General features: G+C 40.8%; 2 protein-coding genes across 2 annotated transcripts; both read right to left on the reverse strand.

Moving 5' to 3' along the window:
- Positions 1 to 483: 483 nt before the first annotated feature.
- igf1ra (insulin-like growth factor 1a receptor) lies at positions 484 to 102,820 on the reverse strand. The gene is made up of 21 exons (XM_041794718.1): positions 101,773 to 102,820; positions 85,799 to 86,362; positions 27,396 to 27,696; positions 26,400 to 26,536; positions 25,819 to 25,963; positions 23,582 to 23,790; positions 23,363 to 23,489; positions 22,527 to 22,762; positions 22,280 to 22,447; positions 21,501 to 21,708; positions 15,528 to 15,796; positions 15,282 to 15,424; positions 13,810 to 13,975; positions 13,601 to 13,703; positions 13,291 to 13,361; positions 12,271 to 12,500; positions 10,073 to 10,177; positions 9,709 to 9,868; positions 9,351 to 9,480; positions 5,771 to 5,905; positions 484 to 1,032 (listed from the first exon to the last, which is right to left on the reverse strand). Exons 1-21 carry the CDS (start codon positions 101,864 to 101,866, stop codon positions 507 to 509), a joined length of 4,227 nt encoding a protein of 1,408 aa, XP_041650652.1. The 5' UTR covers positions 101,867 to 102,820; the 3' UTR covers positions 484 to 506.
- Positions 102,821 to 108,127: 5,307 nt separating this feature from the next.
- Positions 108,128 to 122,329, reverse strand: LOC121514530 (high affinity choline transporter 1-like). Its single transcript, XM_041794676.1, has 9 exons — positions 121,952 to 122,329; positions 119,884 to 120,073; positions 119,641 to 119,754; positions 114,725 to 114,880; positions 114,470 to 114,618; positions 114,108 to 114,257; positions 110,657 to 110,810; positions 110,086 to 110,303; positions 108,128 to 109,995 (listed from the first exon to the last, which is right to left on the reverse strand). The coding sequence occupies exons 2-9, from the start codon at positions 120,065 to 120,067 to the stop codon at positions 109,486 to 109,488; spliced, it is 1,635 nt and encodes a 544-aa protein (XP_041650610.1). The 5' UTR covers positions 120,068 to 120,073; positions 121,952 to 122,329; the 3' UTR covers positions 108,128 to 109,485.
- Between the last annotated feature and the right edge of the window lie 996 nt (positions 122,330 to 123,325).

Raw genomic sequence — 123,325 nt, forward strand, 5'->3', positions numbered from 1 at the left:
AGTCTTTCTGATGGAAAGTCCTTTAGAAATGGAACTATACCATATTATAGAGAGAATCACGTGTCTGTATAAATACACACTCAGATATCCACAACATCCTCTCTGAAATCATGAGGAAAAAAGTGCTCTTCTGTTGGATTTGCTGGCGGATATGCTAAAAAATGATTTTTCTTTTAGTTCGTGTCTGAATCTGTGAGTCGGGATACGTACGCCTGTGTTGTTTTCCTTCTTGAAGGATATGTGTATCAAAGACTGGAGTACAGGCTGCACAGAAACGAATTCCCCAGTGTCGAGTCTGAGCCACCAAACTCCAAATGCTTTAGCAGGTTTCTGTGCTATTTCACAGTTTTTACAGTTTGTTTGACCTTAAAAAAGTGGAGAGACAATCTACTGGCATACAGTAGAAGACAGTCATTGCTTACCTCATCCATCTCTCATGATGAGATGGAGGAGAGTTTGTGTTACCCTGTGTAAGAGGAGGAGAAGGAAGGGGGGATGGTCTGATATCAGCAGGCCGACGACTGGGGCAGTGGTAATGCACGTTCATTTTTTCTGCCCCCGTTCATGTGTGCATAGGGTTGTATCTCGTCAAAGTTGGGCCGCAGCACCACCACAGGCCCGTTGGCCGAAACATGTCCTGAGTGCTTGTCCAATGCTTGGCCTGGAGACGCCAAACCTGAGGTGACTGGGCCCGGGGAGGAGGGAGATACAGGTCCCAGTAATGGAGTACTTGGGCCTTGCATGGGGGATAACTGCTGTGTGGAAGGAGGCGGTGTCCCTCCTGTACAACATGATAACGGAGCGGCAGCTGCATAGGGCTGCCTGGTGGATGCAGGGTCCAGTGGAATGTTCTCCATGTTTTCTACCTCCATGTCCAGCTCCTCGGTGTCTGGCGGTTTGTTCTCCTCGCTGTAGAAGAAGCTCACTTCCCTAAAGGGAGGATCCAGTTCATCTTTGATGCTGCTGATGATCTCCAGGAAGGACGGACGCATCTTGGGGTTATATTGCCAGCACATCCTCATCAGCTCGAACCTGCAGGTGATGTTAGGGAGAGAAAAGGATTAAGGTCAAAAAGGGAATTTCCTTCCCATTAAGACTGTACTTTGAAGTTTACACGGATAATCCAAAACTGTGAAAGAAGACTTTTTTATTGTACTCTTTTAAGATTTAGTGCCCTATTTTACCATTGTTACAGTGTAAATCACTGCAGCAGTGACATCTTTCAGTATTCATTTAGTCTTGAGAGTATTGTTTAAAAGCAGATGTGAAAAAAATGATCATATAAAACTTAAGATGAAGATGCTGAATTTTTAAGGGTATCTTTTGTCTCTAAATCCCTGCAGCTCTCAAATCAAACTCAAAATGATCAACAATTTTATCAGGAAATCCACCTGTCAGCTTTTGTAAAAACATGTACTCCTTAGTCCTGATTAAATCTGCAGTTTTCTGTGTCAACTTAAACTCTTGGAGAGAGCCTGAGAATCTAAACATTGACCTGTTTCGTCTTTTTGTTTTTTTTCCAGTCAAACCTAGAGATAGATAACATGGCAGTCCTAGAAATAAGTACAGCAGCTTTAATATTTTGATAAGGACTGATCTCAGTGTTAATGCTTTAAAATGACTTACATTTTGAAAGAAAATACAAACACTAATACAATAATATTATATCTGAACCAAAATGTTTATTTTATTTTAGTTAATTTAAAGTCTGGCCTCAAAGGTGCCTGCCAAGACAAAATCTGGCCCTTATACAAACGTAGAGTTTCAAGTAGTGGCAGGTCTTAGAACTTCCCTCCAGCAGGTGGCAGTAGACACTTAGATTTAAGAAGGCTTCTACACTCCGGCATTTAAACTATGCTCACTCTATTTAACCTGAAAATAAGAGAATAATAAAGTTCACTCTACACCTCTGGTTATCAAGGGAGTGTTGATAGAAAAAGCAACAGCAATGTCAATCAGAGCACTGATTCTTTACCATTCCTTCAACATCAACAGGCTGAGGTTTGATTCACTTTCACTTTATTTTAATATTTTAAATTTCTGGTCATGTATGTATCTTTAACAGGATATATCTCATTCACACTAAACTGGATTCATCAAATCTCTTACATGGACTTAATTTAACAGTGGATGTTAAAAAAAACTCGTCAACTACCTACTGCAATGCTAAATTAAATTATGAAACTTAATTCCAAGTGCCAAGATGATTCACAACATTTTTTTCTGGTTCAGTGAGACTTTCAAACTTTGGATATGTTTAATTCATTGCAACATTACAGTTTTGACAGTTAGATCAGTAATGCTTCATGAACTTTGCAGCGCAGTAAATCACACCTCAGGTTACTGTGCCAGGCCAGCAGCCGAGCTTGGGGAATGTCAAAACAACATCATAAAAGGGAGAAATATTACAGTTTTTTGTGGTGCTACACCGCACACCACAACTTCAATTATACACAAACAAGCTAAGAATACTCTGCACGGCCCGCTGACATAAACACCTCAGTCATCTCTGTTTCACTCCTGCTGCTCCCTCTCTCTTGTTTTCTCTCTCGTTCCTACCCAGTGGTCTCTGCAGTCTACGGCAGCTCCTGCAGCTCTGTGCCCGCCTCGCTCCTTATGGCAAGAGCTTTTTAAACATGCGGCACACTTTGTGCTCTGAAGCAGCAGGAGGGCTGCTCTGGCTTGTTTACCCGCGCCACAGCAAGTGTCTTAAAGCTGAGGTTTAGATATCCAGACTTGGGACTCAAAGACCTCCCTGTTAAAAGATTTGGTGCTCAGAGCCCAAAGGTGACCTGTTCAGTGAAAGCTGTCCCTTTCACCATCTGTCGCTGCTCAGCAGGCTCACTGATGCAAAATTAGCAAATAAACACGGCAGTAAATCCTGACATTATGTCAGCATCATATCAATCATGGCACAAACAGACACATGCTATAAGCATTAAGTTAATTTGACTTTTATCTGACCTATCAGCTATGAGATTAGTAACATGCCAGTGATATCAGCGCTTGATTTAAACTAAAGGGGAAATAACCTGCCCATCAGCTGGTACAAATATAGATCTTCAAGATCCAAAAACAACTTTTTTTTTGCCACTTCTTTGTTACCTCATTACAGGATTCTTTTCAGTCAGTTATGTTTATCAGTTAATAAACATTTGTTACATTTAAGTCCAGTTTAAACACAAAAATACAGGAACAGGGTTTTACACACTTTTCAAAATCAAATGTAAGTCTTCTCCAGACCTGAACCGAGAATAATTAATACAACTTTTTGCAAGGTAAATAGTCACAAATAAAAGGCATGAGATTTCTTGGTCCACTGGACCGGGGCTGAATTTTCTGATTTCAGAACTGTTTATTAAATGTCAAATGATATAAGGCAAAAGTTTTTTTTCTTTTGTCAAAAACACTCAAATTTAAAGATTTCTCACACATTTAATGCCTCTATGCCTTATGGTGATATTTATCATAACACATTTTTGCTGATTCTAAACAGTTTAACTATTAAAAAACAGATAATGCTTTTCATCAGGGAGGACCTGTCAAAATAAGGCTGGGCTGCACCGATTTTTTAGTGAAAAACCTGGTAGCCCAGATATTAAGAGAACTGGAGTAGTGTTTCACAACAGTACAGAGTTTATTAACTCACAGGGAGTCAGATAAAATTAGAGAGGAGTTTGGGGTCCTCCTTCAGGAAATTCAGAACATCCAACGCTGAATTTCCTGAATTATTGAGAATATTTATGCAATAACTTTTGGAAGAAAGTGATTAAAATCATATCAGTCTGGCTAGAAAACAAAGATTGGTCATGTCTTAGTCAAAATGCCTTCTTAAATTCAAGACCTCTCACTGGCAGACTTTTATGGCCTTCAAATATCCAATTTAAGACCCAAGATGGTGCTGTTGATGACTTCTTTTTATTCTTTTCAGCTGAATATATTTGTTTAACCGTCAATCTTTGGCCTTTGAATTTGTCTTTAAGCATCCCAAGGGTTCATGTTTTGCCACTTTATACTAAAGGCTACACACAAAAATGTACTTGTTCAAACTCTGGCTTTTGTAAACAAAAGGAAGTTAACACTGCAGCAGTGTGTCTGTGGGGTCTTATAACCACAAGATACTTGTGCCCTACAAAGAGGATCAGCGCTCAGTGAAAAAATCCTAAATCCATTGCTAATTGCCTCTACAAGTCAACTGTGCAGACTGATGGTTAAAAGAAAGAAAGAATTTCTATAAGCATGTTCTTTGTTGTTGCATTTTTGTCTGACTATCGGCACAAAACAAGTGTCTTGTTTATGCAATGCATTAGAAATTGAAGATGTAATAAAGTCTTTAAATATATGAAGAGGGTCTTGATAAAGGTATCACAAGTATTAAATTTAATGACTTTAATGACTGATTTTCTGCATATACCCTGTGCAGTAGTCCAGCCAATTCTTACCAGGGGAAAGGGAGATGGGACAAAAGACCTTGAACCAGTCAGATGAAAATAAGAAACAGGCTGAATGTGATTGTATAGCCGTCTCTGAAATCTGCCCTAAATGTTTAATCAATCTGAACAGAATTATCATCAGACCTGAAAATCTTCTCAGATGTGCTGTCCTTAGCCTGCTGAAACCTTGAAGTATAATTCCACTGTGATACTGCAACATTCCTCTATAAGTTGTGATGTTTAATGTGATTGCAGGAGTCTGCATTTGATTTTTGCCCAGCCCTGAGAGAGAGAATGCACTTTGTGTGGATCGGAAACTCTAGACAGAAACATGGGAAATCCAATCAGTGACCCACAGCTACCTGACCATGGGAAGACAGAAGCAGGAGGAGATGTTCAAAGCTATCCAAATATGACTCATCCTCCGGCCTGTTTTCCAGACCTTTCTCCTCTTATGTCTTCCTGTTCGCTCTTTGTATGGACTTCTGGCTTCACCACACTTAAGCACTCTGCTGGAAATCTCCATTAAGTCACAGCAGCAGAGGGGACCAGTGGCAAAACCCTGACTTCCTTGTGTGTTGTGCAGGAGAATAACCCACCCACCCCACCACCACCACCTCTGTAACACAATCCACACACTCCTGTAATCAGGACAAAACAGTCAGGCTGCCATAGAAACCAGAGGTTTGTGTCTGCACAACACTAGGCCCTCTTTTTTTTCTACTTGCACTCTCTTTCTAAGGTGAGGTCAGCCGTGGAGAGTGGGAGGGGAGAGAGCAGAATGCCTTCTTATTGAGGTCAGAGGGAGAGAGGAGAAATGCATATATGTAGCACTGCACACTGACAAGCAGGCTGTGCTGTCTTTTCTCTCCTTTAACAGCCATAATGACTCATTAATGAATTATGAGTTACTAAAATTCTTTCTGCATCCACTCTCTGCTGACAGACGGACACCATCTCCCTCCTCATGTCCGTGCCTGGCAGACGGTATGAAGGGCATCTTTCACACACAGCTCGTGGCATCCCTTCTATGGGCCGAGGCAGACGGGTGAGAAGGCTTCTCATTGCCAGCTGACCACCAGAGCAATGTCGTCAACGGCCCACATTTAACCTGTGACGTTAATGTCAGGCCTCATCTTGGCTCTACTTTAGCACACACATCACATGATATCCCGCACACGTAAAACCACAACTTTAAATAGATGCTGAGCAAAAAAGACCAAATTAATGGGGCAGAAGACATGTGAGGCAGTACAAGTTGAGGATAAAACAATACATACTTTAAGGGTGCTGTGAACTTGAAAATTCTATTCTAAAGTTCATGTTAACGGACTTACAGCATGTCGGGGCAGTTTTCAGGTTTGTCCAAGAGTCCTCCCTCCATGACAAAGCGCAGCACTTGTTCGTTTGACATGCCCTGGTATGGCTGTTCTGCTAAAGTAGCGATCTCCCACAGCACCACTCCAAATGACCTGTAGAGCAAAACAAGACAGTTTCATTTAGAGTAATCAAGTAATTGACTTACTTTTCTTATGCCTTCATATTTAAAATGCTTTCTTTATGTAGTGCTTCTAATACTGAGTGAAGCAGCAACAACAAATGTATGGCCGTTATTCATGGGGCAGGCAAGCACAGCAGTTAATGTGACTTTTCCCATAAAATGTGTCGATAACAACAAAATTAGGGTGGATGTGGTATAGTTGTAGTCTGCCATCTCTCAAATAAAAGGTTTCCAGTTTGATCCCAGCTCCTGCAGTCTTACACCGAAGCGTATTAATGGAATAGCACTTTTGACACATTATGTACCTTCTGGCATCAATGTGTAAAAAATGAATGGCTGAATGTGACATGTCCTGTAATAGTGCCATGTGTGGACTACCTTCCAGCCCATGACCCCCAAAATAACCGTGTCATAGATAGACCAGGGACCTCATCTTACCTGGAGATGGTTGAAGTGTACGATGTTGCACAGGCATCATGTACGTATTTACATTTTAGGGACTTTTGGCACGTTATTTACAAAAACCTCATAGTTAACTATTGTAAATTGAACTCATTTGAGCATTTTCTACAATAATGGATAAAATGTACCACTTTAAATCTTTTTTTTTTTTTTTTTTTTTTTTTTTAAAGCATCCAAGGACCCCCCTTTAGTGTTTCCAGGCCTGCACTTTGGGAACCACTGGACTAAAAAAAGGGCTCTTCAAGTCCAAATCCATTTACCAAATTAAAAACTGTTAAGACACCAAAAGAATCATGCACACTTTTTTGTACAACACTTTTGACATCAGACCTACAGTAAAGGTCAAATTCATTGCATTTATGTGTTGAATTGCATGTAATAAAGCTTTGAGAGCTGAAAAAGGATTGGAGTGCATATTGGTTAACATTTTTCAGACAGAACAGGTAAAACATTGGTCTCATCCTTTAATTCTGCACTTACTAAGGCTGGGCATTTAATCAAAATTTAGATTTAATTGCAACATGACTTAGTGCAATTTTCATACCAAACATGATGCAGCATTTCTTTGACCTGAAAAGTGTGTCACTTTTTTTGGAGCAGAGATCTTCTGCTCTACACATGCAAACATTCAAGTGTCATCTTTTTTCAAGAATAGTTTGCCAAAAAACCTACTTTTCTTATTATTGCATGTTTTTTAAATCTAAAATCTGAGTTGAAATAAACATAATTAGTAACTTGCACCAAATCACTCTAACCTCGCACTTGCTATATTTTTCTGCTGGCTTTCATACATTTCTAAATCAAGAGAGTAAAAGCTAACAAAAAAATTATGACCTAACTTTAAATTTCTCAATGCTCTTGGTGATGTCAAAGTTGAATTTACAGCTTCAATCATCCAATTCAGAAGCTACTTTATACATTTTTGCAACACTACTCAGCAATGGTGTCCAATGTGGAAATACAACATAAATGTGCAGTCCTGTCCAGAACTATTTAGCATGTTTGGGACAAAAACTGAGGCTAAAGTAAAGCGTAGATATGGCGAATATGTTGCCTGAGGGCACCATCAGGCAGGAACGAGGACTGACACAAACCCAGTCATGCTCTGGATGTCCTTGCATATTAACAGGGGCATGAGGAAAATAATCTGTTGAAAAAGTAAAGTCAACACCTTTAGGACACAGAAAAGGGTAGATTTGGCAAGTAAGCACGGCCTACAGCAGTGGTTCTTACTGTGGGGGTCGTGGGACACTGACAGGGATGCCAGATGACTTCCAAAAAATGAAGAATATTTTAAAATTATTTCAAATTGTATGATTTACCCATTTTTATAGAAAAATACATGTATGAAATTAGTTACATGGAAACATGGTTATTTGTTGAGATTTATGCTGAAATCAAAGTAATGATTAAAAAGTCCTTTAAATATTAGTCTGCACACAACTGTTCTTGATTGTACATTGCTGTGTTCAACAATGCTTCAAATATCTTCAGGTACAGCTGGGGTCCCTGGGCTCTTGCGCCTTTATTTTGGGGGGTTGTTGGCTTTTAGGTTTGACAACCCCTGGCCTCAGGTGCCACCCTGTTGGATAGTAGGATTGCTATGACCTCCTGGCTGAGCTGTGGTTGTCCCGAAAGGATTGAAAACCGCGGGCGGTCTCTGGGTGTTTTACTAGGGGTAAAAAGTACCGGAAAAAGAGATGGCATCGAGCTTGACCTTGACTGCTGAGAGACACAAGTGGGTCAACATGGCATGTTGTGGGCTTGGGGCAAAAAACCCTGTGAACATGACTTAAAATTCAGACATCTATAACAATCTGTTTACTAAAACATTTTGAGATGATGGGAAGATATACTAGTACATATTCTTTAGTTGTCAATGTCATGTCAGCCTAATAAACAGCATCCTTGGTATTGTGAATAAGGGAAAAAGTCAGTAATCACAATGATCTGACTACTCTAAGACTAACTCAGAAACTTGGATGAAAACTTAGGGAAAGCCTCAATTTTTAAATATTTAAGGCAAGATTCACCCTAAAACTCAAACTTTCTTTACTAAAATGTCTATGAAAAAACAAAGAAATCCACATCTTGGCAGACAAAGAGCCCAATATTTGTTTAATCCTGTTAGTGATATTTTCAACACTATCATCAGTTCTGAGAGTAGCTCATCTATCCTTCAAACAGAGTCATTACAACAGCATCTAACAGTCAAAAACAGAGAAAGCCGCATTCATACAGCTTTTCTTGATCATCAAAATAAAAGTCACTAACTTGTGGATTCCTCGGGAGACCAGAGTGGGTTCGTCTTACTCTTAAGTTCATCTGTATGACTTCAAAGAGGAAGATATAGTACGCAAATGTGGAGGTGGGTTTGTGCTGGAACGACAACCTATCATTTAAGAACATCTGGAGCAGTTTAAGCCCACTCTTAGGGACTGACCCATGGGACATTCTGAGTTGGGAAACAAAAACTTGCAAGGGAGCTAGTAAACACTTGTATTTCTCTACAGCAGTATTGCTCTGGATAGAAAAATGTGGCAGAACTGTAAGCTGAGATTCCACCGCAAGCTGGCTTTAAAAAAAGGTGTTGGTAAGAAAAGATTTATCTTGTTTTAAGCTCTCCTGTCACCGAGAGAAGAATTTCCTGAGAGCCAGCTGGAGACCGAGAGATTTTGATGGTTTTGGAGTCTTTTATAGCACACACAGACACAGATGATAGAGCAGGAAATGCATGTTCACACTGTAAAGTAAAAAATGCAGCTGAGGATATGGGCTGAGAAGTGATCTGCATGTTTTTATAGCTTTGACTCCCCAGCATGAATAGTTCCAGCATATCCACATGCACGAACACACACAATATGTAGACATTTCTGGAATAGTTTCCATGCCCCCTGGATTAGGGCAGGTTTTTACATGTTTAATGCAGGGCTGTGTGTGATGTATTCTCATACCAAACATCAGACATTGTAGTGAACACGCCATCTTTCAGTGACTCTGGAGACATCCAACGAACGGGCAGCAGGCCCTTCCCTCCTTTTCGGTAGTAATCCGTCTCGTAAATATCTCTCGTCATGCCAAAATCTGTGGAGAAAAAAAATGAAATCAGAGGTTGAGGAAGCCCCTAGAAATCACTCTTTCTGTGTGATAGAGGAAGCTCATCCATCCCCTACCTCCTCCCCTCTCTCTGTCCATCTACATTAAGACTCCACAGCCTCAGGCACTCACTACAATCCAAACGGTTATTTTTCCAAGCTGGGTTCAGGATGGAGCAACCAGGAGAGCTAATGGCACTGTATTAACTTGACTCACCTCCAATCTTCACAGTGAAGTCCTCTGCGACCATGCAGTTCCTGGCAGCCAGATCTCTGTGGACAAATTTGTTGGCGTTTAGGTACGACATGCCATCAGCGATTTCCCCTGCCATCTGGATCATCTTTTTGAGTGGGGGTAGGACCTGGCTGGTGGAGTTCTGGGAGAGGGGAAAGCACCCACAAGAAAGTTAAACTCTGCAGTTTGACATCTTTTTTCATCTTTCCAAGACACTGGTAAGAGTTCAGAAATACAAAGTAGGGGGTGAATGCTTTATTTGGAAAAGTGATTAGGAGGGGGAAAGACAAAAAAGCTAACAGGACAGAAAGGTATTGTTACAGAGCTAAGGTTAAAAGAGGCTTACTTCTTTGCGCAGGGAGCGCAGGTAGCTCTTGAGATCTCCACGGGTCATTAGCTCCATGATCACTAAGGTTGGCTGTCCCTGAGAGACCACACCTAGCAGCCGCACCTGCACCAATCACAGCAAAACAAAGGTTAGTGGAAGCAGCCAAAAGCTCCATGATCTACATCACTGTAATGAAGGTTAGAGCAGGCATACAGGAAATAATGGACAATTACATAGTCAGGAAGCATACTTTAAAAGCCAGTAAGTGATGTTTCATTCATGAACGAGTTGGTACAAATAGCTGGCAATTTCACCTGATCAATAAGAACTGGATCCTGTTTGATCCTGTTATAATTTTCTTCTTCTTCTTCCTATTATTATTATTATTTTTACAGTAACCAGCATAAATACCAATTGTATGTTGCTAAAGTTGGCAGCTCAAATAAAGCCAAAGTGGTACCCAAATGAAGGGTTTTTTTGGGAACTGGCTTTCGGTGAGTTGAGCCAAATGACCCACATCACTAAAGAGAGCCAGAATTCCTATCACTAATGCCAGTGAACACAAAAAAGATGCATAAAGGAAATACAGGGTGAAAAAAATACACTGGTTAAAAACATTGCTGTGTTTTGGTTCCTGTATACTAACTAGTATGGTGTATTAGAGTCACTCTATTTGTGATTTTAGCCCAGAATAATCACTTTGATGTTAACATCTGGATTTAGAAGAGACATTTCTGGAAACTGGGGTACACCAAACCCTGTTTTCAGCTTGATTTCCTTGTAAATTTACAACTTTATAACATTGTAAATTTCTGACTTCATAAATTTCAAATTTTTGAGTTTTTAAATCGAAAGGTACAACTGAAAAAATTAAGTTTTTCTTCATAAATTTTCAGCTTCTTTCATTTAAAAATTCAGAGTTTTGTTACTCAAAAGTTTCCATTTTTATAATCCAATATATATATATAAAAAGATTTTTCTCCAAAATGTTATTTTTTCCTGAAAATTAAAAATCCTCCTTATTTATAATTTCTTTTTTTTAGATATATTTTTGGACTTTCTGTGCCTTCATTAAGAGAGGAGGGTAGTGGACAGAGTTGGAAATAGGGATAAGAGAGTGGGGTTGAAACATGTGGTCAAGAAGCCACAGGGCTGGATGTGAACCTAGGCTGCCCACACACACTTTTGGTGCAATCTGACCACTAGGCCATCTGCGCCACAGATCCTCTTTCATTTTTATCTTGTGGAATGGCCCTTATTCACTTCTGTATCAATGACAAAAACAACAAACTGAACAAATAAAGCTTTTGTGAGGAACTTTCTCTTAGTGTGAATTTTTGGGCCCCCAAACTGATTCACTGATTTTTATCCTGTACAGATGTAAGCAGTGATTTCTTACAACAAAAAATCTCATCCTCCTTCCCACATTTCTCAAGTGAACCTTAATCTGGAAAATGTAAAATAAGGCCCTTTCCCTCCCTCTACTTCCGTGGGGGCAGCAGTGACAGGCGCTGGAAATTAAAAAATAGATATAATCAATATTCCAATACTCTACAGCAGTAGCATGGTTTGTTATGTAGGTCATAAAGAGACATCAGTGTTACCTCTGTTTTAGAAACAGATTAAAAAAATCCTCACAGAAGCTTAAAATAAAGAATGTGTAAAATCAGGGGGTAGTATGTCTGGCAGTGTAGTTTTCCCTCCCTCTGAAGCACTCCAATGATCCATTTCCACATTTATAGAAAAATGTTTCTCTTAAACTTGCTTTGAAGATTGTTTGAAAAAAAAAATCTATTCAATTATTCAAGGTGATTTCAATAATTGAGTGCTTGGCTTTCCAGCAGACAGACTTGTTAAATCAGTTGTAACAGCAGCTTTCCAAAAGTGAAAAATATCTCACACATACGTTAAACGTGGTTAATAGGGCTGTTATCACACTGATGAGAAAATGTACATAATCTGCAGGAGACCGAGCTCTGCCTCAAGCTGCAGCTGCCTGAGTGAAGACAACCACAGACAATTGAACACATGGCCTCCTCTCACCTTTTTCACTATAAAAATGTGGACAAATAAAGAACTAATGATCACAGGAGCACTGTGCCACGATTTTGAACAATACAATAAAGGGCTGTTTATTTTGATCTGCATTTATTACAGGATTCTCTGACTCAGTTGTCTGTACAAGTCATAGTTTTAGACTGTTTTAGTTTTCTTACCACATGGTGACAGTTGAACTCCTTCATGACTGAGGCTTCGTTCAAAAACTCAATGCGCTCTCTCATGCTGGCGGACTCGTTCACCGTTTTGATTGCCACTCTTGTCTCAGGTTCATCCTTGACCACTCCTTTGGCGATTCCTTCATACACCATGCCAAAGGAGCCCTGACCAAGCTCCTTGTGCATAGTGATCTTCTCTCTAGGCACCTCCCACTCATCAGGGACGTACACTGGCACAAAAGTATGGACACAAGATTAAAAAAAGACGTGCAATAAAATCTGACAATTTTATTAATTGTTCTTTCAACAAAGAACTGGATTAAGCCAGTCAATCTACTTGTATATTTAATAATGTATATTTATGTATTTTTCAAATATTTTCACATACAGTGCTTAACAAATTTATTAGACCACCACCCAAAGTAAGGTTTATGCCAGAGCTGCCCTAAATTAACAGCATTGGTAATTACTAAAATCATTTTTTATGTTTCTGCAATGGTTAATACACCATTATGTGGAAGCTCTTTCACCCAAATGATATTTATAATGCTAAAATATAATTATTATTGTTATCCATGAATTTTCAAATTTACTGATTTACAAAACAACTTAAAAACTAGTAAAGCACATTATTATTTCTAGACTAATATGTCAAATTAAAGTTATTTACTTGCATTTCTGAACAGAAAAATTAGTTTTAGTGCTTGAATGTTATGCTTGATTAATATCTGACTTCTCAGAGAAGCCCAGTGAGCCGGTTCAAATTTGCATATAAAAAGGTGAATTCAGTTTGAAATTCCTCATTCCTGTTCAAAATGGTAAAACGTGGAGAGCTCACTGAAAATGAAAGAGTCCACATTAAAGCACTTCATGATGCTGGATGGTCTCTGAGACAAATATGACAGGTGGTCTAATAAATTTGTTAAGCACTGTATGTCTATACAGTTTTTATGATCAAAGAGTTATGTAATTCATGCACAACACTGTAGTTTTAATACAGAAGAGATGTTATATTCTTACTCTCTGCAGCACTAAAGTATTCTGGGTTGACAGATGCATAAAGGACACCATTTCCCAATCTGTCACTGTTCCTGTTGACACAAAATACAGCCGAGTTAGTCAGCAGGCTGTTCTGTTTGCAGACGACATGAGTAATTCTTTACAGGAAGTCTCCTCTTTACGACAGGGGAATGTTAATGAAAACAAAACACCTATTAACTCTAATTAAAATTACACCAGCCATTAAGTTTCATGAGCACAGTGATGCAGAACATCATCATCCAGAGCCTTTGTGTGGCAATGTGGGGAGCGTGTTCATAAAGACACTTGCCTCTTTTTGTTGACAAAGAAGAGGATGGTGGTGAGGCTGGCAATAAAGAGTGTCGCTATGATGGGAATAATGATGACCAAGTAGAATGTAACACCATCATCTCCTGTAAGAAAGCAGAAACAGAAAAATTATCAACACTGAGTTAAAGATTATTTTCTCGTCATCTTTTAAGTGAAAAATTACATATGTAGTGTGATGTGTTGTATTACTTATTGGAGGAGGCACATAGAAGAACACGCTTTCTGTCCAGGAGCCGTTTCCTGCAAGCGAAGTGGCACGTATACGTGCAGAATAATTCCCAGAGCCTAGGTTGGTCAGTCGAGCTCCTCTGTGTTCACGGAAATGCTGTCGTGACACACACTCATGTTTCTCAGGCTAGAAGGAAAAACATCCTGGTTACTATTCGAAAGATGTTATACAGGCGGTTGTTAGGTTAAGGTCTGCTACAGAAAATTTATATCTTAATTTTAAAACTACGTCGCCAATCACAAGGCTTGATGCTAATATGCTGTGTTTTGTTTGGTTGAAAAATCTATAAAGGAAACTTAGTCAGGGATATTACACTCTTAAACACCCTGACGAGAAAAAACAGAAGCTTTAATCAAGAAAAGCTGACAAGTGTGTAATAATTATGCACCTATTTGCTAAAACTGGCTGATCGGTGGATTTCTGCCATTCATGATAAAATTGTTCCAGTCTCATCTGTTCTGTTTTAAAGCTGTAGGGACTAAAAAAGACACAAAATATTTCTACCATCACATTTTAAGAATAAACATCTGGGGGCTGGATGGCCACTGCTATAACGTATTGTTCAATATAGCTTTGTGAGGTATCATATCATGCTGTATCGTATCATATCGTGCTGTATCGTAAGCCAGGAGTGTTAAATATCTGGGTCTTAGCCCAATTTAGGAAGATCCAGAGACATGCTAACTTGAAATTGCTTATTGGTCAGTGATATGCACTATTTCATGCAATTTTAAACACAATTGCAGATTTAGAATGCAAATAAATCAACATTATTTGGTAAAACACATTTTCACCTAAAATAAACAGTCATCCTTTAGTGCCAACATAATTTTTAATACGTAAATGTTCACAAAGTGCCCTAAGCCTTTTAAATCAACACAGTGATGACCAATAATTTTCCCTTCTGTCTCCTAAAAAAAGGCAAAAACTGTTTATTTTAAAAGTTGCATACCAAAGGTAGAGGAATTAAATATAGACGTTTTAAACTGACCTTTGAAGAAGGACATAAAAAGCAAATTGTTTGGTTCCAGAAATGAAAAATATTTATGAAAATGCTGAAGAAGCTCAATTTTAGGACAGTGTTAAGTAGTACCGTTTTATTCTGCTGTTCTTCTAGGTTGTATGAGTTACAAAAACTGTGAATTTGGCTACAACAATAAGATTTTCATGTTGTGACCAGCAAGGCTCCTTTTTAAATCATCTATTTCTCTTTGCAATTATCCATCATAACACTCAGCAGAAAACTAGTTCTTACCAACCTAAAAGATTCAAGGCTAAAGCCCTGTAAGCCACCCCCTTTGCTCCACCTATGATCTTAAGTAATCCTTGGATTCCATCCCTTATTAGTCACGAATATTATTCCTAGCAGTTCTTTGACTACATGCCTAAAAAATGCCAGAGGGGACCTCTAATTACACGCAGCCCAGCTCACCTCTGTCCCCAGACGGAACTTGATCTCATACATCAGAATGACTCCGTTTGGCATGACAGGCTCCTTCCAGTGGAGCACCACGCAACCCTCCACCTTCTCGCTCCTCTCATAGGTCACCTTTCCAGGGATATCATCTGCCCTGACTGTAACACAACCAAATACACAACCTCATGACAAGACTGTGCAAACTAGTGGGAGAAGGTTTATTGCATACTGTGTTTCATCACAAAGTAATATGTATCTGACCTGCAGGTTTGGTTCTGGAGAAGACGAAGGCCCCGGCGCTGCAGCGGCCCACCTCTTCATTGCAAGCATGGAGGTCGATACGGTACACAGTGAAAGGTCGCAGATTTGGGATCTCTAAATATTCGGCTTCACTTTTCTCCTCTGAGAACGGATATTCTTTAACTGGAGGGATTCCATCCGTACTGTTATCCCCAAAGGTGGCGTTCCCTCCATTCATCAGTGTGTTGTTAGCCACGCCGAAAACATCTCTCCTTTTGCGATCTGGAGGTCTGAAAAACAGAGGGACAAGAAATACAACAGGTTTGAGGAGGTGGAGAAGTCTGTCATGATGATAACAGAATAAAATGCTGACATTTTACAGCAACAAATAATTGTAGTTTTATAATTCCCAAAAGTGAAGCATCCTTTAAAAGTTAAGCGAGTCTGTGTCTGTCTGTTATTGTGTGAGTGTGACATGTGTCCAGATGCTGCATACTGCTCCCTGTGGAGCTGTTAGGAAAGATGAGGTCAGACAGATCATAGTGAGGAGTGCAGGCAAAGAGAGAAAAGAAGATAGATTTTTTTTTCTACAGTGAGAAGAGAAAAACTTAAAGTCGGACACATTTTAATCAATAATAAAAAAAGTCTACACGGGAAAAAATGAATTATAAACCAGCCAGAAAACATTTGACACCAAAATGACCAATTTTTAGCAAGGGCATTTCTGTGAATAGACACAGTCCTACAGCCGTGCAGTTGTCAGGAGCAGCACAGACAGTGGACGCCACAGGGCACCTCACCCACGGTTACCTTTAAACTGTTACCTGCTGAAACCTGTGGCTGAGCCACACCAACAAAGAAAAGAGTTCTGGCTCTGACTGAGCTGGAAAAATAAAGCTGCATGGACAGCAGGTGACATCAGGTCAGACGGTGTATGAAGCCTTTACAGAGCGTCTGCATGGTGAGAGATGTCCAGAGGTTGTTTGGGGATTTTGATGAGGAGAGCATGAGCAGGTAGCCTGGTTGTTTATAACAGGTTACAAAAATGTTAATGTTAATGTAAACTAAGTTAGGACCGGAACAATTACTCATTGTTTTTTTTTTTTATTTTAGCCTTTGTTAATTGATTAATAAATTAATTATATAAAATGGGACAAATATCCAGCACAAATGTATGCCTATAGATATTACATTTTCTATCAGCATCAGTTTTGCTAACACATACAAGGACTCTGTCTTTGATTTACTGTGCCCTTTCTATACAAAATGAAATATATGAAAGAATAGTTTGTACAGGCTACACAAGCTTAAAAAAGTATAAACAAACAAAAGAAAATAAGCTAATTACTTGAAATTCAGAGCCCTAAACTTGAAAATTGTCCAATTCTTCTTAAAATGGTTGCAATGAACAGAGTAACCTAATTTCTAGAATGTCACCCTATCAGTCCATTTTTTATTTGTATTGCTCTGGTTTATTATAACTGCTACCTTAAGGCACTTTAAAAAGAGAAGATCCAGATTATACTCTTTGTTTTATTATTTACAGAGACCTAACCTCTTTAATCCACGATGAGCATGACACTCAGCAACAATCAGCAAAGAAGCAGTGATGATAAGGAAAAACTCCTTTTTGCAGCCAGAGTCTTTATAATTAATGTGAACTGTCATCCACTGCAACTGTGTTTGGTTTCAAGAAGTTAAAAAATTATGATTAATTTTTGGAGCAAAGGGCAGTAAAGATATTGGGCCAGTTCTGGCTAAATATTTAAACTTAAGAGACAGTGGAATGATAGCATGAATGACTGGATATTCTTCCAAGTTTGTGGTTGTATATGTTAAGGAATAGCTGTCATGATTCTGCTAGCTTCTATCCGCTAGATAGATAGGGGCAAATGCTCTCTGGCTGAGTTTGAGAAGTGTAATCCGTCCTTTAACATACACAGTATGGGCAAAAGTATTTGGCCATATCTGTTAATTATTGAATTTAGATGTTTCAATCACATCAATTGCCTCAGGTGTATAAAAACAAGCACCTAGCTGTGCAGTCTCCATTTGCAAACATTTGTGATATAAATGGTTCATTCTGAGGAGCTCAGTGACTTTAAGCGTGGTACTGTGATGAATGCCACCTTTGAAATGAGACGGTTCATGAATATCATCCCTGCTGGATATTCAACAGTCAACAGTCGATATCATTAGAAAGTAGAAGTGTGGTGAATAGCACAAACTACTTATCAAAATGTGTACAATACAAACCCATGCAGATGAAGATTTTTCACCGTGCATACGCAATTTCAAACAAGATGAATAAAATGAACTCGGATATTGCATATTTGTGCTGGCATGGGTGTGGGAAGAGAGGCTCCTTAAAACATATGTTGTGGGACTGTCCAGAAGTAAAAATATTTTGGAAAGGGGTCCAAAACATGTTCAGTGTAATATTAAAAGACTATATACCAAAATGTCCAGAGGTGTGTTTGTTGGGAGTTAAGCTGGATGGTGTAAAATCTGTAGAAACACAACGTCTGTTAACACTGGCATTCCTCTCTATAAAAAGAATTATTTTAATGAATTGGAAAGTTCATAAATTGAATTGTTTTTGTTTATATAACTGGTTAAAGGACTTTGTAAAACTAACAAGGATGGAGTGCGCAGCCTCAACCTTGCAGGGACTATATAGGGATGGCTTAGCTGGACCATGGACTTTAATAAGAGAATATACATACAAGATGCATTTAACCCTTTAAAACCTACAGGATCACCAGCACTCCCATTTGCCTATCTATTTTTAATCACAGGTAGAATTGTAACCAAATGAGATAGAGCAATAATTCTTTTTGCTTATAAAATTGGAGGAGTAACACTAACATATCACACATCCAATGTGTTCCAGAGTTCTGTTTCCTTCTAGAAATATCCTTCCTTCTTTTGCAGAAATGTAGTATAAAGCGCACACATCGAAAAACAGTATAATATAATATAATCCGGGCTATAATTGTGTTGTTTTCTTGCAGGTCACGAGTCGTACTTATTATTGTTTCAACATGGTCTTCTGCAAACACATGTATGCTCAAAAGTATCTGGCACACTTAGAGATTTGATTGCACTACTGTAAATAGTTTTTTTTTAAAGATGCTGTCTTCTTGCAAATTGAGAACAATTTCATTTTGTTTTCGATCTTGTGCAACTTTTTTACAATCACAATTCTGAGGGATACAGCAATCACATCTCTGTAGTTAGGAAAATCTGTAAAACAAAATAAAACGCTTTTCATTTTTCTTGCATTTTTTTTGCACTTACTCCAAAATACTCAAAAAAATGGCACTACAACATGTAAAAATGTAAAGATATGCTCTGGCGTATTTGCTGTATGGCAGGTCATAAAGGGTTAACCAAAGTTGTGAATTTCCCCTTATTTATTTATCGAATGCTAAATCAGGGACATTAATTTGAATTGTCTAATTAGAAGGCAGAAAACCCCTGTAAGAAATAAGATTCATGATTTCCTGAACAAGCTACTGTACTGATGCAAGCTAAACTGTACTCTGGCAAAATGTCTTTATGTTGTATATTTGTTGTTTTGTGCTTTGTGTGTGTTGTCTTTGAAATTTAAACCCACCGAGACCTTGGTCTGCTAAAATAAAGGAACAAAAAACTGTTAAAAATAAAACAAGAAAGTGAAAGTGTTTAGGAGCAACAGAAACTCAGCCTTGCAGTGGAAGACCAGTTAAAATCAAAGAGCGGGGTAAATCACTGCTAAGGTGCATGGTGCGTAGTGGCAAACACTCTGCGGATTCCATTGCTGAAGAGTTCTGAACCTCTACTTCCACAGAGTGCAACCAGGCATTCTCATCAAGCATCAGTGCCTGACCTCATAAATGCTGTACAGAGTGAATGAGGACAAATTCTCACAGAAACAGTATTTCAATAAAATGTCATTCTAGTCCTTGTTAGTAGAATGATCAGGCAGCTGGATTATTTTGACCATCTAGCGTATCTAGGCAAAGAAATGCAGTACTGCTTAATGTTTAAAAAGTACTAAAAACATTTGAATGTTTAAAATCTGATTGGTAATCTTCAGTTGATTCACTAACAGTTTGATCAGTGAAAAAGTTTACAAAGTGCAAACCAAGAAGCTTATCTGTAGAGACCCAGAGTCCTGCATCTTTTGTGTCTGTACAAACATACACCCACAGACTCAGACAGACCTGTGGGAGAGTCCAGTCGCACTCACATGTCAACATTCTTCTTTGGCAGATATAACTGGTGTAGTACAATCCTGCTAGTACAGACAGTACATCAAAATGATGCAAACTGACAGCAGAGTAGCATGCAAATCTTAAACTATCCCATGTATTTTAAGTGAAAAACAAGACAAAGACAAATTGATCAGCCTCATGGAGAGGCCAAGAGAAGAAGAAAACTAGAGGAATCTCATTTTCCTGTGTGCAATAAGAAGCTCCTTAGCTGACTGAAGCATGACCTTATAACTAGTGAGTTACTACAGTTAGTGTCCTGACCTCGCTCACTCGCTAAAAAAAGATCTACCTCTCTGCAATGAGCTCCACAGAGGACTACACATGGAGCCTGTGGAGAGCAGGACGCATGTTGCACAAGACAAGTGAAAGATGTCTGGATATGGGTAAGTTCTAGGGAGTCTTTATCATTTCATCTTGCATACATTCATCATGAGTTTTAACATCAGGTGATTACTGTAAATAAAACTTCTCTAAGATGATGACAGGTTTTGGATCGCACCAGGAGCTCTCCTAAACTGACACTGGCAGTAAACCTCCTCTCCCCCAGTAAATCAGTCTGCCTGCCTTCCTTACTTTCTGTTTGTCTTCCAGCACTGATGGGGCTCTTCCCTCATTCATTTAAATTCCAGATGGATTCACTGTACATTTCCTGGCAGCTGTCTCGCTCCAGAAAAAAAAGAAAGTCCCGGACAAAGGGAGCGTGCAAGGGGAGGAGGAGAGTGAAGTGCCGAGTGGAGCGGGACAGAATGGAAAACATTTCCTCTTCTTTCTGTTTCTGTTTTCGCCCATCCTCCTTTTCCTCACCCCAGGTCTAAACCCTGAACTTTTGAAAAAACCTCCTCAATTTTCGAGGCCTTTCCCTGGAGTGGTTTGTAATAATGCTGGCTCTGTTACAGTGGAGAGTCTGTGCATACGCAGGCTGAACCCTGAATGCTGCAGGCCCAGGGACCTACCACCCGCCTGTTTCCTTGACAGCTATACTATAACAAATCAACAGAGCCAGAGAGAGCTGCAGGAGCGCTGAGGAGGGGCAGATATGTGTTTAATTACCACAGAAAGCGTGTTTTATTATTCATCCTCCAGAGACATATTGATCCAATTCCACAAGAGCATTACAAAGCAGCAGAGGAGGATGCTAAACGTTATTCAAAGGCTGCAACAATATGTATAAAAGGTCTCCATATTTAACTGTCATGGATGTTACAGATGCATACGTTGTGTGAGAGTGTGTGAACAAGAATAAAGGATCATGGGAGAAGAACAGAGCTTAGCCACGAGTAAGTTAAATGATAACACAATGCAGATGTCAGTCTCTATTGTGTGAAACAAAGGCCTAAGCAGCTACGAGTGTGCAGCCAAACTGGGCCCTTCAGACTCCTTAATCACATCTCTCTCCTGGGTTTGTTTGTGTTGCTTAAATTGCTGCCTGCTAAGTCCCCAACATCCCCCCGTGCCACTGTTGCCACGGCAACAGAAAGCCACAAGAAGGCTGTGGATCCGACTCAGCGTGTCCCCTCATATGCACAGCCTGACAAAAAAGGCCAATCCAAGCCCCTGCGCGGTCTATCAACGCCCCCATGGCAGGATCCCTTCAGCTCCAAAGAGGAGCTGTTTGCACCCAGGCCACCACCTCGTTTCTCATTCTGACCTGTCAAGGCAAACAAGGCGGTACAGACTGGGCGCTGTAACCAGTCTTAAGGAGATCACAGCGAGGCTGATTTCAGTCATGGTTTACCTTGGCAGGAAGATGGCATTGTGAAGAAAGTTCTCAAAAAGTTTAAAGAAGACGCGGTCGTCCCCAGCTCGGGCTATCTGTTCTGGTGTACTCTGGCAAGCACAACACTGACTCTTCTCTGGCCCTGCCAGGTCAGACTTGGTGGGCTTGGTGTTGTCATCCATGTCTGTGAGCCCCTTAGCTGGGATGCGGATCGGGATCTTCAGCTCTGTTTCAAGAAGCACAAAGATTAACAAAGATGCTTTTACTACTTTGTGGCATACTTCCCGCAAAGGAACCCCAGCAGCGATCACTGTACACTAAACACAACTAAACACTCCGTCCACACATATCCCCAGATTTGAAATTGCAGATCTAATAGCTTAGATTTACACTGGTGGATCAACATTGGAAAAAAACTCCAAAACTGAAGACCATTTCACTCAAAATGGGGTTAAATTACACTTCAGGAGTTAAAATCAACTCTGAAACATTGAACAGAGATATCAACATTACAGTTTTTGCTGTTTTGGGATGTGATGTGGAATCATTTTCTCTCTATGTGCTACTGTGTAGACAACAAAAGTGGACTTCTCAATTACAGTAATCTGAGTAAATGTGATCAGTTTCTTTCCACCCCTGGAAAAACATATTTATATTCTTGCCCTGAGTAAGAAGAGAAGATTAATACCAGTCTGTATGTCTGTAGTTAACTTTGGTTTCAACGAGGAAATGATGATAATCAGGAAGATCAAACAATGGCACAATAACTTTTGTTCTAAAAACTGAATAATCCCAACCTTTTGAGCAGTAGTTATGGTGATAGAGCTCTCTGTCTTCAGGCTGTCGCTGCCAGCGGATCAAGTAGTATGTCAGGTTGCCGTTGGGGAAGGCTGGAGGCATCCACTTCACAATCAGCTTGGTGGAGGAGTTTGCAAATGCACGGGGATCTTTTGGCATGGATGGCACTGCAAGAGTGCAAAAGTCAGGATAAGTTATTTACTCAACAAGAAAAGATTCGAACCCCAGACTGATGGTCAAACTTACATGATGGACGAGTACGAATATAGACGATCTCGCTTTTAGCCCCATTGATGTGTTTGTGATCCACCTGAAGAGTAATGGCCTTCACAATAATAGCGTACTGGGTCCAGGGTTTAAGGTGTTGTAGACTGACTTTTGGGTCCGCGTTTTTATCCTGAGGGAGATCCACATCCACCATATGCCAGCTGTTGGAGCCACAGCCGTCCTGGCCGTCAAACTCTGTGATGTTTTGAAAAGGGCTGAAAAGGACCAAAAAGGATGTACATTTTAAAAAAAACAGTTTCTATCCAAATTTTAGGTCTGAGGGTCAAACAGATGGATTAATCACATAATACTTCCACTAGTTTTGTATATTTTAGCTCTTTATTTACAAATGTTGTATATTTTACAAATTGCCAACCTTTTTATAATCATAACACATGACTTTTGATTGATTTACTTCCTTCAAGGCAGCCATTTGTTCACTTTGTTAATGTTCAATAAGGAAATCTGACAGATAATCAATTCCAGATCTAGAACAATGAGCTGACTTGGATTTTGTGAATATGAGGTAATCTTGGTGGTTTGTTTTGCATTAGTGGGCTTGTCCAATTGGTCATCTGAAATCGGAAGGTCCTTTAAGGCAGGAAATCCATGCAAAGGCTCAAAACAAAAAAAATACTCACAGTAAGTACTGATTGGGGTAAAATATACAAAACCAGACAAATATCATATTTTTCCACATAAACACTTTGTTTGTTATTTCTGTTAAAAATGTGTTTCGACCACTATTTCTTCTTGCTCTGCTACCATGTAGAGTTTATTTTCGTGTATACTATGATGTTTGTGTGTGTACTCACGACTCTTTGTAGTAGACGATGAAGCTGATCAGGTCTCTGTAGTCCGGTGGCCGGTAGCGCTCCCATGTCATCTTGATTGTGTGGCTGGTTGTGATGTTAGACTTAAATTTTAAAATGTGACTTTCACCTGTTGTGACAAAGATGACCCATTAATGAGACATATCATCAGAAAGAAGTTATAACATATGCACATTTTTCAATCCATGTAAGGATACTCACAGCTTGCTCTTTCACCATTATTACGGAAATCTCCTTCCTCTGGCTTCACAGTGATGCCCGTCTTATCCCACATCTTGTGAATCTCAGACATGCAGAGCTTGGGGTTCAGACGGAAGAAGAGACGCCCGTTCAGGATCGTCAGATTGTGTTGATTCCAGTCCCACAGGTACTGCAAGTTCTGGTTGTCAATAGCCGAGAACGCGTACATGCTGATGACAGAAAGAAGAGGTTAAGACTTCAATATTTTTTGTTTAAATGTTAAAGATTACAGTTCACAGCTCACAAAATAAAAAATCCAGTACCTCAAAATATTAGAATATCACAAAACACCAGTCCAAAAAATGATTTATAATACAGAAATGTTGAACTTCTGGACAATTATGCTCATTTTATAAACCTAGTACTTGGTTGGAACTCATTTAGCACAAATTACTGCATCTATGTGGCATGGAGCCAATCAGTCTGTGGCACTGCTGGGGTGTTATGAAGCCTTCAGCCTGTCTCTATTGTTGAGTCCTGTGTCTCTCTACTTCCTCTTAAACATTTCCCCAGGGATTCTCTATGGGGTTCAGGTCAGATCAGTTGACTGGCCAATCAAGCACAGTAATACCATGGTCAGTAAACCAGTTTCTGGTAGTTTAGCTTTACTGTGGGCAGGTGCCAAGTCCTGCTGGAAAAAGAAAATCAGTTTCTCCATAAAGCTTCTTAGCAGATGGAAGCAGAAAGTGCTCTAAAATCTCCTGGTAGACAGCTGACAGTGTTGACTCTGAACTTGATAAAGCACAGTGGACCAACAGCAGCAGATGGCATGGCACCCTAAACCATCACTGACTGTAGAAACCGAAAACGCTGGACTTCAAGCACCTTGGATTCTGTGTCTCTTTGACCATCCTCCAAACTCTGGGACCTTGATTTCCCAATGAAATTCAAAATTTACTTTAAACTGAAAACAGGACTTTGGACCACTGAGCAACAGTCCAGTGGTTTTTCTTCTAAGCCCACATGAGATGCTTCTGAAGATGGTTCAGAATTGGACTGACACTAAGAACAACACTTGTAGCCCATTTCCTGGACCCGTCTATGTGTGGTGGCTCTTGATCCACTGACTCCAGCATCAGTCAACTCCTTGTGAAGTCCCTCTTAGTTCTTGAATCTGCTTTACTTGACAATCCTCTGAAGGCTGAGCTCATGCCTGTCATTTTGGCACCTTTTCTTACCACCTAATCTCTTCCAGTAAACTTTCTGTGAATATCGTATGATACAGTCTCTGAGAACAGCCTGTCCTTTCAGTAATGACCTACTGTGGCTTACCCACTGCCACCAAAGGGTGTCAATGATTGTCTTTTGGACATTTGTCAAGTCAGCAGTCATCCCCATGATTGCAGTTGTGTGTACTAAACCAGAGTAAGAAAATAAAGGCTCAGGAAAACTTTGGAAATTGGACTTAAACAATATTCTAATATTTTAAGATAAGTGGATTTTAGATTTTGGTGAGCTGTAATCATCAAGATTAAAACAAAAAAAGTCTTGAAATATATCACTTTTTATTAGATGAATGTAAAATATATGGAATTTTAACTTTTTTAAGTGAATCATAGGAAAATGCTTTCATATGATAATCTTTTTTTTTTTTGGATGAACCTGTATTTTCCAGAGGGATGAAAATGTATAAAAAAGCAGAGGTCAACAGGAATTTGGCTAAAAATTTGTCCACCTGGTGGCAGCATTAAGCACTATCACAGGTGGACTTCTCATCAGCTCAGGTCTGTGTGTCAGTCTGATAATGAGCCGTATTTGTACTGAGAATGAGTTGAAACAAAAACAGTGCCAAGCTAGTGCTTTGAGCAAGAGCCGTCCAAGCAATGCAGCGGAACACCTCGAGAGGGGAGTGAATGCCTGCCATCGTCAGCATTCCTCTGAGTGAAACTTTACCCTGGGAGAAACCACGACAACAAGGAGGGCGACAGGATTTCCCATGACCCCTTTGACCATTACAAAAAAAAAAAAACCTTCCCTCATATCTAGGAGATACCAGTGTTAAGGCAAGGATGATAGACCTGTTGTCAGTGTCTGGACACTTATTTTAAGATCCATACTCCTTTAAGGACTGTCTCTTTAATAAAATGTTGGTGGCAGAATCCTCCTGGACTGAGTTTGGTCTCTAATTCCCTCAGCCACCACACACACGCACTCACAGACACATTTACACTCAGACAGACAGGGCAGACGAGCCGTACTTGTCGATGAGTTCCTGCCCATTGATGTAACGCAGGCTCTTGAGAAAGGACAGCGAGCCAAGTGCGTGGGAGTGTCGGATCTTCACATAGCCCGTCACTGTTTGGATCAATCCCATGAAGCTTTCCAGCTCAGACGCTATGTTATCTGGGGACAGAGGATAAACACATGCACACAAAACAGCATATTAAAGGCACACTTAATTACCCACAGGGACGTCCACAGCTACTATAACACCAAGGCTATCTCTAAATGCAAATATTGCACAGAGCGCTGTGTTGTAGGAGCTTTATCATATGTAGAGATTAGCTTGTGAGCCATCCTGTCAACTGAGCAAATAAACAGCACTATAACGTAATGTGATAATTGGGTTAGAGTGCAGGAAGCCGATGTAATGTTGATTTAGTGGTCCTCACAGGAGCTAACACAATCAGCATCTTTGCTTTCTCTGTCTTTATTAGTCAGGTGTAACATAGCATAGGAAAGTTTGTTTAGTCTGCTCTGGTGTGTATTGATAGATTGAACCACAAGTTTTACAGGATTTTATGTGCTGAAGGCATGTTGTTTCTGCAGGTGCACTCACTTCCTCTACGGAGGTTGATGTCCAGGTTGCCTTCGATTACAGTGCACTCTTTGAGAAGCTGAGCAGCATCCACAGAGTCAATGACGGAGGTGGTGCAGGGTTTATCACACGGGCCAATGCAGGCACTGCATAGCATGCTGTGTAGAGAAAAAAAAGGCATGAAGAAGTTCATGTGAAGAAAATTAAACTGGTCAAATAAAAAGAGCAAAACATCCTACGTGAACTTTTAAACCTCGCTCTGCATTAATTCGTCCACTCCCTACCTCCCAGGCATTCCAAAGGATTCAAGCAAATAAATTCACTGAATGATACAAGGTCAGCGCTCAAACTTAGAGCTTAATCTTTTATGGGCCCTCGTCTGAACTCGGCTTTCGTGAGAGAGTGACTCACTGTGTTGACCTCAGAGACAAAACAGCAGCTCTAAGGCCAACAAATATACGGCAGCTGAGACACGAAAAGGGGAGAGTTTGGGGATTGTGGAGACAAAACAGAAAGGAATGTTGCAAACAAAGACATTTCCTTATTCATGTTAACAAAGGAAATGGAAGGTGCATGTTTGTGCTGGGTCTCCTGGTACCTCTAACTCTCTTTCTTATCAGTCTAAGAAGTGTAAACTTCAATCTTTAAACATGCAACATGCTTTTAACCTTCTAGCACTTCTTACTTTGAGTAAGAAAGGAGTGTGGTCAGGTTCAGTTCAGCTCAAGGATGCTTTATGCAAATCAATTAATTATGCATTATACACATCAAGCACACAGAGCTTTGAGTGCTGAGAGAATCCACTTTGCTAGTCAGAAAGAAATCTATGCTATGACCTTTGGCTCTCACCATGAAAAAGAGAAGGTTCTGATTAGTTTGCATTCAGACATTAGAGAGAAGTACTTCAGTCTTAAGAACTTTTGACATCAAATAAACAATCTGTTTGACTAGCTTTTTTAGGTATATTTTATCAACTTAGTTTTTCTTATCACGCGGGAGGTGAGTACGCGTCTTTACCGATTGGTCTCATTGCGGGTGAAGCCAGGTGGGCAGTCGGGCATACACTCTCCCCTGTGGATCACAAAGTGATTGTCGCCTGGCAGGTGTACTTGGGAGCACACGTCCATGGTGATGCACTGCCAGCCCTCAAACTTGAAGGTGTCAGGGGGACAGTCCGGCACGCAGCGGCCTGCGTGGTGGTAGTGGAGGCAGGCGGAGCAGGCCATGTCGTTGTTCGGTTCAGTACAGCTGCCCAGGCACTGACTGTGGCAGCACTCTCCTCTGTCTGTGCAGGCCAGCTTGCAGTGACTCGGACAAACTGGAAACGAGAGAGAAATATGGAGAAGAGGTTAGTTAGGGTGGGGCGAGAACATCTGCACAGATGGACACTTTTTTAAAACAAATAAAAGTTGATGAAAATTGAAAAAGACAGCAAACTAAGACGTTAAATGTCATGTCCAGTTAGAGAATAATAGAATATGGTAGCAAATGATTTAAAGAGAGATGTTTGTGTTATAAAGCCTGACCTCATTCCTTTTATGAGGTTGACAAAGCAATAGAAACACCTGTTATAAAACCACAATACAATTAAACAGCATCACACACTCCTGAGAGATTAGAAAGTGAAATCAACATGTGTAACTGCTTCAACAAAGCAACAAAAAAGGTGCTATAATTAAGGCACATATGTTTAAGAATACTGTTATCTGCACTTTAATAAAAAAACAAACGGAGCTCAGTGACCTCTCATTCATACCTCTCCCTTCCTCCATTCTTTTTGTCTTTTTGCTCTGGTGATTAACTGATTATGGGCATTCAACCTCATCTGACCATCATGCACCTGTCACATTTTAAGTCTTTCTCTCTTTCACAGCCAGCCTGTCGTTTCACTGTGGACACTGCAACCCTCCTCCGCCCCAGCCACCTCCATTCAGTTCATCAGCATCTAGTCCAGATCTTCACAGGTCTTCTGCTCATCCCATCCTGCAACACCTCAGTCTCCTCCTCCAAGCCACCTCAGTGGTTCCTGGTCCAGCTTCTCAGAAGTCTACTCCTCATCTGATCCTGCCTCCATAGGGGGTATCCTATTCCTGCTGTTTGCCACACTACCCCTCTAAGGAAATGCAGTCTTAATGATGGAGTCTAATCACCTAAGACTTTGCACATTTCTCTTTAAATTATTTAAATTAAATTAAACTTGTATTAAGTCTCAACTGACTGAACTATAAGTGCAGTATTAATTCATCTGTAAATGAGCAGGAACATGGAGGTAAACGCTAATCTGTGTTTCAGTACATTTTCTAGCAAACTGCTTCTTGCTTTGTAAAATCTGCAAACACAACCCAATAAACAAAGGAACATTTAAAATCATTTAAAAGTATGATGATATTTTATTGAATGATAAAAGAACAAACAGTACTCTCACCCCCACTGTTACTAAAGCCTCTAAGACTGAACTATCGTGCAAACTGTATGAAAGAAAGCAAGAGTGAAATGATTGTGTGGGGTGTTTCAAATTAAGCTTAAGCAACTTGAATAATAGAAGCTCCTCGTTGCTTGCTGAGCATCATTGAGAAGGCCAAACTCATAACAAGATGTTATCAATAAGCCTTGTATCTCAGGGCAGGTTGTAAATTTGACAGATTATGCACCCTGACAGTTTGTCAGATTTATTTAACAGAGCTAAGAAAAGGGTCGTAAATGTTTTAAACTTGGGAAAAAATAGTCCTAACAATTCTGAACTCTGGCACAGAAAATAAAAAAGCTACACAGATTTACTTATTGAAGAAATAAGACTAATTTGATCAGTTCCTGAATGCAGATTTACCAGTTTTCTCTGGTAATCAGTTTAGCACCTTTATGGCAACAAATGTAAAGCATCTGTATCTAATGTTCAAAAGATTTTATTAGCCTAGTGGAAGAGAGATGTACTGGAAAAGTGGATGAAGTGGAAGGAACGAAGATGATTCCCCCTGTTAACTAATGTGGAGACACTGCAGGAAGAGCTGCCCTACTTTCAAATGAATCCACTTCATAGAAAAAGCACCTGGAGTGTGTGTGCTTGAGTGTGTGTTGTATGAATGATTGTGAAAGGACTAGTAATAATGATTTCTGTTCTTTGTTATTGGATAAGGAGCTACTCCAGGAAACACTGGGCCAAGGGTTCAAGTGTCTTTTGGGAAATGTGAAACAGATAAGAAATCATCTGCTGAAAAAAAATCACCCTTTGTCAGTTATTCAGTCTTGCAAAACCAGTGGATTAGCTGGTTTCCATGTCCATCATCAGGCAGATACATCTTAAAAAGCTTTCATCTGAAATGTTTGTGCCCACTCTGAGAACAGATGGACCAATCAGCATCAGCTCCTTTCCTGTGTGTCATTCCCCACTCCCTCTCTCTCCCTCACTTGTTTCTGACACTTTCCACTCTCCTATGGCTCAATAAAGGTGCAACAGCCGCCCAACACATGCCCCACTACATGAGCTTGTTTGTGTATTAGAGCCTGAAGTGTTTACTATTCATTGTTGTGCTCTGTGTTGCTGCAAAACAAATTTCCCCACAGGGGCAATAAGCTGAACTGAACTACACTGAACTGAGCTGAAATAAGAGGCTCCACACTCCTGGTTCCTTAGCAACCAACTCCTGGTACGAAGCCAGATCTGGAGGAAATGCACACACTCACACACACTTAGACAAAGTACACTAAAACATACATTTCACCACTCTTTCATGTGTGTTAGCACAATCTACATGACTGATTTTACCTCTCGGCCTTGAGTCAGCCCTCAAGACACACATGATGAAGTCATGTTTATGTGAGGTGTGCCCATGCAAGTTAGTATGTGAGTGTGTGTATGTGCTCAGAAGAAAGAGGAAAAGGAGCGCTGCTTGTTTATTTGCTTTTAAATTAAACACGGGTGATTGAGCATCAGTGCTTCTCTTTTGTGAATTGGTTAGAGGAGAGAATGAAGCCGGCTGCTGAGCTAATCTCTCCATGAATATTTCATGTTGCCTTTAAAAACATCTTTGTAGGTTGAGAACGTGATGGTGCACTAAAGCAATGCTGCAGAGCAAACGCACACTCCCACAGCGCCAACTTCACCAGAAGAAGGGGAATGAATGATCATCTCTATGCTGACAGTTCATACTGTCTCAAATGCAGTCAAAATTACAGCGCCTATAAAAAGTGTTAACACTCTTGGATGCTTTACTCTTGTGTTGATGTTGAATCATTGTCAATATAACTTTGCTTTTTTGACTGAAAGATCCTGCAAAAAGGTAAAATAAGCAATTGCATAAATATTCACCACCTTCATGTCAGTATTTAGTAGATGTACCTTTGGCTGCGATCACAGCAGTGAGTTCTCAATCAGGCTTGCACATCTGGACACTTCAATTTTACTCCATCCTTCTTAGCAAAACTGCTTAAGCTCTGTCAGGCTGCATGAGGATTGGGTGTGGACAGCCGTTTTCAAGTCCAGCCACAAATTATCTACTGGATTGAGGTCTGGGCTTTGACTCAGCCACACCAGAACATTCACCTTGTTGTCTTTAAAAAAACATCTGTGAAGCTTTTACTGTATGTTTTGGATTTGCTGGAAAATAACTTTTCTCCAAAGGCAAAGTTCTCTTGCAGACTAAATAAGATTGTCCTCCAGGAATTTCCTTTATTTTGCCACATTCATGTTAACCTCTACCTTTACAAGTCTTCCATGGCCGGCTGCCAAGAAGCATCTGTACAGCATGATGCTGCCACAACTGTGTTTCACAGTGGGGATGGTGTGCTTGTGGCGATGTGCAGTGTTTGGTGTTTAGTCCTTTGGAATTTTTTGGCATTCATCCCCTGACTTATATTTTTCAATCACCTTTTCTCTGAGTTGCTTGGCTGTTCTTTTGTCTTCATGGTGTAATGGTAGCCAGGAATACTGATTGACGAGTGACTGGACCTTCCAGACACAGGTGTCTCCATACTACAGTCTCCTGAGACAAATTCATTGCACTCCAGTGATCCCCAATTCACCAGGTCCAATACTTTGAAGAGGGTGAATATTTATGCAGTCACTTATTTTTTTTACATATTTTCAATGGTTAAATACCATGTAGAAATCTGTTTCCACTTTGACAAGCCAAAAGGAAAAAATCTCAGTCAGAAGTCCTGATGCATTATCTGAATTGTGAAATTTACTGCAGCACCTCAGGAATTTTTAATAACTTCTCCTGATAAAGACAGACCTTGACCAGTTCCTGCATGGCGTGAGAGTCTTTAGCTATCTGGCCTTTTCCCGTACTAAGTATAGATTCACATTATGTTCACGTTCTGCGGTCATAGAAGTCAACCCACTCTGCTGTACTTCATGAACAGTCTGACTACTCTTGGAACAGGTCTGAGAAAAATGGTTGGTCTTCTGTAAAAACTCCTATGCCAACACATGCAGGTCTTCATATGGCAGCTGGGATCTGATTGGAAATAAGACACTGTGTCAGAGAGTTTAAAGAAAGACAACCAAGGATGCAAAAAGTAAGAGGTGAAGAAAAAAAGAGATACAAGTGTGGCTGGATTTTCTTGGAATCTGACCAAAAGGGGGCAGCCAAAGCAAACTCTAATGAGCCGTGTTGGAGGAGGTCCCTTTTTCCTTCTGCATCATTTTTACAGATTCGTCAATGAAGTATTACAAACATGCACACCTCTCTCCAGAAGAAAGCAGTGAGAAAGACAGGGAGGGGGAGGGGGTGCTGCTTTCCATATAAGTCAACCTGGTTTCACTGTGTGACCAAACAACCCGTGGTATCAAGGATACAATCCACTATTTATAGATGCACCTAATGCGGCCCTATTTCCACACTGCTGCTCTCCACACATAGCTATGCAGGGCATTGTGGGTTTCCACTACTTCAAAGGAAAGGGACTATTGAACAAGGGGCTCCTCTTCAGATTAGACGTCATCATCCTCAAAGTAGTCGAACACGAGCGGTAATAAACCAGAGGCATCAGCTGGTTGGCATGTGACCCCATTACAGTGCTTGCTGTGTTACATAAAGAGAGGTTGAATTGGAGAAGACCAAAGTTTGACAATGGTCTGCAGAGTTTATTAAGAGATTGGAAGGGTGGGGAGGTTCATGATGGTGTTTCTCTCTTATAGTAGTTACACAATCCCCCCTTCAACAAACAGAGCCTACTCCAGAAAGCTTGAACACAAGAAACAAAAATCAGCACCGAGGAGGCTCCTTTTTAACAGCTGCTGCTGGAGAATCCATACAATAAAATGCAGCCACAGAGGGTGGAAGAGGCATTGCTGATAGGCCTGACAAGGGACTGACAAGTGCTGTGTGTTTGCTTTTTGTTTTAAAGGTATCTGTCGGTGGCTGGACTATGCGAAGAATCTGCAGAATGTTTTAGGCTGCAGAGGATTCAAGAGCTGAGAATGTTAATTCCTTGTTCCTTTCAGCATGAACACAACTTCAGAAATTGCTGAGGAAACTTGAGATGAGGGCACTATTTAGGCTGCACACATGATCACGGAGGCGAGGAAATAACTAAAAGACAAATATATAACATGCAAGGAAGGATGTTGGTATCATTTTCAGACCAGAATTAAACAGGAGTAAACACAGCCACAACTCCTCTGTTAGACAAGAAAGGTTTAGGGTCATTTGACCAGAGCCCTTCAACTATGTGTTACCCCTCCTCTTTCCCCAAAAAAAAGCAACTTCAATCTGAGCGAGATTTCAGCACTGTCTGCTTGGAGATGTGTGTTCATATGTAGGTGGGAGGATGGGTCATGGGGTTCAGCGTAAGATTCTCAAACAGATGCACGGCTTTATTGAATAAAAAAAGGCTGGTGCATGAGAGAAGGATTGCAGTGCAGCATTCTCCTTATCTGAATGCGAGTCATGTCCTGTTTGCTGGAGAGCACGCTGTGTTAGTTGACTACTACACTGTTTACATTAGGAGGCCGGTGACGGGGTTACAGCCAGCAGCCTGCAGAAGAAGAAGAAAAAGAAGCATGATGTGTGAAAATACCAAGAATTTGGTTCAGATTTTCCCCAAGCCATTAATTGGCATAAAGGAGAGAAAGAGTAAAAGATGGAGTGAAAGATGGAGTGCTTCATTCTTCAGGACATATCAAAGCACAGTATGTTTTCCCTGTGTCATTGAAGATAAGTAGGAAGCGTGACAGACAGTTGGGAAATCATTCATTATTCACAGTGGGGCTGGGGGGGAGGAGCCAGAGGGAGGAGGGTGTCGGGAAAGAGGAGGGTGGGGGTTAAACTGGGAGCGACGAGCTCGACCAATGGCAGGTGGGCAGGGGAGGTTCTAATCCCGATGACTGACATGTTATTGAGTCTGGAGCAGAGATGGTAAACAAGTCCTCTCTTGAGCAGGCATAGGGAGGGTGGGGGTGTGGGGGGGTCGGTAACCATAGTAATTAAGCATGGCTTTTGCACCGATTCGAAAGCCAAAAGTTAAAGGAGAACCTGAACAGATGTAGCCTTGCTCTGCCACAAGCCTGAGTCACTTTACTCCATTAAATAGGTCTGACTCTTCACAGGAATGACTGAAACATGGCTGAGCGTTAAGTACGAAAGGGTTAGAGGACGGTATTCATTTTTACTGACTATTTTAAAATCAGTTTAGTTTAAAGCAAAAATATGGCAACAGTTCTGAATAAAAAACTGAGGGAGATGTTACAAGAGAGATGAAGAAACAAAGCACAAGAGATCTTCCCCTAATCTAAGAGAAAAAATAGCTTGAATTAATAAGGGACAAACAACTAAATCAAAATATGCACAATCCTAACAAAGATGAACAACACATTTATCACTATATCAGCCTTCACCAAACTAAACAGCAGTCCACTTTGAAACCTGAAAGGCCATATTCACACTGCAGTTAAAAGTGACCCATATCTGATTTTTTTCTGGCACAGCACAAGTCGCCCTGGATCTGATCTTTTCATAACAGATTCAGGCCACTTTTATATGTGGTTCTAAATCAGATACATATCTGATCTTTTGGAGTTTGACTGCAGTGTGAATAGCCAAACAAAAATATCAGATCTGGGAAAAAGATCAGCATAAAGGCCTGCAGTGTAAACATACCCAAGAACTTCTGGGGTGCATTTAAACCCTCCCACAACCATAACATGAAACTCATTTCATAAAGAGAGAATTACAACATGAATGCTCATCTTCAGATATCTCATATCCATTCTTTAAATGAAACTTAGTGTAAGTTCAAGCCAGAAAACTGTTTCATTTCTATTCATCCTTTCATCCACCAATAATCACTCATTCACGTGCCCCCGTTGTCCTGCTCTGGTAATCAGCTGGTACTCACTTAGGCTCTGAGCCAATCCCATTCTGCCATGACTTCTTTCTCTGCAATCACCTGCTGTTGTCAAATTTTAAAATCTGTTGTTTTCCACGGTCTATTGTTGTGCAACCGCTGCAACCCTCCACCCCAGCCACCTCCATTGCATCTCATTACATTTTACCCATATAGGGGGGTATCTTACTCTGCTGTGGGCCTCACTAACCCTTCAAGTACATAAAGGCGTCACGATGGAGTCGATCTGCCAAAGACATTTCGCATTTCCAAACTTGTGGAATAAATTATTAACTTGTTTTAAGTATCTCCTGATTGAAATACACTTTGTGAGTCGGCAAACTCTTCCCTAAACATAATGTCTCAGAGGGTACTGATAAATTCCTGTTACTGGAAAGTGAGTGGTACTGCAGAATGGTTCCACTCTTTTGATAGTACTCAGCAGCAGTACGTTGTATAAAGATGCTCATCACTTGCTTTTTGAAATGTTTCACTTGATAGTCTGTAATCATAGCAGGCAAACAGGGTGTTTAAAGCTTCATTACTGACAAGATAGCATATCCTACCATTATCCTAGTGAGCAGGAGTACAGGATAATATCTACAGAAAACAACAGCATGCAATGCATGTTTTTTTTTACTTAAGATGTGGCAGCACAATCCATGCATGTATGGATGGGACATACTAGTGGACTTCTCTACAGCACATGCAGATAGCAATTAAACACAACTTTTTTTTTAATTGTCAGAAAATATAATAAGTTGGCCGTAAATATACCTGTGTGGCCCACCCAAGTATTGTCTATGTACAGGGAAACTGCATATAATCAAGTATTTGATCATAATAAAATACCTGGCCCACACTATGAAAAGCACAGCATAAAAATATGTAGATGGATAAGCAAAAAGTTAAACATTTTAATAATGATTTAATTATTAATTTAATTATTTAATTATGATTTTTTTTTAAAATTAGGATGTGATCATGATGCTCTTTGCTCCCTAATATGAATAGGCCATAGCTCCATTAGGACATGATTATATTTATCTGTGCATCACCTCCATTTACTCAGGTATTCACTCTGCACACTACAGTAATCCAGCACACTGCCTCCTGCTCTATGCACACTCAGGTTACCAGAGAGCAGACAGTGAGGTAGCAGAAAGGGAGTACAGTAGCAGACAGCAGGCCTATCAGGGCTGCTGCAGCCCTGGATCGTGGGCTGACCCCCCTCAATCTCCCTGTGCTCCATCAGGCCACATCCTCATCCGGCAACTCGATCCTCCCTGGGAGCCCCCGGTGGATCACTCCAGACACTTGTTTAAACCACATCAGCCCAGACAGCCAGAGAGAGGATGCTTCCTCCACTTACAGCCAAAGTCAAACCGCATCACAGATTCCAGTGCCGTCGTACCGTTACGGCGAGAGAGTCTCAAGAGCCGTGATGGAGTGATTTTAATCTAAGGTGGTGTTTTTTTACTCTTTTTCAGGTGCACATACTCTGCTGATAAGCGTGTTTTTGTCCTAACATTGCACGGTGATCATGACGTGATTTTCTCATGCAGACAGCTGGCTTGTTTAAATCTCTGTTTAGTCCTGTGCACAAAGGTGAGTATGAGCCCGCTCCTCCCTGTCCCTCTGTTTCTGAGTCTCTTCCACTCCCATGCCCACTAAAGACCAGCAATGTGTTTTTCACACAACTATGTGCTAGTCTGTGTGTTCAGGCATGCGTGGCATTTCCCCTCACTCGCATTCAGTCACAACAACACACACACACATGCACACACACACACAAAAACAGACTTTCCTTCTACCCTCCGGCTCGGTCCCATCCTGCAGCTGCTGCTGTTTTTGTTGTTGCTTTTTTGTTTACTGCTCTTACTAACAGGACACAGGTATGCAGCAGCATCACATGTGAAAACACTTTGGGTTTTTATCACTGAAAAGAAAGAGGACTGTCTGAAAGCTATTAAAACGTAAACAGTGGAAAAAGTGAGTAAGAAGATCAAATCAACTGTTTTTACACAAAAAATTAAACTCTGCATGAATTTTATTAATCATTTCTTTTGCTTTATTGTGAGGAATATTTAAAAGCTAGCCATCATCAGGCAATACTGTGGTTAATTGTAATTGTAATTAATTTCATGATGGGAAGAGTGGCTTAAACATTTCTATTGAGGTGTCTTAGCACAGAGAGAGAGCAGAATTCTTTTTAATGTAAAGAACACTGAGTGTCTCCTGTGCAAAGGTGAGCTGAGTCAAGCAGAGCTGAGAGGGGTGTGGGGATGTAGACAGTCTGGTAGTTGTTCTATGCTTGGGGCTTCTTTCAAAATGTTCAGAGCTCACAAAGGGCCCCCTTGGGTGTGCAGTGCCCTTGGCAACCACCTATACCTGATGCTATACTTGTATATTTTGCAGATATTCAAGGCCGTTATATGATATCCAGTTCTATGCAGAATTTTTCGACATACTTGGGCCAAAAACCGAGGCTGAAGTGAGGAATAGTTCAGTCGGGACCACTTTGTCAAGAAAAACATGATTTGTGGCTATAATAATTTATTTATCAGCAGTTATTAATCAACATTTTTGCTATCATTTTGTGGCTGCTCTGGGATGCTGCTGCACTTCAACTAGGCTACGTGGAAAGCATCAAGCAGGAACAGCACACATTCATGCTCTTCCTTTGCCAAAAAAAACCCCCAGAACAGAGCAGCTATTAATGACACCAAATAACAATGATTAAGTCAGAAGCAGCATGAAGGAGGAGCTGGGGTGGAGGAGGGTTGCAAGAGCACCTTGCAGAGAGAGCAGCAGAGCGTAGCCAGGCTAGAGCAGTTTAAATAAGGCAGCATGAGAGCAACTAGCTGACAGCATGCTTACAGCAAATCAGCTGGCCTTAAGCTGATGAAGGCCAGTGTGAGATCAGCTGATCTCAATCATGGCAACGCCTGACTCCGTGGCATGCACTAAGGGCATCATCAGGCAGGAAGGAGGATTGACACAAGCCTCGTCTGGCTCTGGATGTCCAGGTGCATGGGAAAATAATCTGCTGACAATTATCAAAGTCCACACCTTTAGAGTGCAGTAAAGGGTGGATATGGTGAGTAAGTATGGCCTAGGGTGCCAAACATATTTTCTGTGCTCCTATCTTAGACATAAAATGAGTATGCCATCAAAGGCTTGTTTTAAGAAAAGAAGGGGGTTTATAACACTTGGACCCCTTTCCCACTGGGCGAAAAACCTGTTTAGACACGCTAACAATCTGCTCCTGTCAGCAGTGGGAAAGACTCTAATCAGCATTCAGACCCATGTTGACTGACCCTGCAATGGACACGGGTTTTTATCGGCTCGCCTCTGATCGGCCTACGTCATAATATCGCACCCATAACTTGGGGCAACAAAAGGACGCTGGCAGCTGAGGAATGAGCATTGTTGTTTTTTTGGACTCAGCGTGTGAGATTTATATTTGCAAGATGGCACAGCACTGGCAAGACAGTGAGATCAGAGAGCTTCTACTGATCCGTGGTGAAGAGGAGATTTGGCGCCAGGTCACAGGGACTGTGCGAGACACAACTATATACAACATATATATACAACCACCGTGTCCATGGCTTCCATGCTCCTTTCCATTGTTTACCTAGCTGTGTTTCGGCGCGCTGATGATGATGTCATCAAAGTGATGACGTCAGCTTGACTCACCAGAGGAAAATAAAACAGCCATGCAGCTCGTCTGCTGGCGTTCAGACCTGGGTCTGCTGGCAATGGGAAAGGAGTTACTTGCCGATTGATAGTGGGTTTACCCACGTTTAAAAAAAAGGCTTTTACACGCTAACCTTAGTGGGAAAGCGGTATTGAATTGGGATTGAAAAGCATTATCTCGTTTTAATTTTGTAATACCGTGATAACATACTGTTACCGTCAACAGCAAGAAAAATACTGTGATGTGATTTTTAGGCCATATCCCCCAGACCTAGCAGGCAGTCTCTGGGTGTTTTACCAGGGGCAAAAAGGTCCGGACAAAGAGATGCTATTGAGCTTAACCTTGACTGCTGACCCAGGCTTGGGCTGTGCTATGGCCCTGTGATGAATCCTTAGTGCCCTACATGCCTTGACCCACTCTTGGGTCCCAGCACACAAGCTGAGAAACACTTTTTTATGACATGTAAAGCTGAAGGCACAACTCTGAATATATTTGTAAGATTAGTAATACTATACAAGTCACAAAAAGTTTATTGTTTTTTAGCTGGATCTTTCATCATTTCTTGTCTGAGTTGCTTAAGCCTTCATCCAAGTCCCATGAACACTGAGGAATCCGATCTCTGGAGTTAAAATAAACAGTGCATTCAAAAAAAACATGTTTACATGTAAAAAAATGACTAGTAAGGTCTCACCCTATGACTTAGCCTGGACCTGATGAACCTCTGAGTCCCTGTAGGCTAGCCTTCACAGTTATATTTAAGTATAAAGACGCAGCTACTGTATCGTCCTCATCAAATCAGCCAATTCTTCCACTTCCTCTAAGGTCTTGCTTGCAGATACTGTCATATCTTTTGGTTTGTAAATAAAAGCCATCAAATGATTCATCACTCAGAATCATTAAAAACATCTCAATCAAGCTTTATTGTTCAGATGCCTGCTCTATGACTCTATCAAACATATCAACTACAAAAAGCTTCATCAGCAGCTGTATCTCTAACTAAATAAAGTTAATAATTACATTCTCAGAAATCCCTGTGTCTTTCGCATGTTCAGCAGGCAATAAGCTGCACAGCTGGGATGCTAAGATTGGCATTATTAGGGGAAAAATAACTCCTGGGAGAACTGTGGCATTTTTCACAGATTCTGAGGTGTTTCCTCTCACTAAAAGTGGCTTCTAAAAATACCTGACTTCCCAGATCTGCTTCATTAAATGCAGTGTGTTTCCTGGCAGTGCAGTGTTGCACTGCTGACTGAGGGTTAGTGAGAGCATGTCGGGCTTCAACTTCCTACATGCAGCAGTCTAATTCCTGCTGTGAATGAGGAGACACTCGTGAGAGCAACCAGTAAAATTGACTGCCGAGATATGATCAGGGTTATGATATGGTGTACATGGTGTCCATTAAATGAACACTTTCCACGCGAGACTGGGAAGAAATATAACAAACTAAACACAGATGTTGGATGTTTGCAGCCACAGTCTAATACCTGGAAGTTTACCCACCTGTCCCCTGACAGGCATCTGTGTGTTGAAAACCTCCACACATGTAGACCAAGGCTGATTTTTAACTTATTTTCACAGTTTTTTATCTTATAAAAGTGACCATATCTTTGACATGTTTAAAAAAAATCTAGTTGGTATTTGGACTGCATGATATGGAAAGACTGATGTGTGATAACATTGTGTAATGCTGTGATGAAGATATAGCGTGTGTTAAGTGCTGTTCAGTGAAATGTGCATTGCAACCTACACTAGAAAATCTGGGGAGTAATTTTTCCAGATTTAAGAATATTTTCCTTAAAAAACAGTCGATTTGACAGATAAAACAGATGAAATTCTGATGGAGTAAAACTTTGACCACACCCACCTCTAAAGTCTCAATTCAGCCTCCATCACACAACTCTTGTATTGAAAAGAGCTGGCTGAGAATCAAGAGAGGTGAAGTTATATTGAACCAGAGCTAGAAAGCTTATTGTCCCAAGAGTTTATTGAACAGTCAAATGCTGTTTATGTGATGTGCTGTGTTTATATCGTTTTTGTATTGGAGATGTGTCTCTCACTCTCTCTCACCACAACCTGGTTGGTGAGGGCAGGAGCACTACGCAGTTACAGCTGCAGCTCATTAGGTGTCACAGCTGCAGTAAATCACTGGAAATCAAGATCACCTTTTCATCACCTCATGTTGAACCTTCAGACGCCAGAGTATACTACAGCAATCCAGTGTGGTAACCCGGCTCATCTCCAACCTTTGAATCTAGTTATTTTTGCTAGTGATTTTTCAGTGAGGTTTTTATGCCTTGTCTAACACCTTCTTGTCCGCCTCTTTTGCAGTGCCTCAGTGATCTCTGCCAGCCACCAGCCAGTACACTCACGACTATTTGCACTATTGTTATTGTGAAATAAACTCCTTTAACCTTACCTTGTCTCATGCTCTACTCCTAGGTCCTAAATTTTTATCTTTAATATTAGAATATTAAGTATAAAACTTGTAGACTTAAAAAATGTTGTTCTTTCCTTTACAGGTGGATAGATCATGCTCTTTCCTCAGCCTATTTAGAGTAAAATGCAGCTCTATATAAAAAGTAAAATTAATCTGTTTAGAGTAAGATAAAGCTCTATATAAAGCATAAAAAAGTTCTATAATGAGTAGGAACCATTTCTCAATGGAGTGAAAAAACAGCTCTATACAATATGAAAACAGCTCTGAAACAACACTGTACTGAGTAAAAACATCTCTGTGATAAGGAAACTATGGTATTACTCTATATTGAGTAAAATTGCCATAGAATTATTTTTATGTTGTTCATCATGGAGTACATCATCATTATTTAGAGTTAAATAAATACACTTTTTAGAGTGAAAAATAGCTCTGCAAAAAGAGTACATTTAACATTTCCCCCCCCTTTCAAAGCATCCAGGTGTTGATATAATGTGTTTATCATGAGTATCCACCTTGCCTCATGGTTAAAACATGTTTAAATATGAACTCCAATGCAGTACTCTATGTAACATGTTTACACCTTATCCTTACTTGGTCCAGCCTGCATCATCAGAGCATCAGAGTACTAAGCGCCTCTGAATGCCAGGGCCTATTTCTGTAGATGATCATCTGCAGTTTTGCAGCATGCGGTGCCCAGACTTTGTCCTGGCATGCTGTCCGGCATACATTCCCCAACCTGGCACGACGTCTGGATTCAAAATGACACATCTTCATTTCACATCCACTTCAAGGAGGCCCTAATCCCTCTTAAGCATAGCAGCATTTGCCTTGAACTGATGGGACAAGTTTGTGATCATTGGGCATTCTAGGCAGGTTAAAATAGAGTGCTTTGCAAACACAGGAAAGGTCATTAGTCCATGACTGAACTGATCGCCACTGAACTGTAAATCCTACATTCATGAGAGCATAAGAATTGTGAATACATAGGGGAGCGTTTAAGGATAACATAACCAAACTTTAAGTTGTGCACAGTGCAGTCTGTGTGAGTGTCAGACTGCAGTTTCCTTGTCTCACAGACGACAGTGGCTGCTTTTCTGGCACAAACACACACTGCGGTGAAATCCCGTTTCTCCACTGCTCCTCTCTCTTTGGGATATTTACGCCTCGGTGTCTGCCACCTCAGTGGAGCCTGACGCTCTGTACGGTCCCATTAGCCACTTCAAATATGACATCTGGATTTAGGGTTTCCTTTTTCCTCCACTTGATTTTACATTCACAGCGAGTTTCTTCAGGGTACACACAGAATCCTTTTTGTGAGGCAGTGCTCCTTCTTTAAAAAGGACAAGCTGTGGGTTCAGCAGGGACAGTTGTGCCCAGAGTTAACATCTGTTACAACGGGACACTGAGACTATTCTCCCAACATGGAGTGCCGTAAGCGAGTCCTTTCAAGTGTAATGGTTTAATAAGATACCACGCTCCCAGATGGTATCACAGGGAAATGATCTTGTATTGATCTTGTATATAAAGCCCAATTTGACATGAAAAGGGGTTTACTTCCTCCTTTTAATAAATGCTCAAACCTTAAATGTTTGCCCATTTCTTATCTAGTTAAAAGCTTCCGGTTTGCAGGTACTTCACAGGCAGCCGAACAAAACAGAAGAATAAAGGCACTTGCTGCCGACTTTGTGTCATGTTTGCACACTGATAAGGCCAAAGAGGAGCAGTCGGGGGGGATGTTTAGCTGCATTTAACAGTGTTGGTCTCCACTTGATTTCTTACTTCAAAGACTCTGCCTGAATAGTAAAAGTTGGGCTCTTTTACCTTAAACATCTCCATTAAAGCGAGAGCATGAAGCTGAAACTCAAACAGCCAGTGTTAGTAAATGTAAAGACAGTGATTACAGGAAAAAGTGCATAAAAGCATGCCCTCATTACTAATTGGTCAACAACAGCCTCAAATATGGCAGTCTCACAAAGCCCGCACAGTGGAGCGTTAAAAACGTCACTGTTTACAAGTCTCAGATTGGAGGTTACGTCACTTTCAGTAAGTTTCACTTGCAGGCTCACAGCTCCTTATTTTCCACCTAAATTTGGGTGTTAATCAGATTTTACCATGACGCACGTCTGCCATTCTCCTCTGGTCTTAAACATATGCCACACATTCATGATAGAGAGCAGCCATTGAAGTGATGGACCTATCTAATCTCTAGTTACTTTACAGGAAAGACCTCCAGAGGGATTCAGCTACAAGAGCTAGGAGACGTAGAGCAGTAGACCTGGGCCCCTGACATGTACATGGGTCAAGGGCCCCACTGTACCCTTTCTGGATTTACTGTAACAGCAAGAGAGGATGACCGACGTGGATGGAGCCCGACGGCTCAACAGTCCCCCGGCTCAAGCTTCCTATTGGCTGTCAGTGACATCATGCCTCCATCCCCATTTTTCACCTCCTCTTTTCAGAGTGGGCGGAGAGTTTGTTTCCTCCTCCTCTTCCTCCTCTTCTCTCTCTCTCTTCTCTCTCTCTCCATCCCACACACAGTCAGCTTAATTTGCCCCTTTTAGGGACCTCAGCAGCTTACATGGCCAATCTTGCTCAGGAGGAGAGAAGAGAGGGAGGGAAGGAAGGAAGAAAGGAAGGAGGAGGAAAACAAAAGAAGAATAAAAGAGCAGGCATGCACTCTCTCTTTCTAACACACATAGAAGTAAACACACTAAAAGCATGCCATGATGTTTCCCAGGTTAAAGCCAGCCTCTCTTAATCAACACAGGTCCTGTCAGGAGTTTTGATCGGTGTATCATTCTTCATAATATTTTGCTCTGAAAGACAAGATTTGACATTTTCACTAGCAGACAGCGCTCTAAATCACCAGCTTGGCTGCACTGTGATACATCTCCAGTAATAAAGTAAACGTGAAAAGGACCCGAGGAGGGCGCACACTGAGAAATAATTGCTTAATATGTAAAAGATGTGCTGGAGGAAAAAGAGAAATCAGACCATCTGCTAGTGCAGTTTTTATTAAAACAGACACGTGGAGGTCTTAAGTATGTACCAGACAGGTGCTGCATGTTTGATGAGGACAGAAACAAAGGTGAGAAATTATGTAAGGTTGCATTCATGAAAATGTCAAGATAATACAGTGGCTATAAGGAAATATTCATCCCCTTGGATGTTTTACCCTTTTGGTATTTATAAATCAATCATGGTCAATATCATTTTGCATTAAAAAGTATGAAAAAACTCTTTAATGCCAAAGTGAAAACAGATGTCCAGAAAGTAAGGTAAACTGAACAGGAACATGTAAGGTTAAATAAGTGACTGCATAAATATTCACCCTCTTCAAGTCAGTATTTAGTAGATACACCTTTGGCTGTAATTACAGCACTGAGTCTGTGTGGATACGTCTCAATCAGGCTTGCACATCTGGACACTGCAATTATATTCAATTCTTCTTTTTAAAAAAAACTACCCAAGCTCTGTTGGGTTGCTCAAGGATGGGGCGTGAACTTCTTAACTCCAGCCACAAATTCTCTTTCGGATTGAGGTTTGGGCTTTGACTCATCCATTCAAGAACATCCATATTGTTGTCCTTGAACCATTTCTGTGTACACAGCAAATTCAGGTCACTGGAATAAACTCTGTGTGTTAAAATCAACTCAATCCGAGTGTACATGTGAGACCATCGAATAAACTCTAGAGCTGAGTTAGAGTAACTCTTTTCTGGGAGTTGATTCTTAACTCTTATCAGGAGTTGAAATAAACTCTTATGGGAGTTAAAATACTACTCTCACTAAGAGTAAAATTAACTCCCATCTTGAGTTACATGAACTCATTCTCGGTGTCTGCGGTTATTATTTTACAGATATATTTTCTTGTACAGATGTAATATTTCAAACAACTTTAAACACTACTAGATGAAAATCTACCACGCCACTTAAACCTACCAATCTTCATTGGTCATTGTGGCTAAGCTGATGTGCGCTCATCAGGATGAGCATAATGACAGACAGCTTGTGGATTCTTTAAACTGACGTGTCCTTGCCATGTGTGGGAAGTGTATAACTCAGTGGACAGTGTCACTCATGGTGCAGATGTATCTAACATCAAATCAACAACAATTCACCAGAAACATGAGCAAATGAAAAACAGCAATAGTAACTGTACAACAGGCAACATCTAAACACATATAAATACATCTAAAAACATCTATAATACATCTAAACACACAATGCATGATGGGTAAACTCCACTCCCTAGATTTGAAGTGGCAGTAGGGGCGTCGCAACAAAGCTGTTGGGAATGAACTCAGGAACAGAGTTGATTCACTGCTCTCAACACCGTGTGAATGAACTACTTTTTCTAACACTGCTCAGGAGCATCACTAAACACTAGCTGGAGTCTAAGTGTGTGAATGTACCCTGAAAATCTAACTCTTTCACTCTTTTTTGTTTAACTCCCAATTTTTTCACTTTGGGAATTTGCTGTGTAGCTTTCGAAGTATGCTTCAGGTCGTTGTTTTGCCAGAAAATAAATCTTCTCCCAAGCCAAAGTTCTCTTGCGGACAGAATATGATCGTCCTCCAGGATTTTCTAATATTTTGCTGAATTCATTTCACCCCCTACATTTACAAGCCTTCCATGGCCAGCCGCTAAGAAGCATCCCCACAGCATGATGCTGCCACCACCGAGCTTCACAGACAATAAAGAGTTCTTATGTATTTTTTTCTAACAAAAAACAAAATTACATTGGCCATGATTGTTTTATAAAATCAATAAAAGGATCAAACATCCAAGGGGATGAATTCTTTATATAGGTATTGTATATCGACACCCTGCCACTAAAATCCATTGAATTGCTGTTTCACAAATGTACCTTGGACCTGAAAATTGTTCAAGAAATCAAAGATTTTGGACAAAGTTTGTCACTAGTGACAGACTTCTGCCCTCATATCAAAGCTGTGTTGCTAAATATATCAACAGAATAAATAGGAAGGGTCACAGTCCCATTATACCTGGAACATCCAGCATTTTGAAATATTGGTTAGCCCCAGGATGATTACATCTTTGTAATTACAAGGCAACTCTTTATTGATCCTAGATCAGATCCCCTGACACAACCAGTTGGCTATCATGCACTGATCATGTCCAGTGTCACCTGTCATCCAAACACATGCCACCTCCAGCATCCCAAGTGTCAGAGACTAAGTGGAAAAGAACATGGCAGGAAGCAGCAACGAGACCCATGATGTGCCTGATGTAGAAGCCCACTCACGGTATATTTTCCCAAATATTTCCTACAGAGTTCACACATCATCTCACCTTGACTTCACACAAAAATTTACACTCAAAAGATTTTGCACGGTTTTGTGCATGTGTGAAACCGCTTTAGTTAGCCAGTCATCTGCTTTTATTGTGTAACAGCCACAGTCAGTGTTGACGCAGTGTTCAGGACCACATCCCTCCATGAGAGATTAGCACTTAGGCCGATTAAGGAGGAGTCAGCACACGTAGGAGAGGTGAAATGTCGTCAGAGTGCCACAGGAGGTGGTGGAGGGGGCTGCATGAGGTGTAGAAAAGAGGCAGAGGAATTTGCTCACAGTGAGGAGGTTCTAGCGGGATCCTTTGTACCCTGTATAGGCTCAACAAAGGCCAGGCCTTAGAGCTCAGGAGCTCCGAACTCACTCCCATCTTGCTTGTCCAACTGTGACGACAATTCAAAAAGTTGCAACCAGATAATTGAAAAGTCCACTGGTGTGAACATCCAGTAAAGGAGAGCATTCAAAGGATGAGACCGAGGGCAAAGGGGATAGATGCCAGTAGCGAGGCAGGGAAATGGGCACAGAGAACAAGCCTGCCTCCAACCACAGGAAGTGCTGAGCCCCCACCATGTCAAACACAAGACTTTGAGAAATGATTGAAACAAAATACCCACGCTTTCTCCCCCAAACAAACAATGGCCTGCATTGTAAAGTGCTGTGGCACTCTCACAGTTGGGGAGGGGGATAAAGACACAGTTTGAAAACAGTGGGCAACAATCCTCCTCCTCTTTTCTGAAGGCCACAGACAACTTTCTCCTTCAGTTTGGGGACACGCCACTCTGCCGCCCACTTTGGAGCCCCCCTGCTCAGAAAAATATGCCTTTGTCTTCCTGTCGTTACAGACCTCACACAATTCAACGGACCGGGTGGCAGCAGTGGAAGAGCATCAACAGGGGGCTTGAGCTGCTGCAGACATGGTGCACCCATACACTGAGAATGTAAACACACGTTCTTGAGGGGGAGGGTTGGTTAATGTCTTTTTAACCAAAATATAGGATGTTGTACGGTAGGTATGTAATTAACCCAATGCAGCAATTTCAGTGATAAACTGTATACATCTTGCACCCTTCACACAGTCCAAACTTCTGCTAAAAATATATATAAATATATTTTAGACTCATTCCTGCTCTCAGCCAGGTCTTTCCATCCTTAAAGATAACTCTAAATCACTTTTTAACCATTCTTCAGAGATCCCTCTGTTCCCATGATATATGAGCAGGAATCTGCAGAAAGAGGACACTGCACCAACTGCATGAACAGACAGACTTTACTCTATATTTACTTGAGCAGCAGCGTATCCATGCTGTTCCCAGATGCAGTAATTTGTTGCAGTTATTTCATAAATGTCTTGTTAACTATTATTGGTCTGAAAGCCGCCAAATTGCACATCATAAACTGTAACAAATGGAGGTCCTGAGGCTATGTTTACTGTTCCATGGTAGCAGTGCTGTGGCTCTGGAACTGGTTCAGAAAAAAAAAATCCCTACGCCTGGTAATAGAGGATAGATGTGATTCTAGTATTTACCTGCACAAAAAGTCACACAGGTGCTGATACAAAGAGGCCTTTGTAACACATTTTAATGCATTATAATCTTAACTAAATGTTAAATATTGTCTGAGCCTGATAATGCTAGGAGTTACACATTATCTAGTCTGGACAATGAGTCAAGTGGCCAGAGCGGGAGGAGGATCCACACCTGCTGGATGAGTGATTTCCTCCAGAATGCACTTAGACAAACACGAATGTGCACACACTCGCATACTTTGGAACAGCCGGTGCCGGGGGCCGGCTGGCTACAGACAGCCAGGGGACAGATATCTGGCTGAGAGAGGGAACGGGAGCACACTGCTCAATCAATGAGCCATCGATCACACGCACACACTTAACACACACACGGAGTGAGACGGAGCAAACACAGGAAACAGGAGCCCATATCCTTTAGCTACCACTCAAAAAAAAGAAGCCATCAAAGTGCTGGCTCTGGCTTCGGGCCTATTCTTGCAGGGCCAAATTCCGGAGCACTGCTTTGTCTTGTGGTGGTTTGCTTAGAGCTACTATTACTCTGCCCTGACCCCTCTCACAGGAAACGTTTGTGTGTGTGTGTTGAACAATCTGCGGCACCACAACAGCTATCTGCTATCCTAAGTAGCCAGGTTCACACTGTAGTCTTCTGAGCTTTCAGAAGTCCGCAAAGAGGTAGGCAAGGAGGCTATGCACATATATAGAAACATACTTTTGTAGTGTATTTTATAGCAAAAAGAAAATATGACTGCCAAGACCGTGAGAACAGTACATCACATCAAGATGACTTTATTTTCTAAATGTGCTGATTTTTGTCATCAATGTGTTTTACAGGGCTAGTATTTCACTGATATATTCAAAAGCTTTACAGAAAAAAAAACTTAAATAAAATGGAAACAATATAACTTGACATGCTAAATAATTTTTTTTTTTTCATGACATGGGCTTCATTTCACATTCACCTGGGCAGGACTTTTCAAAACGATTTTTGCAAGGTGATTGGTCAAGCATTCTGTCTATCACATTCATTACAGGCCAATCAGAGCAACAAGACAAAATGAGGCAGGAGCTGTCACAGTTGGCTAATGGTGGAGCTAACTGGTGGATCAAACTCATGCAGAGTCCGATGGAGAGAGGAGCCAAGACAAGCTTTCAGTTTGGTTGTTTGCTCTTCTTTCAATAAAGAAACATTGTCCAGATCTGATTAAAACTGCTGCTGTACCATAAAAAATTACCTGTAAAATCTACCCAGTGAAATTGAGGTAAAAATTTGCACTCATTTTAATTATGTAAATTTTACCCTAATTTTTGAGTAAACTCAAAAAAGTACTCAAAAATGGGTACATTTAAACTCAAAATTAGATTCTACAACTTAGAACTTTGTGATGAGTAATATATTCTCTTTCATGTAACATAGAGGATATGTCATCTTATGCACTTTCAATCACTGGCTTTACGCAACAATATTTTGTGGTATTGTTAGAAGCCTGATTGCCACAATGTAAGGAAGAGACAAAAAGGTGAAATCAGATTTAGGAAGGATTCCTCAACTTAATATAGCACACCTGTCATGTAAAGGTCACAGGCACTTCGAAAGGCAGTTAGTGAGTAATGTGAGTGATGTTTCCCACTAACTGAGTAGGTAACATCACTCATGGTGAAAATGTGTTTGGCAACATCAATACTGGGAACATGGTGAAAATATTCTTAACAGTGATTACTGCGTGACGGACAACATCAAAACACCAACAGCTTCCTCTGACTTTGAGTACTAAACCACAGTGCCCCAGGGCATGCTGGGAAAACTCTCTAAGCAGAGCCTATAAGGCACTGAGCAAGTAAAGATGTGTGCACACCTGGCAGTACATACCCAATGTTTTTTGGTAGAGTTCATTAAATGTTTTTTGTTTTGCAACCACTATTGTAAAAACAAAAGAAGTAAAACAGATCAAATGTACCCACTATAATTAAGTTTTCTTTCTAACTTAATTTATTTTAGTATAATTTAAGCAATTTTATTTGGACATGATTCACTACCCTCAAAAAATTATTTTTTATAGCTTATAAGCTACAACTGGGCTGATCACTTTGGCAGTCATTGTTATCGGCTTGCAGTACAACTAAACCCCACCCATAACTATCAAAAACTCCCGTCAAAGGAGGTCAAGAAAAAAGCAAACATATCTTTTCTGCTTTTAGTGCAGTTCTTTGCTCTTCTTTTAATACAGAGCTATGGTTCAGTTTGGATAAAGCTGCTGTTGTAGCTGCATTCAAGCTAATTGCTCAACCAGCAGCAACTTTATTTACCACTTTCCAGTACGACCAAACCGCGCCTGCAGGCCCGCCTCATTCTCCTCATATGACACTGGCTGGTCTAGTACCTTACACAAATTATCCTGAATTACAGGAAATCATTGTTGTGTAAAAAAAATCTCCCTGCAGGCAAACCCACAACTCTGTGCAACAAACACAGAAGGAACATACCACTATCACCTCCTGGCTCCACTGTGCCTGCAGTAGTACATTTCAGCAACACAAAGGTACACCAGGCTCACCTGAGGCATTCGAAAAATGGGAAAACACAAGTTCACAGAGTTGCCCTAAGAGCAAATGATCTCACCTTGCTTTTATACTGTTCTCAACGTGTTGGATTCCAATCACATCTACAAAAAAACAGAGGTTTGAGTCATCTGCAGACAAAGCTGCTACCTTTCTTTAGCCCCAAAGGAGAGGACGGTGAAGCAGAGAAAGGCAGCCAGTGTCGCAGACAGTCAGATCAGATGAATTAATGCACAAAGTGAGGAGTAAACAACACCAGAGGACGTCCTTGTGTCCCTGAGCTACAGTGACAGCATGTCCTCCTGTCTGCACTGTCATTCTGTGTCAGCTCTCATTACCTACAGAGCTACATGAGCGCCGCTGAATGGCAGAGTGACTGACTGGCTAATGGCACATGCTACCTGCTGTAGGAGCCTGCTCTGGCCCCGCTAAGGGAGACGAATATAGATATTAACCAATTGATTATTTATTGATAATACATAATAAATCAATTTTAGAGCTGGTTTCTTGATGTGTTTAACATGTATTATTTATTAAAGATAAAGGCACTAAAAAAAGGCAAATGAGTGCAAGCATGGGATCAAGCTGCCCTCTCGCCTTTCACAAAGATTCTGCCATGAGTTATCTGGAGAGCACGACAGCTCTAAGGGGGAATAGAAATGAAAGTTTGGAGCAGGTCTTCTATAATGAAAGACAGCCTCATCAAACAGAGCTGCACACCCCTCACCCCCTGCAGAGACCCAAAGACAGTGGTTTTAAGAGCAGACCCGAATCAGGATCAAGAGCTCAGTACATCTTAGGAAGCTCAACATCTGATGTAATATACAACCCCAGAGAAGAAGAACCTCTCTGTGACCTCACAGACAACTGCGCTCAGATAGGGGATGGGGGCGATGGTTTCAGTTGGTAGCACGTGAGGGGATTCACTTCTCCAGTTCACTGGTGGCAGGTTCAACTCCTCATTCTAATGTAGTTTGATACATGTGATCCCACACTCTTAAAACCCTGGTCTTCTGTCTCTCTGCAGTTTTCCTATCAAATACAGGCTCAAAAAAAATGAATTAATATTTTGACTGAAAAAAAATTCAGTTCTATTAAAGGACATCTCTCAAGTTTTCATAACAACAGCTCTTTTAAAACTAGCACTGCCTGTCCCAGTGGTGCTTAACTGGTGGATCATGGACTCAAAAGTTTCCACCCTCTTGGATTTTTTTGGTTTTATCCTTTTATTGATTTTTGTAAATCAGTCATGGTCAATACAATTTGGCTTTTGGGGAAAAAAAACCCCTCTTTAATGTCAAAGTGAAAACTGATTTCGACAAAGTAATTTCAATTACACAAAAATATGTAAGATAAAATGAGTGCTCACATAAATTTTCATCCCCTTTAAAGTAACTGACTGAATTAAACAGAGGTCCAGCCAATTGGGGCTAGTAGTCTCAGTAGTGCAGTGAGTATGTCTCCAGTGACTGTAGCATACAAGTAGACTTCAGTGTCTGTAAGGTTCAGTCACTGGTCAATCAGTATTCCTGGCTACCATTACACCATAAAGACAAAAGAACACACCAAGCAACTCAGAGAAAAAGATTATTGAAAAGCATAAGTCAGGGGATGTATAACAAAAAAACCAAGGCACTGAACATCCCCCGAAGTTAAGTTAAATACATCATCAAGAAATGGAAAGAATATGGCACATGTGTAAATCTGACTAGATCAGGTCGTCCTCACAAACTTAGTGGCCATGCAAAAAGGAGACTAGTGAGAGAGGTCAAGCTAAGGAGTTACAATCTTCACAAGCTGAGATGGGGGTGAAAAGAATCACCGTTGAAGAAAGCTCAACAACAATTCAGCAAAAATCCTGTGGGAGACTCCACGGTCAAGTAGAGGAAAGTTCTTTGGTCTGATGAGATCAAAATGGTGATTTTTGGCCATCAGACAAGTGGTGGACACCAAACACTGCATATCACCACAAACCAACCATCTCCACTGTGAAGCACAGTGGTGGCAACATCATGCTGTGGGGACGCTTCTTGGCAGCCGGCTCTGGAAGGCTTGTAAACGTAGGGGGTAAAATGAATATGGCAAAATCCTGGAAGTGAGCTGAATATTCCAGTTGGGAAAAGAAAATGCTTGTATTTACTAGAGAGCAAAAAAGAAATAAAAGTGTGCATAAACCGTCATGCAGTTGTCTCATTGGCCCCTGGGGCTCTGCTAAAAAACAGCAGATAGACTTTATGTTATGACGGGGACAACAGGGGAAAATAAAGATGATGTTTACAGACACATCTCACAGATAAACAAATGCAACACAAAAGGAGAAAGTGCCTCCACACAGAACCTGGCAAAGACTTTGTCAAAGTGCTGGGACGTGCCTGTTCCTCCTCATCCTCAGGACTGATCCGCTGTGGCTGCTAAGCGAGCAGCCTCGGGCGGAAGCACAGCCCCAAATTGGGCCTTTGTTGCAGACTGCACAGCGTCTCAACAGAGGCATGAACAAAACACAAACACACAAAGCCTGTGAAGAGGCAGGAGTGTACGTGTGTGGGCCTACCCCAGGCTCCTCCTCAGCCTCACTTACACACAAGGAACCAACTCCACCACAAGCGCCTCGGAGCCGCGTCTCACTCACCCACACATGCACAACACACAACCTGACCCACCTCCCCCCTGACTCTCTCTCTCTTCTTCCTTATTCCTCTCTCCTTCCCACCCTCATTCATAAAATGGCCGCTTCACAACTCCAGCTGCTGGCACAGAGTTTAAGGATGAGGGGTCAGGGGCAGCAACGGGCCAGGAGGGGCTTGTTTGTTCTATTTTCCCCCTCCCTCACATCTCCTAGAATCTGTCTAACCGTTTCAATACCCCACCAGCATTTTTGATTTGTCCGCCTTATTCTCCTCGTTGCATATGCCAGCCTTCCTTATCCCTGTCCCCTTCCTCCACCTCCTTCTCCCCCCTCCCCTCCAAAACAAACCTGATACCCTCCTGGCCTGGGAGAGAAACTGAAGCTATGTGTCTGGCAGGAGAGGGCAGGCGCAGAGCAGAGCGGGGGCAGGAGCAAAGCGCTGGTGGCTCCTCCTCAGAGGCCAGTGAGAGGGGAACAGGGACATTCTCAAGTTCCATCCCTGGAACACATCCTCCATGTTTCTGCTTCTCTACCACATCACACAAATGCAGACTGTCCAGGCATGTGTTCAAAGCAACAGGATTGCTATAATAACTTTGCTTCTTCCCCCCTCTCTGCTCTTTTTGTAGTCTAGAAATAGGAGGAGACTTTTGTCTTTTTATACCCAAACATTTTGCAAGTTGGTATTTGTGCAGGATGGAGGATCTACGTTAGAGGAGTGACAAAACAAGGCAGAGCAAATAGATTGTGTCCCTGAGCCGCTCATTCCAGCCTGCCACCGAGTTTTATAAACTGATCAATCAGTCGGTGTCTGCACACAAGGCTTCGGCTCAGGAGAGAAAACAAAGACTACAGTGCCAGAACCATTTAGACAACACCACAGGGTGGGATAGTAAGTGTCACTGTGTGTGCCTTTGTGTGCATAGAGGAGGTGTGTGCGTCTACTCTGAGGTGAATGAGTGCATGAGTGCTAATGCATCTGTCCCCCCTCCCTCACTACGCTGCTCTGCAGCATCTTCTGTTGTAAGCACACAAATTAAAACTCACTCAAGCAAAAGCACTGCCCCCCACACTCCCCAAACACACATCCTCCCCTCCTCCTCCCTATGACGCTCCTGCTGCTGCAGCCTCGCGCAGATGAGGGGATGAGGAAGGAAGGAATGATGGAGGGGCCGCAGCGAACTGAACAGACCCACCTCTTGCTGGAATGAGTATTAATTTTTGAGGGTGGGGCCTGGTTCTGTAGTCAGACGTGCACATGTGCCACACAGAAAGGGCATGTGTTCAATCAGCAGCATGCACACATGTGGAAGACAAAGTGACAAAGGTCAGACTGGAGGTAAAACAGACAACCAAAGATTACTCCGAAATGCTACTTTTAAAACATCTCTATTACTACAGTATATGTCTTCAATTCAAAGGGTGAAAGGAAGGGTTATGTTATTCCTATATGCATTTAGTTGTTCAGCTATAACAGGGATATTACATTTCTCCTCCTCAGCCCACAGGCTTCAGCGCCATTAGGCCACCTTAAGCCCACCTGTACACCCACCACCTACCCTCTGCCTGCCTCTGCTTCAGTCCTGGCCTCACTCCACTCAAACTTTCCACAGACAGGCACAGATCTGTGTGGATGTGCAGACCTGTGGACGTGCATCAGTCGCACTACAGTGTAGGGATCGCAGGATCAGAGGTGGAGTTGAGAGACGGAGAAAGGGGACTGTGCACGTATAAAATCATACATCATATCTGAGCTGGCAGTGCTAGAGAGAGGGACAGCAGAAAATGAGAGAACCAACATCCAGGCTGTGCTCATAGTGTGGTTACGGTTGCATGGCTATTTATATGTGTCCCTCCTTCAGAGGAGGAAGCCGCTCCTATTGGATCCAGATGTGAGAGGAAGGACAAACTGAAAGGTGGCAGCCTGGACCCAGCGGAGGTTCTGCTGCTGCAGAGCTATTGTGCTGCCATTCAAGAGACAAAAGTCCCACTCTGAGAAGGACAAAGACATGATTGCACTCACCTTGAAAGTGGAACAACAGATATTTGCTCTGTAGTGAAGTTACATCATTTTGGTTCTTGAGATTTATAAGACAGGAACCACGTGTTGTAAGTGCTCATTCACACACAATGGCACACTTTCTAAAAATAAAATAACTGTGGTGACTGAATGTGGATTTATCTATGGACATGAATATTGCATTTGACCGTGTCAAGCTGTGTGGGTGAGTCAAGGGATGAAGTAGTAAAGAATGCATTCTTCAGATGCTTTAAGATCAAATCCCGCAGCTCTCAACCAGCCTACTTACATAACTTAACACTCTTCCTCACCTCCACCTGCCCCATCAGGCTACTTGAATGACAATGAGGGCTTGTGAGACAGGGCTAAATGTGTTGTGACCCCTGATGATGGATTGCCCATAGATCCACTGGAGGATCAAGTGACACATCATCAATCCCTGAACTTAGCTCCTACTAGGGACCAGGCGGGAGATGATATAGGAGGAAGCTCCTAAACATTTCTCTAAGATAATTTCAAATGACAGAATAACTTCCCCTCATTTTCTCTTGCTGCTTTCTTTTCGTCTAAGTAGCGCTCTTACAGCCATTGGATATGACGCAGCAGACAATAGAAGTTGTGGACAGCTGCTAATCTAGTCACATCTGGCTCTCTCACCCCTCATTTATGCCTCCTCGTCCACAGTGAATGGACCCAGAGCGGGAAGAGTATTCTCAGAAATGACATACTGATCCCTTGATCCGCTGTTGCATCAGATATGTCTGGCATGAGATAGTTGATGCAAGCTCAGACGCACACATACACGAGTGCTGTTTGCGGTTGTGGGACATGAGGTCTGAACAGGAGCCATTGTGGACTGCACTAGTAGGCAGCCGCACTGACAGACTGGGGCCCGTCGCCCCTCTGATATGAACACCGACGTCAGCCCACAGGCAGCCAGCGTGACGTCAGCACATGTGTGCTTTGACCGGGCGCCTAAATGCATCGGTTTCACACAGAGGGGAGGAGGAGGAGGAAAGGAGGAGAGGACAGGGGGAGGGAGGGACAGAAATTGAGATCAGCTTGATTAGAGAAGCAAATAAAACAGCAGTATTCCACAGCGAGCATCACTGTCAGCGTAATGGTATAATTATGTGTCTGCTCTCAAAAAAGTCTAAGGCATTCCTGGTGGCCACAGAAGGGCCAGTGTTCAAATAAAATAGCACTGTCTGGTTGACCAGTGGCTGCTGGCATGGATTTAAAGAGAAGTGATACAGTTGGTAAAAAGACAGCATTTAGACAAATAATATCTGCACTCAGAGGTGTATCAGCCACATGTCAGACTGAAAAAACAGAATTATTTATTTAATCCCTTTTCTGTAGGGCAATATTCTCTTTACTTGTGCTTTAGCGGGGCCTGTAAGTGCTAAGAGTAATATTTCAAAAGATCAGAAATAAGTTTTTTTTACAGCTGAATTGAATGCTAAAAACAGGGGTACACATATAGACTGAAGAACTGATCCTTGTGTTGCTCCTCTGGTTCCTATTCTGCTGGTTTCACCCACCCAGGCCACCCGCCACGAGGGAAGCAGGAGAACGGTCCGGCATTCCACAAGCCTACGTGCTACATGACACAACCTCTCGGCACACACAGGGACAGTGTTGAGGGGGCCCCTACTCTCACAGCAAACCTCATCACTCTAAATCACAACAACATAGACCTGAAAAACACTTCAGCACAGGGCAGGCATTTTTTTCTGTTTTCTTTGTGAGATCAGTGGCCTTGAAGCGTAAAACAAGGATTTCAGAGCTCAGTAGGGACAAATGGAGATGAGGCTCCACATGGCTACGCCAGCCATCAAAATACCTTTGGAACTTGGGGTTGTTGACCAATGATTAGTAAAGAGGGCCTAATAGGCTTAAGTCATCATCTAGACTGCCCACTGTATTCCTAAGCCTGTTTGACCAGCTGTCTGTCTGCCTAACAGACCAGAGAGCACCTCACGCACACTGGAGGGAGGGAGCTCCAAATACACTCCATCCTCCGCTCACCCCTCCCATCTGCTGCTTCAACCGCCAAATTCAAATTGCAAAAAAAAAACCCAACAAAATAAAACAAAAAAAAAAATGTGTTTGGCTTCCCAGGAGAAAACTTCTGGGGGATCAATAGAAGCAAATATATGCTAATCAGACATTTATAATGTATATAAACCTAAGCAAAAATAAAAATTTGATGATTTATTATGTTTTGATATGGATGAATACTTTTGAAATGTTTTTCTAACATCCTGGTATGTGCATGATACTGCACATTAGGCAGTATAACAATATTTACAGATTAATTTTAGCTGCCATCAGTACTGACATTAAAATGTATTTTATGACCTTAAACTAAAGTCCCTACAACAAATTTTAAATCTTAAGGATGAACAGAAGAAACTAGCTCTCTTCATTGAAACACACTCTAAAATTCAAGGAATGAGGATGAACAAAAAAAAAAAAAGACTTGAGATGAAATAGGACAGCTTCTCCTACCTAAAACAGTCAATGCACTAGCTGTAATGTTGCATAAATGTTCATTTCAGTCCAGACCTCTTTGTCAAGAAACACACATTAACTCTGGTTATAGATTTCTCTTTCTTAGCAGTTATTAATTTGCTCTTATTGCTGTTAAGTATATTTGGCGGTGTGGCAATTCTGAGATCCCCTGCCCTTCCACAAGCCTATTTGAAGAACATCAAGCTAGAACAGCATACATTTCTGCTCTTCCTGTGCCTACAAGGAAAGCTGAAGGCAGGGAGAGAAGCAACAAAAAACCTAAAGCAGTGACAACAGCGTGACATTGATTAAGTCAGACACAGCATAAAGGAGGAGCTGGGGTGGAGGAGGATAGCAAAAAGTGGTTTGCAAAGGGAGCAGCAAAGTGTAGCCAGGCTAGAGCAGTGTAAATATGGCCGTGTAAGTGTGATTAGCTGATAGCGTGCTTAAAGCAAATCAGCTGGCCATCAGCTGATGAGGGCTTGCATGAAATCAGCTGATCTCAGCTGATCTCAACAGTTAACTTTTAAAGCCAATACCAATATCATGCTGATGTCAATGTGCACCCCTGATGGGGACTGAACTTTCAGATTTACATGACATCTAGACCCGAGTTTCCATTAGCCGACATTTGCCGGTCATTGGCCAGTGAAAAGGGCGGAAGTTTGGCAGATAAAAATGTAACAGGCCAAAATGTCCAACAGAAAACATGCCAATGACCAGATAAGTAAATACTGAATACTTGCATATTATATTTTGTGTAACCTAGAAGATATGTTGCAAAAATGCTTTAATACAAACTAAAAGTAGCCTAATCTTACTACACTTACTGTCCTGCGGTGCTGGAGTTATCTCCTCAGACAGCAAGCACATGGCTAATTATGTATGCACAATGACATCAAACTGAGCCTATCTATCTGCAGGTGCTCAGTACTGCTGGAGACTAAGCCGGGAAAGTTTGACCAGAACTTTCTCGTGAAGCAGAATTTTAATCTAAGTGAGGTTTTCCTGGTTAATCAAAGGCTTTTCATCAGCTGTATGGAGGATTTTGAGTTAGTCATCGCTGCGAGTAATGAAGAGGCTGAAACAAAAGGATTTGTATAGCTGAGCGGCTGAAACAATGATGCAGCAGCAGAGAGAGAAAGGCCTACGCCGAGCAGAGTTGTAGTGGACTTTGATAAATCTACCAATGACCAACCCTCAGATAAAGTTGGATTGTAGTCAATACAGAATCACATCGTGCAGAACGGCATGGACCGCTTGGAGCTGATAACTAGCTGGTTGTTTAGGCTCAGGGTGTCCTGGCTAATTAGCAGAAGTAGTCTTGGATAAGCCGTTAATGAGAGGAGGACTGGACCGGACTATCTACTGTGGAGCGTTGTTTTTTCGGGACTAGTCCAAATAAACCAGGATGGTTGGATTTACTGCTTTAGCAGAGGTTACAGCTATATCATCATGAGGACTGATATTGGACAACTGAAGGTAAGACTCATTTTTCATTAGAAATGTGAGTTTTAACGTGGTGTCCAATTAAGAGCCCTTTTGTTATGTGTTTGGATGCTTCATTGTCATCGGTGGAGGATGGTATTTGGCTGTTGTAAGCTGCTAAGTTATGATAGCGGCCAATGTGCTAACAGGCTAACAGTGCTAATGTGAAGCTAACTGTTGTTGTTTGTGAGTTTAACGTGGGCATATGTTGTGTAACTGACTGCTTGTGTAAGGAAAAGCATGCAGCTTTCATTTTGATACTCTAAACCACTTACACAAAGAAAAATAAGAGAAAGTCTTTGTGTAGTCATTTCCAGGGTCAAATCATGTGTATGTGTCTACCAGTCTGTAATAACAGGGTGATAATTACTCAGGTTTACTGTCAGCTTGGTTTCTACTGTCTCAGTTTTGGGTCAGGTCTAGACATAAAAATGTGTCCTCAGTCCCATTTAGCGCAGACTTGTATGTATCAATGCATCACAGAATATCTGATTTATGCGTTTTGCTGCTGTTAATCAAGCAAAATAATGTTAAAGCAAATGTCCGGTAGTTGTTCTAAATGGCCGGAATTCTTGAGGACTGCCAGTCTTTTTGACCGGGGACAAAAAAGTCTAGCAGAAACACTGAGCTAGACATAAAAATAACTTGTTGCATGTTTATGTATTTCAAAGGTAATGCTTTAAGGTTTATTCTCCTCTTGTGCAGTTACGGACTATAACAGGGGCTTGAATTCTATACTCTCCAACTTTGTACAAAGCTATAAAGGGCCTTGCCTCTCAGCACATAAAACACATGCTAATAGGCTATGTGTCAGCAAGAACTCAAAGATCTACAGGCAGTTTTGTGTTGTTTTTGGTCAGATGTTACCCTCTCAACACTCATCAATTCTTAATGTCCACAATTACACCCCTGTGAGTTACTGCACTGTAGCCAAAATCCACATTTTTCATCTGAGTCCAGGCCAAGGAAGTGTACAGTGCTTGAGCACAGCACAGAGCACTCACACTAGTTGAAACAAACTGAATTGGGTGCTCACATGGCCTAGTGGTGAGGTTGTACCCCATGTATGCAGATGGCCCAGGTTCATGTCTGGCCTTTGGCTCCTTTCCTGCATGTCTCTCTCCCACTCTCTCATCCCTGTTTCTGATCACTGTCCTCCTCAAGAAATAAAGGCATAAAAAGCACAAAAAAATATCTTTGATAAAATAGACTTTGGGGGTCACGTACTTGGGCACAGTATAAATTGTCTAGTGTAGGCCCACCAGTAGACTGTAACTAAGAATGGGGATATACAGTATATCTTTGATGCAGTGCCTTGAGGTTCCCAGAATAAATCAAACCAGAACCTAAATGCAAAAAACATTAAAAAAAAAAAATCACTAAATGTTTATTCCAGATGAACGTCTTCCTACATTTCAGCACTGAGGTGCAGCAAATAGGAGATATTAGCACAGAGTGAATATGAGAGCATCCTGAAGGAGTGTTTCTGAGTTTTCCCCTCCACACACTTCCTGTTTGACGTGGGCATAGTGCAGGCTCACTCAGAGCCCACCTTCATCAGTGTGCTATCTCTCCCTCCTGCTCTCCGCCACCTCCCCCGGCCTACATTTCCTCTGGTGTTAACCAGATAGCACTGTAAGATGAATGACTACATTAATTGTCTTTGATAGCTCTGGGATCTGCCTTGTTCACAGGAGGGAACAGAGTGTGCTGGACGAGGTCATTTTGTTCCACTGTGCAGGTGTGCGCAGACCCACGTGAGCCCGTTCTACAGAAACAACTAGAAAACGCTAAGTTTGGACTGAGCTGGATGGACAACTTGTCCCTGTGCTCCCACTGTCTCCAGTTCTAAATGAAGCTCATAATGAAACATGGCAGCGGGCTCTTAACCCCACTTTGTCAGATGTACACATGGCTGCCTCTGGTCTTGTGCTTTTCCCTCTCTGCAGAAGTGAGCCCCCTGTTAAGCAACCACAACTCTACCTCAGGCTCTAAGATTGCTACAGCTGTCAGGGAAGGCCCAAAGGACTCGGGCTTGTTTCCTCAGACACCCTGCTCTGTCTTTCTCACTCACCTACATGCTCGTCTCTCGCTTTGCCTCCTTCTCTGGGTGGGAAGTGCTCAGACTATGAGAAATGCACAAACAGCAGGAGAGCATTTCAGTAAACACCTGTGTCAAAGCATCCACAGGTGTCCAGCCGTGAGATACAAAGACTTACCCACACATCTGGGAGATCTTAGGACTTCCTATCGCCTAGAGCATCTCATTCAGACTGTGTGGGAGAGGAGTGCAAGCAGGGTCTGCCTGCATGTGTTGTTGTGCAGCACTGCTGTATCATTATGGCACCTTTCTCCAGAGGGTACCTCTAATCCAATTACAGATTTAAACAAGGGAAATGGTTCCAAGGCATCCATCCCACTTATCCTTGGATCACAAGGAGAAAAGAACGGCTTCTCGTCAACCCTGCAGGGACTTGAAAGGGTTCAACAGTCCAAACATTTGTAGAATTTTGTAGAATTTAACATCCGTTTAATTGCACCTGACCTGTAAGAGGACCTTAAGTCCATCCAGCCCATTAATCAAACCCTGTGATGGAAAAAGACGCAATACTAAAACCTCTGGTGTCAGTCATGTATGGGATAAAAGGAACCACACATATTATTTCTTACACAGAGGATAACAATTGGAAAGTGAGCAACTTTGCTTTGATTACAAGAGACATGAGGGTGGTATGACATCCACAGAGTATGATCATATACAGTACTGCGCAGAAGTTTTAGGCATGTTTGGGCCGAAATTTGAGGCTGAAGTAAGGCTTGTAATGGCGAGTACGCCCACCTGAGGGCCCCATTGGGCGGAAAGGAAGATTGATACAACCCAGGTCATGCTCTGGATATCTTTGTACATTAGGGCATGGGAAAATAATCTGATGAAAACAAAATAAAAACCACAGCTTTAGGTCAGAGTTATGGGAGTTATGGTGCTTAAACATAGCATAGGGTACTGTTAGGGCAGGTAGGAGGGTTGCCACAACCCCCTGGTTGTCTTGTGTATGTTCTAAGCACCTGAAAACTGTTGGTGGTTGCTGGGTGTATTTCCAGGGGTGCAAAGGCCCGGACAAAAGAAGTGCTGTTAAGCTCAACCTTGGCTGCTGAGCGACACACATACATGTCAAATGTGCCGACACTGACTCTGGCTGCCCTCCCTCCTCTCTTCAACCCGGGGTTGTGGAATATCAGGACCTGTGAAGATCTGTTAGCGCTCTACATGCCTAAAAGTTCTGCACAGTACTGTATCTCCAGGGTTAGAAGAGAGTGTGGGTGACCATGCCAAGACCAACAACAGCAGCACAGCTGGATCATTCCTAGTGCACAACAACATACAGAAACCATTAACAGTCCATGTACATCTTAGCCAAGCCCAAACATGCTATGCATTATCTGCTGATCTGCACAATGTCTGCAAGAGCTTGAGAAATAGATGATACATCCCTGACAGTAAAAGTGACAGAAGTCAACAGTGTGCCCACTCAGCCTGTGCAGCCTGCCTGCCCACCTAACCTGACCTTTAAAGGTATGGCTCAATAATACAACCTAAGTGCAGAAAAATATGAGATGTGTCGTCAGCGGCTAATCAGCGTTAAGAGGAATAAGACGGAGTGGAATTTTCTAAAAATACCCCGATTTGTTGGGGTCTTAAAGGCTAAACACTGCATTCTGAAGGAGCTGAGCTGAGTGCAAGTGACGTTTCAGCGGATCAGTTTCCGTCATGCATTCTTCATTTGAGCCGTTTCCCTCTTTATTGCACCTAGGTAACCTCACAAGCGCATGCTGAGGAATATTAAGTCGAAGTGGAAACAGGTCTCTGAAATGAGGACTTGAACAAACGTATTATTACTTTAGACTCTATTTCTGGTGTGGTGCTCAGTGCCAAATTCAACTTTACAAACCCTCACAAAGCTCTGGTGTCTTTAATGCAAAACTCAACATGATAGGCTTTGAGGATTCATCCATATTTTCCTTTTAATGGTATACAAGAGAGAGAATGGCCCAAGGAAAAAAGTAGTGAGTCACCCATTGTGCTGGCCTACATTATTTCACCATGTTGATCTAGTGAACACAGCTTACAAAGAGAGATAGACAGACAAGCTGCTGTCCTGAGAGGTAAGGGATTGAGAAGTAAAGTTTTTGGAGGACAGAGGTTACGTCCTCTTTCTGTCTGTGACATTACATAAAGGCATCGGGGTTATCCTTTTATTACAGTGGGGATGAACTGTACTAGCCGCAAAGACAGTAGTCTTTATGTAATCCCTGTCCAGACCAAGGCATTTTAACCTGGGTTAGCAGGCCAACAGTGCCCACAGGGTAAGATCTTCCAGCTCAGCAGCTGTTTGGGGGTAAAGATCAGCAGCAGGATGAGAAGAGTCTACAGAAATACAGACCATAGGATGGGAGTTGGGTGAGAAAACGGGGAGACAAGCTGGTGGTGATGGAGTTTCTACAGCAGAGTTTGTGTAGAGTTTATCAGACAAAACAAGCGATGAGGAAACAATGGGCATTCTTCCAGTCTTCTCAGTGGGGGTCAAACAGTGAAAGGAACAACCCCCCACATGCTGTGCCCTACAAAAGCATTTAAAGCATAGCACTGTCTGTAACTAAGGCGTGTACCAGGCACTACAAACAACAGAGATTTTCATCAGGCAGACATGACATCACCAAGGAAATAATACCAACACTGTGACAATATGTAAGACACAGTTAGCCTTGCTCAATACCAATTGTCTTGTTTAACAGATTTGCGCATTGACTCTCTGGCGTCCACTGTTGCTCATTATGGACGTATCCCCTGTCCTTATCTCGCTCATAGACAGAGGAATCCTCAGTATGCAACAAGAATGCCAGCAGGGAGACCAGCGCAAGACTGAACTTAAGTAACCCTGGATAAGGGGTAAAATGATACAGCATAAAAAATATCTTTATTTAGTGAAGCTCTAAAGCTCTCCTGCGAAACATTCTTGGGGTTTTCTTTGTTTATAACCTTTTCCTCAGGTCATTTACGGCTCGGAGAAGTCTATGGAGTCTTAAGTTATCACAAATTCCTTGATTGGTTGGAGGACTGAACCTATTATTACAAGGGCTGAGACATAATATTGAAACAGCAATACCTGTATATTGAGCTGCGTGATGAATAATGTGATGAAGTTGTATAAAATGGTGCCAAATAGTGACATTTCAATTGAAAAGTTTTAGAAAATTGACAATAATTGCTCCATCAGTATATCATCCTGAAGCCTGATTTAGACTATACTTCCACATTCAATCCATGCAGTAGCTGTGAACCCGACACATGTAGCAGCCATGCACATCCTCAAAAATGGTTTGAAATCAACGGCTGTAGATGTCACAACTGGTCAAATCTCCTTGCCAGTATCCAAAAATACCAGACGAGCATTTCCTAATCAGTGTCTCTCGCAGTGGCTAAAAAAAATGACCCTTTCTTCTGACTGGTGGTTCAGCAGCTGTATTTTTCATCTTCTCCTGAGGAGTCCTTGCTTTTCTTCTATGCAGAAAGTGCAGTTTATTTAACTGCTGCTTAATATTTGTCTTATCCAATCCCAAAATTATAAACTTGATTTCTGTTGCTATAGTTTCTTGTACACAAACAAGCAGGAAATGTGGTGGCAGGAAAGGCAACTGTCACAAAAATCCCACTACTGACTAGCATTTAGATATCATATCGTATCATGTCATATCATATCGAATCATATTGTATCATGTCCTATTGTCTTACATTGTGTCGTATCCCTGTAGCATATCAAATTGTGTTGTGTCCCAATCATGTTGTATCAGTATCATTGTGTAAGATACTGCATCATATCAAATTCCGTTATATCATTCCCACTGTATCGTATATCATTATACATTTTATTGTTATATAATTCTATCAAATCAAACTGTATCATATTGCATTCTGTCATATTGTATCATATTGAATGTATCCTATCATGTTGTATTGTATTGTGTCACACTAAGGATGTTCCTAAGAGTCTATGTCCCTTTTCAGCTAAACGCTCATTGAAATTTTGTTCAGCCGATTAGTCTAAAGACAGGAAAATCCCTAAAAATCAGTCAAATTCCTCACAGGACCATTGCGTTAGCAGGTGTGACGTAGCCTGACATACTCTATACAGTGTAGCTAACATTACAAGCTAGTGTCACCTGCTTTCGTTCCTCTTTGCAGATTCATATTGTGCTTTGGTATGTGGCCTCTTTTCACTTCGGGTGGAAGTTAAACGTGAGTTCAATCCTCGACTGCCTACATTCCACTTTATTTCCATTTATTATTTAAAAAAAAAACTGTCATACCGTGCTGTTCCTACAACATGCTAACCGCTAAGTCCCCACTGAGCTTCTCATGCTTACATCCGTGAAGTGCCAGAAAGGAAGGCAGCGAACATTAACTGAAACTACAGGGGCCTCTACAGGGGAGGTTCATTACAGCTTAAAAGAGCATTATAGACAGGGATTTCAAACCTGAGTTTATAAAAAATAATAGGCAATTGTTTTAACCGACTCGTAAATTCCGCGACAGCTAGTTTGATAAATGAATTTAACCATTTTAGCAATTAACCACGCACATCCCTATATCACACTGTATTGTATTTTATCACATTTTATCATATCATGACACAGAGTATTGTGTTGTGTTGTAAAGTATCAGAACAAATTGTACTGTACTGTAATGTAACAAATCAAATTATATCTTAATGCGTCATGTCATGTTGTGTCCCATCACGACTGTGACCATACATGGTGTTGTATCTTGTCTGATCATGTTGTGATTCTGATGATTCTGTTCTATCCTGTCATGAGATTGTTAACCTCACAAGTGATATGTCAACACTGAATCTTTCAAAACATGAGAAAAGCCCAATGCAATCAAGCAAAAGGCTTTTTTCTCCCAAAACAGCTGCATTCTTTTGTTTATTCTTGGTCCAAACATCATCTTTATTGTGTTTAATGGAGTGGTGCATGTGGTCAAAGGCACATATTATAGCAAGAGAAGAGTAGTAAACAGATAGCAAAACTGCCCCTATAAGCAATGAAAGGCAGTGGATCCAGTATCAAAGGGGCTGCTCACCTATTACCTCTAAAGGAAGACTTGAGAAGTGACAGTGGCAGTGATAACAACAATCAGACTGAATAAACCACTTTAACCTCATCACTTTCTCCATGTTATCTAAATTCTACTGTTGATTTAGAAAACAAAGAGCAATGATCTTAAACCCAGTACCTTTTTGAGTGTCATGATTGTCATGCAGCAAGCACTCTAACTCCATAACTTCCTAAAAGAGTCTGATATAACTGATTTAGAGAGTCTAAACCAAACTAATAGACTGTTTAAAAAAGAGGCCATTGGCACCAAGGGCTCCATCATTTCTGCAAAGTAAGGACAATGGCACTTGGTGCCAAGGGTCTGAGGTCACACTTGTACCAGCCTTTCATTAAAGTCATGGTTGCAAAAACTGATTGGTAAAGGAACTTCAAACATTACAGCATATGTGTTCTTTCCACTGAGATCAGAGTAACCCCGTTCCACATGAAAAGACTATAACACCAGCCTTGCTTTGTAATTCCAATCAGAAAGTCTTTTACTCTCTGAGGATGCCCACGATGAACCTAAGATGAGGAAGGATGCCAAGCAATTAACTGGAACACTCACTGGTTCAACAGTCACGGTCTAGAAGCATTTTAATAGGCTGGAAACTATTTCCAAAATGGTTGTCGGTTCTGATGCCGACAAAAGACAAAGGCCTGCATTGTAGAGGCAGAGCGTGTATTTTTCTTCACTGATCAAGTTTACTGCCAAGAAGGCAGGGAACAGGCGACAGACCCAAGAGCAGTCCCCACTGTTTCTTTAGGCCCGACCTCCCCCCTGCTCATACTCCAACTCCTTAAACACACACACACAGCCTTCTCCACCACAAAGACGCAAATGCAAGAGCTCCTCCGTTGAGCTATGTCAGAAAAATGCCACACCATTCCCGCAGTGGCTTGTGGCCAATATCTTGAATCAATCTGCAGAGTGATAACCCTAATTTGGGCCATTCAGAGGGTAAGACTTGACATGAGAAAGTTGAAGTCAGTCAGTCCACCAGAGATTCCTGGAATGGGTGTGTCAGAGAGTTGACAGAGAGAATGAAAGAGAGCGAAAAAAAAATGTCACAGACAAACACTTCCCAGCACAATGCATCTGCTGCTATAACAGACACACGAAGGAGACAGAGATGCTTTTCACTGGCGTCTCCATGTGTCACCCTCACACAACAGTCCCACTCCACAACTCAGGCAAACACAAACAGATAAGACACAAGTTAAATACACAAAAACAAATACAGCCAACTGAAGCATGGTTTCCCATTTTCTGGCTGTTTTTCAGGTTTTTGGTGAGAAGATTCCCTGTTTGTCCAGATCAGAGCTGGACTATCGGGAATGATGAACTTGTTTGATCTTAAATGTGTCTCATGTGACCTCACTGCTGGGTGTGGATGTGTGACCCTCTGCCTCACTTCTACTCTCAATCATTTTTCACTCTTGACTTTTTCCCTCTCCTTCTCTTCCTCCAGTAGCCAGCCTCTCTGGTAGAACATGACCCGCCCAGCTCATGCTCACTCCATAAATCAGGAGCTGTGTCTCCGTCACAACACTTAAAAAGAGGCCACGGCGCTGCCTTTTCTTTTGCCGTGCCCCGAGAGGCCGCTTCCTCCTACCGCACCGGAGCCAAGAGTTTAAACACATGCTTCTATGCAGCATTTTGTGACACCCGCAGGCAAAAAGTGACGCGCCGAACGCAGAGATGTCTGTCTCCATGGCAGCACCAAAGAGTACACTTGGGCAAAACACATGCTTTATTGCTAAAAAATAGACCCTCCCCTTAAGTATAAGCATAGACTTAAATGTAAAACAGATATGAAACTGTAGCAGCAAATCAATCCAAAAATCCTGACTAGAATAAAACGAATTCCACAGACTTAAAAGGTGCTATTTATCCTTAAACTCGCAGTGAAGGTAGTGACTAAAAAAGGTTACAATCCTGAAAGCATCCATGGTGGTCTGAAATATTTTATACACTCAGGCCATCATGTTTCTATAATTACGCAAGCCACTTCAAGCTTCTACCCAATTAAAACTCTGGCCAGTGTACCAAAGATGTAAAAACTTCAAGAGCATTCCAGGTTTGTGAGTCTGTGTAGCACCTCAGCCCCTCACCAGGCCGTGGGGGCCAGCAGGGTTGTTTTTATGACCAGGAGGCCTCCAGAAGCCCAGAATGCTAATAATACCACGGCAGCAGAGTAGGCCAGAGTCCAGCGTATCTAACTCCTTCTCTATGCCCCAGTCATGACAGTGGAGCCCGTCTTCAAGCACACATACAAGAGTCAGACATCACATGAATCTGCCACCCAGAGTTCACATTTTCATCCATAATCCATAATGATCCAAAGGAGTGCTCACATAGAGCCCTTGGCTCTAATCGTAGCACTCCAAGATGAGTTATGGATTCTCCAGTGCTAATGCTGCAATTCACAGACCTTTCCGCACCCTGGTGATAAAATGAAGTCTGTCTCATTCTTTCTTAAGTCCCAGCTCCCTCTCTCTCTCTTTTCTAATGCCGTTCTCTACATACACAAAGTTGCGGGGTGTCAAAGAGTCAGGGTATGGCTAGTTAAGGGTCAGTTGATGGGGTTAACCCAACTTAATCTTCAAAAGAGCACACAGTTTTGAGTTGTTTAAGATATAGGGGTGCAAATTAGACCTGAGACATGTAGGTTTAGATGCTACAGGGAACACAGAAACTGCTTGTCACTTCAAGAGTGGTGAAATCTGTTCCAGGAAACAACAATACCCAATGTTAAATGCATGTTTGAAATAAAAATAACTATGACGATTCGCAAAGCTCTTGGAGATTCCCCATAACATTCATTTTGAAGGGACTTAGCTTTCACTCTGTCCCTCATTCTAAGGCCTTGTCCACACAAAGACAAAAACAATATATATCTGTTTTGTTTTGAAAAAATTTCCGTAAACATGGGATCGTTTCAGGAATCTGCTCATGCACAGAAGCCCTGAAAACCACTGGAAACGCTGTAGTATATATGCTGAGCCTGTAAGTGGAGCTGTAACACTGCCACAGAAATGCACCATAAGAGAGAAGAATATTACGGAAACTGCCCAAAACTTTCTCCTAGTTGCCCTTCTGGTTGTTCTCCGTGGTGGATTTAAGAACATCTGGTGTGTGCTGTTCTAGGTGGTGGTAAAGGAGCATCAGATTTTGCTATAAAAGCCATAATAATCTTAGTAGCTTCTGCAGCAACAACACAACCCTGTAATCTGCCATTGTTGTTTTGGTTCGACACGTGCAGGTGGCTTTATTGGGTTGTGCTATGTATGACGTAATCGTTTCAAGAAAGATGCAGTTGGCTGTCCACTGTTAACAGTTTACAGATTTGTTCACACTGGGTTTACGGCCTCCCAAAATGCTGTTTTTTTGGTGTGGATGAAACATCGATATGACAAAAAAAATTTGCGTATACTCGTGAATTGGTCTCTGTGTAGACCGGGCCTACGGGGATCTCATAAAACATAGGGGTAGGACTAAATGGCAGGGGCTGATTTTGGATTAAGCATGATGAATGAAATCTATTTATGCCATTTTCTGATTGTTTCTTGATGACTCCACCTGCTGGCCTTGTGTTTAAGGTGTTTATGTCAATAGAGGAAGCAGAGTCGCCCTCAGTGTTTGGCAGAAGTTTATCATAGAAATGAAAATGTGCTCAACAAATCAAAGAAAGTGGGTTTAAATGGCAGACATGTTCCATGTTTAATCTAACCATAAACATTTGTTACAATTGTCCATTTGTACAGCTCAGTGCAGATGGTCTTTTGGCCTAGACCAATGGCTGGCTGGCAAGCTAATGACATGTTCCCTAATGACTTTGATGTAAACAAAATTAACCACTTATTTGAAATATGCCATGGAGCAGAAGAGAGTAAAATAATACCGCAGGCATGTATGAATCAGTGCCTGACAGATGGATGACTTCAACACTCTACGATACAACACATCTTTGAACAAAAGCCACTTTGTGTCTGAGCACACTACCAGCATGAAGATACATACATACAGCACATAGAGTACATGCTGTTCACATGCTAAGAGGCGGTGACGTGCAACTTTTCTCTACACTCCCCTTTAGGCCTGCAGCACTCTTAGAGATGACACACATCTGGATTTAGGTTTTTAATGCATGTCAATGTAAATACAGAGTTTCTGGACTTGTTCTCAGGCTTTTTCATAAGGTTGACGTGCCATCGTGATGAAAAATGGCCTTTTGTGTTTGAGCTTCCAAACAGAGATATAACCTAAAGTCTGATTTGGATAAAGTTATGAAAAGACAAAAATGTTAAGAGCATGTCTGGAATGAAACAGTTTCGAAACATCCTATCAGACTCAAATTCTGCCATTGTATTATAAAACAGGAAGTCAAGTTGCTGCTTTAAGAGGAGATGAAAAAGAACAGTACAATCTGTACGGTAAATATTGTATCAGCAGGCAGAGCAAAGGTCATCAAAGAACAAAAGAATACTTTTGTCAGATGATATTTAAAAACTAAAGATGGACTTTACAATGGACACTTTTCTTAAAATCCAGTTAAACCTTTATTTCTCTCTGTTTCTACCTCCTTATGACACAATGGCATCAGTTCCTGCCACCACAAACAGCTTTTTTATGTGTGTCTAGACTGTAGTTATGAGTATAAACAGCACAAAAGCAAAAATGTTTCCGGTCCTGCTATTAACTGCTCGGAAAACTACTGAAAGAGAAGTCAAATCTTTATGCGTTTCCAGGGGTTTTCCTAAACAGAAGCATCGGTGTCATTACTCCATGCACAGGCAGAGGAAAGAAAAGAAGCTGGAATATAATACCATATATTATGCAGGGGAGGTAGGTGGAATGCAAAAACAAGCTTTTTTACATGCAAGTACATGTCTGGTCTGGAAAATTGCTAACAACACTACATAAATGAGGGGACAGGGCCGAGTCTCTCTGCTGAGACGCGGACTACAACACAGCAGATGCATCATGTTTGGCTGAAAGATCATGGTGGGATGATTTAGGATTTTGACTTACTTGTATCACAGCATTCAAACCACATCAGAGTGAAAGAGGGAGGTGTAACAGAACAAAAGCTCGAGCTGAGGACTGTAGCGTGGGCCCTGCGAGGACAGGCTATGCTGAGTAAATGAGTGAGTAATAAAATATGAATGGGAATGGGCGGTGTTTACATGCAGGCTGTGGGCTAGTGTCTGTCATGTTTATCAGACAGGAACACAGAGAGAGAGAGGGAGAGAGACGCAAACACAAGTGCAAACAACCCCCGCAAGCCTCGTCTCTGTAATTGATGCAGTAATGGGAGTGGGTGGTGGGTAGTGGTGGTGGTAGCGGTGGGGTGGGGGTGGTGTATCGTCGAGCTACAGGGGGACGAGTCCAGACTGGAACTTCAAAGACCTGCTGGACGCTTATCAACAACTGCGCTCTCATCAGACACGAAGACGGAGGAGATGAAAAGAGTGCTAATGCAACTCCACCTCCACCTCTGTCAAGCGTGTGTTCTGCTCCATCAGCAGCAGACCTGAAGAGCCGGGTGAGGGTACTGAGGATGCACAGTATCAAAGACACACACACAGAAGGAGTCAAAGAGTTCTCAGAGTGGGAAGGCAAGCTCATCTTTGATTATCAGAGGGTCACACATTCATCCTGGAGAATACAGCATCCACCTTAAAGGATAAATGTATTAATTCAAAGCAATTTGGTGCCATTTTCAACTCTTATTCACTACTGTTCAACATTATTTGTCTGTTATTTTGCTTTAACTCCATCTTTTATCCTCAATCATGCTATAACTGCCACCCCAAGGAGTCACTAAGTCGTGACCACTGTGTCAAAAACAGTCATAGCACTGCACAAGTGATTATTTGACAATAAATCACTTTATCTAGATTTGTATCTATATCTTATGCTGAGACTGATACAGCACCTATGAAAAACATTCACCCCCTTGGATGTCCTTACCTTTGATTTTATAAATCAATCATGGTCAAAATTATTTGGCTTTTTTAGTTGTTGGTTTGGTTCCCGGATTATAAAACAGTTAATTTAGGAATTTCGTGATGTCGCTAAATCAATGGAGGATTTGGATTTGGGAAATTTACTTCCGGAAGCAGAGCCGGTCGCTGCTGAGCTCTGTCAACCACATCATCCCGCCCTCACCAAATGGACAAAGTCTCTCTTGACCTCATTACAGGTCAGCACCATGTTGTCATGCTGTAGTCCTTCAAGGTTACAGGAAAACAGATACAAAACAGTCATTTTCCTTATTCTATCCTATCTGCCACCATGGAATCACAATAATCTTTAATGTCCTGTGAGTCTAAAGCCAATTTAGCGAGGATGAATGAGGATAGTGGCAGCTCCCAGGTGACACGGCCTTTTCCTCCCTCCGTCCCAGCAGCAGGCGGAGATAGAGCTGCAGTGGAGAGCTCTAGAGACCTCTATATTTATCTGACACAGTAACAAGCCTCTGTCTGACTGCTGCATTCTGCAGTACAGCTGCACACTTTCTCCTGAACCCTTCTGCACTGTGGCGAGTGACAAGGGAACCAGGGATGACCCAGCGACTTGTCATCACTTTGAGAATCGTCGCGGAAAAAAGACAGTTTTCATCTCTGTCTCTGAGAGGAGGAAATACAAAATTCTGTCACCGAACGGCTCATTGTGGCATCTCACACAGCTGTATTTCTCTCCACGTTTCAAAGTTGAGAGCCATATTTCATCCTGGGCCACCCTGATGCTGACAAAGCACCAACTGGTGATTGCTGTGCTGGAGTGGCCCATTGAGGCGGCCGGCCAAGGAGCTGCTGGTATGCCAAAGAGAGCAATGCCAAGAGAGGCTGGAGAAGGCAGAGGAGCCCCAACCACCTGTGCCCATTAGGCAGCGTGCTGACAACTGCACTAGCCCCTGGAGATCCCACCCAAACAAGCTGAGGAGAGAGAGGAGGAAGAGGAGGCACCACAGAGAGTCAAGGTCATTTTTTAAGGCATTGACAGAAAGCAGACTAATAGCATCAGACGAGGCGTGCTGCTTTATGGGTTGTTGACACTGAAAGTTATACTGGAGGAATATTTGAAAGAGCTGACATGATCAAAACTTTGTTTGGAGCTCATATGACATCAATCCTCAAGTCGGCTTATGGCGAAGAAAAGGGTTTGAGAGGAAGTGCCAGCATTTCATTTAGCTGCGTAATTCATGAGATTTCTTTTTGTAATTTTATGATGTCCTTTCATCTCCTCATTGTGCACATTCTCCCAAACAGAACAGATGGTAAAACACCACCGGCACGCTGAGGCCTGCTTGATATCTCTTTTATAGATAGAGCACAAAAACACACAACACGCCCATTGGATAAAAAGAATGACTCATCCTGAGCAAAGCTGCAGGATACAATTACTGTTCTTTAGTTATTGTACAATAACTTGTCTATATTTGTACATCTATTTACTTTCATTAAACAAGAGGCAGTTTCTTCTCTAAGCTTTAAGACAAGACATTTTGCACATCGACAGATATGCACATGCCCTAGGGACATTAATCTATTTTCAAAGAGCTACACACATTTCAGCCATGTGTGGAGGGAGAGGTAAAAGAGAGAAGATCACATCAAGCCCTTGTGCTCTACGACACACAAAAACAAGGGAAGAAAATAGAGGAGCAGTGTTTCTGTGGCCTCAGTGAACCGTACTAACTATTCTGGCAAAGCAGGGTACACTCGTCTCAGCGTACATCCTCACCTCTGCAGGAGAGATTTGTCAGCAGGAGATTTCTTTTTTCCCCACTGTGGAATTAACCCGTACTCTCAGAGCTTACTCGAAGGCATGGCGCATTATCTCCCAGGAAGCATCGCCAAGCCAGCCCAAGCAGCGAGTAAACGACTGCTCTGGCCTGCATATACGGAGGGATAGAGCAGAGGCAGGCAAGGCAAGGCAAGGCAGGGAGACAGAGGCTCGGCTTAAACGCCAAGGGCAAGCACAGGCAGCAGGCGTGGGCACCCGTCTCTCTCACCTCTCTGAGAGGCGTCACGAAGAGGCGGAGCCGGCCCTCATCCTTCCTGCCATTTAGAGCAGGATGGAGGGGGGAACCTACCACAGAGCTGAGGGGGCCCCATGGCTCTGCGAGAGGAAGTTGTAGTATTCACGCAGATTTATGAATGAGTGGTGAGAGCAAAGGATGAGTCACAGCTTCCGAGCCGCACAGCCAGAAGGCAGTAGGCAGCAGCCTATCAGAGGAGGAGCTCAGCGGCACAAATAAGCACTGAGCAGGCAGAAAACACACTATGCATACACACTTACAGAAGCACATATGTTCATTAACAAACACAGCAGGGACAGAGCACAAATGGAAAGGAAGGGTATGGGAGAGAGGTGTGAGTGTTTGCAGAACTACCTGTGTGTTTGGATGAGAGTGTAAGTGTGTCACCGAGTCTCTTTGGTGGCACGACAAGCAGGTCCTATTTTAGTAAATCAAGAATATGTCAGGAAACCTTGGAAGAGAGGCCAATCTGTCCACGTTTTGAGAAGAGTCCTTTGTGAGCCACAGAGGACAGGAGTCGGATAAACTCCACACGCGGACAATAAGCCCGTTGTTCTTTCATTCACAATAACACACTGTACATCCATGTCATCATGGATGAACTTTGCTTACTCCCAATCAAACTGCTGTTATGTTGAAAAAGACAACGTCATTGATGTAAAATTTAAGCAATCGTCATCAGGAGCACGTGTTTGTGGTTTTTTATGTTTTGCTCAAGCAGAGAGGAAAATATAAGATGTTACGATTTTCTGTTTGGGAGGAACTCGAAACAAATTAAAGCACGAGGCAAAAGAATTCCTTTTTGACCAATCACACTCGCCACTCATGCTCCAGGCCTCCAAGTCCAAAGGCAACTAATAAAACCAACTGAGCTGAAAAACTACTTAAAACCGTTTTTTCCTTTTATGCTTTAGGAGAGCTCAGATTGTGAATGAAGTCTCTGTTTGGGCTGTATATGCTAACATTGAATACTAACTATTCACAAGAATGACATTTACAAATGTGACCTAGATGGGAGAATATGTGGCAAAGGCCAGGAGAAGAAAGGAGACCAAATGCACCGAGTCACAGGCCTAGTTAAATTCAAGTATTTTCTATTAGAAGTAGGAGAAGAGTACTGTACTTTTAATGCTTTTACACCTTTGACAGATAGATGAACAGAGTAAGCTAGGTTACTTTACAATCTCATATACAATTTTACATGATAAATATGTCTTTATATCGTTACGATGAGGTTTTTAGTGTAGTATTTTAACACAGATGCTGTTTTTATATTAAACTTTCTTTACAATAGTACACCTGTGATGGGCAGGGCAACAAGGTAGCTTAGCCTAGCATTAAAACTGAAAACAGGTACAGCTAGCATAGCTCTATGCACTTTTAGCTGACAAAAAAAGCTCAAATGTGTTTTTTGTCTTGCTATTTCTTTAGAAATGCTTACTGTAAGGCAGGGGTTCTCAACCTTTTCAGCCTGCGACCCCCAAAATAAAGATGCCAGAGACCGGGGACCCCTACTGTACCTGAAGGTGGCTGAACACAGCCATGAACATTCGAGAATAGTCATGTGCAGACAAGGCCGCACATAAGAAGGGAAAAATGGGAGGGCTGGGGGGCCAGCAAAATTGTCCATTGTAAAGTTAAGCTGTGGTATTTTATATTTTACCTGAATAACAACCACTCTTATCAAAGAAGCAAATTTCTAATTCATTTGTGTAGTAAGTAACCCTCTCAAAAATGTAAATCATTTTGTTAAAAACAGAATTAAATATGTTAAAAATTGCTAAAATGGGTAAATAATGGCAAAAATGGTGGGAAAGGTGGTGAAATGAGATTTTAAAAGTAGCAGAAATGGGATAGAAATGCCAAACATTAGATAAAAGTTGCAAAAAAATAACCAAAAAATTGCAAAAATGGGTTAAAGTGGCAAAAAGTGGTAAGTGGTAAAAGGGGATTTAAAAGTGAAAATTTGGTGAAATGGGATGAAAAATAATATAAACTATAAAAATAATATAGCTGAGGCAGAAATAGGCAAAAATTGGCATATCAAATTGTGAAATGTGGCTTAAAAGTGGTAAAGAGGGGTTAATAGTGGCAATAATGTGTCAACAGAGCCAACGATAGGCAGAGAGTGACAAGATTTGGTTTAGAAGTGGCAAAAACATGCAGAAAAAAAGTGCTGGAAATAGTTTCAAATGGATAAAAATGGGTTTCAAGTTGCAAAAATGTCTTAAAATTTGGCAAAATTGGTGTAAAGTGGCAACAGTGTAATTCAAAAATGTTCCTAGTTTTTTAAGGCATCTTGAGACCCCCTCTTAGTGTCTCATGACCCCCAACGTTGAGAACCCCTGCTGTAAGGCATAGCATGACAGCCTGTTTCCTGAAAAAATAGCTAGCAGTATACCATAGATCTGTGGTTCATAAACTGCGTTGTGGGCCCCCTCCTAGGGGGTGCAGTGTCTGTTCAAATAAATGGTTGTTGTTATTTCTACAAATATTTGAGGTTCTATGTTGTGGTAAATAAAAAATAGTAATTTGTTTGCAAAAATTCTGACAGGCAGTGTGAGTGTCGTACGTTTAAATATTTTTGCATGTTCATTTGTACGGTGCAGGGGGCCTGAAATGATTTTCATCTTCCAAACAGGGCCCTGCAGAGAAAGTTTGGCAGCTTAAAGGCACCTGACATGCAGGCGCCGTGTTGGAAAGGGGTTGTCAAAGCTAATTAATGTAACTAAGACAGTCTGAGGTTTTTCGATGATTAAAATACTTCTCCTAAATGTAAATCAGTTTAAAACCATTTGTTTTATCACTAACTTTAGACAAGTATTCATACCAACACATTTCATCTAACCCAAGATAACAGAGATTAGAACCAACAGTAACTCTTGTATTAAGTGGCATTATGTCAGGCTATTACATGGGCTATTTTAGTGGTACAGAAGAATATTGCATTCACTACAGAAAATAAAAATCTGGGTGCCGGTTTAGTTCAGTGGGTAGAGCGGGCGCCCATAAATAAAGGCTAAAGTCATCAATACGCAGTCTCAGCGCTGTTTGGTGCATGTCTTCCCACATGCTCCCACATTTCCTGTCTCTCTTCAGCTATCCTTTCAGAAAAAAGGCAAAAAGTTCAAAAAATAGTCTCCAAAAAAGTGAGAAAATACTTATTTGCATTGTTTTTTCCCTGAATTTTCAAGATAATAACTTTGGCAAACATTTGTAACTGATGTTAAGAGAGATTTTCCCATTGAGGTAGAAAACACAACGACTATAGCCACAGTAAGAGTAAGAAAAGAAGCTGCCCTATTCCCTCGCTCACAAACACAAGCACACACGCAGGCTCACAGAAAGCTATTTACAGCCTGTTGTTGCTTCTCCTGCCCTTGGACTGCTGTTTAAAAAGACATAAAAGTCTTGGGACAAAAAAGGACGAAGGGCTGCTGTGAGGAGAGCTCTGTCTGCTCTCTGATGTTTTTATTTCAGCACCACTGTGGAGCTGTCACACTGTTAATCAATACTCCCCCAGACCTCACGAACACACCTACACACACACACACACACAAACAGTGGCAGAGTTAACTGAACAGGACAACTGCGTCTCACATGATGAATAGGAGGTATACGCCGTCTACAGTGATGTGGTGAAAATCTGGGTATATACCAATCACAGACCCACTTTACCCTCTCCCAGGACGCTGTGATGACCCAGTGAATGGAAAGAAAATCTAAGCACAGTAGTGGAGCGCACGATGGATCTGATTATTCCATTTTTAGTCTGCTAGTTGTGGGAGGGCAGGAATGAATGAGTGTGATCGACCACAGTGCCATCTCTACTGCTGGCACATTGCCTAAGCCTAGTACAAAATGGAGCAGAGCTCAGGCAAGCAGTTCATGCCAGGTGGAAACATCGGATGCATGGGTACTGAGTCACGGTGCTCAGCATGCCCCTAGGAAAGCACCGGACTATCAAAAACTGGAATCTGAGCCTTTTCCTGCTCCCTGTCCCTAGAACCACAGGACTTTGATAAGCTTCAGAGGAGCCATTAAATATTTAAAAGCTTCCTCCAATCTGTTGTTGGATGTTGCTTCAACAGAAACAACCACATTTACACAAGACCAAACACAATAACCTCATCTACACGTGTATCATCACCACAGCCAGCCTAACTCCTTTTCATAGCTCTGTGTGACCCTACACATACAGCCTGAGCTGTGTGTTTCCCCCTCTGTATCCCCTCACAACTGCAGTGACTAAGCCTGCAGGAATTTCTACCTTATACACTTAAAGGGGCAGACTCATTCCACCCGACCTAGCATACTATGCATGCCTTATGTACCTAAGAGAAGCAATAATATAGCCTAGTTCACAGTTAGCACTTTTATAGCATCATTTCTGCACAGTACCAATTAAATCTTGTTGACAGAAATATGTACTTATTACATATCTGCCCTACTGCAGAAATAAACAATAACTACTTGACATGTTAAACTGCAACTTTACCCTTTAAAATGTTTTAAGATGCAACAATCAGATTTTGTAAAACCTTACTCTGAGGGACACTTTCACAAATAGAAAATGCTGCAAAGATTTATACTTCAGGTCCTACAGTAATTTCAGTGATTAGTTTGGACTTGTTTGTTTTAGATTTTATCAAGTCTGGGGTGCAAAGTTGAACCTGCCAGCCATTGCTCATTCTCAGTTTTAAGATTTGATCTTTTTTCTTTTTTTATAGGGGCATAAAAACCTCTCCAGCATAGGTCGAATTGGACGAAAGAAGGGAGTGTGGCACTTCAATACTCACTTTTATACAGGGAAGTTGAAGGTAAGGTATGATTTTGGATAAGCTCACTAAACAGTTAAAAATCCGGCCCTTGGTGGTTGGCCAGACCTACCAGGCAGTTATTCTCACTCTTAATATCTGAAATAATTTCAGGCCTAAAATCTAAAACATCTGCCCACTGCTGGTAACCACTATAGCTCCAGTTAAGGACCTATAGAGGGTTTGTGTGTGACATCACAGCAGCATGAGTCTCTGCTCTTCCAGCAATGTTTGTATTGGTGGCAGGAATCAGTGGAGAGTTAACGGTTACGGGTGTTATTTCAGCTGAAAATTGCCATAATTTTAATAAATACATCTTGATGATGTTCACTGTGGTCAGTCCAGATCCCTAGCCAATGAAATATGTTTATAGAATTGTTTTGAGTCGTAAGCAATGCTAATAAAGACACAAGATGAAGCAAAGCTATTACAGTAGACACCACGAGCATTACATTTCTATTAATAAATAGAATCTAGACTCCCTTCATTCTCCTCTCCCTTACCTAAGAGGAAATTAAGACCTTAAATTTCAACCAACCACATCAGCCATAAGATAAATTAAAACCTAAGGTGAGAGGCACTTACCCATGGTTGGTTTTAAAGGGAGAGACAAAGTAATATCATATAATGTAGTCTTTCTAAATTAACCTGTTTTCTATTTGGTAAAATACTGTTTAAGTTATTTCAATGAACATTTGTATCTGACACTGAAAACACTGAAATACAGGGGGAAAACTGATCTATAATCTCATATTATCAAAACTTTTCGACGTTAATTTAGTTTTATATCCTTCACTAATGAACCAGGCTCTTTGAGTACTTTAAAATCAGGTCCTCACAAAGGTTAAGAAACTTGATTTATGGCCACATATTAACGTCAACGCTCCACCAAGTCTTTAGGAAACAGTATGGATCTCTGTCAAGTCCAAATAATCCAAGTTTATGAGGATATCAGTCGGTTTTCATCCTGTTTATGTCTATTCCACACTGAGCAGACAGCAGTGTTACAGGACATTTTAACACTCAGCCCAGCTGGGCAGTTGTGTTGTGCAGTGAAATTGTCAGTAACCACTGGGTTAAAATATTCTTCAAATAGTTCACATTTTAGCCACATTTACAAAAAATCCTGTTTTTATAATTCATACATCTTATTTTAGACCCACAGAGTTAAAGTACTTGTTAAAGTAAACATAAAGCAGTGGATTCCTGGCTTCATGCCACAGACAATGAATAAAAAAAATCCCTTGAGAGACATATTGTTTTGTTGACTATAAGAAAAATGGAAATGTGAGTCTTATCCTTTTAGCTCTATCAAAAGATTAAACAAGATCCAGAAATTTCCAAACAGAAAAGGGCTCTAGGAGGAGCAGCAATCTGCTCATAGTAGCAGTATTAGATTCTGTCTGGCTGTCTGAACCTGCTTACCCTACAGGAACAGCATCCTCTAAAAGAGACTGTTTCCCCTGCTGTAAAGTGGGCTCAGGTCAGAGCACTTAGACCAGAGATATCAAGTGGGTCTCTGGCAAGGACGGAGTAAACATGTTATCAAATGCTAAAGTCTCCCAGGCCTGTGGAGAGCTCTCCCAACTGCCAGAGGCTCCAAAATGCTTTAGTTTCTTCTGGGTTCAGTACAAGGACACACAGAGCACAGACTGTCTGCTGCAGAGCAGGACAGCAGGTCCCCTTACGCCACATTTCATCTTACACCACTATGGCTCGGACTCCGATATGCAAAGTGACACCATGACACTTTCACTTAAGTTTTACTCTCTCAAAAAAGCAAATGCAGCTCAGTAGGTTTCATAGATTTAACTCTTGGCATTTCTCTATCGACACATAAATACCTCACTGAGGACATGATGTCCTTTAAAACAAGACAGCATAAGGAGGTAAGCATCAAGAAACTAGAGCAGAGTGCCATGGAGGCTGTTCATACTGTAAGTTAATATTCTCTCACATAAAGGAGACATGTGAGCTATGTGAGGACGAGCAAGTGTGAGAGTGTGTGCCTCCCTGTGGAGCTATGAAGACTAACCTGCCCTATGAGCGGGCATGGACACAGCAGCATGCTCTCCTGCTCGTCTGCCTCATTTTAAAAGCCTCTTGTCTATTTTGTTTTGGCTTGGGTCCAGGTGCAGAAGGCAGGCCTGTCTGCAGCAAACACACAGACCTGAGGATGGCTATTTGAGGGAAGCCAGACACTTTTAAAGTCACGAGATCACCCCTAAAACTCAAAGCAAACAGCGTGCCGTGTCAGAGGACCCAAGGCCTTGGCCAAACAGTCTGCTTGGCTGTGACCACCGCAGTGATGAGAGAATGTCTCCGACAAGTAAACAGAGCAGAGATATCTGACAGCCGGAGCTGTTAACAGCCCCTGATAAGCCCTGAAGAAAAGAGTGAGGTGAAAATAGAGGAGGAAACACCAGCAGAGCAGCTGACAAGGACAATCAGAGATGAGATCCAGGCTGAGGCTAAGCCAACTGGAGAAAACTAGAGAGGAAGAAATGGACAGACAGCAAAGACGAGAGGAAAACGGGAGCAGGGAGGATTTACGAGGAGGAGGAGGAAGGAGGAAAACAAGGGGAGTGACGGGAATTTTTCAACCCTCCAAGCCTGCCGGCGAGCTTGTATACTTGACATTTGTCTGACATTTCCCCCGAGTGCCCCTCCTCCTCCTCCTCCTCCTCCTCCTCCTGCGTGCGGCTTCTCAGTCAGGGCCTCTCTCTGCATCACTGCCTGCCACTAAAAAGCATCCAGAGCCCTCTGCTCCAGTCTGCACCACCCTGCACAGACACTCCTCCTCTCTTCAAGTACAACATTAACCTGGCTGCTTCTGTCTAGCATTGTGTTTATGCTCCCCTCTACTCATTTAGGCAAGCCCCAAACTGTGGGAAACAGTGTCTGCTGGGTGGACAAACTTGAAAAGAGGAGTTTTTGTTGTTTCTCCGTGAAACACTACACAGCCCAGAGGCTAAAGTAGAGTGCAGGGCAGACAGCTCTCCCTCCTCATGTAGTGTAATTAAAGAGGAGACCGGGCCGTATTGACTAGAAAACCGCTGAATGCCCTTGAAGGAACATCTGTACTGGAGAAAAACAAGGCAATTATGCAGAGGGGAGGGGGAGGAGAGATGAATGTTAAGCAGGAAGGAGAGAGAGACACATCAAAGCTTAAAAAAATTCAGGGTGAGAGGTGTTACCTGCACATGAAACCTGGAAAACAAACTCACCTTATGCAGAGGAATCACTAACACTGATAACTCTGCTCCTCTTCATTCCTAATTCAGAAAAAAATCTTCTAACAAAGATGTTCACATAGAAAGAAATAAACTTCTCATCGTCATCTCAATGGATCAATTAATCAATAGCAACATGCAGAGAGCTCCAGCAGGTCACAGCATCCAAGAATAAACAGAGACACAACAATAAACACCATAGTTTTCCTATAGAGACAGACCAGGTCACCAGGGAAAATATGCAAGCTTGATTTCCACTATTTGTTCTGAGGGTCCCCGAGGGTGAACAAGGGTGGTGCTTGACCCTGGGAGCTGTACACAGGTCTTCAATAGAGGAGCTCTGGAGGGACATTTTCCCACCGTTATTTTACACAGATAGGAAGACAGAGAAAATGGGGAAGAGCAGGAAGTCTGCAAAGATTCTGTGCCAAACAAAGACTTGTGACTGTGAATATTGCATTTATCTTTTCATCCTGGGCACTAGTTACAGGGGTTTCACAAAACTAAAAACTGTAAAACAATAGGAATTAAAAAAAACAAGCAATATACATTGTTTTTTTATAATACCCAGACAATAAAAACAGAACTTTAGACACATAATGATTGGAAACGTCTCGTTTTTAATGGCCAAAAACTGCAGGTTAACTCCTTTACACTGTCTTAACAGCACACATATGTTGGCAGTATTTCCATACTGAAAAAATACCAATGTATTTGTGATATTTAGACATTGCTCTCTTTCTCACACAAACAGCATTAGCGTGCTAGCAATCCTAAAGTGATTACGATCTACAAAACCAAACACAATTAACATTATAACCACTCAAAGCAAGTACTCTAAGCAAAATAATGCCCATCCATACATTTTCCATTATCTACACCACTTATCCCATTCAGGATCACAATGAACATTGGGTCATTGGGTGAGAGGCTGGCGCACCCTGAGCTGGGCTGACATATTCACCAGTCACCAATTAACCTAATAAGCATATATTTGGTTTTTGGGGAGCTGGAGAGGCACAAGGAAAACATGCAAACTCCACAAAAAAGGCCCTGTCCGACTGAGATTCAAACCAGGAACCTTCTTGCTGTGAGGCTACGGCGCTAATCTCTGTGCCACCGTGCAACCCAAAGATAGTATCAACTAAAAATACAAAAGATCTCTATATTGAGGTTCATTTATTCATTCAAGGTTTTGAGGTTTTGTGAACCATTTCCAATGACTCTGATATTCAGCCAATCACAATGGGCCACGTCATCCATCCATCCATCCATCCATCCATCCATTCATCTTCTTCTGCTTATCTGGGGCCAAGTCAACCTAGACATCCTTCTCCCCAGCAACACTTTCCAACTCCTTGAGGGATCCTGAGGCATTCCCAGACAGGTCAGGATATATAATCCCTCCAGTGCATTCTCGGTCTCCCCGGAGGTCTTCTCCCAGCCATATGTGTCCGGAAGACCTCCAAAGGTCTGATCCGGTATCTGATCAGGATGCCCAGGAGGCATCCTGATCAGATACCGGAGCCACCTTGACTGGCTCCTTTAGATGCGAATAAGCTGCGGCTCTACTCCTAGTTCTCTCCAGATGTCTGAACTCCTTACCCTATCTCTAAGGCTGAGCCCAGCCACCTTCTGGAGAAAACTAACTCTGGTCACTTGTATCCGTGATCTCGGTCTTTAGGTCATTACCCAGAGTTCATGACCATAGGCAGGGGTTGGGGGGTAGACTGACCAGTAAATCTAGCTCTTTGCCTTTTGGCTCAGGTCCCTCTTCACCACAACGATACTGCTGACTCTGTACCAATCTGCCCGTCAATCTCACGCTCCCTTTCAACCTCACTTGTGAACAAGACCCCGAGACACTTTAACTCTATCTGAGGTAGAGACTCATTCCCCACCTGGAGGGAGCAATTCACCATTTTCCGGCAGAGAACCATGGCCTTGAAAGGTTGTGTCATGGTTCTTCATACCAACATGCAGCCAGTATTATTATGTAACATCACTCCCAGGCAGATGTGACACCTGACACATCTGGTTCTTACACTGGTAACCTAGTTTTATCTGCTCCACCTGTAGCTCCTTTCCTGCATGTCATTCCCTACTTTCTCACTGTTGAATACAAAACTAATGGGGACTGTATCATTTCAGAAGACATGATATGAAAAGCTTTGAAGTTTAAAAACTTTGATGTCCTTCCTTGTGTTAGTATGCACATTTTAAAAATGCAAAGTTGCAGCATTGAAATAATCCTCTGAATGGCACATATCATCTCTGCATCTATTACATCAAAGCATCAAAAAGATAGCAGGCCATAACTGCTTCACGTGTATCTCAACAGGGTGTTTAAAGAGCTTTTGCTCATTATTTAGATCTTTTTGATACAGCTGCATAATGATTTTAAAGCACCCATAATGCTCTTGAACATTTGTAAAGATCTGTTGATGGAGTTGAAGTGCTTTTGCATATAAAGACACATAAAAAGTCTTTTGATTTTTTGTGATAACCATTTCAGCTGCAGAGATGGGAGACTGTGTTTTAAAGTGCAGTCTGCAAAGGAATGTGAACTTCTGATAAAATATCAATGGCCTCTTTGTATTAGAAGAATAATGTATGTGGCCTTGCCTGAAGTGAACAATTATTCGCTAACCTGCCCTCTGCACTTCTTGTGAAGAGATACAAATAAAGCATAGGTGGCCTAAAGAAAGAAAAGGGAGCTTTATATTGGCAAAAAGCTGCAAGTAAACAAAAATAATACATACTTGTTTGATTAAACCAGAGAGCAACAGAACATTTAAGCCTAAACATGTTTAACAAAGGCTTGAACTGCATTCAATGCTGGGTTTGAAAAGAAACAGATAGCTGATCTGGTTGTCCTAGTTTCTTATCAAAAAGCACAAGTTGTCCAAAACTCTGAAATCTGAGAGAAAACGAGAAAAAAACAATATGCAATGTTGCTACAAGCTGCCTCTGCTGCTTTAAGAGCTGCACAAATGACCAAGAAGCACAGGTAACAAATGCAACATCACTTAATTCCAACCCACAGATCAAGAGGACTCTTTTACATTAAAAAAAAAAAAATGACATGACCCTGCTCTGAACTGTGTTAAAAACTCCATGACCCCAGCACCAGGCCGAAGTTAGACAAGGATGACCCTCCCCCAGATTCTTCAATATACCCCTTTTAATAAATTGCAAAAAAAAAGTCCCTAAGGCAAATATTTAACCGACATGGTCCAGACAGGTAGACTAGCTCATTTCTTGGAAGAGCAACTTTAACCTCAACTCAGTGTGCCTTCCTAATACCTGGCGCTCTATGCTGCAGCCATCCTTCACTCCACAAATAGCCTGATCTGAAGACAAGGTCTCTATAATGAACAGAGAGGAAATGTTTTCACTGGCCCATGGACAATCCTCGCAGCCTGACGGAAATGAAGGAAAAACACTGCATAGATTCATGGGATTTGTTCACTGCTGAAAAAAATGCAGTATGTTTACGTGACTGGAAACCACCTACCTAGATCAAAGTCAAATCTGCTTTTTCTGGACTTTTATCACTAAACATCACTCAAACACTGCTGCCATTTAGACATATAAAGAAAATATGATCTTCATGTTAAAATGTAGAAAACAAAACCCCGAAAGATTCATGTTACCTTTCTGGCACTGTGTGGACGTCCAGCAGCGGTAGTCGGATTTGTCATTGATTAACGTCCTCTGACAAAGAGGGTTATCCTCCATGATGCCTGGGCACACATTGTCGCACTCCTTTGATTTCTTATTCTCATTGATAACATTGTTAACCACGGCATCCATAATGAGAGACCAGTCCACTGAGTCCAGGTAGCAGAGCTCGGGGTTCTTCTCAATCCGCATGGCTCCTCGGGTGATGTTCCTCAGGTTGTACAGGCCGATGTCCTTCAGACTTGTCATCTCATAGATCACCAAGGCGTAGCTGTAGAAGAGGTTTCGCCCACGGATGACGCTCAGGTTGGGGAAGAGCGTGCTGAGGCTCTCCAGGCCCGTGACTCGAAACAGCAGAAGGTAGTCAGTGATGACGGTCAGCTTTGGGAAGCTGAGGGAGCGAAAGACTTCCTGGTGCATGCTGTTGGACTTTTCGATGATGAGGAGGATCTGCAGGTAGCCCTCCACCACCGTGCAGTTCTCCAGACGCTTGAACTCGCTGATCTCATTCCGGATGTCGATACTCGGACCACAAACTGAAAGAAAAGAGAGATGACTGTAACAACATTTTCACGCATGCAGAAAACTGCTGAAAACTTCTAAATTTTCTAGGTGACCAGCAACCTAAACAGCCACATTTTTATCCAGACTTTTTCCTGCCTGCTCCATAGTCTTTTCCAAAATTTCCCCCCTCCACCATGCTTCCTTTGACTGCAAAGGTAAGCTTTCAGCTAAATCTTAAAGGCAGAGCTCAGGAAGTTTTCATGAGTTCTCCTATGTAAAAGGATAAAGAAAGAAAGAAAGTGACAAACAGGAATTGTTTCATTACACAGTAAAGCACAGCTACAGTACAGGTACATCTAAAAAAATTGGAATATCATGAAAAAGTTCAATACTTTTTAGAAGCCTGACATTTCTGTTTAAAATCTCCTTTTTTTAATGATCTTATGTAATATTCTAATTTTCCGAGACACTGAATTTTGGGTTTTCATTAGCTGTAAGCCATAACCATCAAAATTTCAAGAAATAAAGGCTTGCAATATTTCACTCCATGTGTAATGAGTCTATTTAATTTATGGGTTTCACTTTCCGAAATGTGACAAAAAATATTGAACTTTTCTCATGATATTCTAATGTTTTGAGATGTACCTGTGTATATAGATTAGCATCAAGATTAATATTACCAACAGCTTTTAATTACAATAATCTTCTTGAAGAATATAATCCTGTTAGAAGAATAGTAAGGCTGGCATCATGTGATATAGACAGTTAATACAGAGCTCTGCAGTGCTGGAACATCATGTTTCTACATGGAAGAATAGAAGTCCATGTTTGTTCTCGGTGTTCTCTCAGAGCAGCTATGTATTTTTTTAGCATGACTGTCTGCTGAACAGAACAGTTTTAATACAGAGTTGACAGAAGGAACTGGAAGAAAAACCCTGCTTTTCTCTGTTAGATTCTGTCACCTCAGATAACCCCTGTGTGTGAAAAAGAAATTCCACTGTGGCAGAAAACAACACTTGAAACCAAACAAACACAAACACACACACATTAACAACAGAGACACCTTTCATTATTGATGACATTAATTGTGCAAATCAATTACTACACCTGGGAATAAATGGAGGATGGAGTTCTTATAACGTTATTGTGCTTAATGCAGCAGGTATGTAAACTCCCTCTGTCTCGCTCAGAAAACACTCAAAGGGTCTGTTAATAATGCCGCAGTTTATAAATGATTAGTTTTTTAATGATTGAGTTCTGTTGCAGTAGCTCAGTCTGGAAGGACCTGGGTCAAGACCAGATCTGACCATATCTGGAAATTCTGGAAGTCTGGTAACTTGAGAGGTGCAAGATCACTTCCTGAATGATGCTGAGGTGCCACTCGGTTAGCCCTCCTTTGTCAGCAGAAGCTGTCAAGCTTTGTCAATACTTCAGCGTTGAATCCATGCCGTAGCAGCCTACGCCGTTTTGAGCACAAGATGCATGTGTGCTGGTGTGTATGAATTGCTCCGCACTCACCCAAATACTACTTGGCAGTGCCATTTATATTTAGTTCCTGGTCTCACTCAAAAATAAATAAATAAATAAATAAAAATAAAAAACTGTAGCTGGTTTGTGAACAGAAAACCATTCTAACTGAAACCTAGCATGATGTGTTGGAATAGAGCTGATAAATACTGAGCAGCAGTTGGTCATACTGCTGCTGTAAAGGAGAGGAAACAATAGAAGAGATGGTTGCTGAATCAGAATATAGAAATGACTAGTTGCATTACCATTTATAGTACGCATTATGCCTTAGACAACTTAGACACTGTCAGTAGCCCAGTACTACCCAGTGGACCAATCACAGGGCTGTGTTTTTTCAAATATTGACATTACTTAGTTGGTGCACATCAGCTATGTGTGTGTATGCTTTCTAGGGTTCAGGGAAACACTGACCTACTACATATGCTACAACATAGATTCAATACAAAAGTATAATCAAAGTTTCACTCTAACATCTAGCCATTGGAGCAGCAAGTTCATGGGATACCATTTGTGCATATACATTTATTTCAGCCTGAGTGTAGCAGGTTTAATAAATAAATTTCCCTTTAAAGAATTAACATTAGGCATGTTTCAAATAACATACTTCTGTACTAAGTTCTTAACAGTTTGAGTTCATAAATGCACTTACTTCGAAAACCATCCTAGAATTGTGTGAGGGGTGATGAAGACTTAGCGCCTTAGACTAACACCATACTGGTGACGTAGCAGATTTGGTACTGTTGGCAGGCTAGCAAACATCAGCATCCACCGGCTAGCTAATAAAATACAGGTTAAAATAATTTAATAGTGGGTGAAACTAACTGTCACATTTCAGTGATAATCACTAAACATTTGTCTGCAATTTACTGCTAAAAAGCAGTAGAAGGAAATATTCATGTGACTGAAAACCATCTCTTCAGTCAACTTCGGTTCAGTAGATCTAAAATTCAGTACTAGTAGGGACTTTCTGCCTTTATTTTGATAGGACAGCTGGAGAGAGACAGGAAGCATGAGAGAACGGGGAGAGACATGCACCAAACAGTGCTGAGACCAGGAATTAATCCCACAACCAGTGCATATAGTTCTGTTTATAGGGGAACCTGCTCTACCCACTGAGCTAAACCAGCACCCTAAAATCCAGCATTAAGAACTAGCTAATATATAATTCATATTAAAAGAATAACATCCCTGTTGCATCTATCTTCTTCAAGTATGATGTTTTACTCTCTCAGTATATTTTCAGTATATGTTTTCCATTATTTATAACTTTTTTCTATTTCAAACATTTCCTTATACTTTTAGCAACCATTTCGACTATTAACCCTTCTTGTAGGTGTCATTTTCTACTGTTGGGCTATCAACTAACTTTGTAATCCATTACACTTACAAATTTGAAACGTTTTTCTTTAAACATATTAATTCAACTGTTTATATTTCTTTTAACAACCATTTTCAGTGATTTCAGACACTATTTAAGTAGCGATGGGTCAGTTCATGCACTATGCTTAGCATTTACACCAACTGTAATTTCACCATTGGCAAAGACATAATTTAGGACTTAGAACCTTTAATCCAGCGCTTACCACTTATTAATCCAATAGTATCCTGATTATTTTTGGTATCTGGTTAGACTTTGTTTGCCAGCTATCATTAACACTCTGATAGTAATGTGTTTTCAGATGTTAAAAACAGACTCAATAAGAATTTTTTTAAATATAGTGTTTTAAATAAGTGCAGCTGTTCCAAAAGCTCAAAACCACTGCATTAATTATTTCTGTATAATTCATAATAATAACAGAACTGGTAAATGCTGCAGCTTACCGCCTGCATATCATTGTGAATGTCTAAAAGAAGGTCAGCACAGGAAATGCCCTGACATATGAGCTCCTAGGTTAAACCTGTTAAGTTCTTACAGAGGCTTAAGATGCCGTCACAGTGAGCGACGCTGTCACAGCGCCTGTCCACTGAGACACATGGACATGTTTTCAATCAGAGCCTTTGATTCTAGTCAAAACACTGGCCATGGCTCAGGGACAGAAGCACAGAGCTAAGTGCTTTCTTGGCAAAAAAAGTTCCATGTACAAAAGTTTGTTACTCATATAGGAAGTGGTTCTAAACAATTAGAAAGAAACGACTCAATGATATAACACACGTGCTCTTAAAATGTCCCTGTGAGTAAATTAACTCCACTTCAGCAGAGACACCAAAGGCCATGTTTGATGTTCTCTCTTGAAGCCATTCTGCAAAAAATAGAAGGCGCATTGTTTATGGGGATGAATGGGCTATATTTGCTCCTGTCAGGGTATTTCACTCCTCCAAATTTAGAACGGAAACGATTACTCCAGTAGAAAATAGTATTTGCTTTCACCAATCAACACCAATGCCCCTGGGCTCCACTTGTGAGCCATCGAGCTGCATGTCTTCTTTGTTTCATTCAGAATTTTCTTCCAGCTTCTCCAGCAGCCGGAGAGGGAGGGAGGAGGGGTGGAGCCACTCAAATACAAAGACTAATTTGTTTGTTAGTAAAGAGAAACTCTAGGCTCCACTTCCTGATGAGGGCATTAATAAAAACGGGGGCGTCTGGCCAGAGAATGGAAAGAGGGGGAGTGAAGAGAGATACTGTGTCGAGGGAAAGATAAGGTTTCTGCCAAGTGTAGCTATCTGAGGTCATCCTGGTCTAAAACCAAGACAAACATAAACCTCTAAATGCTTATAATGTATTCCTCTGAGCTATAAATGTCAATCAAATAGTCCTGTTTCTTAGCTCATTACTTGACATTGATGAACACTCAAAAATCCTGAAAGGAAGAGAGAAGAAAGAAGAGAAAGGAATGAGGAATTGAAGAAAAAAACACTCTCTTGTTCTTCTCATTAGGCATGTTAAGTAGCAGGAATTCCAATCATTTCCTTGGAAAGGGATTGAGTAGGATGTTGCCTCAAACTAAGCCTGCAGGCTTCTCTCATTCCTATTCTTTCAGGCAATCCATTTGTTGTGAAGACAAGAGAGCCTGAATAAGATTTAGATACTAAACTCCTGAGTTTATTGTTACGTAAACAGGAAGAAGCAGAGGGAAAAAATTAGAGTGCTGACAATAATGACCCAAGAGTGATGTGGATATTTAAGCTCGTGTGACCACCACAAGCCTGTATTGCTCTCGCCCCCTGCTCTCTCTCTCTCACTTCGCTCTTCACACTGCTGAGTAAACACACATATCTTCACAGTGTAATGGGATCCACTGGCTCATGTTTATGATTGATAAAACTTGCCCTGGCCCTCAGTGGAAATGTCATCATACGGACTCGTACACACCTGCACTTACACATACACTCAAACATGAGCTGGTGTAGGTTTAGCTAATTAAACAGAGGCTGTTTAGATATAAACTCAGAGTGGATAAACACCAGTCATGTCAACATCCATGACATTTAGATATGCATCAAACATTATATAAAAGTATTATTTCTAACACTTTTGGCTCTAAAATAAGCCTGAGAACTCCTTGGTTTCTCCCTAGTACTGGTCTTTAAATCTACTCAAGTTAAATTAAAATATCTTTAGGTTAGAGTTTACTGAAAAATGAATAGCTACTGAGGACTTGTACAGTGAAATGTGATCTTTCCTTAATGGCAATAACAACAGAATAGATATCAACCAGGCTGTTCAGGTAAAGACACACCACTATAATAAAATACACAGTCAATTAAACTCACATAGAGTGTTAAATTATCGACTCTAAATTTTGTCCATACTAATCTTCATACTTTGAACTCTAAAGTGTATTTTTAAGGATAAAGTTTGTTTCTTCGGTCATCCTCAAAACTTAAAGTGTGTCCAAAAGGACTGAAATTTCTTGTCCAAAAAGCATGTTTAAATATCGAAACCGATGTCAGTATCGGCTAAAATGAATCTGTAAATATCAGCTTATCGGATGTTGGCAAAGATGCACTATCATGCATCCCTAGTTTTAAACATTTAACTATACGGCAGAGCTGCAGTAACTACTGAGTATCTGGGGTAAGGTGGGTCTCCTCTGTCAAGAACAGAGAAGAGAATCAACCTCATTAGGCAGTGCATACTGATGATGAATACCGTGTGGAAAACCTAAAGTCAAACTCTACCTCAGTGGACAACTTCACTTATGGTGCAACTGTGTCTCACATCAAGAACAAACGATTCACTGTAAACATGTCCAAAAGAACCCCAGCAGGGATGACTGTAAAACAGGCAAAGTCCAATCACAGCTAAACTAAATATACATCTAAACCTTCTTCCCATGGGCATGATGGGAAAAATGTGAAAGTGAGCAGTGAACAAAGCTTATTAACTGACTTTTTACAGAGCTGTCTTCAACGGGTGAATCAACACTGTGAAATAACTCCAACACTGTGTACATTCTAACTCAGAGTCAAAATGACAATTCAGGGGTTAAAATCCTCTCTGAAATGTTAAACCCTGATTTATCAACACTAGGGATGCACCAAAAGCTCGGCCAACGAAATTTTTCAGCCGAAAATGGCCCAGAAGTGCATTTTCTGTTTTCAGCCGAATGACTTATCACCGAAACAACAAGGCCGAAAGACAGTGTTGTGATGATGCAAGCAAAAACCGCAGCCAGCACACGCTTGGATCAGTGGTTCTCAAATAGGGGTACACTTACGTGAAGTCACTCAAGGGGGATGTGAGATTTTAGAATTATGCCGGCTACGTAAGAAAAATAGCGCCTTTCTTTGCACATAAGGAGCAACACGATTTTGCAAGTAGGGTATACTACATTCTCAAATCACATTTGTGCTGCAAACTGCAAACTGCAAACAGTGATATTTATTGGAGCGGAAGATAAAAGGATGTTTCTTCCTCTCTGTCCTTCACTCTCTGTGTAACGCGGCACTTTTACGCACAGCCAGGAGGTCAGTGCCGTTTAGTTTCACTGTTTCATTCACTGTGCCAGCCAAGTTTGTAAGAGGAGGGACTGACTTTTCATTCATTTTATCTCAAATATGATCAATAATAGTATAAGGGCGCAGCTGAGGCTCGCTGTGAGAGGAGTTAACTCCCCTACAGCACACAGGTTGGCTCACCTGTTTGTGTTCCAGACTGGTCAGAGGAGTGATTTCAGTGAGCTGGTTGATCTGGAGTATTTATAAGTCATATGTCTGAGGTCAGAGGAGACTGTTAAATATTTCACTAGACTAAAGTCCTGTTAGTTTAGAAACAGCTCCAGCTGTGCGAGTAACGCATTTACGTTCATATGGACATGTCGGGCTGCCTGCTGCCTATCTCCCTCTCTACGAGGCTAAGTGAGGCAAAAACACAAGCACGGATACAGACAGATATGAGGAGAGGACAAACATCAGGCGGTATTGGAGTGGAGGACATTTTTGTTCCTCTGTCTGCCTTAAAAATCAGCACCACCACCATGTGCGCTCATTGGAGTGAAACTCTATTCATAAAAAGGTTCGTGATTTTTTTTTGTGAAGAAATGCTGATCTTCAACTAAGGTCATGATTTCAGTTTGAGAAGAGATCTTTATAATGATCCTGAAAAGGGGCACTAAGCTGTCTTTTTTTATAATTTGTTAATTATTTACAGGTTTTTAGTTCTTTCTAACTCTATGTTTTTATTTCCAAATTGTTCCAGAGAGACCACTGCAGCTGAGCAGTGTTTTGCACACCTCTGGGTTTAAATGGTTTTATGCCTTTCCACTCACAGTTTTCACTAAATTAATTTCAATTCCCACATTTAGTGATGAGAAGATGTGCCATGAATTTAGTCATGCATTTTTAACATTTAAAATGTTTGAAAAAAAATTCTAATATTTGTAATTTGAAAGTGTTAATCAGTTACAAAGTTTGATAAATCAGATGGCTGTTACAGCACTCTTTAATGTCTTTCTTTTAGGCCAAAAAGCTTTGCGCTGTTCACGGGGTTTAGAGGGCTGAAAAAATACTTCACAGGGGGTATATGACTGAAAAAAGGTTGAGAACCACTGATTTAATGTATACATGAGTGGGGTCAAGTTAAACATTTTATTTTGTATTCTGTTTTATTTTATATTGTGCATTGTTGGAATGTCAGTGCTTAATAAATATTTACATAATTTTTTAATTGATTTATTCTTTGAAGCATATATTAATATTAATGTATGCGATTGCAATTGATTTTAGTGAGGTTAGTACACAGTCATAGCCATAAATGCAATGGTACTAATAACTGGCATAAGAATTTCTTTTAGTGTTTCGGTTTCGGTCAAGAATTTTCATTTCAGTGCATCCCTAATCAACACCCCAGTTTTTGCTTTGCACTACATCTGTTTTGGGATGTGATGTGGAATCATGCTCTTGCTATGTGCTATTGTATAGTTAACAGAGGTGGAAAAAGTACAAGAGTGTTGTACTCAAGTAAAGGTATAGTTACTCCAGTAAAACTTAATTAAGTTGAAGTAAAAGTACTGGTTTCAAAATGCACTTAAAAAAGAACAAGTACCCAGAAAAACTACACAATTACAGTAATCTGAGTAAATGTGATTATTTTCTCTCTGCCCCTGCTTAATTCTTTTTCTCATTGATAGGATTATGATGTCTTGTTGACTGGTGATCTTACACATTGTCTGCGGTATTGTAGAAACATACAGTGATTCTTGCAGATCATAGGGCTGTCTGTTAATATAGATGCTGATCCTTTATTTTTGATACTTGCTATATTTAATGTATTAACACAGACAAATACAGAGGAAACTTTACAAAATAATAAATTTATGTGCAAGAAAGTGTATCTTCTAGAACTGGGTTAAGGATAAAGTTTCATCTAAGATAAAATGTAGAACGGTAGCGGGTAATACTTGACTATGTCTCTATGTCTCTAGACTACTTAACATGTACATGTAGGTTACAGTGTAAGTGAACCCCCGGCTCAGAGCTAACTCCGCCCACCTCCGTAATTCAAAAAATGCACAGAAAGTGAACAGTTTGGTTCTGAGAGGAAGGAGGGGAGATGGACGGGGCTTTCCAGATGAGGCAGGAGTGACAGTGATGTCCCCTTGTCAGAGAGAGACCCAGACAGAGTCCCACAGCACTGCTGCCTCATAGCGATCTTTTAAAGTGGAGGAGATTTCCCCTCTAGAGTCCCCCTGACGCCGGCTATAGTGTCATGGGGGACCGTGGTGGTTCTGTATGGTTCTGAGCACTACCAGTTCAGTCCATTAACTCCAGCAGCGGCATTACTATAGCCGGAGCTCTCGGAACTGAGACAGTGCAAGTGCAGGTGCAGGCAGGAGAGGATGGGAGTGGTCTCTGAATGGTAACGTCAGTTAGAGGCAGTAACGCTGGTCGATGGTCGGTTTCTACGTCACCTAAGCCCCACCTTTTCAGAAAAGATTTTTCAAGGTAGCTGTCCGTTTGAGCTAATTAAAAGCCGTAAAATCCAGATTTTTATCAGTTTGGTGCAAATTTAAGCTATAACACAAACACTGATGTGTTTTATCATAGTTCAGTCAGATACCTCAGTGTACAGTTAAAAAAAACTGTTAAAGTGTTCACTACCTCTTTAAGAAGCAAAGATGAAGATTTCTTGGGACATGGGAACCCTTTCTGTTATGTATTGGTTTGAATACTTCCACTGTTCTTACAAGAAGGTTTGGTTTTTTAGACCTGAAAGTCATGCCCTAAAAGAAGTTCTTTACATGTGATATATTCTTTTTTTAATCATCTCAGTGTACCCTTTCCTTAAAAAAGGATGTTAGGCATACCAAGTACATCATGATTTATACTTTCATGTTTAAGATATGAATCCTGAGCCTACATCTGTATGAATTTAAATGTGTGATCAGCTGTTTATCTCTCTGTTGTCATAAATGTTCCTTTTTATGTTTTTGAATTTAATAAGCATATTATTTATTAAAAAATGGAAAATGTTTGTTGGCATAAATGTCAGTGTTTGGTTAATAGTAATTACTTTAATGTTTCAAGAGATAAATCAATGTTCTTCATCAACAATCACAAAGCATTGTGAGACCTTAAAAACAGATGGATGCATTAAAAAAAGTTACAAAGGAAACTCTTAACTCCCTAAATTCTTGTTGTAGCCATGATAAGGAGCATTAACGGTGAAAATTGTCCGTTAAACTCTGATAAGATTTGAAGCAGCGAGGGAGCTGGTCACCGAGCGGTCATATCCCCTCACACCTGCCACATCAACTGGCCCTAATCCGCGGCATACTGGAAGTCATCTGACCAGCGGTCTGGTGGGCCACTTCCCCTCAACGGACCTGACTTCAAACAGCGTGGCTCAGATATCAGCAAAACCCCAAACAGTAACACTACACTGCCCATCATAACAAATGCAACCACACAAAAAGACTCCCCCTCACCCAAAATGAGGGAAAAGGGCAGGAGGGGAACATGCGCACTACAACCTGATCACTTTGAAAAACCACATTAAACCCAGTGTTAAATGATGTCTGAATGTGAATATAAGAAGCTTACATTTGATTTCCCCTACAGCAAGATGTGTTGATGTTTCTTTTTATCTAAAATGCCTCAATAGCAATTTAATTTCATATTTGATTCCACATTAAACCCTTCTGAAAAGATTTTCCTTGCTTTTTCAGGTGATTGGTCAATGCTTCATTGAAAAACATACAAGGGTTAGATGGAATGGAGTGAGAAAACTTTTTGTGTTGCATCACTCATGCACAATGATTTCTAGGCTACCATTATCATATAGTGTTCATCAAGAGCCTATATCTGTGAAAGGAAAGTGACTGCTACAGCTATAAAATGTGACTTCCTAACAAAAAATAAGAATGCAAGTATTAATAGGTGTTAACTGGGGTTATATATGCATATGTTTAATGTGTTTCTTATTCTGAGTTTTATTGTGTTACTGTCTCAGTGGGTCCTTCCTGCCAAAATAAAGGTTGACACTCTTCAGTGTAACTGAACTTGCTATGCTGTTTTTTTCTACTTTGCCCTTGTGTTAATCACAACTATCACCTTCATTTCTATGAATGCATTGATGCTGTTTCTATTGTACTTCTGAAAATGATGGCATGTCCTTAAATGATAGAAAAGATTTTAATTAAAGTTGATTTTTTTTTCACAAAGAGTGGAATAAAGCAGATGGGAAGCTTTCACAATAAAAGCAGGAAAACAAATTACTTAAGTGATTCAATTTAAAGTTTGATGAGAAATGTTTCACTTTCATTCCTACAAAGCAACATGATTTTCCTTATTATTAGGATTAAACACTTTCTACTGCTGTATGTTAGCGCCAGTTTTCTTAAAAACTAAAGATTAAATCTCAAGATTAAGGATTTGTGAAAAAAAAGGAAATTTAAGTAATCACTGAGAAATTATATAAGGTCCAATTATGGAAGAATTCACCAAAATCTGGCAAATGAGGCATACAATTAAAAAAGCAGTTTCACAATTAGTTCAATATCCCAAAAATCTAACTTTTCACTCTGAATATGACAAAAATGTTTATGTAAACAAGCAATGTGTGTGCCTGTGTATAATGGTATAATTTTGCTACATTTTGTCATAGAGCTAGATCAAGTTTGAGTTATCAGGACTGGGCAATAAATAAGTTTTAATTTTAATAATGGTTTTGCTTCCTATGATAAAGAAAAAAGTTAGTTGAGATTATATTGTTATTGTTCAGCATGCTGGTGAGCATGTTTTGAATGTATTATTTTTAGATTTTCTTCCTTTTTTGTTATTAATTTTTGTTCATGGCTTGTTTGTCACAGTGTTGCGAATTTTAAAGTGTTACTAGCCTATAATTTAATGACTAGTACATGTGTTGCAGAAGATGTGAAATCATTGGGTAATGGTGTTTTATAATCACTATCTGAACAACAATCAAAACAAATCAAAATCAGATGAATGATTACAGCCTTTTTGGTAGATATAAAAATTTAAAAAGCAACAACATTTAACTCCTCGTGGTCTTGCATTTAAGACCTGTTAATACTTTTTAAAAGCCTTTATTTTAGCTAAATTATTCATGAACTTTTAATACTTTAAAAACCCCAGTGGACACCATGTAACCTCAGAACTGATGGTGACGGTTTAGAAATTATTTTAGATTTATTTTGCATTCAGGGGCATGATTAGAGATGACTGTAAAAATCAGGGCTGATGTTGATATGGATGTGGAAAATGACCATTTAGCCAACTGCTGATAACAACGTTTTGTTTTTATTACTACTTTAGGTGCAATGCCAACATGTTCTCTCATGTATGACATCAGGTCACATCCTCTGTCCTATAATAAACGTCCTCTCTTAATCAGCTATTAGGTGTGCTAAATGCCGGCACAAAATTGATTCTACACAACAGATAACATCTGCTATTGATATCAGTTCATGACAACATTGTTTGCGGATTGTCTAAAGGGTCAATATTGGCCAATGTCAATGTTAAACTGATGAATCTGTGTATTCCTCAGCATGATGCAAATCCAGGTATAGTACAAAAATCTATGCAGAACTGCAGGCATACAAGCTGTGAGTTACAGCAAATATCTGTCTATTTCTCAGTCTTCTTATTCCAGTATTCAGTCATATTTTCCTCCACACTGCTGCCTTTAATGACAGTATATGAACATTTATAATTTCCGCCTCTGTGTTTACAGCAGCCTCACAATAATCACAGCTCACCAACTGATGACAGAACAGTAAGAAACACCGAGACGTCACCTCTGGAGAGTAATCTTTGTCTGATGAATTCTCCCCTTAGGACAGATCCACATTCACTCTCTGATGACCAGTTTTTACTAATATGGTGAGCACAGACTATTAGAAGAGCTCACATTTGCAATCATCTCACAAATTGTACAATACTCCCTGGGCCATTAAACCAGCAGCCAATGATGATGTATGTGCGGCTGGCCAGATACTGCATTTGAGCAAATCCAATGATGGGCCACTTGAAATAAAGTGTTTAATTAAGCATTGCAAACCTCAGCTGGCAGCCTGCAGGAGCTGCAGGACGGCATTCGAATACACTCACACAAACTAGCCCAGTGACACACTTTCACATCCTCGCACAGGGGCACGCCACTGACTCAGGCTGTCACACTGAGCCCTGACTGCAAAACACACAGAGTACTGCCTGCACAATAACACACACACACACAGCAAAGGGCTACAAACACTTTTTTCCTGCTCAGGGTGAAACAAGGCATTCCAGCATCCATCCGAGCCACGAGGTGGAGGGGAATGCGTAGTGGAGGGAGCATGTAGCCCCAGCCACATGATGGGAGCGGGGCGCCTTAGAGTAGAATGACAGCAGTCATATCTGAGCCACTCGCCCCGTCATGACAAGCAGATATGCACTGCGACTCACCAGAGCCCAAAAGGGTAAAGGTGGGAGGGGCGGCCTGTCACAATGCTCACTGACGTTTGATTATTTAAGCCGCCATTCAAGTTTTCTGGAGCAACACGTCCCTTCATAAATAACTGAGCGGGAACACTGGAGTGGCCTCATGGAACAGGACAGAGGGTGCCTGTACTCACACAACCCCTGAGCCAGTATTGCTGGTGACAAATCTATTTATAGCTCAAATAGTAGTGATGCCAAGTGATGAAGTAAAGAGTGCATCGGTCCATATGGGACGGCGCTCTTCTGTGTGGATGGCAAACGCCAGTAAAACAGTACATAAACTCTCTACTCTTCCAATCAACAAAACCAAGTCTGTTTCTCTTGCACGTGTATTTTTGCACATTCTATTTCCAAGCACCGACTCTGTATCTCTCTCTCTCTGTAACTTTTTCAGACTTGTGTGCACCACTTGGAAGCCATGCCATGGAAAGTTTACTGTGGGGAGAGTTTAAAGGGAGCATAATGACATTTTATATGTGCAGACGGATTATCAAAACAAAAAAGCAACAAAAAGAAAAAATTTAACCCCTAATGGGTCTCTTAAATATCCATAATTTTCCATAAGCTAGAAATTCTGACCCTCTAAAGTAACCATCATCCTTTGAGTGATAAACTGATGACAACTAACTCTTTCTACTTCTTATTCTTTTTTGGCAACTTTGTTTTCAGACTCTTTGTTCTGAAATACAGAGCAGAAAGATCCAAGACACAGCCACTTGTCTCCCAGCCCCCTGCTGTGTTCATGGGTGTCACACTGGCTCAGGATGGGTGCAAAGAAAACGCACCCCCTACATGGCTGTGCTGGCACCACAGCCTCAATAGGACTAAGTATTTAGTTTTCACTTCTATTTGAATGCTAATAGAGGTCAGTGAGTACATCTCTTTGCACAGAAGCGACGTGACACCCTAAACACAAACAAATACCAGCTAAATCATGCAGTGTCATCAAAGTAATGCCGGCAGACACAAAATAACAACTGTGCTCAAGTTAATATGCAACTCCTGGTGTGTAACTGACCAAATGAACACCTTAATATGTCCATTATTGGTCCACAGGAGAAAAGTATATGGGTTTTGACTGTATTAGCAACATTTTTGTCCCTGTTTCAACAAAGAGCCTCAAAAAGAACTATTTTTCTTTTAATATTTGTGCTTATTAGACACAAATGTGTGATGCTGAAGTTCACAGACAATACTGAGTAACTGCCAGTCCATCTTTATGACACAGCAAGTGTTTGCCAAGAGAGTCTTTGAGAGATGAGGATTTATTTTCAGAGACATTTCACTGACAGGTCTAATACTGCCGCTCATCACAAAGCAGTAACAAAAATTTATGTCTTTGTGTACAGAGCGATAAAAGCAAATGAGCCTTCGTATACCCTGATTATTTTCAAGAGTTTTTATGATGGCTGTTTTTTCAGAGTACTACTTAGCATCAGATGTCCAAAATGTGCAAACGTAGAAATAAAGAAAAGAAATGAAGAGTCACACAGCTGGTGGACACTTCAGATGTTTTACAGTTACTTTAAAATGTTCCTTAATTAAAAAAAAAAAAACATAAGCAAACCTACTACAATGTGTATAGAACATACAAAACATTTTTAGGGAAAGGTATCTTTCACAATTCAAATGGCTTAAGCTTTATGTTTTTATATTGGTGTTTGCTTTTGTATTATTTAAAGACACCGTAGCATCAAAGTTTTTAACATGTCTAAGAATTTAACTTTATAAAGTCCAATATTCAGAGTGGACAGGAAGTAGCTAAATTCGGGTATACTTCAAAGCTTACATTAATGGAATTCACCATAAGCTAATGCTGTTAACAGTTAGCCTAGCTGAATTTTTACTGTAAAAAGGAGGTCTGGAGATAAAATGCGCAGCTTTTATATTTTTTTCCTACTTCTCACTTTCATTTGTTAAATTGTTATTTTTTTAATTTTAGCTTTTGTTAACTTATGTGAATATACGTCCTTTAAAAAGCGAATGCTCGATCTCTGGTCGTTCATGCGCAGCGACGCCTCACCACGAAATGCAAAATGGCCACATGGTCGTAGTAACCTTCAGCTCTGCTCCCTGGATTCATCCTCTACTTTCTGCATGTCTGGCGTGAAGATTCAGCGACATGTGCCGAGTATGTCTTCCTGTTTCCAGTCAAGCTAAAATACTTCTTCATACGTGCTGTTGTTGCGCAGAATAAAGCATTTTCTGAGTGTGTTCAGCCAGTGACGGGCAGCTGTAGCTAGCACATGGTCCTCTCTGCTAATGAAGAACTAAAAGGTACACGTCGCTTAGATATGCCCACCACGTTTTTACTACGTGTTAGAGTTCTAGTTAGAAATATCATTTAGTATTTTGTTGAAATTAAATCACGTTTGATACATATTTGCCCATTTTATCCCTCTAGTAAAAAGCAGTAATTTAGAGGTTAAACTGGGTTACAGAGAGCAGACAGTGTACTGAGTAAGGCCTTTCCAAATTAAAACCATATACTTAGAACACAAATAACTGTAAAATAGAAAGGAATACTTACTCTCTCCATGTGTGGACCAGATGCAGATGGTGGAGACAGACAGCATCAGACCCCAAAACAAGGACGGTGTGTCAGGTCTCATGTTCCTTAACATTATTCGACTCCCCCAAAAAAATCCCAAAAAAGGCAGGGACCAAATAAAACACACCTTCTTTAAAAATAGGTGATTCAAAACAGAGAACTGGGGTAAATAAATGAAGCCCAAAGGGCTATTCTGTGGTAGCCTCGCTCCAAATGCGTGGTCTGTGCGTGTACGCTGATTTGCTCTAAAAATGCGTGTAATTGAATGTGTATAAATTGTAAGAACAGGCAATTTCTTTGAGCAACAAAAATGCTAAAACAGTCTGCTATTTTTGCCAATCACAGGATACTTTGACGTCGGCTGATATGGCAAACAAGCCAGTGATTTTACTGGATAAATGATGGTAATCCCCATCTTCAGTCTCCATCTCTTGAAAACAGCAGTGCGCGTACAGTGCGTTCAGGCCCGGCGTTTCCAGTCAAATATATTATATTTAAAATGGACTATTAACAGCCTGTATCAGCATTATAGATCAACGCCAGTGTCGCTCGCCTGAATGCCTGTGTGTGAAGGGAGGAGAGGAGCTGAAAACACGTCCAGATCCACAGGGGTGGTGGCTGGGAGGCTGAAAATGAATGAAACCCCCCTTTTTTGCTTATGCCATTCAACTAGCACAGGCTGTCGATCCCCAGCGGTAAGAAGTCGTTTTTAAAACCGATTTTCCAGCTCCTCAGCTCGGACTTATCTCCGCCGTCAGCCGGGATTTGCAGCTGAAAGAAAACACCAGACTTGTGCCACGCAGGAGAATGGGTCTCCAGCTCGCTCCAGCTAGACGACCTCGGCTAGGGTGGGAGGGAGAATAAACCCAAGGAGTAGCCCCTTTTCACGATTTTCCCGTTGCCTTTATCCTCATCAAAAAGAGAGACAACAAAAACTCCCGTGGCGTGTATATCCAGAGGCTGAGGAGGCTCGCTTTCGGTGGAAGCAGCAGGCTGTGGGTCTCCGCTCCTCCGTGGAATCTCTGCTGTAAACAAGAGTCGGCTTCTCTCACTCAGAAACACACAGCGCTACGGATAAGGTTGCCCGGAGCAGGACGGAAAACACGGACTGGATCCCGACACTGGGATTCAAAAATCCAACAACACCCCAACCCCAAGAAACTAAAGGCTGGATAGGGTTAGACCACTCTGAGAAACAGGTTAAAGCATTGGTTCTCAACTGGTGGGTCGGGGCCCAAAAGTGGGTCGCGGAGCGATTTTCAGTGGGTCGCAAATGTGGCTTGGAAAAAACAAATGCTGTTTGTCAAAGTCCAGGATCCTTCCCCTTTAGGCAGGATCATATGGTGGTGAGGCAACTGTTGGACACAATCTTGGAACAGGCTAACAGTATGCCTGTTATGTGACTGGAATGCTTACACCCATATATGCAGCAGTGGCAGAAATCAGAATGGTGGGCGTGCAGATGGCCTAGTGGTCCAATGTGCTACCCATGTACGCAGGCAGCCCGGGTTCCAGAATCCAGCTAGTGGTCCTTTGCCGCATGTCTCTCCCCACTCTCATCCCATTTCTGACCCGATCCACTGTCCTACTCTGTCCAATAAAAGCAATAAAAAAGCCCAAAAATATATCTAAAAAAAAAGAAAAAAATGGAGACCTTAGTGACAACAACACTGAACAGCTTTTACACAGCACTGTCTAATATGCTGTCATCAAAAAATCACATAATTAAACCATTATTATCTGATGATATATTATAATCATATAATCATATTCTAGGACGCTGCTTTTACCCATTCAGCATTACTTTGATGTCATAAATTATGATGATAACGTGTTTACAAAGGAAACGGTGCAAAACTCCTATTTAAAAGTGGTGGAGGACCCCCTTCCCTCTGATCAGTGTTAATTTTGGCAGCTATTTTTAATTTTAGTCTTAGTTTTCGTCTTTAAATGAAATGCATTTTAGTTTTAGTCACATTTTAGTCATTGCTATCCTTTTTAGTTTTAGTATAGTTGTAGTGGACGAAAACTCAAAACATTTTAGTCTAGTTTTAGTCCATAAAAAGTCCTCACATTTTAGTCTTTACTTTTAGTCCAAGCATGTAGCCTATTTTTTCTAAATCTGGTACCAAATCATTGTATTGTGTTCTATGCACACAGCCAAACCTGGGGTCCCTGCTTTCTACAGCTAGAAGGTAGAATAGATACGGATGCATTGTTTTTTGACAGATTTTGCCCACAGTGGAGAAATATCACGGATTTTGAATGTCCAACGAAAACTTAATTACATTTTAGTCTAGTTTTAGTCATCTTGATGAAAACTAAGGATAATATTTGTCAGTTTTAGTCATCACAGATCTATTTTTTTTAGTCTTAGTGTAGTTTTTGTCATGGAAAAAGGCTGTTGATGAACATTTTTAGTCATAGTTTTAGTCGACGAAATTAACACTGCCTCTGATATTGCACTATTTTCTAGTTTTTCTAAGACAAGGAAAACAGTGCACATTGGATTGTGGGTAATTCCTGCTAGTGGAGGATGGATACATACATCCTTGAAAAGTCTTTGTTTTAAAGGACCCAGTCCTTTGAGGAACGGTAGTCAACGGTAGTCAATGAAGTAGTATCCTTCAGAAACTGTCGTTCAAGGATCCTTCCTTGTCTTTGAGAAATATTAAGTTAATGAGACAAAGAAGCCCAAAGCAAATACACATACGAAATTTTATTTTACCAGTGTTTCAGTTGACTAAAAAAAGATGATTTTTCATAAGGAAGACCAGACTATATATAGCTAAAAATAGATCTTAGGTGACAAAAAGTCCAACCAAAAGTAGGTTTCATTTAATCAAGGAGACAGAAATGTTGATACTGGACTGTTGGACGTTCAAAATCCATGATATATCTCTGCTGAGTGTCATATAATTGGTATAAATACATTTATATTTATTTCCCAATATGACTAATAAAGTTAGTTTAAATAAAATAATTGTTCTGACTAAAAAGGACTTAAATATATGGATTTTTTATTGACTAAAAAGACTGAAATGTTCTTGAGTTTTCATCAGTTGAAACTAGACTTAAACTTTTAAAAGTATAAGGGTTTTGCTCGGTGGGTAGAGCAGGTGCTCATATAGAGAAGCTTAGTCTTCGGCACACTGGTCAGGGCTGAGTCACCGTTTGGTGCATAAAAAAACAACTTTGAAAAGGTGAAAAGGCCTTAAATGTGACTAAAAGTAAAATCTAGAGACAAAGACTAAATTTGAAATAACTGCCAAAATTAAAACTGTATTTTACTCTGTTTTCCATGGTAAGAAGTACACTACATTTTGCCTGTTTTCTCGAGACTCTTGACTTTATTTTCTCAATATTTTAGGGTAACAAAGCTGGTTTACCCATGATCATGTGTTCTTTTCTTGAGATCTGTAAAACAACCAAGATATACAAGAAATGAGAGTAAGAGGAAAAAGAAAATTCAATTAAATTCAAATTTACTTATTCATCCATCAGTTAACGCAGCATAAGAACAAACCACCCACGTCAACACACAACATCCATGGTGTAATCAAAGTGCTGAGTAATCAAAGCGTGTACTACTGCATGGCAGGTAAACAACAAATAATATTGAAAATTCTTACAGTGCTTAAAATGTCTAATCAAAAGTAAGCTTGTGAAAGTATAATTGAATAAGTCATGAGAGAAAATGGTAGATATACATGTCCACCCAGGGCTTCTAATGATGTGCTTTTTGAACATGTTTCATAAGGTCCAAACTGTTACATTTAAAGAATTTTTATTGGTGGGGAAAAAAGGTCAGAAATGTGTGTAGTGATTTCTCATTAAATTGGTGTTGTGAGGTTAGACTGGGTGTCTCTGGGTGACCACTCTGGATTTAGGACATGCTGGTTTTGCTTCTTTCTTTCTTTCTTTTTTTTTTTTTTTTTTTTAACCATCTGAATTCGCCTCGATACTTTAGACATCCCTCAAGTTAAGTCACTGGAATCTGTTCTGCAGTCTTCCAGAGAAACTTCTTTGGGCTGTTTTCATTTCTAATTGGGTTTCCATTTTTGTCTAAATGGATGGAATCTGATTGGTCCAGAGGCAGTCTGTGTGCTACGATGTTGAGTTTTATGCCGCTTTGACTGAGAACTTTATGTATAACATTATCATTCAAGTTATCTGTAAAGTTACTTCAAGTGGTTCCAAACCCCAGAAACAACACAAAGGTCTCAAAATGATGACCTGAAACGCTTTTAATTTGGAAAGATCCTATTTTTTCATACATGGGCAAACAAGAGACCATCTGTAGAAAAGTTTAAAACTTCATCATCAATATGTTAATTCTGATGATTTGTAAAAAGAGAAATGCATGGCATACCTCACACCACATGGAGGCACCCTGCACTGAGGAGTCTAGCAGACACAGCTCACAAGTAAGGGCACAGAAGCTATGTCCCAAACAATGTGGTAAACTGTATAACCAAAGGGATACCTGCCTAAAGGATGGCACTGTCTCTAACTCTAACGTTGTCATATTTCATAAGCTTGCCTTTCAATTGATGCTGTACAATAACGCTCATGTAGCACTCTGTGAAAAAATTAGAATATCTTTTAGAAGGCGTAAATGCAGTAAATCCCTGGTTTACTTAGTGCCTTTCATGAGCCCCTTTCTTACAAACTTGTTCAACGTGTGAAATAGAGAGGCTTCAACTCTTTGTGTCAGTATGGTGGAAGAATACGTGTCCTGCAGCTGCAAAGTTAGTCATGGTACAATGTAACTTTGTTGGTTAATGCATCAGCTGTACTCACTGTGCTGTGTGGGATTCACTTCTTTCAAGGCTGTCCACTGCTGACTGAATAACTTTGGGTTTAAGATAGATATGTGAATAATTGCATTGTTAAAAATATATGTGCGAGTTTCAGTATGAAGAGACTAACCATGACCTTGTTGACCACATATAGTTACTTCTGATACTGCTACACTGTTGATTGCCCTGGGTTGTTCTTAGCTAAATACTGAAAAACTATCAGAGCTGTTTGGATTCAATTTTATGGTAAAACTTTCTTTTGTAAAAGCACGGTTGTAGGGCAACAGTTTTTTATAAGGGTAACACTGACATAAATGTTCCACAGATGACTTTGAGGTGTCTATTTTTGTTTAGCGTTGGCTACATCAAATCTATTTTGAAATAAAAATAGACTTTGAACATTTGCTGTAGACTCTGCATTGACAGGGAAAATAGTTAAGCTTCATTTTGAAAAATCAAGAAGTAACTCAATTCAAGGTTTATCTTTGAAGACATGTTACTCAAACCTTAGTAAAAGAGATAGCACTGTGTGGAGATGTCAACTTCTAAGTTTGAATACCATCCCAAGCCCTTTTCACAAGGCCATCCAGAAATTTTCTGTCAGAGTGACCCAGAAATTTCCCCAACATTCTTTCTCACTCTTGTCTTTCACAGCAGGAAGTTTTATGCAAACTGCAGCAAATCTTCCTGCTTTGAGGGACAAGTGTGAACAAGCAAGCAAGGTATCTTTCTGAACAAGTTACCCTGAAACTTTTTAGAATTTTCTGGAAAATGTTGGGGTCCCATGAGTGACAAAGGGTGGGCAACTCACCTGGCTAAATTCAGGAAATTTTCAGCAATTTATGTAAGTGTGAACAAGCCTTTTTAATATCCACCTCCCAAGATTTGACTTTATTGTGTTAATAAACTGCTAGGCCTTATTTAAACAACAAAATATCTGTGGTGTAAAGGGAATTTGCATTCATGGGGTTAAAAACTCTGAAAGAAACCGTTTATGAGTGTAAAAAACTAAGGCTTTATTTTTCTTTATTTTTAATGTATTTTGGGGACTTCTTAGTTGTGCATGAAATGAGACTTCTTTGAAACCTTTCGTGCTGTCATGTATGTCTACTTCGTATACCGGAGCTGTGGGCTACACTGCACACGCTCGTCACAGGCTCACAGCAAAACCCGACATGGAGCCTCTTTCGGGAGGAGAGAGCCAGCGCTGTCTTCGTCGTTCATTCATCCCACACACATACAGCAGCAGTGGCATCGTAGCGCGCGGGGGGCGTCGCTGTTAACCGTGATTCCGTTTGATCCTGATGGAGCTCTATCATGACGCGGTCAGAGATCACCGTGTTGGGTGTGTAAACAAAGTCTAGAAGTTTAACTAAAGGCCAGGGTTATATGGTGCATTTCTGATGGGTTTTTCTTCATACCACAAAATTGCCACATTGATTTCATATAGCTGTTTTGTTTATTTTTCCAACATATTCAGCGTAAGAGTCGAAAAGAATCGACATTTTAAAAGTAATTTATTTCAGGAAATCAAAGAGGTACTACAATCATGACATACAAAATAATAAAAGGATGTAGGGATATGAATAAAATCCCTTAAAATCTTCTAAAGTCTACACACCCTTTATCATTGAATCAAAGTTTTCTCAGTGTCATAAAACTTCTGATCCTTTAGATACTGAAGGTATAAACTTGGCTTATAAAATCTGTGCATGTAATGGATTTGAGCAAAGATATATGCGACGAAAGAAAAAAAAAATTTTTTGATAAGGCTATGCACTGAATGACTTAATAATTTAATGAAATGTCATTGTCTGAAAGTAAATACTGACTTCTGTTTTGACGACTCCGAACTTCCTGATTTATCCGATCATTTCCAGTCTAGTTCATAGGCTGTCTCTAGCGCAGGCTGTTTCGGTTTACAGTGTTTATTTGTCGCCCTCTGCTGCCAAAAAGGAGGTATTACAGTTTAAACACAGAACGTCAAATAATACATTAAGCTCAACATTGCTCTAAAGGCAACAAAGGTAAGGTTTTCAGGTGTTTTAAAAGCTGCTGTCTGTGTTATATAAACTTAAACATAAAAAGTAATGGCACTCTATACTATCTAGATATATCTGTTTAAAAATATGAAGGGTCTACAGTGTCATTATTTCTCTCTTTGCTAAACAAATAGAAGGATTTTATAAGGTGCAAAGATTTCACACAGACTTTGTTTCATTTCTTTATGAACACTTGCAATCACAACACATCTAAAAAAATAGTAAATCTAATAACTTTTTCTTGATGGTCCTTCAACAATGTTCCCATTTAAGCATAATAAACTAATGGGTTAACACTTTAAATCAGTTTTTGTTTACAAAGAAAACTTTCCCCCAGTTTCATAAGTACTGCATTAATCTGTCTTCTCTGTGCTTCATGTATACAAAGAGGCAAAGGTGCTTCTTAAGAAAGTACTACAATGGCTAATGATTATACAACTAAAAACATCAAGTGGGGTAAGCTCAAGGTAGCGAAGAGTTTGAGTGAATACGACTACTTAAAGAAACAATGAAAGTGTTGACTGTGATTCATAATAGACAGAAAAGAGGGTTATCTAAGAAGAATAAAGACAGTGAGCAATTGAATACTGACATTAAGATCAGAGTCTTGAGCTCTTGATGTTGCCTTGATTCTTTTCTGTTAAAAGAGAGACTGTGTCTAAACTACCTCTCAATATACTGCTGGTCAGAGTTTGGAGCAAAGAAAGCGTATAATTCAGTGTTAAATGTGCAAGGGACTACAGTACAAGTAGGAGTGTGCGTTAACAGCCTGTGCAGAGAAGGGTGGTAGGAATTTGCATAAAAAGGAGTTTGTGCATACTTTGGCTGAGGTTGCACTCATGTTGACACTAGATTTTTGTGCTAAGGATAGTGTTCTTTTCCTCCACAGGAACCTGTCCCCCTTCTGCCTCTTTTTTCTCCTCAAACACACCGAGTATATCCCAGGACTGAGGAATCAGCTGGTGACAGAAGGCTAACCCTACCAGCCAGGACACTGAAACTACACATATCACGGAGGAAACCATGGCCAGAGTCCTGTAGGGAAAGTACTGTATGATAACTCCATTCTCCTCCCTCCAGCCAGGAAACAGGAGGAGAGGAGGGATCCCAAGCACTGGCTCTCCGCTCATCCCACGCAGCAGCAGTCCCACTAGATAGCCGCTGATAGCGCCGTAGCTGTTAGCACAGCTGATGTGCACCACACAGAGGAGCTGTGGAAGGACAACACAGTAGAGGAGGTCTCCACTCAGCATCCACAGGGCAAATACGCTGTCATCACCGAAGGCCAGGCCTGTTCCTGCCAGTCCCACCAGCAGCACGCTAACACGGATCACCCGCTGCAGCTCCAGCTCCGATGCCTGCAGAGAAAATGATGGCCATGAAGATAAAAATGGAGTTACTCTGATGAATGGTGAACTTAACACACACATACGCACAGACACACACACCTGCTTCCTTAATGTCGTCTTGTATATGTTTTGTGTAAACATGGATGCTGAGGACAGCAGCACAGAGTCCATGGAGGACATTACTGCTGCAGCCACAGAACCAATGCCTAACACTGACAACCAGGTGGGTGTGAGGTGTTGCAGGGCCAGTGGCAAGATCTTCCCTGCCTCCCCTCGTTCAAAAGGAGGGGGTAGACCATACGTTGTCTGGTTCCAGTCTTAGAGGAAAGGAGAGAAAGAGAGAGGAGGAGGCATAAAGGTAGAGAAAGAGACAGACAGGGTCGAGGTGAAAAGAAATAGTGGAAGGGGAAGAAGCTTTTAAGATTATGGTGATGGCATCAAAATAAATAAATAAATAAATAAAGCACTGGGGAGCAGGAGACTCGATGTTTGAAAACGTCCCACCATAACCAGTATGATATGCTAACCATAACCACACACACATACAAATGCAACCAAGATTACATCTGCCTGCTGCCCATCTGGGACCTTACTGTTAGAATATGTAAGCTATTTAAAAATACCCAAAAGGACTGCATGTGCACAGCCAAGAGTTTGCATTCAGGTGTACCTGCAGAGGCAGCTGCTGCTCCAATGATAACAGAGGGGATGCCCATGATAAAAACTGTCCCAGCAGAAGCAAAACAGGTGATCTGAGCTTGAGCCGAGGACGATGCAGAGAGGATTCTCTGGTAAAGAGCCTGATAGGCCAGTCCCCCTAAAGCCTGTAACATACACATGGATGCACAAGTGAACACAAGTGAGCAACAAGGAGATTCATGCAGTTTACTTAAAAGACAAATCTGACAGCATATGCATGTAGGTTGCACAACTGGCATGGAGGATATTTTAAGATTTTGGTATAGGTAAAATATGGAAACTGATTTCCATTCTTACTAATATTTCCTTATCCTTAAAGAGCAATATAGATAGTTATGTAAGCCAGTAAAACTAGTTGACCCATAACGCTACAATAGCTATGCAACTGAACAAAGCTGTGTGGTTATAGCAGCAGAAAATACTGTATATGTATCACATCACATGAATAATCTACATGCATTTTGTTAGTGATGCAAGAACTCTGACCCCCACTTCCGTCTTCCTTCTCTTGTTTTTCCCAGTGTTTATTTCTGGTCATGTTATCACTTTCAATTTTGCACAGCAGTCATCCAACTACTCAAGAAGAACAACTACGCCACTGAAAATCATGCTGTCAATGACTTAGATTTGACCTTAAACTTCAGCGATATTCACACAATATGAGAAAAACCCAGACCAAAATGGTATTCTTGACTTTACCATCAAAATCAGGGAAGGGGCTGAGTTTGCAAGGAGTGGATAAAAGTCCTACAACATAACGTTTTGATTTCTGCACCAATCTTGTCAGTTACGCTATTTGCTGTTACTTTTTACAATTTCATTGCTGCCTATTATAACAGCCCACCTTAATAAAGTGAGCCAAATGGTAAGTTGCCCTGTTAACCCTGAGAAGGCATTTAAGATTTGTAAGGCCTGCAAAGAAATCCTGCACTGACTGCTTAAACATGCTTACCTGTGATGAATAATGGTTATTACATTAAGATTTACAAGTTAAAGGACCCTGGCAGTGTGCATGTTGAATTAGACATATTTATAAAATATATGGCATCACTCCATTTTTGTGTCTTTATCAAAATACTTACTGTAAATTCTCAGTAAGTTCTAAGAGTTGCTACATTATTCAAGATAACCCCTTAAAACTAGAGATGTTCCAATACCATTTTTCCTTCCCTATATGGATTCCCATACCGAGCACTGATCTGATACCAGTGTAAACTATCTGGACCAACTGTGCTGTGGAAAACTGGTGCATCAGTTTAGCCCTACAATGAACTTAGAACACAGCTCAGCAAGTATGATTTTAATGTACAGCCTCTCTGTGACACTTAAAAGTTGTTCTTCCTGCTAAATATTGTGTTTTACTGCTAAATGTTAAAATAACAATGACACAGAGGGGCACATCACAGGCTCTCTATCTATCTTTGTCGCCACTATGTAATATTCAGGCTGTCTCAATAACAATCTGGTGTTTAGTCATGCACAGTTTGGCACAGCACTACATGATGATGGAACAGCATGCCATTGGTTGACAGCCTCTCACAAAGCATTCTTGGAAAACAATAATGCTGTTAGTATTCAAGCTAGCAGTAATAAATGATCAAAAAATGATTAAAAAAAAGATAAAAAGACGTTCAATCTATCCAGTGGGGATTTAATATTTATAGTCCTGAAAATCCACGCAAGTTCCAGGCTCACTAGAAAAACTTCTGTAAGGGTTACAATCTCATGTGAAGCATCACTAAAATAACACTAGCTTCAAGAGGGAAAAATGCCAGGGGCTATGATCCAAGGTTAAAAAATAATTTAACTCTAAATAATATGTGTCACTTCTTGTTGTATAAGACAATGCCTGTCTGAAAGAGTTTTAGACGGTTCATAAACACATGGCAGTACATTTCAGTAGTATCGGGCATGTGTCTGATACTGGTATTGGAATCAGAACAACACTGCTTAAAAGACCGCCTGCTGTTCTGATACAAATGTAAGAGATTGATGACAATATTTGAATGCCATTTTCTTAATTTTAATGGGTTTTTTTAAAAACTTGTTCAGAGCCACTTAGGAGTTGATACTTTAAGAGCATATTACAAAAGTAGTTGTGTCAAAAACAGTTTTACTTTTGCATTATTTTCTCCTTACAGCAGCTAACAAACACAGTTCAGGATAAACAAAGAAAATTTTGTGCTTTAAGTGAAGTAAACGTCAAACGATGTCAGTTCACTCTCAGATACTTGCACTTCTTGTGATCTCCCGCAAGGGGAAATTGCAGATGTTTTCTCTCATCAGTTATAATCCAATCAAATTAGAAGAGGCTCTTCTTACTGCCAGTGTAGAAAGGAGTAATTATATTAGCGCCAAATATTTCAAAACACAGATCCACAAATCCTTTAAATGACAGAGAACCACATATTGTGTTTTCCACAGTAAAACTGATATTCTGAGACATTCTGTCCAAAGATGTTTCTGACAATATGCTCCAGTCCTGAATAACATGATGCGTTTCCCCCAAATTGGTTTAATTTTGAACAGTTCAGTATAGTTTGGCACAGCCAATATGTGTCCAGCCTTTCTGGCAGTGACTGGAATTCCAGGCCTTTGCAGAGATCTGGATCATTTGGCTCAGCTCAGCTTTGTTTTTTTTTTAATAATTTCTATTAAACAACAAAAATGGGAAAAAAAGAAACACTTCTGTTGCTATTTAAAAGAGCCAGCTGTTAGAATCAACTTATTCACAAAAACACATTCTTACGGCTCGCAACTTGTCCCCTAGAATTAAGTTGTCAATTCAATCTAAGTGATGTCCCACAAGGATTCTTTTTCTAAATAGTGCATCAGTATATCTCTTTAAAAGCAAGTCTATGACAAAATAAGGGAGAACAGCTGTCAGTTTGTCCTTTATTACTGGTCCCACACTTGAAGTCAAAATTCAACCAATCGAAGGACTACAGTGAGTTTTCTACAGGGCTGGTAAGGTAACTTGGTACCCTAGCAGACAATGAATCGTTATATTGGTACCTTTCCCAGCTTTTGGTAGTAGAACAGGTGACAGCTTTACATTGCTGACTTTGGTACAGGATATTGAGGGTTTGAATCCCAGTCATGACATGTTGTTAGTGTCCAGTGTGGGCACTTGGGCAAGGTCCTGAACGCCATTAATACCAGCCTGTCTCTCAGATGTACATCGCTTTGGAGAAATGTGTCTGCTAAATGACACTGTAATGTTGTGAAAAAAATGCATCCTGGAACCAAACTGAACTAAATCCAGCAAGTTGGTGGAAACACTGCTTAACAAGTTTCCCAGCACTGACAAAGATCTACACTTGCAATTAAATAACTTCTTCAAATGTGTTTTTTTTGCAAGGATATAGCCCAGGACATCTAACTCTAAAACAAACTGTGATAAAATAATTGTCAAATCTTACCAATAAAAGGAACTCATCCACCCATTTTCCTGCCTCTGCTGGCTCCAGCTCTCCTAACCAGGAGTGTCCATCTGTCTGGTTGAGGTGAGTTTGGTTTTGTGAGATGTCTGTCACAGAAGGACTTAGCAGCAAAAAAGGCACACAGAGCCACTGGAATGGAGAAAACAAAAAAGCTGTTTGAGACAAACTGAGCAAAAGTGAAGCCATCTATTTGATTTCTTAATACTTATCAAAGTATGTATATTTTAATTAAGGGTTTTTTTATTTCTATGGCCTTCACTCTATCATCCTCCCCTCATCTCTGTCAATTCTGGCTCTTGTTATTCTATGTGTCTATACATCCCGGGCTTTCTGTTTCTCACCAGGCTGACAAAGACAAAGGAAAGCTGGATGATATCCGTGTATGCAACTGAGTAGAGTCCTCCTAAAAATGTGTAGATGATGGAGACGGCTGCTGAGATAATGATGGAAAGGGTAGATGACAGTCCAAGAATTACGCTCATCGTTCCGCCTGGAAACGACACAAAGCATCAAAACAGAGAATAAAAATATGGAACACAGTAGAAATATGGCTTCTCATGTTAAAGCTGATTCATAAAAACTTGGGCACTACTAACCCAGAGCAGCGAGGATGCAGGCCACCCACAAAATATCACTGACCAAAGCAGGAAGCAGAAGCGTTGCGGTGAACATGTTGCCATAGCGATGCTGAAACGGGTCCAACATGGTGATGTAGCGCTTCGACCTCATTTGTTTTGCAAAAAACAATCCTCCTTAAGATGAAAAAGGGGAAAAATACTTGAAATTCTTAATTTTTTTTTTCAAACACTGAAAACATTTTCTGATTCAAAGTAGATTTGAAATAATTCATTAGATGTTCAGCAGAAACAAAAAAGAAACTGATAATGCAAATAAACCATTAAAAATCCAATGCAGCTTAAGGCTTCTGTGAGGAACTTTGGGTTTATGTCAGCTCTGGCGCCCCCCTGTGGGAAAACAGTTTCCCCTATCTTTTACCTGACCTTTACTGGACATATATAGCTATTGTGTTTTGACAGAAAACATGTTTCTGTTATCTTTCTTCATGAAAAGTCATCAATCACTGTTAATCTCTATGTTCAAGTCTGAAAACTACGTCTGTCTTTGCCGTGCCGTAAATCGTTGTTAGTCACCCACACCTCAGCAGGCATTACAATGACTTACATAATAGAAATAATCAGTCTTAATCTTGATGGTCTTTTTGGCTTCTTGGGTCATAAAGAGACTTTAGTTACTATAACAGTCTGTTTCATATCTGAATAAAAACTCTTCACAAAAGCTTTACAGCATGTAAGTATTTATCTTAAGGCATTCAATAGTGCCTCTAAGAACTTATGGTGGAAATTTTGCCTTATTTGCTTTTATTATACCATCCAAAACTTAGGAAAAAGTGTGCAGATCGACCATAATGAATGCAATCCTGAGCCGCAACCCTAGTTGAAAATATCCTACCTAGAGAACCTTTTTCTCTATATTCTGTGTATTCAAATATGCTTTGCCAATTAGGTGTTGGCTGAAATTATGCCGAATCTCTTCTCATATGGAGTATCAGCTGTTGTGGTTGTGACCTCCCAGCAAAGACGTTGAGAGAATGGAAAACGTTTGTAAAGAATCTTCTGTTCGCATCTGTGGAGATCCACCCACATCCATGAAGATGCAGACTAGACAAAGTGGGAAATTCTCCTATTCTCTGTTAGTGTGGATGTGTGAATATCTGTAGGTAGTATGAAAAATCTTCACTGAGAAAAAAGATGTTAACATACAAAATAACCTGACTGCGACCCATTTTCCCAGATCAGTACGTTAAAGTCCAATGCATGCCCTACTTCTGTCTGTGAGTCATCAGTCATCGCCAGTGACTAATAGGTTAGCAGCTCTGGCAGCTACTGCTGCAGTCACTGTGCAGCAAGTTGTGTCATATCTCTCTTTTGCAAGGCTAATGACAGAAGGAATTTAAATTGATAAATTAAATCTTTTTCATCTGCGTAGTTCAGAACATCAGACTTAATATTGTACTTAGAGGAAAAAAAACCTACAATTTCTGCTTTCAGCAGCAACATTAGTATCAAGGATTACCAGTAATTTACTACATGTGAATGCGTTGATTTGCATGCTTAAAAAAGATGTATTGTTTATGTTGCTTTTAGATTGCATTCCTTTTGATGTAGAGATGTTGGAAGAATAATCCGTTTGGTTTTAATGTTCCTTCGGTTTGGAATTACCTTCATAAAACATGACATTTTGTGTCAGAATTTCTGGTTTGGAGCAAACACGAGATACTTGTGCGCTACAAAAAGGATAAGCACTCAGTCAAGGAGGCCCTAAACCCAGTTGAACCCTATTCACCTCCACAAGTCAACCGTACCAACAGTGGGCAGCAAGAAGCCAATACTTTACCAGGGTTGTCAAATGTGAACCCCCTTCGTCTGTGTTTTGTCCAAATAGTCCCACAACACCTCCAGAAGGCTACACACTGATCTCCAGCATCCCAAAGCTTCCCCAATCCATGCTAGCTCTCACCACCTACTATGCCGACACGGAGGCACACTCTTTCTTACCTACCCTACAACATGGCGAGCCAGCATTGCCCCCTTCAACAGACCCAGGCTTAGCAAGAGGGTGGGGCTAAGCAGAGCTAGGGTGCAATGCCCTAACTGGGGCTCAACCCTGCAAGACAAAGCTGACTCTCTACCTCCCCCTTCTACCTACTCTACCATGACTCCAACTACAACAAGACTACTATTCCTATCACCGACATGACACATGAAACTGCAAAAGCTGCACAAGAGATACTGAGGCTGGCCACACACTACAGGGTTTGAAGCCCCGTTTTGATTCAGAATTGCCTCCCCTGGCGATCGAGGGGGCGTATCCTGCACGGAGCCTGGTCACAAACCATTATTTTTCTGAATAATCCTAACAACAAAATTATTGGCAACATAATTATTTTACTGCTCCAAATAACATTTAGCCTTCCAGACCACGAATCGTAAATACCAAATATGTTTGATATTTACGATTCCAGGTCGTAGTGCCTTTGAGACAAAACCCCCATATGGTAATTGTACTGAGATTGCTTTTAACTCAATAAACGGTATGCAGTTAGTCAGTAACTTATTGCTCTGGTGCCTGTTTATGATTACAGAGCAGGTCAGCTTGACACTAATCCTTCTTATCAGGTGTGCACTGCAGGTTGATGATCATTTTGTAATCAATAAGGGAAAAAATGATTGTCTACACACCAAATGGTTTTTGTTAAGGGTGTTTGAAAAGCTTCTAAATGTGATTCTAAAAATATCTGGCAGCAAATTTACTTATGTAGATAGCAGTATGTTCATCAGCAACCAGCCACCTCTGTGTTGTAAGAAATATTTATACTATTAACTAACCCATAGCCTTCATCTTGTTTCAAGGTGGTCGACTTGGAGCTGTTTCCCTTTCCTGATGAGCTTTTATTCTGAAGAATTTTCAGTATATTTATTCCTAAAGCTTTTCCCTCCTTGGAGATACACAACGTAAGATACCAAATGAAACGACTTGACGTCATAATGAAAACGCGGTATTGAATGGTCATCCACTATTTCCCCCATACCTCCTAAGTCATCAGCCTACAACGACCTCAAACCCTGAGGGTCTCTTCAAATATCATTCCTCTATTAGATGAATCTATGAAAACCTGCAGCATGGGATGCGCACACTGGTTTTATCTTTCTTTCTTAGGGTTAGCATTACCATTATTCCATGACGATTTTATTAAACACCATACACCTCTGAAATTAATATTAAGGCAGATGTGGGTATTGTCACCAGCCAGATCCTACGTACTTTACCCGCTCACAAGCACAACTGTATCCTAATTCCAGCCAGGATTTCATCAGATATAGCTGACATGTTTGTTGTTCTTCTGAAGTCACACTATCACACAATGTCGCTGGCAGGTCAGCAGGTGTGTGGTCTCCCATGTGTTTAAAATTGTTTAAGATTTGAAACCCATCTAGTGTGTGGCCACAGACATACAATGATAAATTGTCTTCCTATATGTTCACTGATGTAGCAAGAGGGTGGGGGAGGCAGAGGTGCCCTGACCAGGGCTAGGACTCACCCCCGCCTGACTAGGCTTATGCTCTACCTTGCCTTTTTACCTACCCTAGCATGACTCACAATTACACCTTCAACAGACCCCGGCTTAGTAAGAGGGCGAAGGAGGCAGAGCTAGGGTGGTCTGGGAAGACATTTGTAAATTGGTTTGACACTGACTTTGGTAACAATGGAGCAAAGATGCAGCACTCACATGTTCACATGTGCTCTTTCTATTTCAGTGAATTGATTCAGGCTCAGCCTCCTTAAGGGCAAAGGCAATGGTGTAATCACTCGATACAGTCATGGGATCTGTCTAACTCTTGCAGCAGCCAAAATGTGTGAAATGCCCCCTTGACTGCACTCCAGCTTGGCAAAGAGTGTGTTGGTATTTTCATGCTTGTATTTAAATTAGGTACTATGCAGTGGTCTGGGCCAAAATTCATCCCTTTCTTTGTCAAAATGCCTTACCACCAAAAAAGGCCAAGTAATATTGCAAGTAGTAGGCTTCAGCAAGTATGTACTAACTCCTGCAAGGTACGTGTAATCATATTTATTTCATACATATGGAGATTGTCTGGGTGTGATGAGAGTGGCTGCTCTCTAGCTTTCTATATTTACAAAGAATGGTAAAACACATTGGTTGTGTCACAGTAAACTGGAAATATAGCTATCCCGTCTTCTCCCAGCTCCTAATCTCTCTGGAGATAGAATTGAAGTAGGACATCATGAGAGCGCGAGTCCCACAGCAGAAAGTGAAAGATCTGACAGCTCCTCACTATAATCGGACTAATAACAGCAAATTGCACTAAGCTGCAAAGCTTAATGGCTAAGTTGGAGGTTGGATTATCATTAGAGTGATATCGTTAGTGAATCTGATCTTTGCAAGTGATGCACAAGTGATCTCAAAATCCATTCTCTGAAATTTTTCTTTAACATGTATTGAATACATTATTTGCAATGATAAAACCATAATTTAACTGAATATAAGCAGCTAAGTTGTTTGAAGATATAAATGTGTATCATTTGAATGTGCACTGCTAACCCAGCTACATGTTTCTGAAGATATTTCTAAGGGCTTCTTTATAGTTCCTTATTCCTATAGTTTTTATTCCTACCTTTTTACTTGATATTTAACTTAGTACATACAGTAAATAAGTCTTTCATCATGTCACACAATATTCTCACCTTCACATTATTTCTGATTGATTTGCCTAAATATCTTTTTATACAAATCTCAGCTCTGATAAAAACCCTTACTTGTAGGCACCTTAACCTTGTCAATGCATGCTCTTTATGAAAATCATATGCATTCTAAACTACTCTTGGTTTCATATGCCAAACAAGGCACGTATAAAGCCTTACATCATGTGATGCTTCAGTTTATGAGGCTGGAAATGTTGTAGCAGCAACTCACCCAGAATAAAGTTGATAAGATACGCAGGAGGCCCCATTGCCCAGATGAGACCCTGAGTAGGAGAATACACAGCCTCAGCAGTTCCCATAATGTAACCTCCACCAACCCAGGTAGCTGCAAGACATGCACAAAAAATGACTTTGTTTTGTTTCGATAGAGACAATGTAGCAATTAGGAACTAACAGTAATGTACATGAATCATATACTCCTGAATGGCAAATGAAAAGTTAATGATAGTTGTACCTGTCATGGTGAAAACCCCGACCAGGACATTGATATTGCGCCCACCCACCATGGTAACTTCGCTCTTGCTGCCGGCAAGCGCTTTCTCTGCTTTCCTAGACTTTCGAGAAGCCCAGATCCCAATTACCAGGATGATGATGTAAAAAAACACCACAGCCACCAGTCCGGGGATATTCACTGCCATGATTATCTGGTGACACAAGGAAAAGTTAATTTTCAACACTAAAATATCACTTATGAGGTACAATACATTTCAAATAAAGCATCTGTTGTTGTTGTAAAATATCAAGCTGAGGTCACAATTTTAAGCTGTGAAACCATCTCCAATGAAAGCCAGTACCATTGTCTTATTCTGGCTCCAGGAAGCACCACCCAAAAGAAGCAGAAACTCCTTTCGGTAGAGTATGTCTCAATTTAACCTTGACATGTTGTGAATAGGCACTGTATTCCTACCACTTCCTCTGACATACAGAGAGCTCAACATAGATAAAAATAAGATTACAAAACAACAGCCAGGCTACAGAGGACCTTGATGTCATCAAGTCATTTAAATGTTATTTTCCGACATTTGCAGAAATATCGACCTTGTTCTCAGCTAAATTCTTCATTAGATGACACATCTTTAAGCTCATTCCACTATGACGAGCTTCAGTATTTTTCCACCGGGGCAGTGTTCTCACCCTGGATGTTTTTGCTCTGACTGCTCAGGAGAAAAAGCCAGTTTAATAAACATGCATTGGAATTAAAGCCTATTTCCTAGTCAGTTCATTTGCAGGTTCCTGGAAAACACTATGTAATCTTGAACTTTATTGCAATGACTGAGTGAAGAGACAGGTATTTAAGTCAAAGTTTAACCAGATGCTTAAATCTAAAAGACTCAGTGGGAAGAACTGCCAAGTTTAAACAAACTTTGTAAAACTGTGGTTTATTCATAAATATTCAAAATTTACACAGATTACCAGAGTTTTCATATGTTTTTTGTTAATTGTATTGAGATTGCTTTTAACTCAATAAACGGTATACAGTTAGTCAGTAACTTATGGCTCTGGTGCCTGTTTATGATTATAGAGCAGGTCAGCTTGACACTAATCCTTCTAATCAGGTATGCACTGCAGGTTGATGATCATTTTGTAATCAATAAGGGAAAAAATGATTGTCTACACACCAAATGGTTTTTGTTAAGGGTGTTTGAAAAGCTTCTAAATGTGATTCTAAAAATATCTGGCAGCAAATTTACTTATGTAAATAGCAGTATGTTCATCAGCAGCCAGCCACCTCTGTGTTGTAAGAAATATTTATACTATTAACTAACCCATAGCCTTCATCTTGTTTCAAGGTGGTCGACTTGGAGCCGTTTCCCTTTCCTGATGAGCTTTTATTTTGAAGAACTGTCAGTATATTTTTTTTTTCTAAAGCTTTTCCCTCCTTGGAGATACACAACGTAAGATACCAAATGAAACGACTTGACGTCATAATGAAAACGGGGCATTGAATGGTCGTCAACTATTTCCCCCATACCTCCAAAGTCATCAGCCTACAACGACCTCAAACCCTGAGGGTCTCTTCACATTATCATTCCTCTATTAGATGAATCTATGAAAACCTGCAGCATGGGATGCGCACACTGGTTTTATCTTTCTTTCTTAGGGTTAGCGTTACCATTATACCATGACGATTTTATTAAACACCATACACCTCTGAAATTAATATTAAAGAAGAGTGGGTCCTTTTTAACACAAGCGTGGGATCTATACAGACATTTATGTGTGTTGATGAATATTGGTTTCATTTTTGTACACAGGGTCTTATATCATAGCTCGTTCTCACGGCCAGGCTGAAATTAGACCGCGGCTACATGTCTGCATTTAGCTAGCTTATCGTTTACATCAACCGTTATAAACCGCAGTCACGAGAGAAAAAAGCCTAACATTGACACTACAGAGGAAATTTAATAAGAAGAATCCATTTTGTTTCAATTATAAAATGGCTGTGAATTTTTTCAAGCAATAAGACACCAAAATATTAAACATCAATGGTAAATTGTCTTCCTATATGTTCACTGACGTACCTTTCGTAAGGTCCAGTCGGAGCATCTGCTGCCTCCTCTGTGGTTTAATATTACTAAAGCCTCGGCTGCTCAATTCTTCTCTATTGTTGTCTCCTGAAACGTGACACCTGGAAGAGTCGCGTTCAGCGACGTCAAACCGATGAAAACGTCTTAGACAGATGTTGAGTGTTGATGGCTGATTTCCGTCTTCACGGCCTCTGCTTTAAACCATATCCGGATAGCTAAATCTAAAGCGTAAATGCCGAAATGTATCAAACGGAGCTGTTCTGCTTTGCCCTCAACGAGGATAAAACAGACGTTTCCTAATTGTTGCAAATTATTACAGTTCTTTGTCTTGAATGCAGCCTGAACGAGAGGCGCTAATAAATCGCAGCGATATCTACGGCAAAGGACATTTATCTGCTTGAAGGCACGTGGTTCTCACACAAACGTGAAAAAAGGAAAAGAAAAAAACACATCCAATCTTTAACCTCTTCTGTAGCTTGTTCTGCCTTCTGCGTTTTAATTAAGGTACAGAAAAACGAAAGGTGACACTAGCGACACCTCCTGAGAGCTGTGCTGCCATAAAGGCTGAGGAGTTGCTGCTGTATACACATGAATACATATACATGTAATGCAAACACATGAATGAATGATAAAGTTTTAGATATTTATATGTGTTTTCTCTCTCTCTCTCTCTCTCTCTCTCTCTCTATATATATATATATATATATATCTCAACAGTTTGCAGAAAATCACCCATGTCTTGCACCTGCCCAGGGTTAGCAGTTTGGAGCATTCATTAAAAAACTGTCTGTCTTGTCACTGATGTTAGAGCACTAAATGTGTGTGTTTTTTTTTAAATCAGTTATTGCCTTTATTTAAAGTTGTTGCTTTCACATACATTTATAAAAGACAGCAGTATGATCCCAGGCAGGAAACTTTCCCCCTCATAGTTGCAGTTTATAAAACTAGAAATAGAAACACAAACTGCCTGTTGACTCAGTTGTCATGCTGACTGAGCCATCTGACTAAAGTTTGCTTACATAAAGTAACATTATACAGTATTAGTAACTGGGCATATCAGACATATTTAGGTGGAAGAAGCAAAACCATTATGTGTAATGTAGGTTTTGCAAGACAGGAATTGGATTATTTGTCCCCTCAAAACTAACATACTAATATACTAATAACAATATACTACTTAAAACAATCATATGATTTTGGAATATTGTCTGATGAATCCAAGTTCCAGTTCTGCTCCTCCAAATAGTCTTTGATATACTGGTTAGAAAGTGAGTGGATGCTGATTAAAGTTTCAGTGTTATTTAGCTGGTAAAACGGGGTTCGAGTGAAACCTTTACCCTGAGAAACATGATTGCACCCCTTTCACTG

The sequence above is a fragment of the Cheilinus undulatus genome, linkage group 9 (assembly GCF_018320785.1).
Source record: "Cheilinus undulatus linkage group 9, ASM1832078v1, whole genome shotgun sequence".
In the NCBI taxonomy this organism is placed as follows: Eukaryota; Metazoa; Chordata; class Actinopteri; order Labriformes; family Labridae; genus Cheilinus; species Cheilinus undulatus.

What these genes read in the sequence shown, in the direction of transcription:
- igf1ra (XM_041794718.1), bottom strand. Translation starts at nt 101,866, where the DNA reads ATGTTAAGGAACATGAGACCTGACACACCGTCCTTGTTTTGGGGTCTG. An exon ending in AATGCCATCTTCCTGCCAAG is followed by an intron (nt 15,797 to 21,500) that starts GTAAACCATGAC and finishes TCTGTTTTTCAG; the next exon opens with ACCTCCAGATCGCAAAAGGA. An exon ending in ATACTTTAGTGCTGCAGAGA is followed by an intron (nt 12,501 to 13,290) that starts GTAAGAATATAA and finishes CTTTTGTGCCAG; the next exon opens with TGTACGTCCCTGATGAGTGG.
- LOC121514530 (XM_041794676.1), bottom strand. Translation starts at nt 120,067, where the DNA reads ATGGCAGTGAATATCCCCGGACTGGTGGCTGTGGTGTTTTTTTACATC. An exon ending in CTGCATCCTCGCTGCTCTGG is followed by an intron (nt 114,619 to 114,724) that starts GTTAGTAGTGCC and finishes TGTCGTTTCCAG; the next exon opens with GCGGAACGATGAGCGTAATT. An exon ending in AGCAGCAGCTGCCTCTGCAG is followed by an intron (nt 110,304 to 110,656) that starts GTACACCTGAAT and finishes CTTTCCTCTAAG; the next exon opens with ACTGGAACCAGACAACGTAT.